General features: G+C 38.9%; 2 protein-coding genes and 1 non-coding gene across 4 annotated transcripts; 1 reads left to right on the top strand and 2 right to left on the bottom strand.

Annotated features, from left to right (window-relative positions):
- Positions 1–21,648: 21,648 nt before the first annotated feature.
- Positions 21,649–127,700, bottom strand: ASXL2 (ASXL transcriptional regulator 2). 2 transcript variants are annotated; one of them, XM_054568910.1, is made up of 12 exons: positions 127,476–127,700; positions 99,104–99,186; positions 72,973–73,081; positions 68,849–68,999; positions 55,794–55,909; positions 54,079–54,214; positions 53,195–53,332; positions 47,329–47,492; positions 40,518–40,614; positions 35,641–35,746; positions 32,069–32,786; positions 21,649–28,120 (listed from the first exon to the last, which is right to left on the bottom strand). In XM_054568910.1, the coding sequence occupies exons 1-12, from the start codon at positions 127,530–127,532 to the stop codon at positions 25,646–25,648; spliced, it is 4,350 nt and encodes a 1,449-aa protein (XP_054424885.1). In that variant the 5' UTR covers positions 127,533–127,700; the 3' UTR covers positions 21,649–25,645. The 2 variants fall into 2 exon arrangements, with proteins under 2 accessions (XP_054424885.1, XP_054424892.1); XM_054568917.1 differs by having other exon boundaries at positions 53,195–53,329.
- Positions 61,025–61,423, bottom strand: LOC129068198 (small Cajal body-specific RNA 2). The gene has a single exon (XR_008528913.1). It is a non-coding gene; the product is annotated as a small Cajal body-specific RNA 2 (non-coding RNA).
- Positions 115,970–116,612, top strand: LOC129067200 (60S ribosomal protein L17-like). The gene has a single exon (XM_054568926.1). It carries the CDS (start codon positions 116,035–116,037, stop codon positions 116,587–116,589), a length of 555 nt encoding a protein of 184 aa, XP_054424901.1. The 5' UTR covers positions 115,970–116,034; the 3' UTR covers positions 116,590–116,612.
- Positions 127,701–142,929: the final 15,229 nt, after the last annotated feature.

The raw sequence follows: 142,929 nt of genomic DNA, 5'->3' as shown, positions 1-142,929 counted from the left end.
CCCCAGACTGGGGTGTCTGGTCAGTCTTTCAGGATTCAGGGCCTGACTCTATCAGACACTTGGCTGTTTCAATTTCAGGAAAGGAAGGAGCCATGCCCAGTTCGTGAAGCCTGTTCAGCAGGCAAAAGCACACATGTAGCTGCGTGAAATGTGAGGTTTACAAGCAGCTGTGATTTGGGCACAGACAAGAACAGAGTGGGTCATTGGTAAAAATAAAGCCAAGCCCCAGCCAGTGTGGCTCAGTGCGTTGGGCATCATCCCGCAAACCAAAAGGTGGCTGGTTGGATTCCTGGTCAGGGCACATGCCTGGGTTGCAGGTTCAGTCCCTAGTTGAGGTGCGTGCAAGAGGCAATTGATTGATGTTTCTCTCTCACATTAATGCTTCTCTTCCTCTCTTTCTCCCTCCCTTCCCCTCTCTCTAGAGTTCATACGAGAAAAAAAAATTTTAAATGAAAATAAAGCCAAGTTTTAGTGAGAACCCTACCCTTCCCTCTGGTATTATTTGGGTTCAAAGCTCAGGCATTGGAGTCAAGACAGCCCTCTGTTATCGTCTGTGCTCCACGAATCTTAGCCCCGCTACCTTGGGCAGGTCACTCTACCTCCCTGACTCTCAGTTTCCTCACCTGTAAACTGGGTAGCTAAAAGGATTAAATTAGTCATACATGTATGTGTAAATGCTTAGCACAGAATCTAGCGCAGATTAGGCTATCAATAAATGTTGGTTTCCTTCTTTTCCCACCTCAATGCTTCCTTCACTGCCCCTACCCGCTTCTTAAGGACTTCAGGCACCTAGGGACCGCTCTGCTGCCTGGCACCTTTCCAGGTAGCTTTAAGCAACCGGAGAAAGAACAAAGCAGAAACACCACACCTTTGCCTCCTAGTGGTGAAAGAGGACCATTGCAGGTACATACAACAAATGACAGGTTCATAGTTTATTGGTTGTTGAATCAGAGGTCAGCTCTAATTTACAAATATACATCTGAGTCATCAGCAATATATCACTGTAAGCAGAGTTTACTGCGTACTATTATTCATGATTAAATACTATTTAGAGGAATCATTACAAGGCATCATTAAATATATCCTATAATTCTTAGGCCTCACCCCAGACCTACCATTCTGGAGGTGGAGACCGAGAATCCATACTCTGAGTACTTCTCCCCAAGGCGATTCCTAGTCCTAAGGCTAATGAACTCTCCTCGCGTGACAAGCAGCGGGATGGCCCCAGGTGCTCGGGCAGGACCAAGCGGCTGCAGCTGCGCACAAAGGGCTGCGGGAGCAGGGAGCCTGCACACCACCCACCTCACACCCTCAAGCAGAACTGCCAGCGGCAGCCTTGCTGGCCCTGACACCCAACAGAAGTGTTTCCGATCTGACCAGTGGGCTCTGGCTTTGGGACCCTCAGAGGCACCATCTGACTCATGTGGTACGAAAAAACAACACTTGCCTCAACATTTTTTCTTTACATACTTTTTAAGGCAAAGAATGAGTTGTACATGGAACCAGGGTTAGTGTCAGATCAAACAGGCGAGCGGTTTGTTTTTGGCCTCTTGGAACAAGCCCATCCCCAAGGTGCCCGCTGCCCTCAGGTGGCAGTGGGTGTCAGAGCCCCTCTCTGTGGCACCCCTTACCATGCCCTGGGATGCACCTAATGCTCTGGAACCTTCTTCAACTAAGTGACTTCTGCAAAAACCTAAATATGCAACAAGCAAGGCATCAGACAGCCAATAAAATCATCATCATAAAGGTTGTATGGGAACTTAGGAAATATTTACAAAAGAATATTAAATAATATGTATTATTAAGTGTAGAAAATATCATTAAAGCTCTACAAATATGAAAAACAACATGCAGAAAATGAAACTTGAGAGTGCTGACCATCTTTGTTTAGAATGTGTTATGGTGTTACAGTTAGGAAAAGCCACCTCCCTGCTCCCCCTTTTCCTCTGAGTGACAAGATGATAAGCCACAGTCAGGACTGTGACCTTCAGGCACAGAACTGTCGGTAAGTGCTGAACAGTCACTAACCTTGAAAGGACCAAGAACATCCCAGTGAAGCCTGCAACAGACGGGCTGGCGGCTCTGGCACAGCCTGTTCTCAGCACCCGGAGCCCGAGCGACCTGCTTCGGCAGCTTGCTAATGGCCTGGCGCCTGGGCCAGTGAAGGTGAGCAGCCCCAAACAGCTGCCGAAGCAGCAGTTGGGATGAACTCTGAGCTAAACGGTGTGAAGTGCTCCAAATCTGGCTTTTTATTTGGACGGTTTCTGGTTGAGCTATACTGGGAGTTAATTCAGGCCTTGTCCCATCCTCTACCCCAGTTCCAGCCTCTGCCTGTATGTGGATGGAGGGAGAAGTCAGCTTGAAAGTCTCCCTTTCCCAGCCTGTGAGGTGAGGGGAGCCGTGATGCTGCTGATAAATCCCCCCATGGTGGGAACTCCAGGGGCTGCTGCTCCAGGGTAGAACTGCATAAATAAAGGGTGGGGTTATGCAAGGAAACACAGAGAAATATTTGTCTGAATGTGAAGTGTTCAAACAGTCACCTTGGTGATTACATCATCTTTCCTTGGGGGAAAAGTAGGAGGGAATGCCGGCACCTGAGATGTTAGGATTGGGAAAACTTGGGAGGAAAGAAGAAGGCAGCGTGGATGGAGTCTGCGGGGAGTGAACCCCGGTGAACCGGAAGAGCCCTAGGAGCACAGGGATGCTGGGCGCCCTGGGGAAGAGCTGGGGGCGGGTGAAGAAAAGCATCTTTGTCGGAGAGACACAACAGGAGGCACAGTCTCACTGTGAAAATTCTCTCTTAGCCTTTAGCTCATTCAGTCCCTAGGAACCCTAAGAATATAAACACTCCCTCACTGAGTTAGTCGCAGCCGTGGGTCTAAAAAATAGTTCCGTAAAGCGGAGGCAATTAACTAAACAAAAAGCTGCCAGCTCACAGATAAAACCTGAAACAGTGAGGCACTGAAATAAAAAATGGAAATTTCACATCAAGTCCCAAGACTATAAGGTCTGCTGAGGCTTCTTCCTCATATGCACAGTGCCTGTAATTTGGGGAACCGAGAGGACACGTGCAGTGGGATCAAGCTGTGGCCCTGTTAACGCTGTGGTAAGACATAACCCAGGCATGAACAGCTAAAGGGAAAGAGAGGAAGTTAATACACAGTGTCTTTACACTCTCTCTATAAAAACTATAATTCTTAATTCATGGCTACTAGTTTATTAATTACCTGCACTCATTTAAAGGCAAGGAACCTATTTTGTACATGTTTATCTTTAAAATTTCAGTAACTAATACCTACATAACCAATTCAAGTCAAGCCTTCACCTACAATAGGGTCTAAAGAAAATGTAGCACAAAAATAACAAAACTTGTGGGATGCAGCTAGTGCAGTACATAGAGGGCAACGTACAGCTATAAATGCCTGGGGGTTCTAGCCAGAAAATTAGACAAGAAAATGGAAGAAAGGGCACCCAGACTGGAGAGAAAGAAGTAAAGAAAAATTAATACTGTGAATATATGTATAATGGATTAAACAGTGTCCCCAAAGAGATATGTTGAAGTCCTAACCCCCAGACCTAAGAAGATGTCCTTATTTGGAAATAGGATAGCTGTAGATGTAATTAGTTAAGGTAAGGTCACACTGGAGTAGGATGGGTCCTTAGTTCAGTTTGGTTATGACCTTAGGAGAAGAGAAAACAGAGACACACAGCAGGGAGTCCACATGGCAACAGAGGTTGAGACTGGAGTGATGCACCTGCACGCCAAGGACTGCCAAGGCCTGTTGGCGACACCAGAAACTAAGACAAAGGAACCATGAAAGAATAAATTTCTGTTAAGCTACCCAGTTTGTGGTAATTTGTTACAGTAGCCCTAGGATACTAATACAATCGGTAAACATCTCCTTCCATTAACCTGAAAGAAGGAGACCGCAAGAAAGGTAGGATTCTCCCATGACACCCTTGTACCTGCCACATCCCTGCGTCTTCTCTGGTCATAAGTAGACCTCAGCTCCTTTATGTATGACCAAGTCCTGTGGGCCCAGGGCCACGCACACTAAGCAGCTCAGAAAAGGAATTGGACTCTTACTGACTCTCTGACCTACAACATCATGGCAGGCTCTGCCTTAATGTTTACCCAACATCTGTCCCCCATGTCTTCCCCAACACACAGAGCCCCTTCTTTGCAGGGGTCTACTCATCGGGGAAGATAACCCTGTCTCCATCTCGGAGGAATCCCAATCGGTCTCAGTCAGTCCAGTAACCCCGTTCCTCTTGCCAGTGACTGGTTTAGGGATGGGCAAGCGAGGGAAACTCTGTTGGAGAGCTTTCTGCAAATGGTTTCCTCACTCTTACGAAGAGGTGCCCTTCCAGGGTACCTTGTTATATCTCACCCTGCAGTTAGGGCCATACCAGGCTTTGTATGACCAGGAGGAAGGCCAAGGCCAAAGCTGAAATGCTGAGGATGGACAAGTGAGAAAACCAGTGAGAAGGTTTTGTAGGTGAGAGACAGTGGTGTCTTGGCCAGAGTGGTGACCGTGGAGGTGGAGAGAAGTTGCTGGGTTATGGATACATTTTTTAGGTGGTACCCAAAGGATTTGGAGTCGAGATGTGGAGTTTGAGAGGAAAAAGATGAGTCGAGGGAGACTGAAGAGTTCTTAGCTTGAGCACCTGCAGGATGGTGTTGCCAGTTGCTGAGATGGGAAAGGCCGTGGGAGGAGCGGCTTGGCGGGGGCGGCGCGAGAGCTCGGCTTTGAGAAGCCACAGCCACGTGGAGACGCGGAAGAGGCAGCGGGAGGTGTTTGGAGTACGGACAGGGGTCCTGACCGGGCATGCGGATGCGCCGTGCCAGCATACAGAGAGTATTAGAGACACGAGACTAAAGGAAATGACGAATACAATAAAGCGAGCAGAAGCAAGAGGAGGGGCCTGAGCCCTGAGCCCTGAGGCAGCCCGTAGGCTCAGAAGGGGCTCCGCGTGGACACAAAGAGAAACATCGCCCAACACAAACACAGAAGAAAAAGGCAAACATGTAAGGTCAATATTTAATTTTTAACTCAATCGCTATTAATAATAGCTTACTATATGCCAGGCTCTGTACGATGGTCTATTATTATCCAATTTAATCCTCATAAAATTGCATTAGCAATTCTAAAATACCAAAGACACAACTCCAAGGTACCATCACACGAACCAAATTAAGTAAAAGGGAAACCCTGCAGAGGAAGGGCTGTGGCGTGTCGGCGGGAGGGGACCCGAGAGCAGCGTGGCGGGCTCTGAACTCGGCTGGCCTTCTCACCTTCTACACGGAGGGGAAAGCAACCCTGTCAGTAACTTTCTGGGAGTGACCCAAGTCATTGTGAAAAAGCCATGATACATTACATGAAGGAATGGCCAGTGAACACCAAACATGACAAGTATGTGGGCTGTGTCGATGCAGGCAAAGTGATTTGTCTTAGCGACGGCTTCCCTTGGAGGACAGAACTCCAGGCGATTAGCTTAAATAAAGGAAATTTTATTGTGAGGATACAGGGGTGTCTTGGGGCTGCCAAGAGCAACAGATAGACCCAGGTTTCTTGAAGGATTAGGACAAAGACTTGGACCGTCCTCCGGGACAAGACAGCGCAGCTGAGTGGCGACAATTTGCTCCTTCCCCAAACCCTAGCCAGACTCTCTCCTCTGAGCCCTTCCTGAACGTGCCCTCACTCAGCCTTGGCCTGGAAAGCCTCGAACCAGCACCGACACAGTTTCTAAGAGCTCAAAGCCACACCCTGCGGGCGACCCTCGGCCGCCCGCGCAGTGCCGGCCCGAAGAGGCGCAGGGCTGCGGAGGAAGCCGCTGGGTGCCCCGCCCACGCCCCAGGCCGGCCCGGGCGCCCTCTCCGTGGGAGGCAAGGAGTCTAATTTGGACAAGTTAGTTTTCTGACTTTACTTTTCAGTTTTAAACTTTGATAAGTTTTTTGGACAAAAGCCAGAATGAAGTAATATATTTATGAAATTCCTTTTCATTTTCTGTAAAATTTCTTATAATTTTAAAAAACCTATCTCTGAACAGGAGTATAGTAGTTTCCACATAGGTGTGAAGGGAGAAATGTTCGTCTAGCCCTGGGGAATAAGGCTTAAATGGCAAATTTGGAATATTCAGGAGGACTGAAAGAAGGCTGGATGGCAGCTAATTTGAGGCCAGTTATTCCACGTTTAGAAGGAAATTGTCCCTCATCCTGCATTGCCGATGTGTGATAATGGTTCCCACGGTCCTTTGTGTGTGACTCCTACCCACACGCTGTGTCCGTGAAGCTTAGTGTGATTTTGTTCATCACACAGGATGATGAACGGGCCCCGTGGGGTAACGGAGAGGTGGCGGGTGCAGCACTGCCAGTCACGAAACAACGCGTTCTCACACCCCGTCTCTGCCGCCTGGAGCGCGGGTTCCCTTTTCTCGGGGACGCTTCTGTTCGCCCTCCAAGCTCAGGTCAGACGGCATTTCCCGTAGGGAGCCACCTCTAATCTGCGTGTCGGAATTAGTCCCTGCCCTGGGTTCTTCCGGCCCATTTGAAATTTATCTGTTTTATGATTAATTGTATGCACATCCGTCTTTCCTCAAGGCCAGGGAATATGCTTAATTATGCTTGGCTTTCTGGAATCAGTACAACACTTGGCAAATCGTAGGCACTCCATAAATGCTGATGACTAATCGAACTCCTTGTGCATTCGTTCGCCCATTTACCCCTCTCAGGCTCCTTAGTTGGCTGCTGGGGAATAAACGTCAGGCCTGGTTCGGCCGAGTCTTTCCGGCCCAGTGCGCCACCTCTCCGCTGGGAGCAGAGAGCGGGCAGAGGGCTCCCCTTCATTTTCCGAGGAGAGACTTAAAAATAAGGCGGGAGGCGGAGGATATAATGTGAGCAGCCAGAGAAAACGACCGGATTCCCGCTCTATGTGACCTTCCTCCTCCAGACAACCCTCCATTCTTTCTGGCTCCCGAATCGAACCTGCTCTGCAACCCTACGGAAGAGGTGCAACCAGAAGGAGATTCACACGTTGTTCTATTGTGGGGTCCAGGTGAAATTGCGTATGTGTTGGTTTCCTCTTGCTGCTGTACAATTTAGCAAAATTTGGCTGAAAACAACATGAAATTATTATTATTATTATTTTAGTTCTAGAGGTCCCATGTCTGAAACGAGTTTTACATCAGGGCAAAGAACAAGGTTTGCCAGACTCCATCCCTCCAGAGGCGCTAGAGGAGAACTCGTGGCCTCTCCAGCTAGTAGAGGTCATTCCATGCCCCAGCTCAGGGGCCCACATCACATTACCCTTTCCTCTGCCTCCCGCTCCAATCTCCCACCTCCCTCTTACAAAGACTCACGGCTACATCGGGCCCACCCAGATAATCCAGCGTCTTTTCTCCAGCTCGAGATCCTTACCTTAATCCCACCAGCAAAGTCCCCTTTGCCTTGTCATTTCAGGTACAACACGTAAGTTCCAAGGATGAGGACCCGAACATCTCGGGGGGGCCATTATTTGACCTATTGCAACATCCTGAAGGTGACAAAAATCCCTGCCTCTCCCAAAAGCTCTTCCTGGTTATGCCCAGCCCACTTAACAATTGCAGCAAATCAGCAACACCACTGACCCACTGATCATGTATGTAATTTAACCTTGCTGAGGGACAAATGGCATGACCTGAACCAGCCTGTTGAAAACACAATGGCTCAAGGGCCAAGCGCCACTGCTGAACATGTGCATTTAGGGCTCACGCTCTGTCAAAGGAGACTATCACATATAATGAGCTTCAGAATATGGTATAGAACAATAAACGTAACGGCTCAGGAAATTGTAATGCACTGTGGCAACTTCAGAGCTATGATTTTCCCGGCGTGGAATTGTCTTGCTTGTGACCACGTGTTTCTTTCCCGTCACACCCCCGCAGGGACGTCGCTGGACTGGGAGCAAGAGCCTCATGGGTCTTGCGTTCCCAGGGTCTGGAGCAAAGCTTAGAACAAGTATCAATGAAAACCTGAATACGCTTTTAAACTATATGCTACTAACTTGGCATGCATTAAAAAATGAATGAGAAAATGTAATTTAAAATATTTAAAATTTAAAAATAAACGAAACGAAATGAGTTCACATTACGAAGGGAAGCGGTGTAATAGGTACAATTGTTCACATATCGTATCCCTGAAGAATTAAGAGAGCAGCTCGAGGGGGCGGTTAATGAGAACAAAGAGTGATGTCACGTCAGGCCAGTGTGTCTCCTTGACGTTAAATGACAGCTCTCTCTGTGTGGAGGGGGAGGTGAACTTCACCCCACGCCCTTGCCCCGACTGCCACCCTGACCCCTTCCATCAGGTAGGCCTGCTCCTTGTCCGGGAAGAGCCCAACCCTTCGATCTTGTCTGGGGAGGGGGTGAGGGCTGGCATCGCCTGCTCGTTTGGACCGTGTTTCTGTTCTCTGCCCTCTAGTTCTGTTTCCCTCTCCCGGAGCAGCCCTGGCCTCCTCCCTGCAGCGGGATTCCCGGCGAGGGGGCCTGGCACCCCGGTGCCCTGCGGCTCCTTCCTGAATGAAAGCGTCTTGGCTTCAACTGACCATTTCTGCTGGGAATGGTTATGTTCTAACCAGCTGGACTCCTGCTCTGTGCTGTCTGGCCTCGCTCACTGACACACATCCACAGCCAGGCTGAAGACCACTCGGCTGCCCAAAGCGTAACATTTTTTTCAAGAATGAGAGCGCTCTGAAAAAAAAAGTATATTTATAAGTAACCCTGGCTTACTGTATTACCCAGCTAGCTTCCTTCCCCGCAAACATTTGCACACACATGTTAGCACACATGCTCCCCCCCAGCATGGCATGCTGCCAGGCTCGTCTGATGCCAGGCATCCTTAGGCCTGCTAGGGGGCAGCGACCCACTCATGGTCCCATCTCCGCCCGGAGTGGCGCGCAAGTCCCTGATTTGGGCTCTGCCTCACCTTGTTCAACCCCGCGATAGATGCTGCATTTTTTTGCCTCTGCTTGTTCTTCCCAGGCCAGTCCAGTCCTGTCTGCTCTCCATCCTGGCATGCCGGCGCACCCCAGTTGGCACAGCGTTGAGGCTGTTGGCTCCAAACCAGGTCCTCTTCATCTGCCCCTCCCAAGCCCACACAGGGGAGAAGGTAACCCCCCACCGCAGCCGTTCAGGGAACTCTCACACGTGGAACACAGGGATGGCAAGGACCAGCTGTCTCTGGAAGAACAGGTATGTGCTGCCCTGTCCTGCCTGGCAGTGTGGAGCCAGCCCAGCTGTGCGTGGTTCCAGTTTCAAGTTGCCACAAAGCATGTTTGTGATTTGAACAAGTCATACATCTTCTTACTTAGGGCCTCCGTTTCCTCATCTGTGCCATGGAGATGATACAGTAAAACCCCAACATAAGGTAACGGATGGGCAAAAAGAGGCCAGTCTTGCAAAATGCTAGGGCACGTGTTTGAGATGTTCATGAACTGACACAGATTCCCAGGGTTCCAACTACGTGAGCCAAATCCTTTCCAGTCTCAGCTGCGGTTTGCTGCCACCTGGGTATTGCTTACTCTGGTTTAAATATTGATGGGAACAAGTATGGGCCCTGGCTCTGTGGCTGGCTAAAGTTCCAGGAGAGCAGCAATAATTCCAAGAATCTCCTAGTTACCTGACACCGTTGTGTCTTTTGGATCGAGGAAAATTTGACTGGAAGATTTCTGAGGATGCAAGGACATCTGCCTCCCCACTGCCCCAGGGGAGCAGCAGCCCTCCCCACTCTGCTGGTCTCCTTGGAGAGCGGTGGCTGGGGAGGGGCAGGGGCTAGGAGAAATAACAGCGCCGTGACACCTGATTTTGCTTCACTGAAGAGTTTTACTTTGAAGCCTATCCTATTAGTGTTGTTGTGAGGATTAGTGTTGTTGTGTAGGGTTAAGATAGGAATATATTACTGTGCTTGTCATGTAGTATTTGCTCACTAAATGAAGTTTTCACAAATAACTTCCACAAATGTTTATTAAGCACCTACTATGTCCTGGGCACTGTACTGGGTCCTAGAAGTATGACAATATATGACATATAGGTTGGTTCTGCCCTTGTGAAGCTCACGGTTTAGGAGAAATCCCAGCTTGAAGCAGTGCCTTGGAAGCCAAGAAGGTTAAGCTCTCACCATATTTTTTCTAAAGCAGCATCTTTCCCTAAACACTTTAAAACACTTAAGATCTTATATGTATATTTTGGAACAGAATATTTTATCCTCTTTAAAGAAATGGTTCTCAAAAGGGGTTGATTTTGCTGCACAGGGGACACATGGCAAATGTCCGCAGACATAGTTTTGTTCTCATTACCTGGAGGCCGGGGTGCCTCCACTGGGACCCAGTGGGTAGAGACCAGGGATGATGCTGAACATTCTACAACAAACAGGACAGCCCCACGACACAGACTCACCTGGCCCCGAATTTCAACATGCCAAGGTGAGAAACCATGGTCTAGAGGGGACCTGTTTAGACCACATCAGTTATTTTTGGCCGCAAAGGGAGAGAAACACATTTCACCCTTGTATGTCCTAGAAAAACGGGCCCTTCTGTGCTGTGCTCGGTGACACTGGTGTGTGTTGGGGGTGGGGGAGCTGAGAGGCTCTTGGGGCGGAGGCGGCGGGCCCAGAGCCTGTTTCCAGAGTGCTCAGCACCGTAACTGTGTGCGGGGAGTGTTATGTTTGACTGTATCTCTGGTAGAAATAAGCTTTCGAACAAAAATCTCATGGAAAAAAACCCTTGTCTTTTTTCACCCTTTGAAAACCATACCGAGATATGCAAATGAACCAAACTGCACTGAACCCAAGTTTTTAGTTCATTTGGTTTTCTTTCTTCCTGTTTAAAGTGTTTGAAAAGTTGTCTGGGTGTAATTATCCAATTTGGTCTTTAGGGCAGCCCAGACTTCCCCAGTGACTGGTTTTAACCTGACAGTTTTCCCTCCTACGTGCAGCAAAGCAATAAAATTTTGGAGAAACCAGAGGATAAGGGAGAGTGAGGCAAAATAAAATGAAGCCAGAAGGAAAGAGAGGGAGGAGGGGAGGGAAAAATAGAGAGAGACAGAGAGAGAGAGAGAGAGAGAGAGAGAGAGAGAGAGAGAGAGAGCCAAAGGAGAAGAGGGCAGGGCTAACAAGGACAGAAAGGATGGGAATGGCCAGTCGTAACTTTCTCTGCTTTGAGGGCCCTCGTTCCCTCTCTCAGCTCACCTCGGTCTTCTACCCCGCGTTCCCAAAGCATTGCACTGGAATCTAGCCTGTTTCCCTCTCCTCCGGCTCCTGGGCAGCTCCTGCCTCACAGCTGGGCTCTGAAGCAGGCGGCTGTGTGGAAACAGCATGCCCCTCTGGAAGGAAGCTGCTGTTGTGAGCGTGAAATTCAAGACTGTTTTCCATTCCTGTTCACCTTGTCATAGTGGATTATCAGCAAATATGGACTATTGTTGAGAAAGTGTGAATATCCAGTAGTTGGTGCCAGGCACAGGATGTATGAATCATGTACCCACTCGTATGGGTGGGATGATGATTCAAACTATGATGTGAATCCTTTGAACTCTGTGTTTCATGTCCCATTGGCTGAACAAGCTACATACCATTTCTTAGAAATGAAATTTTACCTTAAAATGTGCAAACATCTGATCTGAAATGTGCAAACCATTTTTTCCAATGTGGTGTTTTACTTGGAACTTGTTGCAGGTGTTAAGTATGTTATTACAGATTCTTTGACATAACATTTATCTGAGTCCACGTGCAGAGGCTGCGCCTCTCATAAAGTCATCCTCAACAGAAAGTACCAAACTCATCGGAATCACTTGCAATACTTGTGGTTAACAGAATTTTATGTTCGCTTAAGCATCATTCTTCATGCTTTAAAAAAAACTCATGGGACTGACACCAAGTGGTCTATAGCACTTCCCTGGTATAAACAAGAATTTCATAAAAGCTTCCTGAGATGATATTTCATCGCTTCAACTTGCCCCTGACATAGCAGCCTTCAATAACACAAGTCTTCTTTACCCTCAAAGCACCTTTCTCCTTTTCCCTAACTTTGGCTTTGAACTCCTTAGAAATTCAGTGAGAGTTTCCTTATAGCGTAACATTTAATAAACTTCCCACATGCCTTGCACATGGCCTGTGCTCAGTCTTTGTCAGATGGGAGGACAAAGAGGGCTTGCAAAATGGGTCATCAGTAACATGACGCAACTGTCAGGCTGCAGTATCCACTGAGGACCTTCCCTTGTTCCCTGTCCCTCATCTGGGCATTTCCAGGACTGCGGGACCTCTCGCCAGGCCGGCCTCCCTTCAGTTCTAAATAGGGTCATTGTGCGGGGACTGAAGCAGTTGCGCCAGCACCAGGCCCTCCTGGGCAGCCCAGACATTCCTCGGTCAGCCCGCGTCTGCTCCGATAGCATTTGTGTCCAGGCCGGCCGGTCAGGCCGAGTCCACGGAGGCCCAGGCCAGCGAGAGGAATGGAAATGATGGGGCCTGAAAATTCTTTCACTCTTTGTTCTTCTGATGGGTGACAGGATAATTAGTCCAAATGAGATGCAGCCTCTCCCAGGCTATATTTAGTCTAATTGTAGAGCTTTCTTTCCCCTGAAGGAGGCTGGATCCCTCCCTGGTAGATAGTAAGTGCCAGAAGGGGAACAGAATCAAGCAGGCAGCCACAGCCACGCCCGGGCATGCGCCCCCCTTCCTAAAAGGGAGGCAATGGTACAGCTTGGGTCCTGGGTTCAGGAAATAGGGTTTTATCCCCAACTTGGCCACTAACTAGCTATGTGACCACGGAACCTTTATCTCCTTTAAGCCTCCAGTTTTTATGTTAAATAAGCAAGACCTTCTCTCACAGGATAATGATGAGGATGAAATGTGATACATTTTGTAAAGCACTTTATGAACAGTAGCTGTGTGATACAAACATACATGTGTTGCCATAAATAATAGAATTGCCCATATTTCCCCTTTCACACAGGGCCAGTGCCCACTGGGCCTTGATACGTGAGGCTTGGTCATACTTACCAGGTAAGTTTGTCATCATCTTCTCTTTCTTTCTCTCTGGGCCCACTCTTTCCCACTCCTCAAGCTCATGCCTAATATTTGATTGCTAATATTACTATTGCAATTAAAATATTATGAGAAGTGTTGATTCAGCAAACAGAAGATACACTGTAAATTTAATTGTCTAAATATATACAGGTTATTTTTGGCCGCAAAAATACTCATTTTTTATACTCATTTTTAATACTCATTTGCAAATAAATTGAGGCAATGCTCAGAACATTTTTTCATTCCTAGTACACTTAAAAGATTATATAATATTGATATGATTTTGCCTATTCCTTCAGCTATATATTTTTTAATAATTTTAATGATTTGAAATTGAGTATGTAAACTCTTCCCTCTTTCATGAGACTTTTAAAAAAACTTTCTTACCCTTCCTGTCTTCTGCCTGTCCTATTTCCCCACCCCTCAAACATAAAAGAATTTTAAAATGCAAAGGAAGAATTCTATTTAATTTAACATATATTTACGGAACACCTACTATGCAGAACTGAAAAACAAGATTGAAATCTATGGGATTTTCTCCTCCAGCTCACCCATCATAAAACTCGATACAACAGACATATGGACTTGCCATTCAGTCCCCTGGGTCTCAGTGCTTTGAATTTCTTCTTCAACCTAGTCAACACCTGCAATCCATTGTTATTGGATGATATGCTTTCCCCTCTCAGTAATCCATCCTCCCCTGCCCCTCCCCCCACCCAATCCTTCTAGTCAAACAACGAGATTGAAGCCTATTGTTCAGGAAGAAGGATGGGCACTGGCTAAAACAATGAAGTTATGGTTCAGCTTTACACTTCAAACTAGACTTTTAAAATGTTCATAGTGGAACAATAGTCTTGAAAGCCAGGGGGTTTTTTTGAGAAAGAGAGTTTTTTTTTCCCCTCAGAAATTCTAAAGCTGGGTTGCTACATGAAAAGAACCAATGCTTTTTACTTTTTTATTGTCAGAACTTAGATTTTTTCAAATCAATGAAATTTAGTGGGGTGACATTGGTTAATAAGATTGTATAGGTTTCAAGAGTACATTTCCATGATACATCATTTGCATATTGCATTGTGTACCCACCACCCAGAGTCAAACCTTCCGTCACCATATATTTGGCTCCCTTTACCCTTTACCACTGCCACCCTCCTTCCTTCTGGTAACTCCCATACTGTTGTTTGTCTATGTTTCAGTTTTATATCCCACATATGAGTGAAATCATATGGTTCTTGGCTTTTTCTGACTTATTTCACTTAGCATTAATATTCTCAAGGTCCATCCATGCTGTTGCAAATGTCAGTATTTCATCTCTTCTTGTGGCTGAGTAGTATTCCATTGTATATGTGCACCACATCTTCTTTATCCAGTCATCTATTGGAAGGACACTTCAGTTGTTTCCACATCTTGGCCACAGTGAATAATGCTGCAATGATCATAGGAGTCCATATATCTTTGCAAATAAATGTTTTTGCATTTTTTGTGTAGATACCTAGGAAAGGGGTCATATGGTACCTCTATTATTAATTTTTTGAGGAACCTCCATACTGGTTTCCCTAGTGGCTGTACTATTTTACATTCCCATCAGCAGTGAATGAGGGTTCCTTTTTCTCCCCAACCTCTCCAACACCTGTTATTACTTGTCTTGTTAATTGCCATTCTAACAGGTATGAGGTGGTATCTCATTGTAGTTTCGATTTGCATTTCCCTAGTGGCTAATGAAGTTGAGCAACTTTTCATATATCTGTTGCCTATTTGTATGTCTTCTTGGGAGAAGCATCTGTTCAGGTCCTCTGCCCATTTTTAATTAGATTGTTTGGTGTTGAATTGTATGAGTTCTGCTGTTGTTTGCAAATATCTTCTCTAATTCAGTTGGTTGCCTTTTTTGTTGTTGGCAGTTTCTCTTGCTGTGCAGCTTTTTAGTTTGATATAGTCCCATTTACTTATTTATGCCTTTACTTCCCTTCCTTTGGGGTCAAATTCATAAAATCTTCTCTAAGACCAAGGTCTGTAAGTTTAGTACCTATGTTTTCTTCTATGTAATTTATTGTTTCAGATGTTTTATTTAGGCCTTTAATCCATTTTGATTTAATTTTTGTACATGGGGACAAACGGTAGCCTAGTTTCATTCCTTTGCATGTGGCTTTCCAATTTTCCCAGCACCATTTAGTGAAGAGGCTTTCTTTCTCCAGTGTATGTTTTTGGCCCCTTTTTCAAAAATTATTTACCCATATACATGTGGTTTTATTTCTGGTCTCTTAATTCTGTTCCTTTGACTCCGTGTCTGTCTTTCTGTCGACACCATGCTGTTTTGACCGTCATTGCACTGTAGTATAATTTGAAGTCAGGTAGTGAGATAGTTCCAGCTTCATTCTTTTTTTCTGAGTATTGCTTTGGCTATTCAGGGTCTTTTGTGGTTCCATACAAATCTGATAATTTTTTTGTTCTCTTTTTAAAATATAATTGGGATTTTGATGGAGACTGCATTAGATCTGTATATTAATTTGGGTAATAGGGACATTTTAATTATGTTCTTTCAATCCATGAACATGGACTATCTTTCATTATGTACTTTTCAATCTCTTTTAATAATCTTTTTTAGTTTTCAGTATATAGATCCTTCACATCCTTTATTTCTAGGCGTTTTACTCTTTTTAACTGCAAAAGGTTTTTTTTTCATTTCTTTTTCTGAAATTTCATTGTTACTACATATAGGAAAGCAGTGGGCATTTGTACATTGACTTTGTGTTCTCCAACTTTACTGCATTTATTGTTTCTAAGTTTTCCAATGCCTTTTAGAGGGCTAACCATAGAATAAGCCATGGAATAAGCACAGATTTCTGCCACATCTTGAGGAAAAGGCCCTTCCACCAGAGTGGGAAAGAGGTGGGGACAAGAGAAGGCAGGGTTTAGACGCAGGTCTCTTGTCTCACCTGCTTGTCACAACTCTGCAGTAGTGAAACACTGAGATAAATATGGGGTCGCTAAGAATATGATATCTGATTTCCCGGTTCCCCAAACTGAGCATGAGAGCATGGAGTATGTCTCCCAGACAAACTTTGGATTTGGATTGGTAGACTAGCAATGGCTGAGGGAGGTGCCACTTGGCCATCAACCTCATAAGATACTATATACTCAAGAGTGCTAAAGAACAGGGTTCTCACACTTCTTTGGTCTCTACAAGGAAGACCAAGTAACTACTAAGCCTGTTTCTCTAGGGTGTGGTTTCAAATTCTTTGGTCTCAAGATTTTTTTTGACAAACATGAATTATTGAGGACCCTTAAATGTATATATAGCTACAGAGATTTACTATATTAGAAATTAAAATTAAGAAATTTTTTTTTTAAAGCATTGATTTTGCCATGGCTGGTGTGGCTCAGTGGACTGAGTGCTGCCAGCCTGCAAGCTGAAAGGCTGCTGGTTTGATTCCCAGTCATGGCACATACATGGGGTGTGGGTCCCCGGTTGGGGTGCTTTCAACAGGCAACCAGTTTCTCTCTCACATTGGTGTTTCTCTCCCTTTCTCCTTCCTTTTCCCCCTCTCTAAAAATAAATATAAAAAATAAAAAAAATAACCTACCCAATTTTGAAAATAAAGAAAATCGGAAGACTAATACTCCCCGGTCTTAAAACATTTATAAGGCCACAGTAATTAAGGTAATGTGGTAGCGGTGCAAAGATATACAAATATGTACATTTCCATTAGCAACACACTAGAGTTCCAATTTCTCTACATCCTTGCCAACACTTTTTGATAATAGCTATCATAATGGGTGTGAAGTTGCATCTCATTGTGATTTTGATTTGCGTTTCCCTAGTGATTAGGGATGTTGAGCATATTGTCATGGGCTTACTGGCCATCTGTGTATCTTGGGAGAAATGTCTACTCAAAATTTTTACTCATTTTTAAATGGTTTGTCTTTTGTTGTGAAATTGTAGAAATTCTTTACACATTCTGAATATCGGTTATCAGATGTATGATTTGCAAACACTTTCTCCCATTCTGTAGGTGCAGATTGTCTTTTCACCATTGATGATGTCCTTTGAAGCACATGTTTATAATTTTTAATGGTCCAATTTATTTTCTTCTGTTGTCTATACTTTTGGCATCCTATCCAAGAAATCATTGTCATTAACTTGAATTATAAAGCTTTCTCCACTTTTTATATTTTTAGCTTTTAATGTTTTTGTATATGGTATAAGGGTCCAATTTCATTCTCTAGCATGTGGTATCAATTTTTCCCAGTAACACTTATTGAAAACTGCCCTTTCCTCACCTCACCGACTAGTCTTGGCACCCTCATCAAGGGGGGGTGGGGTGGGGGGGTGGGGGTGTGTGTGTGTGTGTGTTTCTGGCTCTCCTATTCCATTGGTCTGTGTATCTGCATCTATGCCATTACCACGCTGCTTTGACTTCTGTAGCTTTGCAGTACGATTTCCTTTTTGCTTTTAAAATGCACTTTCTGGCTCACACTGGGTTCTTTTAATCCTTGAATGCTGCCTGGAGAGACCGGCACACTCTGTGGCATCCTAATCTATTCAGAACCCAGGACAATTGTGCCATCAGGTGCAGAGGAAAGTGCAACAAGCAGGTAAATCATTCAACATTTCTGGTTTCTTTGGAAAAGAAAAGGCACGATCTCTAGAGTAAAACCGTATGCATTTATTCAACATAAAATGAATCATTAAGATAAAATACAGTTGTCCATGTGCAGAAACATTATACATTCAATTTTGAAGAAGGTAGTTTTATACAACCAATGAAAGGAATAGTCTAAAAGTGACAGGAAATCAAGACGATAGTGAGGAGCTAAAAGGCAGAGTTTCATCTGTCAAAGTGCTAAGGCCTACGTGCACAAAGATTTTAAAGTGAACAAGACCAACATAAGGTCATTTCTTCCATTCTTATTTCTCTTGGTGCTGGTGACAGACTTAAAGTGAGATGCAGTGAGTCACAGAACAAAGATGAGTTTTTAAAAATAGGTCATAGCACTTACGGCTAAGAAAAAAAAGTTTTAATTTCTAGAGTTTCTTTTGTCATGTACTCTAGATCTTTTGTGACTCTATTTCATGAAGTATCTAAGAACATAGTTGCCCTTCAATCAGTAGTTCATTATTAGAGAACAAATAATTAGGTTCTTCCCAGACCAGAATTTATCTGCTTATGCAACAAGAGGGAAACCAAATTTGAGACTCAGGAAGAGTTCCATTAAAGCTTGTGCAGTGATTACATAAGGGTTCAGCTGGAGTCACTACTAAACTAAAAAATCGCTACTGCCTGAAAGCCTAAAATCGGAAGAACTGCTGACTCAGGATTAAAGTCCATTTCCATCATTCCCAAGCTCTAGGTTATCTGAAAACATGAGCCATGGGTCTTTTGGGAAAAAACTGACCCAAGGAACAAAATTTGATGTACCACACTTTCCACAGGAAGGACATAGGCTGGATGTAAAATAGTTCTGAAGTGGTATTTTTACACTTAATGTATTGTTTTCTTACTGGGCTAACCTGAATTTTGAATACTTAAAAAGGCCCATGATATAAGTTAATAAAATTAAGTGTTGACTAACGTTGGATTAATAGTGTTTATGAGCCAATGTCTGTGTCACTTAACACAGGTGCACAACCTGGAATCATAATCAGCGGCTAAAGCTGCCACTGAAATTCAACAGGAAACCATCCTGAGCCCACAAAGGCCTCAAATCAAATTCCATGCTCCACTCAGCAATCAACATTATCTTATGGGAACCCAAAACTTTAAAGAAAATTCAAAATTTACTTAAATCTGGCTTAAATTCAATCTTGGGTTTACCTTTCTTCTTCCCTAGGCATTCTCAAGGTTTGCAGTCAGGATGAAAATCAGATGGTTTTAAACACCCTATTGCTTCTTTCAAGTTTAAAGAACCAACAAACTGAGTTTAAAGTTGCTCTTCAGGGAGAACCCATCTACTCCCTGTCCATTTTCACAGGTGACCATCTCTGGCTCTCTTCCAGGTTGTCTGTCCTTCCTGTCAAAAGGAAATCTTTCTAGATGCCCCTTTTAGGTTAGGACTGAAAGCTGGAGGTAGAGATTCCTGATTATAGTCTCCGTGAAAGAGATTTAATTTTCTGTTTGAGGTCACCTAGTACTAGGAAAATATAGGATATATACCCTTCTATTTCTTGGACAGAGATGAGACTACATTAATGTAAGAATTAGGATTTATGCCTCTAAAGAGGGGTGGGGTTCTGCTGAAGCCTCTTGATTCAAGTTTTATAACTTAAGCGGGTCAGAAGCCAACTCTACAATATTAGAATAAAAAAAGACACTAATTATACCCATTATGGAGAAAAAAACAGGGAAACACCATTTTAGGGTTACACTTCCTTCTCACCAGACTACCAAATTAAGGTCAAGGTATGCTTTTTTTGCCCCCTTTAGCTTCCTTTGGATGATTTACCCATTTGTTATTCAGAAGGGTCCAATGAACATAAGATAAAACATCTTTATGGACATACTGACAGGAATTACTTGAAAGGTATTGCTTTCGGCCTCTTTCTTCCATTTAGACCTCGAAGAGATTTAAGTTTCCATCAACAATTCTAAGTCTTCCAATGACATGGCTCCTCACTTCCACATTTTTGTCTCATGTAGGGGCAATGGCTTTCTTTTCTTCATGGTTTGCCACTGTTTTGCGCAGTGTCTCAAATGCTTCTATTTTGTAACTCATTTACAAGTACACTTCCAACATGTCGTGGGAAGTACACAGCATGTATTACTCCTTGAGCCCTGAACTGGACACATGCTGTATGGTTACTACGATAGCAAGACCTTTCACAATTAACATGACTACTTTTGTTTACCTGTGCATACAACCAGAACTTCAGCAGTGCTTAGCACAAGAAGGTGTTCAATAAGTATTATGAATTAGTAAGTAACATGCTTTGTACACAAAAAGAGCTAGAAACATTATGCAAAATCTGATTTCTGAAGACCACTTGTGGTCAAGTACTCTCAAAAGCAATGAACACGTTTCTAAGACTGTGATGTCATAAAGTTGGGAATTCAAGTTGAAGCTGTGTTCTGGTATATTGCTCTCACACTCAACTGCAGACCAACTATAACTTTAGGCTCCTACATCATTACCTGAATTAAAAGTTTTACTTCCAGTGAGGTAGAAGGCCCATTTAAATAATGATAAATATGTACTAGAAATGGGGTAGGGGAGGTGTCTTTGTAAATGGTCATTGTGGTTCACACACATTTAAATATTTCACCTTCATTCCTATCACCTATGGGAATTATGAGAATGCATATGTTCCCTGAGACTTAAAACATTTTCTTCACAAACAGTGTATTTTCAGTAAAGATTTAGTTCTGTTCTTTTGCTTTTGTTCTGACAGCTAAACTATCTTCAATGTCTTTGGGCAACCCCAATGTCTGAAATTTCAATTTCTGAAAAATAGTAAGGCTGCCTTAAAAAAAAAAAAGGCATCTATGTATCCATATTAATTTCCAAAATATGCTTTTTATCGGTGAAAATAACCACAGGTAAGCAACTTTGGGGTGAACTAGTAAACTACAATCATCAGTTTCATGGGTCATTTAAGATAACATTCTTGAAATTCTGACCTTATTCTCTTTCAGGTTATCAAATAAATCTATGTTATTCATTGTTAAAGGGTGGGCTACATATCTTTATTTCCAATGACCATCTAGGTATGTTTGCTTCTTCAAGCATATTCTAAAACCAAGTATTTACAACCACAAAATTACCTCTCTTGGACATCAGGGTCCCAGATTATAGGGCTATGGGCAGTTAATGTCTCCTAACATCTGGCTCAGTGCTCATTTTTATAAATGCCCTTCCTAACATGAGATCAAAATCCAAGTTCACCTAGCTCTTCTACTTCTCCAGATCACTCAGGAATATAAAACTATGAAATTAATTTCTTGGAGAAAAATTGGGAAATAGAACAAAGTATTCTATGACCTTTGTGAGAATATTTCTTTACACATCCCTTGGCCTGGAAAGTGTTGGCAGTAAATGTCTGTTAATGAATTATTAACCAGTGTGGAGAAAGAAAAACCTATTTTCCCCTGAGATACTTTCTTACCGTTCTTTTAGAAGCAAACAATGAGCATATTAAACCACCAAAAAAAAATGCACCTGTCCTTTGTTTTTTGGTCTGACTTTCCCAGTGACATTAGGTGGTTAGGAGACAAGAATAGTTTAAGGGTGAAAACAGATGGACAGATTAAGAGAATTTAGTATTTTTACTATAGTTCTGAAAGAAATACATTACCCTGATTTATCACCAGATTACCCATTTTACTCCGTTCTACACAACCTGCAGTAATCTTCCAACAGTAATGTAAGGCAACAACTTGGGGACCCTTACCCACACCACTTTTAGATGTCAGATCTCAAGATTCACCAAAAACTCCAAGGTTTTTATTTTCACTTTAATTATCTTTTACTTAATAAAATGAAAAATAAGAATATATGAATACATACAATCTATATACATATATTTATTGCAAATACTTAAAATTCTTATGCAAAATGATTTTTCTATATTTGTGAAAAAATATGACTTTTTAAATGGTGTTGACACCAACTTCTCTGTACATACCCTCAATTCCAACGTTAACAATTCCTTTAAAAAGGCAACAAGACACACAAAAGTTTAGCATTTACCAAACCAGTCTGTACAAACCTTACAGCCAGAAGGAAAAATAATAGCTTGTGGTAAATAAGTCAATTTTCCTTTAAAATAAAAAATAAACTCCAAAACTATCCCCCTTATTGCATTTTTCGGAAAAAGTCTGAGTATCTTTAGAGCAACTTCCTCTGAAATCATTTGTGCCTTAACAGTGAGGTCCTACGTTAAACAGACCATATATGAGAAATTCAAAGTCTTCCACTGTCACTTTTTACATAGATATTAAAATATATATTACTTAAAATATATTACTGGAAAGCTATTTTTAAAATTGATCTTTAATAGTTGTATCAAATGTAAAGCATTAATAAAAATAAAGTAACCAAGAATCTATGAAGCTCTTAAACTTTAGGAAATGTTTTACCTATTGTTTTCTTTCAACAGGTATGTAGGTATTGAAACATGGTAGGAAAGGTCCCTGCCCATCAACATGTTTCTCAGTCTCTTTGGACTATTCTATAAATTGAGCTGAAAACTACCCTTGGCCAAGTTTTGTACTTAGCACATTGTTGTAACGCAACGGGGAGACTTTCCCCTTCTTGTCATGAAGTGAAACTCTAGGTGACAGAGTAAAACCGCCCTGGCACTGCTCACTGACATGTGTTCTAGAAATAAATAGCAGTGTAATGACCAGAGAAGACCCCCTCATTACAACAAATCATTTCACCCAGGAGTTTTTTAAAGGGCTCTAAGGCAGAGAATGGCAATAATAAGCAATTAGGATGATGACTGTCAGGTCATTAGTATGTATGAATTTACACCTTCACCTGGAAGGCAATGAGGTCGACCTTTGGCTATTTAAATAATTTCCAAAAACTACTACATCTGTGTGCCCATAAAAGTATGCTTCCCCTACCCCAAGAAAAATGACACGCTAGTCAGACCTTACTCTTTAAAATGTCCCATTGGATACCAGACAGCTTCAGTATCTTGAGCACAGGAGTTAAGGAATAAAGGCAGAGCAAACAACTCCAGGTCATTTGGCTTTATTTTCTATTTAACTGGATGGAGAATTTTAGTCAAAATTCTTTGAGATTTAAGATTCAGGAAGCCTTCTCTACTAGGCAACACACAACAGTCACGAGCGACACGGAGACGATGTGCTGTTACCCGGCCTCCCAGCGGCGGCAGCAACCTGCAGGGGAGGCATCTGAGGCACACCCCGAGGCCTCAGCATGAGGCGTGACACTGGGCTAGTGACTGGAAGCAGTCAGTGCAACTCAGTACCATAAAAATAAGCTTAGCACTTACTAGACTGAATTGAATAGTACAAGTAATTCTGAAAATTTAAGATAAACATTGCTTTAATGGTACTGGAGTACCACACTTTCAATGATTCTTATTCCTTCTGCCCTATTTTCAAAAAGAGCCAGTTTGTAATTTTTTCTTCCTGTTCAGCTAGTGGCTTTCCACTTGAAACCACTGTTCTGAAACAAACTGACAAATGGATTGCATTCAATTTACCACCAACCTGAGAGAACCTAACTATTCTCTCATTTGGTCAATACTGAGGCAGTGTACCTAGCTGACAATTTTAGGGGCATTCACAAACCCAAGTATTTTATTAGCTGGGTATTGTATTAATTCTTATGAAAATCTGGTGAACAGTAAATCTTACGACCATCTGCAAGAGCCTGGGTTAAGATGAACAGGCACAATATGGTTTGCCCTCTAAATGAACTTGAAAATCCCTGATGCCTTTCCTCCTTTCCTGCTTAGGCTATCCATCCTCAGCTTAAGGGAACCACAGAGGAAAAACTTTCTATTTCAGGAAAGGTGCAAAGAAGAAATGCCACTTTAATCAACCCAAATTGGTAATTGTTTAGCATGTGGTCATTTCGATAACCCTCAACAACTTCCAGCACGCAGACCAGCCCTCAGTCCCGCCACTGAAGTGGGGAGTGCAGAAGCTGAGCGTGGGAAGTTCTAACCAGCGCCTCTCCCCCAGTTACCCAGGGCACTGAAAGTTTGGGAACAGAACCATGGTTTCTGTTTCTTACTGGTTCCTGGCTGGGGAAAAACCTTATCCCCGTATCCCTGCAGCTTCCGTTTCTCTTAGCTATGTGTGTGCTGGACCAAAAAGAAACTTAGAAGGACATCATATTGTCTTGGCTGAAACACGAATAGAGATATTAACTCTCTATTTGCCTTGGGCCACCAAAAACACAGGAGAAGAAGAAAAAAGAAAAAGTGAAGTAATGAGTTTCTTATTTGAAAGGAGTTTGAAAGTACTGCAAGTAACACGGAGGGCAGAGAGGAGAGGGCAAAGCAAAGATTATTACTGCCTACTTTCTCCTAACCTGGAATGTGACTTAACAAATTTACATTGTTCTGCATGTTGTAAATATCACATCCTGAATATTAAGTACAATTACAACTGTACTAGGTTACAGTAGTATTTTTACTTTACACACTTGAAATCAATATGTAAAATGATGCACACTGACAATACCCGATTGTTTAATAATATCAAACTCTGGTAAACTGTAGACTTAATGTTCTTATAACCATGACCTAAACATATGTACTCAAAAATTCTTTAGTCACTAGATACAGGCTTAAAAACACAACAAAAAAGGAGAGTAACAAGAACAAACAACAAAGCTTCGGAGGCAATTTTCTCCTTTCTAGATGTTCCCTTAGCCATTCACTGAAGCCCCTTTACATTAGAAATTTCTAGTGCATAGACAGTAGTAATCCCAAACAGGGGACATACTTCTAAGACTGGAAAAGAGTCTGACTTGTACTGTGTATGTTTGTGCATACATGTCTTCAAAGTAACATAAGATTACTCCATACTCCTCAGATGCCTGACAGGTCAAAACAGATTTAACAGAATGGACAACTGCGGCATCAATGAGCTTTTCTACCTGCAGCAACAGCTGACTATAAAACATTAGGTAATGGGCTGAGCGAGAAGAGGCTACCTTATTTCTAATATTAAAATCCTTTCCCAAATTCCTTTATGTTCAGTTTCTGCACCTTTACTCCCCTTGCACAACAAAACACATAGTTCCAATCACCCTATCACTAACACTTTCCCGTTAATTTTATACTAGTATTTCAAACCTACTTGTAAGCTCCCCTGACTAATCTGACTACTGCTGGAACTGTTGCCCTGCCCAGGCTATGGTACCAGGAGGAGCCAGAGAGGCATACCCTTCATGGACCATATTCACTATCTGAGAACAGGGTGGTGGGATCAGGAACAGCAGGGACACACAAATTGCATGAGGAGTGCTTGGCAATAGTATTAGCTCATGGAAGCCAAGAACCAAGTCAGAACTTTCAGTTTGAAGTACTAGATGTGAAATCAATACCTTATCAAAAACCTGAACTTGGGAACACTGCATCTAAGGTACAGGAACTGAGTTAAACCCTGAATCAATATTCTTCAAAGGCCAAGTAATCCACATAAAGCCTACAGGCAGATATAGTCAGTGTGAACGGTGATTTCTCCATACCATTCGCTCATTCCTTCCTCTTCCTAGCCTCTTAGGAAAGTACAGAAGGGAGACAAGCTTCCCTTCACCATGCATGGCATTAAACTTTTCTCAGAGTCATATGAAGTAGAACATAAATTTGAATTCAAAGTAATACATTATTACCTAAACACTTGGAAAAAAATTGTTAAAACAAAATGTGACTTATGTACATGATTTTGTAAGTGCAAACTTGTCACAAATACACAAAGCCTTGCTTGACTTCGACTTACTATACAAGGTGCTCTTCCTCTAAAATGTAAGATCTGCACTCTGTATTCCTGATTAACATTTGTCTTTTGACAACTGAAGTCCACTTATATCTGTGATTTCAAAAGAACACAAAAAACACCTCATCAACCCTTCCCTTCCAGCCTCCTTTACAGTGTGTTCTCTCTCTAGTCTCTACCGAACAACAAGGCAAGAGACGCACAGTTTAGAGGGGCCAATGCAATCATCGTGGCAGAAAGCTCCACACCCCTTGCACATGATCATGGCTTTCAATCGGCAGTAGCATTTTGAAGGCGTGTCCTCTATGCTGTTCTCTTCAGGAAATGCCTGAACAGGAATGGTCTGGCCATGGCTGCTGGGATTCATAGCTTGGCTGGCAGGGATGGTAGTGACAGTTACTGAGAAGGACATGACATCATTTACGTTGCTAGACACCTGGCTACAGTCAGGCATCCCCGGTACAGCAGAGTTATGGTCCATGTCAGATGAGGTGGAGACATTGATCATGCCTCTGTAGTTCGGCCCACTCTGTGTAGGGCTCCCATAGAGCTTTGGAGTTTGCAGCGGTGGGAGGAGGAGAGGCTGATGGGTGGGGCTGTTTGCAGGTGGAGGAAGAGCAGTGGAATTGAAGAGCTCAGGGCTGCTATGCATCGTCTTACCTCTCACTGTATGAGCCATTTTCTTCTGTGCTGCTTGAATAAAATCTCTGGTGAGGGTCTTTTCATCGAATGTTTGGCCTCTAGTGAACAGATAATTCTCCTTGCCTATAGTGGTTTGCTCCTGCACTGGTGTCTCTGCCTTCACATTATTTTTAGCTAAACCATCAGTGGGTAGGATTTCTCTACTGGGGGGTCCTGAACTTGCTTCACACTTGCCAGAACTCTGGGAAGCCATGTCCTCCTTTTTCACCATGACAGATTCTTGCTCATCACCAGTACTTTCCTCATCGGTATCTTCTTCTTTGCCGCTGCTACTATCTCCTGTCGCATTTTTACAGTCTGGATATCCCATTTTCAAGGCCTCAGTGGGGCTACTTAAACAAAAACGGTCTTCAGGGTTTACTGAATGGGTCCTTCTAAAGCTCTCTGAGCCCCGGCCATAGGTGGAAATGTTAAGTAAGTAGTGACCTGCCATTGCAGGCTTCAAAGTCCTTCTGCCAGCAAAACCCAGCATGAACCGCTGGCTTGTGGAGATGTCTTCTAACTGGAAACCTGAGTGAGTTAAGTTGAACTGGGAGGGCTGCACAAATGAGAGAACATTCTGCCTCTGAATATGAACACTTTGGATGAGAGTCTGAAGGATCTGATCTTGGGTTGCTTTACTTAGTCCTTCTTGGTGTGTGTCAATGCTCGAGTCTCTTAGATCCTTACCTGAAAAGAGCTGAAGGGGTCTGGGGACCTGGGAGAGATGCTTATTTTGCAAGGTTTTACCCAGTTGCTGGATAGCTGGATGGGAAGGCCTCTCATGAACTTCCTCTCTGGTGCTGTTTTCTGTCATGTTGATGCCTATGGGCGCTCCCATCCCTATTTCCTCTTTTGGAGTCAGTGGAACAGTTTTCATTTCAACTTTGGTGAGTGGTTTAGGCAGAATTTGCTCCATGGGAACATCTTTGCCCTGGAGCAGCTGAGTGACCAAAGGATTATTAGCAGGGATACTGGAGCTTGGCCGTGAAATGGGTCCATTCATATTTGAAGAAGTCCCTGGAGGTTTAAGGCTAGATGCTGCTGGCAAAGTGCTCGAGGATGGAACTGACCCAGTAGGTGCTACGGTTACACTGACCTGGGGTATAGAAAGTTTTTCTAAAGTGGCTGCTATTAATAAAGATGTTAAAGGGGAGGAAGTCATATCCACTGAAGCCCTGGCAGTTGTCTCTGCTGAGGCTGAAGAGTTTGGTGTGTTCTTACTAGAACCTACTTTGGGCTCAACTGTGCCATCAGCTGCAAAGTGAACAGGTGAGGCACCTGAGATTAGAAGAGGACCTGTTGGAGCAGAAGGTACTTTCTCCTGCCTGCAATGACTGGGCCCTTGGGGCTGGCTAGGAGAGGCCACTGTGGCTGCTGCCCTGGTGGCATTCAGTTTCTCATTATTCAGTTTCCCTAAAGCTGGTTGGGGTGCATTAGTGTGAGCTGGTGATGGGACACTTGTGCATGCTCCGCTGATGGCAGATGTTGGAGGCACTGAGGGGGTCTGCTGTAGTTGTGCTCCAGAAACACTATGAGGCTGTGCCTGGCCTGGGATCTTGGTCTCAGATTGGGGCTGAGTCTCTGAACCACAGGGTAAAAGCTCTCTCGTACCTCCCCGGCTTCCAGTTCCTGCCAGTTCCAGTGTGGGGCCCTTTCCAGTTTCTCTGACTCTGTCTGAGTCTGGACTCCCTCCTCTAGCAGTTTTCCTTTCACCACCCTCTCCCGGACCTTGTCCACCCCCTGGGCCAGGCCCTGGAATGGTCCCTCCAACTGAGGCGGCTGCAGCAGCTGCGGCTGCAGCAGCAGCTGCTGCCCTCTGTGCTTTGACCAGCTGGGCTTTTGCTTTGATGTCTGCAAGAGTTCTGGCTCCTGTTCTGTTAGGACTAGTGATGGAGACTGGAAAACGAGCCCTGGGAGAGACCTGCGATGTAGGAAACAGCATGGGGGAGATTCTGGAGACCGGGATCTGAAAGAAGTAGGGGGGAAAAAAACCAAGAGCTTAGTTTTCATTACAACAACAACAAAACTTCATTGACACATTTTAGAGTAGGACGAACCCTACAACACCCGTGACAAAACTGGGAGGTCTCTGCTGAGAGACCAAATCATGCAGACAGCCACACAATTTTGTTTCTAGGGTCCTTCCACCTCCTCTTCTGATACCAAAGACTCTTCCCTCCCTCAATGCCCACTCCCACCACCTCAAATCCCCATGCTTCTCAACTCTCTCTTAATGTCGCGACTACTCACAATTGCTTATCATTTAAAATATAAAACCTTTCTACGGTCTCTGCATTTTCAAATGTGCATGTGAAGGAAGAAACAGAAAGAATGAAGTAGCATAAAACACAACTGCCTTTTACTGCTTTTTAGCTTTACTACCAAGGTCCCAGGAAAAAGTCTTGCTCTGTTCTATTCTGTGCGCGCCCCCTCTGCCTATTCACGTGGGAGTATGTATGTAATGTATATAATATTTACCAGTCATTCTCATCTCTGGCTGGCACTATACCTCAACTGTGGGGTTTTTGAAAAATACACATGCTCTGAGTCCTACCCAAAAATTTGCATATTTGAGCCCCCAGAGGAGGAACTGCTTATCTTAAAAGCATCTTGTGAGGTTCTGATGAATCATCAGGGTTGAAACTACCGATTTTCCCATCATAAAATATCTTATCTGGGAGAGGGTGGGGAGAATGGGTGAAAAAAGTAAAAGGATTGAGAAGTACAAACTGGTAGTTACAAAATAGTCATGGTATATATAAGGTACAGCACAAGAAATAAAAACAATAATATGATTAATAACTATGTATGGTGTCAGTTGGGTACTGGAAATATCCAGGAAGAACATTCTGTAAAGTATATGATTACCTAGCTACCATGGTGTACATCTGAAACTAATAGAAAATGATATAGAATATAAGCTGTAACTGAAAAATTTTAATTAAAAAAGAAATCTTAAAAACCAAATCTTATAACCTTACAATTTAAAGAGAATCATTATACCAATAAACTAGTTAAAAATTAAGACATATAGCCCTGGCCAATATGGCTCAGCCGACTGAGTGCTGGACCTGCGAACCAAAAGATTGCCAGTTCCATTCCCAGTCAGGGCACATGCCTGCATTGCAGACCTGGTACCCAGTGTGGGGCACACAAGAGACAACCACACATTGATGTTTCTCTCCCTCTCTCTCTCTCTAAAAATAAATAAATAAAATCTTAAAAAAAAATTAAGACATATGAAAAATACCGTATGTGAAAGGAAACTCACTCCTGTTTGAAAAATACTTTGAGAGCTACTGGAATTGATTAGAATGCATCAAGGTCCAGACGCTTCTAGTGGTTGATAGAGTTTAAAGGAACAAATAACTGTTATAGATGTTCTAGGGCATATAACTCAAAAGAAAAAAAATTAAGCCACTAAGCTTTAAGAATATGCATGTTATGTTTCTGGAACTCACTTAAAATTAAGAATAATAAAGTCAGTAAAGATTGTTCATTATTTGCAGTACCCATTTCTCAAAAGGTCTGCAGACCTAAAAAACTGATTCTCTGTTATTTCAGATGGTAAAGCTGTGAGATTCTGTGGCATTTATCACAAAATCCATATATTTGACATCATGAGATATACCTAATCTCTCTTAAAGCTGAATGTATTTTACATGTAATTGCCCACAGTATTTTAGAAGCTGTCCACAGTAAGAAAGAAGCAACTGTCATCCCTTGGCAATATCATCTAGACACAGTCACTAATACAGGGAAAATAAGATGAAACTAAAAAATTAAATACAAAAAAATAAAATCACAGCTATTTAGGAGAACTCTACACAGGGACGAACAACCGTGCATTAGAATAATCTTGAGTAACAATATACCCAACACAATAAATGATATCTACCATAATGACTGAAAATCATTAATAACATGTTGAATAATGACAATTAAAAGTAGTTAAAATGAAAAGTTTTAATACCTATTAAAACAATTTTCAGTTATTTATGTAAACCGCCCTATTACCTGTTTATGTGGAGTAAATCAGACCTTAAAACTTTCCAAGTACAAACCCACTCAAAGTTGTGTAGGCACTTATTAGTAATTTTACTGAGAAACCCTATCCTGGTAGAAAAAAGGAATTAAGATTTTTCTTTTGAAACATACACTGAATGGAAAAATTACAATGTGTGTTGGAATTTTCCATCTCTCTCTCTCTCTCTCCATACATATACATATATATGTATTTGTACACATTATATTTTAGCTATTCATGTATAACATACATAAGCACATATATTTTATACATATACATGTATATAACATTTGTCATAAAATTCAAATTTTGCTTTTCTACTTAAATTGTTTAAAAGATATTGTCTCATTATAAATTAATTTAAGCCTTGTCTCAGAAAGCAGGATTTGACATAGAATCTAAGGTAAAATTATACTTACAAAAGAAACTTTTGGTAGAAAAGACTTTTTGGGGGGAGGATGAGGAAGGAGAAGAAAGTAAAAGGAAAAAAACTAAATAGTGTTAACTTGGTCACAATGGGTTTAAGTTTTCAGGGTTGGGCCTCTTCGGATTAGCAGACTATCATGTAAATCAGCCTCTTTACAGGTGAGGAAATAAAAATGAGAGATCTTACCAAGTATCATTTAAATAAAATAAAACCTAAACTGTAGCTCATTTCTCAGGTCTGCAGATTAGTTCTGATTGACATTCATTAAATAAAGGTTTCTAATATTTTTATAAGAATAGTAAAAACAATCATCATATAAATCAGAACATCTGGCAAATCATGACAGTATGTTTATGGTAGAAAATTATCAATAAATAAGGAGAGATTCCTAAGTACTGAAACCATAAACCTTAAAAATAAAAAGCTACATAGAACACCATGCTATTAATAAGCAAAATGAAAAATAGGAGTCACATACTGCATAAAACGGGTCAAGTACTAGTAACTTAATGTTTCCAAAGGATATTTCCTGATAGAACTAACTTTGATTCGCCTAAGTTAAATTCAAAAAGGGGGGAAAGGGGAGTATTTCCATATGGCTTATTTTTCTACTTATATCCTAATGTGAATGAATACCCAGTGTGTGGGCTCATCAGACACAATGGTATTAATAAATACTATTAATAAAAAAGTATTAAGAAATTAGTAATTAAATGAAAGAACTGCAAACTGATAGTAAGCACAAACCCAAGTATTAATAAATAAACCTTTAGATCAAAAGTAAAAATGTGTTTGGGTTTTCAAATGTACACTACTGACTAGATGCAGTCTTTTATATACTGAGGTAGAGAAATTGCTGTAGGAATTTGGAAGATGTGACACACAGCAACACAAGGTTAAAATGGAAATTGTTGACATATCCTAAGCAGGAGAGCTTAACAAGACTATTTCATCTTACCAATGTCCTTCAAGTAACCAGTGATGACTTGTGGTAGACACACACCTTCCCTTTAAAAGGACGGAACTAAAGGTAGCTCTAGATCCACACAACATTAAATCAGTTATGGCAGTAAGAAAAAGGCGAAGGTACACTTAAATATCATGGCACTTGGTACAAATATATGATCTCTTAATCACGCCAATGGCCTCATGTTTATCATTATACTTATTTCCGTAAGAAAGAAACAAGAGTAGCCAGCAGGGGGAAGGGTGGAGGTGGTTTAGATGAGATATCCACATACCTTACTTATTGAAACACCAACAAAGATATGTAGGAATGCAGTTCTAAATGGCTATTAATAATTTTATTCATGTAAGACCACTGTTACAGGTATATCACATACATACATAAAACTGCTTCTGCATTAAGAAATAGTACAAATTACTTGAAATTTGGTAGGTATGACCAAAAACTTAGTGTTCAGACCATCTCTCTCTTTAAGTTCTTCCCATTCTCTTACCTTGAGAGGTGGTACTTTCCGCACTTGGATCCTGTCGCCTCTATTGAGAAAGGGCTGTGGAGAGATCTGAAATGGCTGCTGGTGCTGGCGATTCTCAGTGACACGTGGCCTTTTCTCCCAGCTCACAGGGGCCTCTTCTTGGGTGAGAGAAGATTTCCTCTTGAGGCTTTCTGGGCTGTGATCAACTAGAGTTGATGAAGGCTCTTTCATAATGGTCTCCTGTGGACTTGCTTCTATTATGGGCTTCATTATTGATTTCTCCACTCCAGGACTCTTGGGCTTGCTTGGAGACTTAACTACGGCTTCTTGACTTTCATTTTTATTAAAATTAGAAGCTGTAGTGAGATGATTCTCTTTCTCAGATTCCTGTTCAGCAGAGGCAACTGGCTTCTGTTCCAAGACATCCTCATCCTTTGGGCACTTGATGGGAAGAACGCTGCTAAGCTCATTTGGATAGCCAGCAGAGGAAAGGAGGGGCTCTGTGGATTTAGAGTTTGGCTGCACCTTATCTTGGCTTTCGTGCTCTTCTGTTCTGATGGGTGATGGCATATGCACTATTTCTTCTTTAGACTCTACCTGGGGGATTACAGGGATGATACTGATAGGAGAGGACTCTGAAGGAAGTAAGGAGTTTGGTTGCTCAGCTGGAATTTTCCTTACTTTGGGATCGCTGGGTGAAGCTGTCAATTTCTTTGAATCCTCAAGGCTCAGGCCAGAACTAAAAGGTGAAGAAAAGAAATATTCTATTTGAGAAATTGCCCATGTTATTTAAAGCATTATGAGATAATGGTATATGTCAATGCCTAGAGGAAACTAACGCATAGTAGGTATTCTTCATATAGTATCTTCATTATTACTATTAGTGAAGGTTCTGGAGCCAGAGTGCCTGGATTCAAATCATGGCTCTGATACTGACTATCCATGTGATATTAAGTAAGTGACTAGCCTTCTGTATCTGTTTCTCCAAATGTGCACTGAGGTTAATCATTCCATAGTGTTGCTATGATAATTAACTAAGTTAATGCAAGTACTTATACCAGTAGCTCAACCATGATAAAATTCAATGATGTTAATTATTATTACTTCCTGTTATAAAGGGGCCAGACTGTCTAGAGACATGCATCACAGACTACCCACAAGGGAAGTGAAAGAAGGCCGAGACCCACGCATGCTGTTATCATGGGTCTGGACTATGATTAACTGCGATCTGCAGTCCTGTAGAAAGACTAGCTCAAAAATAAGTAAGAGACTCTGAAGGGATAGTGGGAAAGTTGGCTGTCAACGTTTTCCAGAGGTTGAGAATTATAACTGAGTTTTGGAAAGCCTATTTAAATTTTCCTTGGTTAGCTTTGTAATTCTGAGATCCAGTATCTCTGAGCTATCCTAGAAGTGAAGACCAATTGGGACTTTCATAGTGTGGCCTAAGAGTTAGGCTACTCTGTAGTGGTCACTAGAGACTCCTCCTAATGTTTTAGAATACTGTTTAATAGGAAGCACTGGTGGTTCAGTAATAGAATTCTCGCCTCCCACTTGGGAGAGCTGGGTTCCATTCCCAGCCTATAGGTTCCTTTTCTGGCCTATGCATTCTAGAATACTGTTTAGCAGGCAAAAACAAGGGAGCCCTCTTTGGTTACTTCAAATAATAAACATCAAATCTCTGAGATGAAATGGACAAGGACAAAACTGAACAGAATCAAAAACATTCCTTCTAGCCCTGACTGGAGTGGCTCAGTGGGTTAGGCATCATCTGTCAAAGCAAAAGGTTGCTGGTTCAATTCCTGGTCAGGGCACATGCCTGAGTTGCAGGCCAGGTCCCCAGTTGGGGCACATGCAAGAGGCAACCAATTGATGTTTCTCTTGCACATCAATTTTTCTCTCCCTCTCTTTCTCCCTCCCTTCCCCTCTCTCTAAATAAATTTAATTTAATTTACAAAATTCCTTCTATAAAAGCTGAAAAAAAGGGCTGAAAACTGAAGGGTACAACAATTACTGTAATGCTTTATGTGGAGAAAATGAAAAATACTTATCGAATACCTGATATGTATAATGGTTTAAATGTATACACACCATCATTTCTGTGTAAGAGCTCAGCTCACACCAAGAATATAAAAAAATTAGTATATGAGACTGTTAACCTGAATAGGGATCATTTCCTAAAGGACCATGAAAGGGACAATGAACACTACTTGGAGATAAGGAAGAGAGGCAATAGTTCTCAAGCTGTGGTTATGGAGTCTTCTTAAAGGGCTGCCATTAGGCATGCAGAGGAATGAAAGGAGGCTAACAAACAAGCAGGACTCTGCGTGTTCAATCCTATTTCAAACAATACAACTCCACTGTTACCTATTTAAATGTCCCCCATTAAGCCTTCATTTGACTTTTTTATTAGAAAAGAAATGATTTAGACCACAGCCCCTTGAGAACAGGATTTATATCTTGTTTCAGATATACGAGATCTGTCCGGAAAAAGTCCAGCCACTGTTAATATAAGAACGTTTCGCACAACATCAATGTAACCTCGCAGCCAAGGAGAGTAGCCTGGAATGCACACGTGTGACAAATGATTACTTCACTGTACCTACCAGTTAGTGGGGGTGGCAGACTGCCGTTGTGTAAGCACGTGTACTATGTGGCTGTCACATTCAAAATTACTGAGCAAGTAGAGCAATGAATCTGCATCAAATTTTGCATTAAACCTGAACACTCCTCTGGCTAGAAATTATTGGGGATATTTTAGAAGGCTGCAGCTATGGGCAGCTGGTGACTGGCAGCTACATCATGACAACATGCCCACTCAAGCATCATGTCTCGTGCAGAGTTTTTTAGCAAAACATCAAATCACCCAGGTGACGCAGCCCCCCTACAGCCCAGATTTGGTGCCCTGCAACTCCTGGCTTTTCCCAAAACTAAAATCACCTTTGAAAGGGAAGAGATTTCAGACTGTCGATCAGATATCAGGAAAATACGACGGGGCAGCTGATGGCGATTGGGAGAACTGTGTGAAGTCCCAAGGTGCCTATATTGAAGGGGACTGAGGCGTCATTGTCCTATGTACAATGTTTCTTGTATCTTGTATCTTCTTCAATAAATGTCTCTATTTTTCATATTACATGGCTGGATACCTTCTGGACAGACCTCGTATATCTCCATGGGTGCCTTTTAAAGAGGAGAGGCTGTTTAATTAAACATTTGATATAACAGTCCTTATTACAGGATTCTTAAGACTCCTTAGTGATTCTGGATGTTATTACATCGAGGTATTTAAAATTAACTACTGTAAGAAATATACAAAACTTCAGTAGTCTTATATTTTACAGTTACTGAAAGAAAAGCCAATCTATTCAAAGAAAGAGACTCAAATTCAAGATAATTAAAATCCAATGGTAATGTTTTAAGAGCTAAAGATTATGATTAATCCAACTTTATGCACTTGAGATTCACAGAGAAAACATTTTCTTGGTAAAGAGGAATTGGTGAAAAAATAGAGGGAAAGTGAGGACTAGATTTTCTGGAAAGATAAGATGAAGTACCATATGGCATATAGGAATTAACAGACTCTATCTTGGTATTACCTCTGGCCATAGTAGCTTTCAAAGAATTGTTCTTTCCATGGCTCTACTTTTTTCTCCTTCTCAATCTCTTGTCGAATTCTCACCTGCATCTCAGGTGTAAATTCACCTATAATGTACCCCCCCAAAAAAGAAAAAGATATTCAATAGAAATACACTGCAACTTTTAACTATTTGTAAATCATGAAAGACTCATAAAGGAGTCAGAATACCATCCTGTGAAAGCAATATAAATTTGCCCAAATTCCTCACTGTACAGGAGTACCTAAATGCCAATAGGTGAAATAAAAATACTTGCACATCCCATGTAGTTTTCTATACATGGCTGAGGTCAACTGGGCCTCTTTCTTGGGCTTTCCCTGTAGTACCTCCCTCCCTCCTGCTCCAAACATCACAGTCCCTACAGATTTCTTTTAATATTAACCTTGAATTGTAACTGCTGTCCACTGGAAAAATACTCATGAGCTTTCAGTAAATAATGTCACTGGGCATTTTATTACTTTAAAGTTATGTTTCTCTGAGAGAACTTGTGCTTTAGGCCTTTTATCTCTAACTGCATAACGAACAGTTGTGGCCCTGATTAGAAGTATTTAAGATTCAAGCAAAAAGGCAGAAAGTTACTTTGGAGTTGTTGGTTTTCTAATTGTACCAGTCTGATGTCCTAGCAACATGACAGGTAACATGCCAAAGACCCAGCTGCACTGAATATGCCATTTATTTGCATACACTACCAACAACCTCAATCCTTTCCAGTCCATCAGCAGAAAACAGCCAATATGCCTGGTCGACCATCTTCAAACTTGTGGCTCGGCAAGGCCATTCCCTTTACACTCTAATACCCAGACACTGGGGGATTAGAGGTAGAAATGGAAGACGTGAAGTTTAAAACCTCCTGGGAGTAAGAAGAAGGAAAGGAAAAGTTTTAGAAAACTGTGGAAATCACAGTCCTGAGCATGAGGAGGAAAAGAGGAATTTCGCTGTCAGAATCCAACCCAGAATTTGTGGTCTTTTGTTGAGTCTACTGTATATAACCGAAAGAGGAATAAAAGTATTTTATGCATTGAACTCTGTTCAGATGTATACAGTTTTCAGTTTTACTGCTCAAAAAATATTATCACATGACTATAGGTATAGCAGTGACTGCTCATGAAAAAAAGACAACACTGATAATAATCAAGGCATTATTATTAATAATACCTACTTTAAAAGTGGGGAGTTGGAAGTCATAGATCCTTTATCAAATTATTCTTCAAGAAAGGCACTGGTAATAAGTATGTTAAAGTGCTATTGTGATTTTGATTCTTTCAGAAAAAAAGGATCTCTGCTCATGGAAATCTTTAAGAAAGAAAGAACCAAAGTAATCAGTGAGGGATACCTTCTACACAGAAACTGTTCTAAAAAAGGAAAACATTAAAAGGGAAAAGTCAATAATTTCAGTGAACAATATACATATTAATTAGCTGGTCAATTAACTTAATTGCCAATGGATCTGACAAAGAGTATGTAATGAATAGCATTCTTAATGTTCTCCTTAATAAATGTATTTATTCTAAAGCTTTTCACATTTCTTTTAATATAGCTAGTGGTTTTAACAATGGCTGGATATTAGGATCTCTTGGGGGAACAAGGAAGAAAAGGGAGGGAGATCCAAAGATGGAGGAGTAGGTGGAAGAAGGTACACTAATCTCCCAGACTGTAATCCCAAACTGGAATTACAACTAAAACACAGCAACCAACCTGTATAACCAGATGAAGAGAAGTCTTATGACCAAGGATATGCAGAAGCAGCCATATCAAGACCGGCAGGAAGGGCAGAGATGCAAAAAGAGCTGGCTCTCCTCCCATGGGAGGCAGCTTACTTTCCACAGGGCTATCTCACCTGCAGATCCCCCCTTAAAAGCATGGGGTCTCAACCCCAAGTCGGGCTCCCCAGCCCAAAGAGCCAGAGCCAGGAAGAGGCACCCCCCTAACATCTGGGTGTGAAAATCAGTGGGAATTCTGTCCACCAAGGAGAGAGAAGTCTGCTTAAAGGGCCAACACACAAAATCTCATTTGCAGCCATTATCCTGGGTTCCTGGCAGAGGGACGGTAGAATGGACTAAAGTCACATGAGGAGAGACTGGGGTTTGTGGCTCTAGGGAGGCAAAGGAACAGCGACCACAATACCTGTGCTGAGACATTCTCCCATACCGCAGAAGCCATTCTTCTTAATTGGAGCAGTTCCCTCCATCTGGCATCAGCCTGGAAAGCAAGAGCCTCTGGGCTATCTCACGCCACCCTGAAAAGCTTGTACCCTGTGAGAAATCAGCTGCCCAGTCCAGAGTGCAGAGGTCTGGGCAGATTCAGGGGGTGTCAGTGACTGAGTTGTGTGACTTTGAGGTGGGGGCCATTCTCTCCACTTTCCTATGAACGTGACTGGCACTTCCCCTTCATAGGAAATCTGCTAACCGCCCCCCACCCCCTGCCCCAACTCTTGGTGGCTCCAACTTGCCAAAGTCCGGCAGAATGTGGGAGAGACTGAGTTGTGTAGCTCTGAGGTGAGGGCCACTCCCCTGACCTTCCCCCATCCTGACCAGCACCTCCCCCTCACAAGAGACCCACGAGCCCCGCCTTCCTGACTCCTGGCCATGCTTCCCTGCTGAGTTCAGCCTCCCAGAAGAATCTTGGGCAGACCGAGTTATATGGTCTAGGACAGGGGCTATTTCCCCCCCGCATGCCTGATGGGTGCAGAGCCCTCGACCCTTCACACAGCCAAATCTTGGGCTGTTTGGGCCTCATAAACTCTGTTGGCCTTGCCCTGATGACTCCCTGAGACAATGCCCCAGCACAAAGGGTATGAGCACCCAGCAGGTGGCAGCTAGACTTGGTATATCTTGGTGAACATGACTCACCCCCACCTTGTGACTGAGAACCTATCTCATGCAACTCAGGTACTACCAGAGGCTCTTTCAGTGACTGAGCTTAACAGGCAGCTGGTAGGTGGAGGCATTAAGATAGAGATCTCAGGGTACCTCGAGACCTTTGCTGACCTGCACCTGAGTCTGGTGCTGGTAAAAGCCAGCCTTGGTGTGCAGCCTGGCCCTTCCTGTGCTCACCTAGGCCCAGCAAAGGCAGCCACAAACTGTGGATCACAATGTAGCTCCAAACAGGTTGCCGAGGGCCAGTCATGGGCAACATCTGACACTGGCCAGCACTAGGGTCTCTCACAAAAGGCCCCAGAACCACTACACCCAGTGGTCAGCTTCAGACAACATCACAGCAGGATCCAATTAGTTTCACAAGCAACATATACAAAGGGAGATCTCAGCAGGCACCAGATCCTGCTGAGGTAAATTTCACTTCATGTGGTCAGCACCTTCATAGCAGCTCACAGCTCTGGGCAGGGTTGATCCTCAGTCGGCTAGCCTGAGAGTCAACCCCACACACAAATGGGCCAATAGTAATCAAGACTCACAACAGGAGGGCCCACATAACGCATACAGGGGGACATTTCTGGAGGACCCAGCCCAGGTCATCAAGGAGACTACACTGGATCACACAGGACACATCCTACATAAGGCAACCGTACCAAGACTGTAGTCATAGTAGATTTACCTTATAAACAGAAAAAATACACAAAGAGGTAGACAAAGTGGGGACACAAAGAAACATGCCCCAAATGAAAGAATAGGAGATACCTCCAGAGAATAAAGCTAAATGAAGTGGCAAAACTTTATAAAGACTCATCAAGGGGAAAAAAAGAAAACTCAAATAAAATCAAAGAGAAATCTGACTCCAAAGAAATATGAAAAATTGTTAGAAAATATTACAAGCAACTACATGCCAACAAATGGGACAATCTGGACAAAATGGATAAATTCCTAGAAACAGAATCTTCTAAAACTGAATCAGGAAGAATCAGAGATTCTGAATAGACAGGTTACAACTAATGAAATTGAAGCAGTAATCAAAAATCTCCCAACAAACAAAAGTCCTGAACCAGATGGCCTCACAGGTCAATTTTCTCAAACATTCAAAGACCCAACACCTGTCCTTAAACTATTCCAAAAAGTTCAAGAGGAGGGAAGGATCCCAAACTCATTTTACAAAGCCAGCATTATCCTATTCCCAAAACCAGATAAAGACACTACAAAGAAAGAAAATTATAGGTCAATATCCCTGGTGAACATAGATGCTAGAATCCTCAACAAAACATTAGGAAACGGAATGCAGTAATACATAAAAAGATCATATGCCACAATCAAGTGGGATTTATTCCAGGGATGCAAGGTTGGTATAATATCTGCAAATCAAAAAATGGCAAACCAGTGACCACAGTCAGCAAGTCTCAGCTGCAATCTGAATTAAAATGTTCTGTCAATGAACGGTACACTTCCAATGGGTCAGTTTTACAGTATATAAACGGGTTTTAAATCAGCTGTTTTTTAAAAAGTTCTTTTTACTGTTAGTTTTATTGAGGTTAGGCAGTAATAAAGAGATTATCTCCCTGCTTACCAAACTATAATTCATAACATTGACTCTAATTCTGTACTTTACTTTTAGGAGCTTATTAAAATTTTAATTCCTAGGAATTAACCTAGATTACTGAATTAGAATCTTTAGGAATAGGGTCTAAACATATGTACTTTTTAGTTTCCCAGCTGGCTTTTAATCCTTAAAAGAAACATTGTTGGAGCCAAACCAGGTTACACAGGCTCCAGATAAAAAGCCTAACAATATATTTCATAAAAGATAGGTAGTTCTACCCCAGAGTAACATCTTATGCATTGCCTTCCAAAATTGTTCAAATACCTACCTACTGAGGCGCAGAGGTTCCAGTACTGCCCTCACAGTAGCTCCAAGTGCATACACATGCTAGGAGACATTGGTAGAACACTTACCTTCTGAGAGTCTTTCCTTCCAGCCTTGGGCTGCTGAAGTGAAGAACTCATTGTTAAGGGCTGAGCTATTTAACTTCATCAGACCATCTGGACCAACCTGGGTCAAAAAATAAGCCAAGGAAAGCTCACAAAGACAGAGAAACGTATCATGTGCAAATTTGACTTTCTTTTTAGAAAAGAATGTACATTCAGTTTTATAAAAAAACTTGACTATATCATGCCATGCTGCTTGTTATGGACATTTCTCTGTAATAATCTTTTTTTCTAAAATATTTCTTTCCTTTTGTACCTCTTTTCCCTTCTTCCTCTCCTTTATAAATCATTCCCCATTGACTACACTCACAAATTCATCTGCAGATACATAAATAGGTATTTAAAAGTTTTTGTTCTGAGAGATTATTTATTTTATAAAACTAAGGCCAAGTTACAAAAACGGCTCTAAATTTTACCTGGTTCATGTAATACGTGTGGAAATCTCTCCAAATCAACTAGCATAGTGTTAACACCTTTGTAATACTTGTGTATTCTTTCTTTTTTAAAATTCTATTTTATTGATTATGCTATTCCAGTTGCCCTAATTTTTCCCCTTTGCCCCTCCTCCACTCAGCACCCCCTACTCCCTCAGGCAATACACACATCATTATTCATGGCCATCGGTCATGAGTAGAAGTTCTTTGGCTACTCCATTTCCTATATTGTACTTTACATCCTCATGGCTATTCTGAGACTACCTATTTATACTTCTTAATCCCCTCACATCTTCTTCACCCATTCTCCCACCCCCCCACCCCCCCCACGTTGGGCAACCATCCAAACACTCTGCATATTCATAATTCTGTCTCTGATCCTGTTCGCTGAGTTTGATTTTTAGATTCAACTGTTGATAGATATGTATTTATTGCCATTTTATTGTTTTCACAGTTTTGATCTTTTTCTGAAATAAGTCCCCTTAACATTTCATGTAATAATGGTTTCGTGATGATGAACTACTTTAGTTTCTTCTTGTCTGGGAAGCTCTCTTTATCTGCCTTCTATTCTAAATTGTATCTTTGCTAGCTACAGCAATCTTGGCTGTAGGTCTCTGCATTTAATGACTTTGAATACTTACTGCCAGTCCCTTCTTGCCTGCAAAGTTTCTTCTGAGAAATCAGCTGACAGTCTTATGGAACTCTCCTGTAGGTAACTAACTGCTTTTCTCTTGCTGCTTTTAAAATCATGTCTTTATTTTTTAACCTTTGGCATTTTAATCAGGATGTGTCTTAGAGTGGGTCTCTTTGCATCCATCCTAATTGGGACCCTCTCTGCTTCCTGGGCTTTTCCATGTCTATTTCCTTCACCAAAGTAGGGAAGTTTCCTTGCATTATTTTTTCTAATATATTTCTAATTTCTTACTTTTTTTTTCCTCTTTCTGCACCCCAATGATATGAATATTGGACCTCTTGAAATTGTCCCAGAGGCTGCTTATATTATTATTTTTTTATTCTTTGTCCTTCTTGTTGTTCTGAAGGGTTGTTTTTTGCTTCCTTATGTTTCATATCATTGATTTGATTCTCAGCTTCATCCATTCTACTGTTGTTTCCCTGTAAATTATTCTTTCTTTCAATTAGTGTATCTATTTCTGACTGGGTCTTTTTTATGCTTTTGAGGTCCTCACTAGGTTCCTTGAGCATCCTTATAACCAGTGTTTTGAACTCTGCAGCTGACAGATTGCTTATCTCTATTTTGTTCAGTTCTTTTTCTGAAGTTTTTTTAATCTGTTCTTTCATTTCTGCCATGTTTCTTTGTCTCTTCATTTTAGCAGCCTCCCTGTGTTTGTTTCTATGTATTAGCTAGAGCTGCTTTAACTCAGTGTCTTGGTATGTGGCCTAATGTAGTAGGTGTCCTGCAGGGTACAGTGGCACAGCCTCCCATATCACCCATGCTGGGTACTCGAGGTGTGCCTTTGGTGTGGGCTAAGTACACTCTCTTCTTGTAGTTGAGCTTTGGTTGCTGTTAGCAGATCAGTGGAAGGTATTTACTCAGGCCAACTGCACGGATTGGCTGTGATCACATACTACCAATCTCTGCCCTCTGTGGAGGAACAGCTGTGCAGGGATAGGTGGTAGTGCTGTGTAGTTGTGCACTGGATATGCGGACCAAGGTCAGACCCCACCTGTGTTTTGCCTGGGTCCATCCTGCCTGACCTAAAAGCAATCTGAGATGGCAGCTACTTGTGCTGGGCTTGAAGATTCCCAGGTGAAGCTAAACTGTGAATCTAGGCTGGCTGCTATTCATTTGATAGGATTGAGAAAGTTATAAAGCCTGAGCCAAGACCATCCATCTATTCATATGGAAAAGCATCTTGGGTGGGCCCATAATCTGAGTGGGGCGAAGTCTCTGGGGATCTCTGAGGTAGGTCAAACAGTATTAGCCAGGTTGATGGAGTCTCAGAAAAGGCACCAGTGTGCAGGCTCTGTGGGGACAGGGTTTGGAAATGGGTCAATGGCTTATTCTTGTCTGGATACCAGTTACTTCAGTTCCTCCCTGTACGCCACTGGTGTCTTTCAAGCTGCTACCCTGGTGCTGGAGCTCAGAGGGAGTGAGTCTGAGCAGGCAAGTCCATGTTCAGTTAAGAGGAACTCCTTGGGGTTCCAGCAGTTTCTTCCACCAACTAAATCCCTTCTAGTTTTTGTAGGCAGAAATTGTGGGGACTTCCCTTCCTGGCACTGGAACCCTGGGCTGGGGAGCCTGGTGTGCAGCTAGGACTCCTCGTTCCCATGATATCCCTCCCAAAATTTTATCCACCACATATGGGTGAGGGACCAGTCTGTTCACGCCTGCACCCCTCCTACCAGACTGGATAGATGTAGTTTCTTTAATTCCATAATTAAATGGATGTCAGATTTCCATTCAACTCAATTTCTGATGGTTCTGAGTGATAGTTGTCCTATATTTTAGTTGTAATTTCCATGCTGTTGTGCAAAGAGGTGGACCATGCCTACCTATGTCACCATCTTGCCTGGAATTCTACTTGCATATTATTTTATCGTATAATGAATCTCAATTAATTTACCAATTTCTTATTTGTATATATGCTTTGTTTCCTCCTACTCAATAAAGCTTCTATAAGCAATTCTGGTAAAGGTGAATATACTAAAGTTGAACTAGTGCTTTTATTTCCATGGGAAAGTTTTTGTTTTTGTTTTAATCCTCACCTGAGGATATTTTTTCATTGCTTTTAGAGAGAGAAAAGGGGGGAGATACATATACAGAGGAAGGAGAGAGAGAGACATTGACTGGTTGCCTTCCTGGATACACCATGACTAGGATCGAACCCACAACCTGAGTATGTGCTCTCACTGTGAAATGAACCCACACCTTTTGGTCTACTCCATTTGGAGCGATGGACAGAGAGATATATCAATTTGTTGTTCTACTCATTTATGTATTCACTGGTTGCCTCTTTGTGCCCCATCTAGAGATCAAACCCCCAACCTTGGCCTAGTGCTCTGATGCTCTAACCAACTGAGATTCCCAGCCAGGGCCCCTTACACAGATTTTTTATACATAAAATGATGTTAATGTTCACATGAAAAAAATAATTAAAAAATTAAGAGGTGGAAATTGCCTTTTTAACTGTACCTGTAAAATACATACTGCACATACCCTGGCTGGTGTGGCTCAGTAGACTGAACACCAGCCTACAAATCAAAGGATAACCGGTTCGATTCCCGGTCAGGGCACATGCCTAGGCTGCAGGCCAGGTCCCCAGTAGCGGGGCACTCAAGAGGCAACCAAACACTGATGTTTCTCTCCCCCTCTTCCTCACACCCTTCTCTTCTCTAAAAATAAGTAAAAGCTTAAAAAAAATAAACATTGCATATAAATATATAGAACATATAACGAAGATGGTATTTCAAAATATAAGATAAAGATGGTTACATATATAGCATTGTAATGACTGGCTATCCATTCACTAGAAAATAAAGTTGAACCCAAATTTCAGGGCAATTCAAAAAAAATTCTAGATGGATTAAAAACCTAAATGTAAGTCTGAAGTCAGTAAAAGTATTTTGAAGAATATTTAGGTAACTACTTGGACATCCTGGGGATTGAGGAGCTCTTAACTCATTTATTTTCTAAATCTATCTGGGTCAACGTCATTTTCCTGTCTCTAGAGCAGGAACTGGTAAACATTTTCTGTTAAGAAATATACTGCATATATTTTAGGCTTTGCAGGCCATATAGCCTATGTTGCAAGCACTTACCTTGGCCATTGTAGCATCAAAGTAGCTACAGACAATATATAACTAATGAGAGTGGCTGCATGCCTATAAAACTTTATTTACAGAATCAGAAACTGGTCCAAGGGCTACAGTTTGTTGTACCCTAGAGAGTTAACAGAGGGGGTAACAGGTTTTCTATGAGAACAGGTCATCCAACCTTTGCTTAAATATTCCAGTGATGAACAAGTTACACCATCACACGTCAATCTGTTCCACAGTTTAACAATTCCAACTGTTTTTTTTTTTTTTAAATGTTATTTTACCCCCTAATCTGCTTTCTGGAGAAAAGAAGTTTACCTATTCCATATGACAGACCTTCAACATATTTGAAGAAAGGCATTTTTATCTACTTCCCTCCCTTTTTATTTTTTCTGGTCTAAATAATGTTTTTCTACTGTTCATTACTGGGTACTCTATATACTGAAATATGGTCTCCAATGTTTCATCCTAGTAATAACCAGAATTCTTTATGAACACTACAAATCTCATCTGACAGTGAAGTTCTATTTCATTTAATTTGAACTCCATACTCTGTATACATCAGAAGAGTATTTCTTAGATTACTGTGTGCTCCCCCCATAATAAGTGAGAGAGACAGGCCAAATGACCTCCTATTAAGAATACTCCACAGGACTGCACTCTATGGAAAACTGAGTAATACAGATACCTTTTAATTTTAAAATTGTATATAGCAATCCTTCACCTGAGAGACAAAGGCCATTAGTCAAAACACTGTTAGGAAGAACACAGTCATACATGTAGGCCCTTAGTCAGGTCCTGTGTTATTATTCCCAACCTAATAACCTGAGTCTTAAAAAAAAGAAGAGAGCAATCCCTAACAAAATACTCACTAAAACTCTGCCAAAATATCAGTCACTTAAATTGTTCTAAGCAAGAACTGGGCATCTGCAAGGCTACAGTTTCTCCAAAATGTGATAAAATGGGGAAAGCAGTGGTTGGAAAGGATCAGTTTTACTTCTTTGTCCCCCTTGCTGGTAGTGTATGTCACTTATCTGGACTCCCTGGAAATGGAATCTGACCTGCTTTTACATGTATTGATTCACAGCACTATGAAATTGGTATCAATTAGGTCTACTAGAGATGTGATACTCAGAATTAGAAAAATTTGGTTTTGACTTTATAGTCCATTAATTATAATGATTTTGTGTAGCTTACTTATTCTCTACTAACTTCTTATAATAAACAAAGGAATATATATACTTCTAACTGTAAACTAGGAAAACCACCTTTCTCTCATCTTGTTTTTATGATTAGAAAGACGGGAGGGGACAATCAGATTACTTAGAAAATAGTAGGTTCTAGGAATAATAATGAATTAAAAAAAATTTCAAAATTGAATAAATCTTAATGAAAATCATAATGGTCCCACCTTCCTTTCACAGGAGGAAACAGAGGATAAGAAGGGGAAGAACTTGCTAGTCACTCCTTCCTTGGTGAAAGCCCATGCCTCAGGTCTCTACCTCATTCCTGACCAAGTGAAATTTCTCCAATCCCTGCCGACACTGTTTCCAAACCTTTGGTATTTCTTCTAGCTACCTTTTTTCTTTTTAAGTGTAACTTTATTGGGTTTTTAAAGTTCTTTATTATAAAAGCAATAAATATTTTTTTGAAAAATTTAACGAGAAAATAACATTTTAAACACTTCAAAAAAGATCCATTAAAAACATCTGTTTAATGCCTTAAACAAGACAACTATTCCTCATGAACTGTACTCTATGGATGCCTACATCCTACTATGATAGACCCAAAACAAATTCTGTTCTATTGGGTTAAACAAAAAGTTCATTTAGTTTGTCCCACATGACGGCTCCATTAGTTCTTAGTTGTCTTTAACTTCATCCAAAACAATGTTGGTAGATTATATTGCGACAGCTGTCATAATCAGCACACGTTTAAAAAAAACTTATCAAAACTGGTGAATTTTTGTGTAGCCATTGTAATACCGTAGAAGAAAATATGCAACATTTTCAGCATATTATACTGTATCATTTCAAGAAAGGTAAAAAACGCAAAAAAATAAAAAAGATTTATGCAGTGTATAGAAAAAGTGCTGTGACTGATCAAACGTATCAAAAGTGGTCTATTAAGTTTCTTGGTGCTATTGACATTTTTGCCAAATAATCCTTTGCTGTGGGGCTATCTTATGCATTGGAAGATGTTTAGCACCACCCCTGGCCTCTACCCAATAGAAGCCAATAGTGGGAGATAGGCGACATAGCAAAACACCCAAATCAATAGTTATTGGTAAAAATTAAACATGTCTTTTATTTTATGGAAACTAAAAGGACTTTTTGGCCAACCCAATATAATCTTGACATGATTTATTTTCCTTTATAAGCATTACAAGGCCAACTTAGTAAGAGCACTTAGAAAAAAAATAGTTGGTTTTTTTTTTAGTATCTTTCATACCACTTCTTTATAGGTACACGAAAAAGCTATTTGAAAAAACTTAAGGAGTTCTAAAGTAAGTGAGTGAAGGAAGCTTCAGAAGGGTTAGAAAGCTGCTTATGTTTGAAATCACACACCTGTCGATCCACCTCTGGAAGTAGTAAAAGCAGTCGCTGTTGGCAATCTCCAGGAAGGACGGAAAAATTGTGTTTGTTGATCAGTGCTCGAAGATTTGTATTAACAAGAATGGAGTCTGGTGTCTCAACATCAATTTCAGCACATTTAGTCCTTTTCATTTGCCCTACAAGATAAAAAAAAGAATCATTTGGGCCTTTTTCACATTCCTGCTTCTATACAAACCACAGCTTGCTCTGCAAAACAAAAACAACAACAACAGAATTATAGTGTTAAGTACTTTAAATACCACACTGTGAAGAAAGTAACACTTAAGGCTTTTAGAAAGTTCTTCTAAGACTTACAAAACAAATTTTGCTCATTCACAAAGGATAAAGTAATTTATCTTCTCCACAAAAATAGAAGAAGGCCTAGAATAGCGAACCTTTTGCCATAAAAAAAAAAAAAAAAAAAGATCAGATTATTTCCCAAACAGATATGAGGACGTTTATGATAAGTAACATATACAAAATCTGTCTTAAAAAACAGAAAATTCAAATCTATATATAAATTATACCGAGGCCCTTTTTCTCTTCTTATAAAAGTTCTTTTCAACAATTTGAATTTGCATTATCTTAAATGCTATGATTAAATAGCTCATCAATTTCAGAAAATCTGTTCACAATCAGAAGGTTACAGTAAGACTGACAGATTTGAGTACACAAAAGTTTAAAATGTAAATGACAGAAATATATTTATAAACAAAAGGCTAACTTGAAAACAGTATTTGTAAGCCATGACAAAAATTTCTCCATATTAAAAGTGAATTTACCCCGGGCTGGGTGCCTTGGTTGGTTGGAGCACTGTCCCATACACTAAAATGTTACAGGTTCCATGCACATACCAGAGGCAACTGATCAATGTTTCTCTCTCACATCGATTGTCTGTTTGCTCTCTCTCTCTCTGGTCAGTGAACATATCCTCGGATGAGGACTAAAAATAAAATCTTTTAATTAAAAAAAGAAAAAGAAAACAAGAAAAACAGAAATAGGACAAAGATCACCCCCCACCAAAAAAAACAAAAACACAAAACAACAGAAACTAGTCCAAATAGATTAGCAATTACAATAAATGTAAATGGGTAAAACTCACTGAATGAGATTGTCATATTAAATTAAAAGCTTAAAAACCCAGCTAGTTCTATGCTCTGTAAAGAGATATACCTGAAACACAGAAGGACACAGAAGACTGAACAAAGATATACCAGGGAAAAAGTAGCCATAGGAAAGCTGGTGTACCTTTATTTATATCAAACAAAAGACACTTTAAGTAAAAAAAACCTCATCAGTGATTGATATGGTAAATAAAAAATGATAAAGGGTTCAATCCACCAGGAAGATTTTAAACATAAAAATATCTAATATAAGATAGTTTCAAAATATGTGAAATAAAAACTGACAAAACAGGGAGAACTGAACAAAGCCACCATTAGAATAGGAGATTTCAATATATCTCTCTCAATCATTAATAAATCAAGCATACGAAAAGCATCCCAAACAAGGGAAAAGAAGCTGTGCCATTTTTCTGATTGACTAGCTTGATCCAATTAACAGAGAATTCTTTGTTTTACAAAGAGCACTTTGAAAATTCTTTACCATCATTCTGAAAAGTGCCTCAGGAAAATAGTAGTAGTAGTAATAACAATAGTAACAGCAGAAATAAACACTTATATAGGGCCCCCAAAGTACCAGGCAATATTTTAAACATTGGTATGAGCCCTGTCTGGTGCAGCTGACTGGTTTTACTGCCAGGCTGCAAACCAAAGGGTGGCCTGTTCGATTCCCAGTCAGGGCACAAGCCTGGGTTGCAGGCCAGGTCCCGAAAAGGGGGCGCATAAGAGGCAACCACACACTGATGTTTCCCTGTTTCTCCCCATCTCTAAAAATAAATAAAATCTTTAAAAAATAACAACATAAAAAACACTGGTATGTATTAACGTATTTATTTTTCATACAACACAATGAGGTAGGAAACCACTTAAAAGATGAAGAAAGGGAGGCCCAGATATGGTAAGCAACTTGCCCAACGTTATACTATTAAGTTACAGTGCAGGAATTTGAACCAAGACATGTGGCTTCAGAGTCTCCTTTTTATCACTACATTAGATAGGCACAGGTATCATGTAGTGCATGACTTCTGATCACAGGTTAAAAGTTTGTAACAAAAACCTAAAAATCCCTATGTATTTGGAATTTTTTTTTTAATTTTTAAAACTTATAGGACAAAAGAGAATTCACGATAAAAAATTTAAAAACTTCAAACTAAATGATAATAAAAACAGTACTTGAAAGATGAAGGTAAATGTCCCTATTAAACTAGTGCCAAAATATATAAAATGTAAACTAAACATTTCTACATTTGAATCTGGGCTTCCTATCAAAAATGGCATTTTTAAAAAAGATTTTATTTATTTATTTCCAGAGAGGGGAAAAGAGAGGGAAAGAAACATAGGTTGGCTGCCTCTCACCCCCGATATGGGTCCTGACAGGCAATCAAACTGGTGACTGACCTTTTACTTTGTGGGACGATGCCCAACCCACTGAGCCATGCCGGTCAAGGCCAAAAATGGCATTTTTAATTTGAAGAAATGAAATCACTATATACACTAATCGTATTTTTTCCTTCCACTGAATATCTTCAACATCTTTCTAAACTATCACCTACAAATCCACCTCTTTCTTACAAAAAAAGCTGCACCATATTCCAACATATGTATGATTCACTTAACTGGGCCCCACTGATTATCCTATTGGTGGTTACCAGATTTTGTTTGTATAATAATGTTGTAATGGCTCTATAGACCTAAAAACAACATCCTAGTTTCCCTTTCCTATGTAACTGATAGGCTGGGAAAATCAGCATTCCTTGAATAGTTTTTATTACTGTATTTTTGCATTCACTGTGTACCTTCACATGATAATCAAATTTTAGTTAAATTTTAACTTAAGTGAAACTGAGAAGCATTTGTAAATTATTCTGATTAAATAGTGCCCTGAGGATATTTTTATGTGTCTCAAAGTGGCTCATTTTTAGAATTTAAAGTTTAAATTCTCTGATTTTGATAAAGGTGACCTTACTTTTTTTTACAGTGTAGGGTGCTTTCTTCTATTACATTATAATGAAATCTGAGTTTAGTCTTCCAATTGAATCTAGGATGTAAAAATATACGATGAAAAATTAATTTTATTGAAGACAAATTATACCAATTTTAAAATAATTTCATATAAATTATCTAATTTAGTTTTATCATGTATGTTTTACACAAAATATACAGTGTCTTCCACGTTTTGAAAATACTTATTGCAGCAAAATGTAAAAATTTCCATATTGTTTCCTCTAATGCTTATTTGCATGAAAGAAGATAAACTTTCATTTATGTTTGGCTAATAGGTCTAACTTAAATATACTATGCCTTTTTTTCTTAAAATGGTTAATATTTCCTACATTTCTATCAAAGTTGGAAATTCTCGATACATAATTTCTTAATTTTGTAAATCCACATTTCTGCTTTACTGCATAACTGAAGTTGAACATAGGCCCAAAAAGGAAGAAACTTTGTTCTGTTATTGCCACATCTGTCGGGCCCTATATCTGTGCGTGGCATGTTAGTTTACCTTCTATAAGTATTTGTTCAATAAATAAATACTTTTAATCTTGGGCAGTGGAATTAATGATTAAAGGGGGCACATTCAATTACGGCAGATACTGTCTCTGAGAAGAATACACGAATTTATAATCACACCCAGAATCAAACCAGATTTTTTACGAAGAAGTTGTCTGAAATTCTATTCTCAAACTTAATACAATAGTTTGGGATGGTCTAGAATATATAACTGAGCATAGAATAACTCTCCCTTAGAATTTTGTGGGCATTGCTGCATGACCTTTTAGCTTGTACATTGCTTCTGAAATGTCTGCCGTTCCAATTCTTGAATCTTTATATATGAATTATTATTTTTTCTCTCTCTGGAGGCTTTCTGCAAATTTTCTCATTATCCTGGATGTTTTCAAACTTCAAAAGAATGTGCCTTGGAATAGGTTTCTTTTTATTCATGTTTCTTTGACACCAATTGTGTACTTCCAACCTAAAATCTGTGGTTTTTAATTCTATGGAATGTTTTTTAAAAGACTGTATTTATTTTTAGAGAGGGGGGAAGGGAGGGAGGGTGGGAGGAAGAGAAACATCAACGTTTGGTTGCCTCTCCCACACCCCTTACTGGGGAAAAGGCCCGCAACCTAGACATGTGCGCCCTGACCCGTCATCAAACCAAGCAACCTTTCCAATGAGCCACACCCTCCAGGGCAGGAATTTTCTTTTATTATTTCTCTTATTGTTTACCTTTCTTCCAATTTCTGTTACTTCTGATAATCATACTAGTTTAACACATTAGACAGTGTAGATTAGAGTTTCAATATTCTCACCCCTTCTCCCCTTACAAAACTCTCCTTAGACCAATGTTCTGGGAAACTTTTCCACCTTTTAACCTTTTGTATTTCTACTATAATTTTTTATTTCTGCTACCACATCATTTAATATCCTAGAACTCTTTATTTTCTGATACTTAATATTGTATTCTGTTCTTTCATGGGTACAGTATCTTTCATTTTTTTCCTATGGACATAGTAGTTTTAAAAGTTGTTTTATACAGAAAGGCACACCCGAAATCTATGTAATTTTATTAACTCATGTCACCCCAATAACTTCAATAAATTGAAGTAATAGAAAATGAAAAAATAAAAGTTACGTTTTAATTTTTCCTTTCTGAACTGTTTCTTCTGAGTCTGTATTTCATATTCTATTCTTCAGGTTGGAGGTTTTTTCAAAGGTTATCCTTAGTAAGCATAATTTAAAAACAGGCACTTAAAAAGGCTGACTGAAAATTTCAGGTACAGCGGATAGGTTTTGCAGACTGGAAAGCACCAAAGAAGTGTGACCAAGGTGATCTCTGTTTCGTAGGGAATCTATAAATTTGCCTGCAGATTTTTTTCTAAGGTTATTCCATTTCTTTAGTTACCAATCCACGAATCTCCTGCTGGGGCACAACTGGGGAGGTGGAAGGAACTAGTGGTAGAAATATGCCTTTCTACTAGCATTCTGGAAGTCAAGCTCGCTGGTTTTTGAAATCTGTATGGTTTAATTTTACATCAAAATAAACCTCCTGTCTCCTACTAGGGTAAGGCATCAAATTGCTTCTTACCAACTTTTAAAGAAGGTTCTTCTTTTCAAACCTATGCCTCACCCTCTCTACTATGATACATGGTATCTCCAATTCTGGAATCTTTCTGGTATTCTACAGCCTTAGCTGGCTTGCTTACTACCGGCATCTGCTTCTCAGCTCTGTGAAAAATTTCACCCAGTTGTCATCTTTTTAAAATTGTTGACACTGCCTGCCTGCCTGTTGTTTCCTTATTTCCTTCACCCTTATGGATTTAATCTTTCGTACATCCACATTCTCATTTTAGTGGGATTCAGAGGGAACAGGAAAAACGTTCCGTTGCCGATGTTTCATTATAAGTCCATCTAATTTTCTATACAATTAAATAAAACGTAAATAATGCTGGACAAAGCAACCTATTACCAGGGGAAAAAAAAACAAAAAAAACAAAAACAACAACAAAAAAACATAACCCCAAAACACAAAATGGCTGATAGCAGATATTATTCTGAATAAAGTTTGGTAAAGGCAGGATAGGAAGAACATAAAGATAGTCAAGACCTCACAGGAGAACAATTAAGCCAGGAAGCTGATGAAATTTCGGACATAAGAGTTGATTAAGTTAATAAAAAAATAACTTTCAAAGAAATGAAGTCTTTGTAAATTAACTTACTTGTGTGGAGTCTGTCAGACCTTTGGAATGACTTCTTCCCCAAACCTAGCAAAGGATTTTCCACTTTAACTGAAGAAGCAAAGCTAGAGTTCTGCAGGCCGCTTGACTGCCCGTCAGACTGTTTTCCTTCCCATACTGCTGGGGGAAAAGAATATATAAAAGTCTGGTGACATTAAGGTTATAGATAGAAATCAATTAATCAAACAAGTAAACCATTCAACACCAAAAGTAATTACATATGAGGCAATGTGATCTTGCAAATGTGTTTTGAGTCTGAGTATTGAGCCTCAAAAAGGAAAGTGAAATCTCTTCCCTCCTCTCAGCACATTATTTGTTTCTCGTGGTAAATTTTCTTCCAAACATAAATGCAAAGTTCTGCAAGACACAGTGTAAATCTGGCAGGCACATATAATCAGCTGGCACCAAAATGAACTGTGTAATGAAACACAAAGTCTGTATCTAGACCAGTCCAGTTTAAATTAAAAACAAAACAAACAACAACAGAAAACCAAAGGCCTGTAGATATGCCCAATGGAAACTCAAAGACAGCATGTATTCTTATTCTTAGGAAAACCTTTTATTGTCAAGGGAGAGAACTGGTGAAGAGTTCAGTTTGAGAATCTTTTGGAAACACCAGCTTTCAAAGGTTACTGAAAGGCTTCCACATATTATTAGGTGAGGCATCTTGGAAGGTAAGTTAGTCATGGATCTCATTCTAACATATAAATCCCACTGATGTATTATTTTTAATAACTGCAGGATTATTTTGCATAAATTTTCCATTTACCCCTAAAACTATATAATTTTATTAACCAATGTCGACCCAATGAATTCAATTTTAAAAAAAAACCTTCCATCGAAAAAAAAACACCTCATCTGCCTACCAGGTTTGGCAGTTACGGAGTCACCGGGTGCTTTGACCGTCCTCAGCGAGAGATGCTGACTGGAGGAGATGGACATGCTTGGCCTGCATTGCTGCTGCTGCTGCTGCTGCTTCTTCTGCTGCTGCTGTTTTAGAGCCTACAAAGAGAAAACTGACTATAAGAAACAAAACGAATCAGTTTTTAGTTATAAAAAAACAGATGACTTATTTTTAAGTGGTAAAGAGCAGGCGAGTTTTTGCTATTACAAACTTTAATGCAAATATTTTTTGGTGTGTTTGTTTATGTGTGTATGTACTTTTCTAATATTAGTCCCCAAATGTCAAAATGCTTAGTTATAGGGTATGTGCATTTAAAATTTTAGTAAATATTACAAAATTTCTCTCCAAAGTAACTATAACAATTTATAATCTACTGGCAAAATACAAGTAGTCATTTCCCCACACACTCCAATGCCTGATGTAATTAAGATTTTTATACCAATCTGAGATTAAGTGTAATCTACTATTTTAATGTTTCCATAACTATTAGTGAGTTTATATTTACTGATCATTTGAATTTCAAAAAAAATCAAAAGCCAGTTCTCTGGAAAGCCTAATACTATAGACAAACCACTGGCAACTAGCACTGGGAAAAAGATACATTATAAATGAACAACATTGAAGAATAAATTAGAGATATAAAAGAATACTATGTACAACTTTATACGAATATTTGAAAAAAGTCAGGTTGAAATGGATTACTTTCTAAGAAAAATAAATTTCCAAATTTGGCTCAACAGGAGACTATCAAGAGACCAATAAAAGAAGATAAAATAAGAAATGAGGCATAGGAAAACAATTTTAAAAGGTGAGATTTACAGAATTTTCACGGAAAAAACAATTTCCTTAATTTTTTCCCCAAAACCTGGAAAAATACAGAGCTATACAATTTACTTCATGATGCTAGAACAGCCCTGATTCTAAAATTGTATGTAAATGGTCCAAAGGAAGAAAGAAAGAAAAAGAAACCCAGTAAAACCCAAGCTAAAATCTTATAAAATTCCAAAATATGTTTAAAAATACATAACAAACAGCTGTGGCTGGTGTGGTTCAGTGGACTGAGTGCCGGCCTGCAAATTGAAAGGGTGCTGGTTTGATCCCCAGTCAGGGCACAAGCCGGGGCTGTGGGCCAGGTCCCTGGCTGGGGGTGTGCAAGAGGCAACCCATCCATGTATCTCTTGAACATGGTTCTCTTTCCCCCTTTCTCTCCCCCTTTACCCTCTAAGAGTAAATAAAGAAAATCTTTAAAATATATATATATATAATATATATAACAAGCAGTTTATTTCAGAGAGCTAAGTACAGATTAACATTACAAAATCCAATTGTGGAATTCTGTATGTTACTAGATTTAAAAAGAAAAGCTACCCGATTGTCTCAATAAATCCTGAAGAAAACAAACCTGAAAAAAGCAACACCTATTCATAATTTAAAACACACACACACACACAAACCTCTTAGCAAATTAGGAACAAATGACTGTGTAATAAAAAGAATATCTTACCACAGACGTATGACACAGGTGTATAAATTATTAAATCCAAATTGGGAAAACTGCATGAAATTTCTCCTTAAAAGGACATAATGTCCTTTCAAGAAGTTTTCAATGGCTGCCAGAGTCATGCATTCTTAATGTAGCAGTTTATACTTCTGATAAACACAGACTAGCATGATTACCTGCTTTAGTGCCTTCTTGCTGTGCTTCTGTGATGGAGAAATGACTTTACCTGCTGGAATAGTGGGTGATGGGCAGGCTGACTGGGGAGAGGATGGCTGTGACAGTCTAGATGACACTAGGAGGAAAAAATGACAATGAAAAATTTGTTATCAGAGTTGGTATCAAGCACCATTCCTTCCCCAATCATATGCTGCTACCTGTATTAAGAACTGTGACCAAACACTTTTGGGAAGGATCTTCTTTTTGGAGTTCTACGGCAAACAGCCTCCCTTTTCAGTTTATTTCCTCAGAAAGCTCTAGTGAAGGATGATAGGATGGGGGAAGGGGTGGATGTTAGTATTCGTTACTTTTCATTCTTTAATTTTTCAATAGAATTGATCGAAGAAGCAGGAAGCAGAATATAAACCATTAGTCACCAAACTAGATAAAACTTAGAAGAGATTTCAGAGCCTGTCAGATGGCGTGTTCCTAAGGTCGATCTAACAACAACATGACACAGCAGAAGAAACACAGATTGACAGAATGGGTCCCAGTTTCCCTATCTTTAAAATGAAGAGAATAAGATCATTATACCTCAAAAACTCTACCAGAGCTTTAATACTGATCTTCCTACATCTCTTAAATCAACAGATTTAGGCCTAACAGTATAAGAGGACACTTGGATTCTCTAACAGAAGGAATCTAGGTCAACAAAGTGCAACTACTCTCCACTTCATTAATAGCTGTTTTATACCCCAGAACTTAGCCAAACCTTAGTCTGATGTGAATAAGGGTCTTCCCCTTTAAGAGCCTGTGTATCTTATAATAAAGAACAATTAATCTTCATGTTCTATAAAATTCAACAGTGCATTATTTTTGTAAGAGATAAACTGTTGATTCAGACCCCATAATAAGAAAAATACAATAATCACCACTACTGCTAGTGATGACTATGAAGAGGACATGTTTATTAATGCCTTCTCCTTTCATGGTAGTTGGACTGAAAAGGCTTGATAGCAAAATGGCATTCCACGATATGGACTAAAGAGCTTTAAGACAGCAAAAAAATTATGTTAGTAGGTAGCTACCTAATATGAAAATGCAGAAGCATGGTTCACTGAAGTATACAAGTTTTGGAATACTACCTTTCATCTTACTCTCAGGTATCCTAAGAAATGAATACACAGTAGATAATACTTGAAGAGGACAAGAGCAGACAAGATGGCTTATCTGCATAGCTTTAGTTCTGTTATTCCAACCCTTATGTACAATCTATATTCGGGGAGGAACTGACAAAGTATGACATTAAAAAAGTTCATTTTACTATATCACACAAAAATAAAGTTGGATAATTCTTGAGATGGTTGAGCAAGGAGAAGAAACCATATCTTTAGGGCATTTATATGCTGACAAATTTTTTAAAAATAAGAGCTTCACTGAGATATAATTTATGTAACATACAATTCACCTAACATGTAAAATCCAATGGCTTTTGATATATTTGCAAAGCTGTACGACCATCACCAGTTTTCATTACCCACTAAAAAATCCCGCATGAGTCCATTCATTGTCACTCCCCTTTCCCTAATCTACTTCCCTAGTCCTAGGCAATAGCTATCTATCTTCTGTCTCTATGCATTTGCCTATTCCAGATTTCATATAAATGGGACTGGCTTTTTTCACTTAGCATATTTCAAACATTCATCCATGTTACAGCATGTATTAATACTTTATTCCTTTTTTTAAAATTTACTATTGTTCAGTTACAGCTGTCCCTTTTCCCTCTTGCTCACCCTAATCCTGTCCCCCCACTCTAATAGTCAATCCCCCCCCCCGCCATTGTCTGTGCCCATGAGTCCTCTATTTGTTTTCCTTTGCTTGCCCCTTCCCCTTCTTTCCCGTTATCCTCCTCCCCCGCCCCGCCTCTTGTCCCAGTGAGTTCTTTACTTCCAAGTCTCTGGTTCTATTTTGCTCGTTTATTTTATTGATTAGGTTCTACTTATAGGTGAGCTCCTATGATATTTGCCTTTCACCATCTGGCTTATTTCACTTAGCATAATGCTCTCCGGTTCCATCCATGCTGTCACAAAGGGTAGGGGTTCCTTCTTTCTTTCCGCTGCGTAGTATTCCATTGTGTAAATGTAACAGTTTTTTGATCTACTCATTTACTGATGGGCTCTTTGAATGCTATTGCATTGTATGCATATGCCATGCATAAAGTAGTATTTTTTTATTTGTTAGCTGATGGTCATTTGCGTTACTTCCATCTTTTGGCCATTATGAACAATGATATGGACACGTTTTCAATCCTTTTGGGTTCATATCTAAAAGTGGAAGTGCTGGGTCTTTACTGTAACTCTCTGTTTAACTTTTTGAGAAAGTGTCAAATTGTTTAGCAAGCCCTGGCTGGTGTGGTTCAGTGGACTGAGTGCCAGTCTGTGAACCAAAGGGTCACCTGTTTGACTCCCAGTCAGGAAACATGTGTGGGTTGCAGGCCAGGTCCCCAGTAGGGGGCGCATAAGAGGCAACCACACATTGATGTTTCTCTCCCTTTCTCTCTCTCTAAAAATAAGTAAAATCTTTAAAATAAAATTGTTTACCAAAATGGACACACCATTTTAACAATTCCCCCAAAAATATATGACTTCTAATTTTTCCATATCCTTGTCAACACTTGTTATTGTCTACTTCACTGTTTTTAAAGGAACATAATGAAAATAGTTTAAAACTATTAATATCTAACTATGTTTCTTTTGTTTTTAATGGTTTGCATAAATCTGAGAATATACATTTCCTCACCTGCCTCCAATACTGCCCAAAACTAAACAGAAAACAAACCAAAATAAACGCCATTAGAGAACATAAGAATTCTACTTTGAAGCCCAGAAAAGAGAGAATAAAGATTATCTGTAATTACCACAGCAAATGTTTGGAATGCTTTCCTTTAAGGCAAAAGCCCTTTCTAACAAATTAAAACCATAAGCATATGTCAAAGCCAACTGAACTAAATATATAGACACCAGGACCCACCAGCGAAGAACACCTCCCAGAGTAGACTTAATGCCAAGTATTGGTCTCATAACTTCTATGATACTTAAGTTTTATTTTAATATTTAAGTACTGTATTAAAGACTAAGAACTACAAACAGCAAACAAGGTTTAAATGTATGTTGAGAAACCTATCTCTCATGATTCCTTTTAGTGAACACTGTCTTCAAAAACATGTAATTTTATTAATTAGAGCAATCTGTGTGAGGTTCATTTCAACAGATTTTAGGTGAACTCTCATAATTAGCCTTTTAAGATGACTGCAAGTTCTCTTTCTAACCCCACTAAATTCCTCCAATTCTACCCTCTGAAATAACTAAATAAAATACAGTTGGACTGCCATCCTTACTGATATTTTTCTACACAAATAAAAATATGAAGATTTTTAACATTTATATATAAATAAATTTTATATATTAATGTGCATATTGTGATACTAGCTAAACTTTATGGATCAGGAAATTTAATTAGCTGTCAAAGGACACAGCTAGTAAGAAGTAGAGCCAAGCTTTAAGCTTGGTATATTTTCAAATGAGTGGCTACTTATAGTTGGCTGAATGATGACCACGAAAAAATTGTTTATGTCCTAATCCCCAAACCTATAAATGTTGTTTGGGAAAGGGTGTTGGCAGATATAATTACGTTAAGGATCCTGAGAAAAGATCATCTTGGATTATCCCAGTGGGTCCTAAATCCAGTGACAAGTGTCTTTATATAGAGAGAAGACAGACACAGAAGAGAAGGCAATGCGAAAACAAGGCACAGTCAGTCAGTAACCACAGAAGCTAGAAAAGGCAAGGAACAGATCCCTCCCTCCTCTTTGAGCCATCATATGGAAAAAAACAAACTTTTTGGCCAACTCAATATAAAAAACAAGCTACTTCCATGTAAGTCTAACTCCCTTCTTTACTTACAGCAATTTTTTACTTCTCTTAGCCTATAGGAAATCATTTATATTAAACAGTTCTATTTTGGTGAAAACAGTATATATTGTAATACTTTCTTTCATTTCTTTTTTTGGTTTTGTTTTAATCTTCATCCATGGATATATTTATTTTAGAAAGAGGAAGGGAGGAAGGGAGGAAAGGAGGAAGAGGGGGTAGAAAGAAACAAATACTGATGTGAGAGAGAAACATCGACTGGTTGCCCCTTGTATGCACCACAACCAGGGATTGAACCTGCAGCCTTTTGATATATGGAACAATGCTCCACTTAACTGAACCACCCAGTCAGGGCAATTTTCTTTAAGCAAAATATCATGTGCTATAAACTGTCCACCAACTTCTTAAAACTTAATTAAGATATCCTGGGGAACATCCCACAATATAATGTAGAGGTCTTTCATGTTCCTTTTAATAGTTGCATACAATTCTACTGGGCAGATGTACCATGATTTCTTCAACTAGACTTTGATGATATTTCCATTCTTTCTGGTTTTTCACTCGTTACTGCAATGTCTTAACCTAAGGTGTTCTACTAAGACACCACCACCATCACTACCTAAAACTTTGTGGGAAATGCAAATTACTGGACCCTAGCCCAGATCTACTGAGTCAAACTCTGAAGGTAAGACCCAGGAATATGCATCGTAAGATCTGCAGGTGATAAAGCATGCTCAAGTCTGAAAAGTATTGATCTTGAGCTATGTTATGTTATTTTGCATTTTTGACAGTGTTATCTGTGGACTGATTCTTAGAAGTAGATTTGCTAAGTCAAAGGATAAAAACATGCTTCCACGTAAATAGAAAAGTTTCTTTAGAAAAGTTGCTAAAACCTATTCTCAGGTTTTAAAGGGAATTCACATGTTTCCCTTTAGTACTTGGTATCATATTTTACATTTATTATATCTTTCATTTGTTTGGCATTTATCCTGGAGTATGTCATGAGAAATAAATTCACTTTTATTTTTTTGCCTATTTAGTTGTTCCAACACTTTTGCAGGCATTGTACACAAAGGTCATGCTTAGAGTCGTTGTTGGTGCTGATGTACTTATCACAAATGTGCTATCTTTTAACTGATTGTTATCTATATATATATGATGGCTTTTTGCTGTGTGCTAATTTTACTTATTACATCCTGCTACTTTACTAAATTCTGTTATCAATTTTTATCCCTAATGAGATAAAAATTTTTAAGTTTGTTAGATAATGTGATCATCTGCACACAGAAGTAGTTTTTCCTTCCCTAGTCATTTATTTTTTTGCAGACCAGCATTAATAATCAGAGGCCCAAGATAGGCCTGACCTTGTCTTTCTGATCAATTCATCACTTCTAAGCACTGGCCCCGTGGGACTGCTCTGAGACCATGGTGCTGCTTATCACAGGGGCCTTGCTGCACAGCACCCTGAGGATGGTGCTTCACACAGGAGGGGAGGTTTTCATCTCAGGCTGGCACCACAACCCCATTAAGTGAGATCAACGTGTAGGCCGGGGGAGGGGGGGCCCAATGAGGACACAGGGGGAGGCATATTCGCCTTATACACCCCACCTGCGTTCACATTCACACATCCACTCACACATTCAGCCTGCAAGCACCCTCCATGTGACACCATGGCATAGCACACAACATTGTCACCCCAGGCCACTCTCCCTCCTGTCTCTTATTGTTCCAACTACTTTCTCTTGCTTACTTATGTTGAGAGAGATAATACCTCTAACATAATGTTATACAGGCATATCTCGGGTATATTATAAGTCAGTTCCAGACCTCAGCAATGAAGTGAGCTGCCCAAATTTTTTGGTTTCCCAGTGCATATAAAAGTTGTTTTACACTATACTGTAATTTATTAAGTGCACATCTTAAGTTTTTTTTTTAAAAAGTACGTACCTTATTTTAAGACACTTTATTCTAAAAAATGTTAACCATCATCTGATTCTTCAGCAAGTTGTAATCTTTTTGCTAGTGGAAGGTACTGCTTCAGTGTTGATGGCTGCTCACTGAACAGAGTGACAGTTGCTGAAAGCTGGGTGGCTGTGGCAATTTCTTAAAGTAAGACAACCATGCAGTTTGCTGCATCAATGGACTTTTCCTTTCATGAATGATTTCTCTGTAGCATATAATATTGTTTGACATTTTATTCACAGAACTTCAAAATTCAATCCTCTCAAGCTGTGCCTCTGCTTTATCAAGTTTATGTAATTCTAAATCTTTTTTTCTAATTTCAACAATCTTTGCCAGAAGTAGATTCCATCTCAAGAAAATACTTCCTTTGCTTCTCCATAGAAGCAACTCCTCATCCATTAAAGTTTTATCATGAGACTGCAGCAATTCAATCACATCTTCAGGCTATACTTCTAAGGCTAGTTCTCTTGCTATTTCTACCACATCTGCAGTTACTTCCTCCACTGAGGTCTTGAACGCCTCAAAATTATACAGGAGGGTTGAAATCAACTTCTTCCAAACTCCTGTTACTGTTGAAATTTTGACCCCTTCCTATATATCATAAGTGTTCTTAATAGCATCTAGAATGTTGAATCCTTTCCAAAAGACATTCTGTTCACTTTGCCCAGATCCATCAGAAGAATCACTATCTAGGTCAGCTATAAATCTATGAACAATTTATTTCTTAAATAAGACGTGAAAGTCAAAATTACTCCTTACTTCATGGGCTGCAGAAAGGATGTTGTCAGGAGGCATGAAACATTTATCTTGTTGCACATCTCCATTAGAGTGCTTAATCAAGTGTAGTGTCAATGAGCAGTCACATGTTGAAAGGAATATTTTACTGAGGAGTACATCTCAACAGTGGGCTTAAAACATTCAGAAAACTACATTGTAAACAAATGTGCCGTCATCAGGCTTTGCTGTTCCATTTACAGCACACAGGCAGAGCAGACTGAGCGTAATTCTTAAGGGCCCTATGGTTTTCGAAGTGATAAATGAGTGCTGGCTTCAACTTATAGTTACCAGCTGCATTAGCCCCTAACAAGAGAGTCAGCCTGTGCATTAAAGTCAGGCATTGACTTCTCTCTAGCTATGAAAGGCCTAGATGACATCTTCTTTCAATATAAGGCTGTTTTGCCAGCATTGAAAATCTGTTGTTTAGTATAGCCACCTTCATTAAGTCCTAGGTCTTCTGGATAACTTGCCATTGCTTCTACTGTACATCAGGCACTTGCTGCTTTACCTTGCACTTTTATGTTACAGAGACTGGTTCTTTTCTTAAACTTCATTAGCCAACCTCTGTTCGCTTCAGACTTTTTTTCTTCAGCTTCTTCACATCTCTCAGACTTGACAGAACTATAGGGCCTTGCCCTGGATTGGGCTTTGATTTAAGAAAGTGTTGTGTGTGGTTTGATCTTCCATCTAGACTACTATGACTTTTATATCTCAAATAAGGCTGTTCTACACTCTTAACATCTGTGTGTTCACTACAGTAACACTTTTGATTTCCTTCACAAACTTTTCCCTGGCATTCATAAATCTGCCTAAAGTGCTTGGTGCAAGAGACCTAGCTTTTGGCCTATCTTGGCTTTGGACATGTCTTCTTTACTAAACTTAACATTTTTAGTTTTTGATTTAAAGTGAGAGAAGTGAAACTCTTCATTTGAATATTTAAAGGTCACTGTATGGTTATTTATTGGCCTAATTTCAATATTATTGTGTCTCAGGAAATAGGGAGGCCCAAAAGAGGAAGAGAGATGGGGAATGGCCAGTTGGCAGAGCAGTCAGAACACATACAACATTTATCAGTTAAGTTCACCATCTCACATGGACAGTTTGTGGTGCCTATAAACATTACAACAGTAATGTCACAGATTAGCATAACAAATATAACAAAAAAGTCTGAAATATCTTGGGAATCACCAAAAACATGACACAGAGAGTAAATGCTGTTGGAAAAATGGCACTGATAGACTTATACAATGCAGGGTTGTCACAAACATTCCATCTGTTTAAAAAAAATATCTTTTTCTATGAAGCACAATAAAGTGAAGCACAATAAAATGAGGTATAAGAGAACTGAGAGAGTAGAATGAAAATGAATTCTTTCTATCTGTATACAAATGATTAGAACTAAACTGAACTGCCTGACTAGTGTGGCTCAATGGGTTGGGTGTCGTCCTGTGAACCAAAAGGTCACCAGTTGGATTCCAGGTCAGGGCAGGTCAGGGCACATGCCAGGTACCCAGTTGGGGGCATATGAGAGGCACCCAATCACTGTTTCTCTCACACATCAATGTTCCTCTCCCTCTCCTTCCTCTCCCTTCCCCTCTCTAAAAATAAGTAAAAATCTTTAAATAAAAAAATAAATGAACATAAACACTGTTGAGTAGAAAAACAGACCATAGCAGCTAGTATATTAACTCAAATACTAAATGGAAAAGAGGTTAAAACAAATAGAAAAAAGTTGATAAACAAAAATCTTGTTCCTCTTGGTATGTGGCTATGAAAATTTGAGTCAGCAATGTTGTCATTCTCTGATCCATATTGCGTATCTTAATTTTCCTAAGAAATTACTTTATGTACACCTACCACCTATAAATAATGGAAACTAAAACCAAAGATTAATAGTCTGATCCCAACTTCTTTCCTCTTCTTTCTTTCCCACAAATCCTGTCTTTCAATCAAATGTTTCTTCCTATGGTTTCCTGAAAACAGTGTATACACACTTGCACCTTCTTGCCTTTATGTACATTTTCTCTTCACTCTATGCCCTGTCTTCACTAGAGGTTATACTCTCACGGGAAGCAGAGCATATTAAAGTTTTCTGTATCTCACACAATACTTACTAACCCAGGTAGTTACTTTCTTCTCTAATTCTGCCATAATATGACAAATATAAAAATGTTACTTATTTGCTAATAACTGCTTATTTTTCCATACCTTTAGATATGGATGAAACCCACACCTCTTCAAATTGGTTTCCCAAATACCTGGCAAATGGTACATGATGGAAAAAGGCTGAGTGTAGCAAATTCTTGAAACAGATATTTCTTTGGTTTTATAAATAAATAATAAACCTAAATACTCAACATTATATCCTGATCTACCAGTCTTCCGATATGAATTGCTCAACAGATTAAAAAGCACTCATTTAACAACATATTAGTACCTGATCAGAAACAAAAATGCTTGCTTTCATATAACCATACAGCCACAACAAAAGAGTAACAAATTCTGGTCAAAAGACCAGCAGCTACTTATTTTTAATTTTTAAAAAACCAAAATGTCACTCCAAAAAACAAAGAGCAACCTAGTAGAGATAGCTTTAAAAAGTTTAAAATTAGGTATTTCCAGAAAAACATTTAAAATAAGTTTTAAAATCTGGTGCTCATTAAAGCTAGTTTTGCATAATTTACTGAAGTAATTTCAAGTTGTTGGTTATTTGTGTACACCCACTGAGTGTATGCTCAGAAAATACTACTTTTCAGATATATTATAGCATTGAGAATTCCTCATTTCAATGGATGGTTATTATATTGAACAAGGTCAATGGAATACGGATTATGCATATTAAATACATTTGAATTTAAAGCTTTAGTAAGTAATCAGACAATATTTTATTTTCTCCCGAAAGCATTCAAGGGCCCCTCTGAAATATTAGACTATCAGAAATAATGAAGCAGTAATATCAAAATTAAAACCTAGCTTTATATAGCTGAAGGATTAATAGTTGAAACAATGATAACCGAGGTTTCCAAAATTGGTTTAATCTTTCAAAACAGTAAACCTTCCTTAAAGGGAGAGTTCTTATTTTCACAATAGTCTTTCTGTGGAGGAATTCCATTTCCAGAAGCCTCCTCTTCCCCCAGCAAGTAGAGTCTGCTCTTAGCTGGGCAGACTATGGCTCCTGATGATATTCAGACAATTCCATAATCAAAGATGGATAGGCAATACCTGAACACCTTCCCTTGCTTCTGGGTACCCTGACTATCCAAGTCCTAAGTGTTGCCATCTTCAGCATATGACAGAGTTAAAATCTCAAACTCAGCTACCAACCCCCCAGAGGAGAAACAGAACATCTCTCCCAAAGGTCTCTCCCCACATAGGTTAACTTTGCCCACAGGAGTTTTTCTCCCCAGTATACTTTACAAAGGAGACATTACCATACATAATCATCCCCATTCAGTTACAACACATATATAAATGTCAGAGGGCAGGGAGCTCTATGGTATTTTAACTGCAAACATAGTATGTATCAAATTCCTGATTTAAAGTAGTTCTGAACAAGCAGTAAAATTAACATTAGGTCATGCTCCTGGAAAGAATTAGTTATTCTTTATAGGTGAAAAGGTGTATTTAACATAATTACTTTCTTTCTTAAGCCATTTTCAAAGCAGACCAAAATCTAACAAACTTTTCTCTATTAGAAGGTAAAAATAATACTTCTGCAGTGACTTCAGACTGCAATATCTGTATTTTATTTTGGAAAAAAGGCAAAGACTTACTTAGCTATGATAGTACCAAAAGAACAACAGAAAAAAATTGATTTTAATCATTTTTCTGGAGTCATTCCACCTTACCTTGGCTTGGAATTCCATAAAGCTCTTCTCTGAACATTGTTTCCTGTCTGAAAATTAAGAACCAAAACTACAAGCTTCTAAATTCTTCTCCTTTACAAAGAAATCAATAAACTAGTTTTAATATTGGGCTGAATTTCAAAGTTCTGTTCTCTATTTCTATTTGGCTGAAAGGTATACTTCTATCAAGAGCATTTCTATCGATTTTCAACTCGAAGTATCAGTTTTGCTGTCAGAGCTCTTTATTTTTGTACATAAAAGGAAGTGGGTTTTGATACTATCTCTATGTTCTTCCTGTCTTACAATGCATTTGAAATAACGTGATGTCAGATTGAGAGTAAAAACCCTAAATGAGAAAAGGATAGGCACAATTCGTTTGCTTTACCTTTATTAATAACTGCAACTGATTTAGAACTGCTTCGCTGCATACTGCTATCACTGCTACCTACAAGTTTTCCACTTCAATTTGTACTGGACTACAAAACCATTCATAACGATGTAATATATACCTGAAAATGTACATATCTGTGCCATATATACAACCCATGAATGAAAAACTAAAACACTCTTCATTGTTAATAGCTCAGCATTTATTCATTTAAGAATATCAGAGCTGCTACAGTAAACATGAGTTCCACATAATATCACATGCACCTCTCATCTCTACCTTCCAAATCACACCATACAGCCCATTCCACTCTCAGTTCAACAGACTACTTAAAATCAGAAAAGATCTTGATGGAACATTCCACTGTAATGTAAACCAAGGATAAATATTCAATATTGTACAATTTCTAGAAAAGGAGTGAATCAAAGGCAGTTCAAAACAATTTATCTGAACTGTAATTTTTATTTTGCTATTACCTTGCTGTTAGTATCACCTATTAATATGTTGAGTATTGGGAATTTTAATCAACCTCATAAGCTACTGACAATAGGGTTCTATTATTATTTCTTAGATCTTCCTGTATCATTATACATTTACCTTAAATTCTCAGAGATAGCCTTTAACAACCATGTAACAGCCACTACTCACTAACAGCTAATGCAGCATATGTGGCTATTGAAAAGCCAAGACCCCAAGACCGTGATTCTGTTTCCAGTTTATTAGTCCAGTCTTCTTTAATATTGATTTCCATTTCCAGCCACATCCAAACATAAAGAATCTTGCTAACTGTTCCCACAGCCTGATGACTTGGCTGGGTTCCTAATCTTAGATCAACAATTCCCATACTTAAAAGTTGAAACTAGGGAGGCACAGAGGAGAGATTTTAATATGGTCAGCTCTACCCTTCCAGAAAAGGTTCTTAGTGTGTAAGGAACATAGGCCTGGACCATACTTCCTTTCACTATTGACAGGCATTATTTTAAATATATATATATCTCAGAATACTGATCATAGCTCCTGGCTTTGTCTCAACTTTATTCCATTCAGTCCCAACATTTGAGGGCTGGGTTGCTCTCCAAGCAATTTTATACTTCAAGCTAAATTCCTCACAATCACAAAATTTGCCTAAACTGCACATATAGTAGTTATATCAGAGAACCCAGACGATGCCACCGATTATTTCAATTCTCTCCAGGAGCAGCACACACATTAACACAGGGACGATAGTAAGACACTTTTTCTGATGTAGTGCTAAACCAATAGTTCTAAAGGCACTTAAAATTAATGAGTCAAGTATTCCAAAAAACCTAACTCTAGTTTCTAGATCCAAAGATAGCTCACCTAAGTCTCAAACCTAAGAGGATATCCAAGCTAGGTAAACTCCTGGATGTCTATTTTGCTCTGGAAAATCAAATCAGAGTAAAAAAACTTTTATAAAGGGAGCATAATGAGTCGGATTAAAATCTGCCTTGCCATGTACAGCTAGTTATTAATATTTTGGTAAAAACAGTCTATCCTCTTCAAAACTCTGACAAGAAGCCACAGATAATTAGCAAGAATAGGTAATAAAATGTATTCTTAAGTGAAAAATCCATCCCAGGGAAGCAGTAGCAACAAAGACACTATTCCTTAAGGAAAAGTTTTTTGGGTAAGCTATGAAGCAGGGGATGAAAACAAAGACAAGCAGACTACATTCAGTCTTTGCTAGAAGAAATGAAAAGCATTCTTTTCCTAGTAAGGAGAGAGGTATTAGAGTACTAAGTGCTCAAATTTTAGAAGAAAAGATTAAAAGGGCAAATAAAATCAGAACACCCTAATAAGGGCTATAAATGGCCAAGAGGTGAAAATAAACTGAGGTAAAACCTAGAGCCATGTTGTCCAATATGGTAGCCACTAGCCACAAGTCGCTGTTGAAATTTGTTAAAACAAAATTTAAAATTCAGTTCCTTGGTCACACTTGCCTTATTTCAAGTGCTCAGTGGACACATGTAGCTAGTGGCTACTTTCTTGAGTCAGACAGTATTGATACAGAACACTTTCATGACTGCAGGAAATTCTACTGGACAGCAGGGTAAGGGAAGAAGACTGACTGCCCTGGGGTCTGAAAAAAGAATAACTAAGAAGACATTTGTCCTACAGCGTTAGGACTTTACTGAGGGATCAGGCAGATTTACCTTTCCTTTTCCACCTGTTCTTTTTTCCTTCCTTGTTGCTGCCACCGTCACTGCTGCTGCTGCTGTGCTCTGAACTCTGGGAATCGGACTGACCATCACTGCTTTCTTCTGAACCTTCTGATAGTTCTTTTACCCCATCCGGCACATCTTTCTGAAAATGTAGGCATCCAATTAGGATTAGTCATTACCAATTCAGCAAACAGAAATTAAGTCTCTGATATGCATCGCAGCAACATAACTGTGCAGATTAATTTAGTATTATAGGACTTAACACCAGAATCACCAGTATTTTCTGAATCCCTGTCATCTCTCTTCTTTGGGTCAAATTAACAATCGTATGCAGGCACAACACAGAGACTTAAATTAGACAAAAACTGGTATAAGTCAGGTAAATTATTATATGTTCAGGATTTTAAAACTAATAAAAATTTTGTAAACTGCCTGTACATCCATCATCCATATAATATGTATGTGTGCATATTAATACCATTCTCTATTACAAATTAAATTAAGAATATGGGTAGCAAAAGATAGTCCATGAATATAACTGGTTTACCTAATGTTGGTTAGCAACTAGCAAGAGTCAAATACAAAAAAAAAGTATTTTTTGTAAAATCACATGATTCTTTGGTATCTACACTAGATTGTGAGAATGTCAGTCTGAAAGGATACCTGTGTCAGCAAATTATGTGAGAAGTGTAATAAGACAGTTGTAAGATAAAGAACTAGGAAATTAAAACTTTCTGGGTTTGAATTCTGGCTTTATCGTCTCCTAACTTGGTGCAGACTTCAGCAAAGTCTTAACCTCTCATGCTTCAGTTTCCCTGTCTTTAAGATAGGCATTAAAGGACCGACCTTAAAGGATCACTCTGAAATTGAGTTAATAAATGGAAAATAGGGTCTGGCATATGATAAGAGCTCAGTAAATATTAGATACTATGTATTTATATAGTACATAAAAATATACACATATAAATAACATTATTTCTAAGCTATAAATTGTAGATGGTTCTTTTTGCTCTTGATATATTTTTATTTTCCCAAATAAATTATTTTTCAATTAAGATACAAAAAATTCTGGCATAGGACCCCCCTACCTGCAACTGGGACTCATACCACAGGCAAACAGTAATTCTGATCTAGTAAAGAACTGCTCTTTTCCACTTATGTTTATACCCTAGTGTCATTTCTTATGCTATGCACTTTATTAAAATATACACATCATGTTTTTATATTCTTTCCTTCAAAATGCAGGACATTTTATAGAGTTAGTTGTCAGTCACACCTCTTGACCTGCGGTTTCAACAAGTACTTTAAATACAAATATAACTTCCTATCTTAACCTTGTGATCCCTCCAGGATCAAGTGCTCATGCCACAAATTTTGGAATCATTTTATCCCTTCATTTACCCACTCCATATAGTATATATTTTATTTCTCTAATGTCTTTTTCCTCCATCGCTTTTACTACTTCTGTAATTCATGCCAATTATCTTTTCACACAACCATAGCTATTCTCCTAAACACTCGTAATCATTCTCCCCGCGTCCCCCGCACTCGTCAGTCGGGTTTTTAAAAGCCCCAAAGTCTGGTGTTTACCTAACATGTATCCCACCCCAACTCCTTATCACACCAGCCCATAGATAGATTATGGTCTAACCATTCCAATTTACTCTATTTTCAAATCCATTCTATCTGTGCCTTTGCTTAAGCTCTCTCCTTGTCCTGGAAGACCCTCTTCACATTACTTACTGCCAAGGTTCACCTCGAATCTTACAAGTTTAAAACAACTGAAACAGCACTGGCTGGCTGTTGTGGCTCATTTGGTTAGAGCATCATCCCATAACCGAAAGGCTGCAGATTTGATTCCTAGTCAGCGCATGTGCCCAGGTTGTGGGACTGATCCCTGGTCCAGGCACATATGGGAGGCAACCAATCAATGTTTCTCTCTCACATCAATGGCTCTCTCTCCCCCTTCCTTTCTTTCTTTCTAAAAGCAATGAAAAAAAAATGTCCTCGGGTGAAAATTAAAAAGAAAAAACAAAAACTTTTTGGATCCCTTTATTTAAAATTAATCTTTCTCTATATATCACAGTACTTTATAGTACAATACTTTAACATCAAAGTAAGTTTTGTCAATGTGCAATTATTTCAATAATTATGTGGCCTTCAAGAGCCCAGGAGCCACAGTTTATCCTTCTTTATAGCCTCACACAGGAGTGTCCAACATGGGCTGCATGCGGCCCAACACAAAATCATAAATTTACTTAAAACCTTGCTTTTCCCTTTTTTTTTTTTTTAATGTATTTATTTTTAGGCAGGGGGGAAAGGAGAGAGATAGGGACAGAAACATCAGTGCGCGGTTGCCTCTCATACATCTCCTGCTGGGAACCTGGCCTGCAACCCAGGCATGTGCCTTGACTGGGAACAGAACCAGCGACCCTTTGGTTCACAGGTTGGTGCTCAATCTGCTGAGCCACACCAACCAGGTCCTCATCAGTTTTCATTTGTGTTTCTATTTAATGTGTGGCCCAAGAAAAATCTTCTTCCAATGTGGTTCAGAGGTCCCAAAAGGTTGGACACCCCTGACAGTGTCCAGCATAGAGTATGTATTTAATAAATGTTATTACCAATACACAAAGTCTAAAACAGCTCAAGCTTAAAAGAAATGAAGAAATCTCCATGTAGGAATACAGCCCTGTAATCCCAGGAAGTTCAACAAAGTGTATAAGAAGGAGATAGGACAGGTAAATGAGATCTTTTTAATATGAGTGGGTTACATACAACCACTGAGCACAGTGATGACTACAGCTCAAAACTAAAAAGGTAAGAGGGGACAGAGTCCCACATAAGTATGGTCGTAGTCATACATGCTAAGCATTAATTCTCCTGCTCATAAATTTCCTTTGGGACACAATACCTCTTCTCAATTCATCTATCTGGCTTGGGCAGGCCTAACATCAACCTCACATCAAGGGTTGAACCTAATCATGAACCTTAGAGTAGCCAAAAAGATCAATACATTTGGCAACAATGGTCGTTCAGGTATAGACATATGGGCCAAGCCAAACTAATCCAAATCAAAACTAACTGAAGGCTCCTGCTTTAGTTCCTCAGACTCCTTCCTCTCCAGACTCACAGTGTACGGGGTGGCGGTTAGGAGTTAAGTCATGTACAATGAGGAGAGAGTCTGCCTGAGAACAAAGCCAGAAGAAAGTGGAGAGACCTGCTAACATTCCCATTATCAACTGTTACCAAACCCTGATAACATCATTTGAGCTTCTGAATCAAGGCTGAGTTTCTCTGGAATTTTCAGTTATCTGAACTAATAAATTCTGTTTTAGCCCTGGCTGGTGGCTCAGTGGATTGAGGGCCAGCCTAAAAACCAAAGGGTTGCCAGTTCCAATCCCAGTCAGGACACATGCCTGGGTTGCAGGCCAGGTCCCCAGTGGGAAACGAGCAGTGGGCAGCACACACTGATGTTTCTCTCCCTCTAAAAATAAATAAATAAATAAGATCTTTTTAAAAAACTGTTTACTCAAGCTCATTTGTGTTGGTTTTCCTGTTTGTAAGTGAAAGGACCCTGATAAGTAAAGGTCCCCTCTCAGTGTAGGAAACTAAAAATCTACCCCTGCTACGGTAGAAAGAACATGGGCTTGGGAATTCAGTCAGATCTGGGTTCTGATTCTGATACTACCTGGCCAATTAGGCAAGAAAATCAAATCTTCTGAACTTCGGCTTTATCCATTATAAAAAGGGAACAATGACTGTTAACTGTGAATTGTAATGGAAAATTAAATGGGAGGGTATATAAAGAATCAAGGCTGTAAGTTCCACCATAACACTCATTATCATTCAAATGTTGTGAGGCCCTTGAAAAAAAGTTACTGAAAGTCACTTTCATTTCATCATTTTAAGATCGTATTAGCATAAACGATAAAAAATAAATTTACTTCTAGTCTCTGATCTCCCTACAGATGGTTACAGATTAGTCAGGAATGAAAATATTAGTTTTTCCTGAAAATATGCTCTTCAAGAACACTGTCCTCTATGATACAAACATTACTTATATGTAGTCACTTCATGGCTTACTTTTTAAATGACTTCCTAACCAAAATATTTACCTTCAAAGTATATACTCCCATTCTACCTGGAACCTTATAGAAGATGCCCTCTTCACCTCGGGAGTTTGTGTGCAGCATTGCATTCAGGCATGCAAGAGGGGAAGTCCCACTGCAAAAACAAACAAAAGAAAAAAAATGATTAGTTTCTGTCTCTGAATATCCAATGTAACAGTAACTTAAGATAAAATTAACTGATCAACACTCAAGTGACATAAACACATTTCGTAAACTATTAAAAGTCTATCAATTTACAGAGAGGCTGCCACAGAGAAAATGGATATAGAATTCATTTTCATGTACCTAAAGAAAAATGATTTAATTTTCTTAATCATCATTCAGTATCTAACACTGAAGCCAAGAAAAACTTATCTCACAAAAGTATCACAAATATAATGTGAAAAGATTCTATTTCACTTAAAATTTTGTCAATTATACCTCAGTAAAGCTGAATTTTTTTTAAAAGACACTTTCATTTAGAAGAAGCTTTAAATGTCCAGGAGATAGAGGAGAAAAGAACACACACAGGTTCAAATAAAGAGTATTAAGCTCCTTGACTACTGCTGCACCAGACTAAATCTGAGTTGTGAAACAAACACATTTCTAAGTCTCTTGTATTGGGGGGCGGGGGGGACGGGGGACGGGGGATGGGGGACACGCGGGCGGCGGCAATATAATTGACATATAGTTGCAGGTGTACAACACGAGTCCATATTTGTATATATTGTGCTGAGCTCTTATATTTAGACATATTACAAGATCACTTAAAAGTAGGTTTTGGAATAGTTATTCATCTTCTATCTAACAACCCAAGTAAATGTTTACTAATTATAACACATTTGTTACCATATTTTGAGTTTTACATACATAATTATCTGTAAAAATGTATTACTTTCCTAATTGTAATCAGGTGTTTCCTCTTGTACTTAATAAAATAAAGCTACAACAAGAGGCTACTAGGTATCTTGGATATAACTAGGTAATAGCTCTCTGTGGCGCAGAGCAGGGCCATGGGTCCATTGTCTTTTGATACTCTGAATGTGCTGAGGATCAAAAACTAGAAAGAAGCCCTGGCTAGTGTGGCTCAGTGGACTGAACGCGGGCCTGAGAACCCTGAGAACCGAACGGTCACCGGTTCAATTCCCAGTCAGGGCGCATGCCTTAGTTGTGGGCTGGGTCCTGGGAATGTGTAATAGGCAACTGATCGTTGTATCCCTCACACATCGACGTTTCTCTCCTTCTCTCTCTTCTTCCCTCCCCCCCAAAAATAAATAAATAAAATCTTTTAAAAATTGAAAGATGGAGTACAACAAAGAAAATAAAGAAAAACCTTTTGCTGAAGAAAGCTGAGTGTCTCCAGGTTGACTATTTCATAGTTATGTTTCTCTAATTTGGTTATTTCCATGTTAAAAATATATATAATTCTAGTCAGAATTCCAAAATGTGTATCAAATAAACATATAAAAATTACCAAGAAATTTCTGGAACAAAAATAATAGGAGAACTGCTTAAGAAGATATTAAAAAATGCTGTAAGCCATTATTATTGAAGCGATTTACTTCTGGGACAGCATAAATAGGCAAATGAACACTCTTACAGACTGCTGGTGAGACAAAAGAGAAAATGCAGAAACAGATCGTAATAAATGTAAAAGGTCCTATTTCTGTGTAGTGGGAAGAATACAGACGGCATCATGATGTGGTCACTTCGGGTCATCTGTTCCCTCTTCTTCTGCAGACAGTACCTAAAATTTCCTGTGAAACATTATCCCTCCCACCCTAATGTGGTTGAGATGGAATTCCATACTCATCACAGGTGTAAACCCAAACTGTTAATCTAGCATTTCCTGGCAAAAAAGGCCAGTAAGCATTTCTGTGTGCAACCCACTCCCCACCCGGACAGTGACAGATTCAAGAACAGACATGTGACTTAATCCAGGCCAACATCCAAAGTCGTTTTCCTCTTTTTTAAGGCATTTGGGAGGAGAAACTCTTTCCAGGGAAGCTTCAGAAAGATACCCTTTGTCTTCCCCTGAAGTAGTATGAAGAAGTAATGCCTAAACCTCTCATAATCATGTGACCATAAGGAATCACCTGGAATTGGGGTGGAACAACACACAAGACAGAAGAAGACCTAGGAAGGGGTTACAGAAAATATTTCAACACCTAGAAGGCAGAACTAAGAAAGAGGAAAACAATCTTTTTTTTTTTTAATAAAGCAGTGTTACTTTTGCACTGTACCAAGCCTTGCCTTGAACCAATCTTACCTTTGGAATTTTGTTGAGGTTTTAAGTCACAAGAACTGAGAGTCCTAAATAAAATAATTTATTTAATAAGTAGTGTTGGCTATCATGTTGTACATCTGGGAAAAATAATCCTCACAATATATACAAAAACATTCCAAATGGATTAAAGGTCAAAATATAAAAAGTAAAAGGTATTAAAAGAAAGTAGTATAACCTACAGGATACACAGAAACCTTTCTACAGAAGACAGGACACCTAAAAACCACAGAAAAGAAACATACTGGCTAAATAAAAATAAAAACAAAAACTTCTATACAGGGCCTTGACTGGGGCACTCAGTGGGCTGCGCATCAACCCACAGACTGAAAGGTTACAGGCCAGGTCCCAGGTTGGGAGCATGCGAGGGGCAACCTATCTCTTTGGAGTACCTAAAATTTCCTGTGAAACATTATCCCTCCTTTGGAGAAAGACACATGGATATTTCTCTCCCGCTTTCTCCCTCCTTTCCCCTCTCTCTGAAAGTAAATAAATTAGATCTTTCTAAAAATTTCTATACAGGAAAAAAAATACAACCAACGAAACTATAGAAAGTATACAAAGCTGAAATGTGTAACTGCAAAACAAATGGCAGACAAAAAATTAATAGACCTAAGAGAGTTTCTTTTAGGAAAACACAGCAAAGCAGGAAAACATAGATAAATAGGAACAACTGATCATAAAACATGCAATGTAAATGGCCAACAGATAACATGGAAAGAAGACCAAACTTAATAGTGATCAAAGGAAAACAAATTAAATTGAGATACCACTGGTCAAGCAAATTAAATCGAGACACCATTGGTCAGACTTGAAGAAATCAAATGAATTCAAGTCTTAGTTAGCAGTATTGTACTATATTTATATAAGGTATTACCACTAAGAGAAACTGGGTGAGGTATACATGACACTATTTTTATTATTTCACATGAGCCCATTGTTACTGTAAAATGAAAAAAACAAAAGAATCCATAAAATCCATTGCTGGTAAGGTTATGGGCACTCTGTATTATAGGTGGTTGACGGGACTGGAGATATACATAAGAATTAACTACAGTAATGTTAAAATGTCAAGGGACTGAAAATGACCTCAAAGTCCATTAATAAGGGAATGCTGACAATATTTTAGTAAAGTAACCAACAGGATATAAATAACAGCTGCATTAACAGTAAAAGGAGTGTTCAATTCCAGAAAGCATTGTTTTGCCCTCACAACAATTCTTTTTTGAGTCAGACAAATTATACAATTTTTACAAAAACAAAAATCTAATTTATACAGCTGTTAGATAAAATGTTCATGATCATGAAATTAATAAACGGTGAAGCCAAGATTTCAGTAAGAAGAAAACAAAAGCATAACAGGGAAAGACTGCTTAAAAAGAACATATAACCAAGTGAAAAGACATTATAATCTGATAAAAGTTTGACCCAACTAATGGTATTCAATTTCAGTATTAAGTACCTACCCTGTTTATGCCAATAAACTAGGAACTGTGGCTCTAAAAAAGAAAGTTTTCTTAGCTTAGAATCTAAAAGGGAAGAAAGACAAGGAAATAACCACAGTACACTGTAATTTAATCAATGCGATTAATACAGACACGGACCGAAAACACTGAAGACCAAATGTTTCTGATAAAAAAATCTTTTGGATTTTAGAAAGGTAACTCAGTATGCCATATGTGATGTAATACCGCTAGGGCGATTGAGGGCAGCACCCCTTAACCAGATAGTAAAACATTAATATTCACATTAAGTGGGATAAACAAAGATTGCATACAGTTTCATGTCAGTTCAAGAGTTGCAAATTGAGTTTCAGTAACAAATGTATGGAAAAAAACTTTTTCAAGCATTCTGAATTCAGGAATTATGGATTAGAGACTGCAAACCTCTTTATATAAAGTGCTTTGTGTTAGAGAGAAACAAACAAATAAGGTCCAGGGTTCAGTACCTAGAACCACACCAAACAAACAAAAAACTCAAAATACCACCCACCCAAAAATGAAAATATATGGCAAACACATCTGGTGAAAAGATGTGGTAAAGGAGATACAGACACCATCGTAATTTTATTCTTTGCAAACCTGGGTATAATTTTCCTTTAAAAAAAAAGATCTTATTCATTTATCTTTAGAGAGACACAGGGAGAAAGAGAGGGAAAGAAACAGCAGTAAGAGAAGTATCAATCGGCTGGCTCTCACATGCCCCCAACCAGGCATGTGCCCTGACAGTGAATGGAACAGCAACCTTTCAGTTCACAGGGTATCACTCAATCCATTGAGCTACACCAGCCACAGCTAATTTTCCTTTGAAGAAAATAAAGTTTTGAAAAGCCAAAATGGGATACAGAACACTGTACCGTTTAAGAAAAAAATTCAGATTTTATTTCAGGAAAATATTAATATAAAAAGTCAGAGAATCCTGGCAGAGTTTAATTTCGTAAATTATGAAGCAATGACAGAGAGGTAAAACAGACACTACCATAATGGCAGGAATATACCTTCAAGGAAAGTTAACTACAGAATTATATAATAAAAATAAATTTATGATATAAATAAAAATAACTGAATAACTGGAAAAATTAAGTGTTATATGCATGGGTGATAAACCCCTGGTACTGATTACATAGTTATCGTGAGACAATGCAGCTTCTAATTTTCCATGCTCAAGAGATCAGAGTCAGGGTAGGGGGGACTGTTTGTTGATTTTTTTTTTTTAAGGAAAGAAACAAGTGCAACTAAAACTTATCCTAAATACATAGCATTTACAACTACATACATAGTAACAAAAACATTTTAATTTAGTATGTGACTCCACTGTGGGCCAGCCAGATTCAATGGTATGTGATTTCCGTTAAGCTCTCTAGAAAGCACGTTCTCTCAGATCCCAGGACCTATGAATGTAATCCTGCAAGTATTTTAACGGTGAAGCCTTTGATTGTGTGGACCACGAAAAGCCATGGGCTGCTCTGAAAGAAATGGGAGTGCCTCAGCCTTTGATTGTCTTGATGTGTAACCTGTACTATGGACAGGAAGCCACTGTCAGGACAGAATAAGGAGAGGCAGAGTGGTTTCCTGGAACCAAAGGTGTCAGGTAATGGTGCATTTTATCTCCCTATTTGTTTAATGTGCATATGGAATATATCATACAAAAAACTGGGCTAAACTCAAGAGAAAAGGAATGAAAACCAGTGAAAGAAATATCAAGAACTTAAGATACAAAGACACTATCTTATTGGCAGAAAACTAGCAATGATTTCAAACAACTTCTGATAAAATTGAAAGAAGAAAATGCAAAGCAGGACTGCATTTGAACATCAAGAAGGCAAAAACCATGACTACAGAAGAAATATACACCTTTAACATAGTAAATGAAGACTGAAATTGTTAATGATGTTGCTTACCTTGGTTCAGTCATCAATTCAAATGGAGACCGCAGCCAAGAAATTATGAATTAGGAAAGCTCACTCAGAGCAAAGACGTGCCATTAGAGATCAAGGCTAAGATCATACACACCCTCATATTCCCAATTAGTATTTAGGGATACAAAAGCTGAACAGTGAAGAAGGCTGATAAAAACACTGATTCATTTGAAATATGGCCTTACAGGAAACCTCTACTGATACCCTGGACCGCCAGAAAGACGAAGAAATGAGCCCTAGAGTAAGTGAAGCCTCACTGGACGTAAAACGATAATACCAAATCTGTCCTATTTGGGACATATCAAGAAAAGGCAGGATTCTTTGGAAGACAATGCTGGGAAAAATAGAAGGTAGCAGGAAAAGAGAAAGACCAAACATGAAACAGATTGGCTCCATAAAAGAAGTCATAAGCATGAGACTACAAGAGTTGAGCAGTACTATTGAGGACATGACATTGTGAACATCACTCATTCCCAGGTTCACCAGAAGTCAAAGCCAATGCAATAGCATACACAAGAAGAGGCAAGGCGCTACTCAAACCTGTAAAGACAAACCCAAGGACTCAAATATTCAAAAACATTTATCTTAATTTTTTCTAAACCTTGCAACTTCAAGGATTAGGAATCAAGCCTAGATTTAGGCACAAAAAGCAGACTGGCAGATTAAATTACTGTTTTTTAACCCATCATTTACTTCCTCCATCATATCACTTTGCAGTATGTAAAGCAACGATTTTCAACCTTTTTCATCTCCTGGCACACATGAACCAGTTACTAAAATACTGCGGCATACGAAAAAATAACAATTTTTCCAATCTGACAGAAAAAAAACAGGTATAATTTTGATTGATTTAGAAAAAAATAATTGCCTACCCTTTTTTGCTCCAAAGTGACTTTTTAAAAAATCATATGAGTCCTGGTACCAAGAATTAACCAATCAGATGTAACCTTACATGATGTGAACAATAAGATGTAACTCTATTATAAAAGGCCTACATATTGTTGGCCAAAAAGTTCATTTAGTTTTGTCCATAAAAGACACATTTTTTCATTTTCACCAATGACTTCATTGATTTCAATGACTTTGAGTATGTCGGCTATATTCTGTGTGGTGTAACACTGATTGTTCTCAATTAATGTCTCAATTCAATCATTATCACTTCAACTGGTCTACCCAACAGTGGAGCATCGTCCAGCTAGAAATCTCTAGCATGAAACTTCGCAAGCCACCCTGGACATGTTCCATCAGTCACATCACCTTCTCCTTACACTGTGCAATTTTTTCCACTTCAGTTGCATTTTTACCTTTCTTGAAATAATAAATCATAGTATGCCAAAAATGTTGCATATTTTCTTCCATCTTCAATATTAAAATGACTAGGCAAAAATTCGCCAATTTTGATTTTTTTTAAGTGCATGTTGATATGACAGCTGTCACAATACAATCTAAAAAAACTGTTTCAAATGAAGTTAAAGACAACTAAGCATTACTAGAGCCATCTTAGGGAATACACCAAACAAACTTTTTGGCCAACCCAATTATTTGTGGTTCAAGACAGGACATTCACACCAGATGGCTACTATTATGTTGGCTATTGTCATTTTTTCATTTGACAATCTAAGGGAAAAGAGGTCTGTACCCCTGACTAAATAGTCAGGTACTGCATGTTTTAAAAATTCTTGCGACACACTAGTGTGCCACAGCACACCAGTTGAAAACTGCTGTATTAGAATAAGTGAAATATATTTCCCCACCCCACATGAATGTTGGATTTGGTCACAAGACTTCATTTGGTCAATGAAATGATAAGAGATATGACAGAAACAGAGGCTAAAATGTGCTTGTTTATTTGACTTAATCCTGAGACTGCCATGACAGGAGGCCACTGATTCCAGAACAGAGAACAAACCACAACCTAAAGCCAAGCCTAGGCAACAATAAATGAACCCCAGCAAATCTAAAGACACAAGAAAACAAACTACTTGTTGTTATAAGCCACTAAAACTTTGAGATTGTTATGCAGCAAAAACTGACCAATAAAAATAATCCCTGTATAATGCAGAAAACATCAGCCTTCTCAGCAATACTCAATACCAAAAGACAGGAAGCAAAGCACTTATGTCAAAAAAAATTTTACATCCAACCAACATGTCATTCCAACAAAAAAATAAAAAGTAAAAAATTGAAAGATAATCATCCAAACTTAAAAGCCAACAAATAAATGCACCTAAATAAACAATCCAGGAACAAAGAAAATGGTTTAGAGCAGGAAAAAAGTAAACAGTTGCACTAATATAAGAGAAATATAAGTGTTTTCTATTTTTTCAACTTTTATTTTAAAAATGAAAATACACCTTCAGAATTTTTCTATTTTCTTTTTCTTCAACTTCAGAATCATTTAGGAATTAATATCCTAAGTATATTAATATACTTCAGTGAAAACATGCCCTGGCTGGTGTGGCTCAGTGGACTGAGCACTGGCCTATGAACCAAAGGGCTGCTGGTTCAATTCCCAGTCACGGCACATGCCTGGGTTGGAGGCCAGGTCCCCCCGTAAGGGGTGTGCAAGAGGCAACCACACATTGATGTTTCTCTCCCTCTCTTTCTCTTTCTCTTCCCCTATGTCTTAAATATAAATAAATAAAATCTTTAAAAAGAAAAACAAAACTGAAGTATAGCAATTTTCTTAGTTTCTTAATTAAATGCAATAAACAACGGTTATTCTTGGGTAGTGAATTTCAGGGGTACGTTTTTCATTATTAACTTTTATTTTGGTTATCAGGTATCACTTTTACAAAATTATTAAATACTCAAATACATAAATTATTAAAACCATGTAACTTCTGAAAATGAGTAAGGTTTTTTTTTCAAAATCACTTCCTTTGTCACAGGGCAAGCTATTAAAAACAAAACAAGAGGGGGAAACTGTACAGACTGAAGTGAAAGATTTCCACTAGAAAAGACACTTTGAAAAGCAAAGTATTTGTTGACCAAGTACAAAAGACATATTCAAAAAGAGTCACAGATGCCCACAAAAACGAAGAAAGGGGACACCTACATGTAACATTCAAAGATCAAGAGACAAGGCAAAGATGACAAGGGTAGGGAAATCTAGTGGTTTTAGAATATGTTTAGATCATATCACCAAAACTTTTAATCATTTCAATTATAAGATAATGATCTTTAGGGGGAAAAATTAGCTTTTCACTTAAGAGTATCAATATAAAAACCATCATGACATTCAGACAGTAACTTCAAAGTCTGTTATACCAAAGTATTGTTTTCAAACAGAATTAGAAAAGCTTTGCAAACCTCTAATAGAATAATGTCTGTGTGAAAATTTACCTTTAAAGTGTATTTGACAAATAATTCATTATACCTCAAATCTGTTTAGATATCCATGCTAAAGACTTATCTTAATGCTTCTTGTGTAGGGAGTAAACTGTGTCTTGTCTTCAAGCAATAAAATAAATGATTATAGTGGAAAATAACCCATATAAAACAAATTAACAAAAACAAAAAAAGATTCTTTGGAAAATTTGCTTGTATACTCTCTCTGTCCTCTCAGTACTCCACTGTAAATCTTTACTTTATCTTCCCATTATTGTCTTTCTTCCACTATTGTTTTTTTAAAAGTGTAATTTGTCTACTACCAATAAGGTGTGAGCAAAACTGTTTGAAAGGAAAAAAAGTCCAGTGATTATGTTTTATTTTAAAGTAAATATATGGAACAATATGATTCAATTTTATTTAGATTAGATAATCATAAATTCTTGATACAGAAGTACCTTAGAGAACACCTTAACTTTTCACCTAATGCAAGGGTGTCCAACCTGCGGCCCGCGGGGCATCCCAGGATGCCTACGAATGTGGCCCAACACAAGTTTGTAAATTTACTTAAAACATAAAGAGATTTTATTTTTGTGATTACATGTCACAATGTATTTAACGTGTGGCCCAAGACCAAGTCTTCTTCCAGTGTGGCCCAGAGACGTCAAAGGGTTGGACACCCCTGAAAAGTGAAATACAAAACTGTTCATCAAGAGCTTACCTAATGTCGTGACCCTCCTCAAAAATGAAGAAAGCAGCCCTTATGTTTTGGAGTCAGACAGATGTGGGTTCAAGCTTTATCTCTAACTAGCTAAGAAATTTCTCACTGCTTCAATGTCTTTATGAAATAGACTTCAGAGGGTTTACTTAAGATTAAATAGATCATATGCATAAAGTACTTCAATTCTATCTTAGTCCATAGCCACTTCCACTATTGCTTCACTAATAGTGTCTTGCTTTTCAATCTTATAATAAAAAGAAAAAAATAGGCTTTAAGAGAAATACAATGCTCCTTAAAAGGTCACCCTGTAACTACTGCATATAAAGAAATATTAACTGCCTTTATGTCAGCCAATCAAGATGCTAACATTTTTTAACTGACTGGGACAAGTTCCTGAAAATCACATGCATCTGAACTAAAGAAGTGTAGATGGCTGCATATGATGACATACTATTTGGAGTAAAAGAAGTATTGGTGTGGAAAACAAACTAAAAATAAAATACTTGTCAATATAAGCTAAGGACATAGTTCTGAAACAAAGAGCTGAAGAGAGAATACAATTTAACAGATTTAAATACATCAAAAATTAAGAATTTGTTGTAATTTTGTCTTTGTCCTACTTGGTATTTCTTGTTCATTTAGAAATACAGTTTATGCATCTAAACAGCAAAGTTATTTATTACAATTATTTTCTACGTCTGAACAACAGCTGTCAGTCTTGATATAGCCACATATATGTCGAGATTCAGAGCTTTGAAGGAGTCAACTGACCCCTTATTTTACCAACTCCTGGCATTTTCCTACTCACAGAAGTAACTTAGAGTTATAATAAAGCTGATATAATTAAATGGCTTTAACACAGTGAGTTACCTTACCTCAAGCAGCAAAAACAAAGACCAAAAATAGGAGTGGCAAGATGGTGCCAGCAAGTGGCATCAGATCGTAAGAGGCAGCCCAGACCAGGAAGCCTCTTCATCCTTGTGGCCCTGAGATTACCAGCCTCCTCTCCTCAATTGCTGAAGAGCCCACGGCGCAAGCGAGGATGGGTCCTGTCACAGGCACCTGACCCAAGAAGCCTCTTGTTCCCACAGGCCGGAAACTCCCTGTCTCTCACATCTAGAGGCATCAGGCAGCCTTGGCCTGTGCAAACTCCACAGAAAGCAGCAACAGATCACTGGGAGTCTCTGTGTCACCAGAGTAAAACAAGAAGACCACAGTCCACCAAGAGTCCAGGATTTGCATGGCAAATCCGAGCAGTGTGAATGCCTGCTTAAAGAAAAGGTTAAACGTAATATGACCCGACACCTCCTAACATAATAGCTAAAATATCCAAGATTCAACAGAAAAATCACCCATCATACCAAGAATCAGGAAAATCACAGCCTAAATGAGAAAAGACAATCAACTGATGCCAACATTGACAAAGATTTTGAAATTATAAGACAAAGATTTTAACAACTACCATAAAAATGTTTCAATAAGCATTTATACATTCTCTTGAAACAAATGAAAATAGAGCAAGTATAAGCAAAGAAACAGGAACTATAACAAAAATTAGAACTTAAAGAACTTAAAAAGCATATTACAAAATGTAAAAACTTGCTGGATAGAGAAAACACTGCTAGATGGGCTCAACAGTACAATAAGGATAACAGGATAGACTCAATGATATTAAGGAAAGATAAAATTTGCCCCATGTGGCCACAGCCCAACCTGGCCAGAACTTCCAACTCCCAACTGCTCAGGTCTTATGTTGACTGGGTGGGGCCAGCGGAGCTGGGATAGTTCTGCTGGAGAGGCAACAGTTCCTTATGGAACTGACCAGTCTCTTCCAGAAGTGCCGGTTGTCAGGCAGTGCGTTCATCACCCTGAGAAGTATGATGGCTGAACTAAACCCATTCAGAGTAAAGGTTTCTGGAGGGCTTTGAGCTCTCAGGGAACAAATGTCTGTGAAGAGCTACTGATGGGAAAAAGTAGATCAATACAGTGGTGAGCTCCAAAGAAGTAAGTTTCAGATGGCTTATTCAAACCTGTTGAGAGCTAACATGGATGGGCTGAAGAGGAGGGACAAAAAGAGCAAGAGAAAGAAGAGCAAAGCAGCATAGTGAGGGGACCAGATTCTCTGTTTTTACCAACTAACTACTAAATTGCTATTTTTCCTTTGGTTTTTACTTTTGGCCACAAAGCTAGGTTTCTGATTCTCCTGCATTCACTTTTCATGTGAGATTAGGGTCATTTTGGATGGAAGAAGAGCTGTGATGTTTACAGGATAATTATGAGAAGCCCTTTTATTTTTGACCTGCTAATTAGTCTGTGTTGCATATTGTGTACTCCTGGATTGCAGTTTAAACTCTCTGCAGCCATCTGTGTGAAGAGCAATATATCATTAAACCTGCCTATTTATCAAAAAAATAATTTTTTTTTACCCAGTGTGAACAACAGAGAGAAAATAACACTGAAAAAAATTAACAGAATCTCAGGAAATAATGGGATAATAACAGAATACTTAAAGTTCTTTTCATCAGAGTCTAGGAAGAAAAAGAGAAAAAGGATTTAAATAATTAACATCTGAAAACTTCTTTCATTTGGTTAAAAATAAACCTACATATGCAAGAAACTCAGGAAATCTAAACAGGATAAATTTGAAGTCCACATACTGAGACACATCATAATTAAATTTCTGAAGACTAAATACAAAAAAAGGAAGAAAGAAAAGAAAAAAAAGAAGGTCCTGAAAGTAGAGAGAAACAACATATTATCTATATGGAAAAACTAATTAAAATGACAGCAGATTTCTCATCTGAAACCACGGAGATCCGAAGGAAGTGGCACATTTTACAAGAGCAGAACAAAAGCAAATTTTACCTTATACATTTCCAATCTCATAAGTATTTTCATTATTAACCTACTGAATACTAGGTATGCTAGTAAGTCAAATGATGATTTTAATAAATGCTAGTAGGTCAAATGATGATTTTAATAAAATTAAATGTAAATTGAGTTTCTAAAATTATGACCAAATAATGCTTATAAACTGCAACAAAAAAGTACATATAATAAAACATTTACATGGTAATATCATTCTTATTTAGTTTCTAGACTAATTATACTGTTTCAATAGGTAAAAATTATGCATCCAAAGGTAGGTTCAATTAAACTTGTAAAAGAGTGCTTTATAATTGTATACTTCTTTAGAATAAAATAATACTTCTTACCTTCTGGAGTTGGAATGCACCCCAAGAAAATGAAAGGAGGGAAAAAAAGAGCTTTTAATTTTTCTTTACAAAGCAACAATAAAGCCAAAAAATAAACTCTACCTTCCCCTCCCAGCAATGTCCACAATTCTTCAAATTAGTAGCCTCCCCCTATTGTGCCCATAAAACATTAATTTCTTCATCAGAATTCACAAAAACTAGCTCAAATTATCACTGGGTCTAACAATACACAATTAAATTCAGCTAAAGTCTCCATCATTTCAGGTGTCAGCTGCATACTCTACTTATGTGGCAGAATAAAACTATTACAGTAGTTTAAAGTTAAATGTGGATACAATGAATATTCCCCATTCTTTAATATTCTTCCCATGCATTTCAATTTCAAGGAGCCATCATAAAGCCATCAGCTATGGATCCTAAAATGTTTAGTAGCTTCCCTTTGATCCATAATGGAAATTACTGCGAAGCTTAATAACAATGAATAGGAATATTTTCTGTAAATATCCAAGCATTTTGATTTTTGTTGTTGGTGATTAGTCCTTTTGACATCCTAACAAGGTTTGCGGGCTTGAAAGCAGACTGCAACTAGCAGATAAAGAAAATGCAGGACTCAAAGGTATCAGCCAAACTTAGATAAAAGGTGGTACCAATTTAATAATGTTCTTCATTCTTAAACTGAGCTCTTTCTAACGAAATCACCTCAAGACAATTCAGCTTGGCAAATAATCAAATGATCTCCTCTATGGGAATAATGATTTCTGCTATAAAGTAGTAGAGAATGTTGAATTTTATTTCTCTTGCTGTATAATTTCACATACAAAGAGGTGGGGAAAAATCAGAAGATGAGATTAGTTTTTGGTATGAGGTGAACTAACACACACTTAAATACCATGAGGGAAAGATTATTTTGTTCACAAGTAAATGTATTAATACTAATCAGGTGCAATGGGGTCTCCTCCAAAGAGCTCAATTTTCAATTCGTCAAATGTTTATTGAGCATGATCTTTGAAGATGATTCCCAAAGTTCTTTACAATTCCAACTCTAAAGGAGCTTGCTTGGGATAAAGACTGAAACATAAGAAAAACTCTTGGTAGGTAACAATTCTGAGCTCTGCACAACAATGTAAATAAAGATCTACTTAAAAGCTCTGTTAGGATAAGTTCTTAAAAAATGTACTGTCCCTTTCAGAAGTGAAATTATAAATGGCTACAGTTTTAATGTTAAATTCTTCCAGAAAGTAATTCAGAGTTAGAAAGCAACTAACCTAATGTTGTTGTATGTCAGCACATGTTATAAATTTGATTTGAAAAATAACAAAGCACACATGCTGATCAGAAAGGTCTGGAGTAACCCTGGTTGGTGTGGCTCAATGGACTGAGTACAGGCCTGCGAACCAAAAGGTCGCCAGTTCGATTTCCAGTCAGGGCACATGACTGGGCTGCAGGCTAGGTCCCCAATTGAGGGTATTTGAGAGGCAGCCAATGTTCCTCAATCACAGATGTTTCTCTCCCTGTCTTTCTCCCTCTCTTCCCCTCTAAAAATAAATATATAATTTTTTTAAAAGGTCTGGGGAACTACAGAGGCAGTTATGATACACTGAAAAAAATAAAAGCTGACACAGTAAGTCTTGGTTTCGAGTTTTACTGAGCTACGTGTAAGACCGGCCAAGTCTCAATCTTCATGGGCCTTTATTCTTTAATAATAAAATGAGATATAACTATAATATGCCAATTACCTTTTTCAGCTATAACATTTCATGACTGAATAATGTGACTCGTTTGAAAAGGAGTTAGGGAGGGAGGGAGAGGATGAGGAAGAAATACAATAGATTATGCACTTGGGGGTATTGCTAATCTGGGGCATCACGTTGTACTATATAACTAACTAAAAATTTCATTGAACTTCATTTGCAAAGATGACTTGCCTGTACAAGTCATCTGCTTGTCCCCAAATTTGTCAGTAGTACTATATAAACAGCATTTATGTCTTCCCTTCTGGGTCTTTTTCCATAAAGAACCAATGCTTTTAAATAGTTCTTGACTTCTTTCAGAGGTAACAAATAAGTAATGATCACCTAATTTAAAAGCAAGGCAGTTGGCTACACTTATTTATTAGCTACATAAACTTACTGGTCCATACCAACCTTACGGTGTAAAAGGTTCAAATTCGTGACTCACTAAAACTACTAATTATTACAGATCATGAATCCTTGGGACCACTCGTGAATGGTCTAATTTAGAAAACATTCTATTTGTGGATGACAAATTCATGAACACCAAGAATCTTTTTAATTTCTCTTTCCTCTTCTACTCATGAACAGAAAGACAAGAAAAACTAAGAAGAGAATATGGTCTCCGGAAATAAATACTCTTCTTTCTCTTCTGTCCTCAAAACTCTAATAGCTGTTAATAAGAAGAGTCAAAACATACAGCTAGTAGGATTAGCAAAGCAAGTTAAGAAGACTTCACTGGGGGGAAGAGAAGCATTAAAAGCAATGACTACTTTAGAAGAAAGGCTTGCTGTCCTACATTTAATGCTGTAAAAGTACATTTGTAAACATTAATGGCAGCCACTGCTAGGGGAGGAAAAAAACCTGCTACCCAACAGGCTAAGAATAGAAGTAGTAATGAGCTCTTGATAACAGTAAAGGTTTAGCAGGAATACTCCCAAAGTATGTATAAGTACTTTGTATTCTATGTGTATATTTCTCCATAGTATGTAATAATTTATAATTTATAATGGAGAATGCATACTTTTTAGTTTGGAATTTTCCAAAAGTAAACCTTTATATTTAAAAAACTGTCTTTGGTACCTAATTTATAAACCTAGACTATAACGTAAGTCAAAGTGTATTACCACAAAAGAAAAAGGACTTGTAGATTCCACAACACACCAGGAACTATTTATTCATCAATGTCCAACACATAGTTTAGATATTAATCTCTGAAAATAGATACATATTCTAAAGCTCCAGGTTACTGCTTCCTTTTAATTGCTGTCTTGACATTTGTAATAAAACCATTCCCCACACTTGAATACCTCCTCACCCTTCATGAGGCTCAAACCTTTTTTCTTTTTTGAATCCACAATCTATGCTCAATGATTCCTTTATTAAGCAACCCCCTCACTTGACCAGTTTATTCCTCAATTCTTAATCTGTATGGTGAATGGCAGCTATTCAATCAGAAAGCCTAGAAATCATTTTTTTCTTTTCCTTTCACCTCCCACATCCAAGCCATTCGTCAGTCATGAAACATGTATCTCAAATTTGTCTATTCTCTCCAGCTCTACTTACTTTCACCCTAATCCAAACCACCACCATATATTGTCTAATCTACTAAAAATCTCTTTATTACAGTCTCCTTAATCCCTTCAAACTCTTGACCGCTGCAGTCCATCTTCATAATGTGTATTTACCTAAAGATATATATTTACCTAAAACATAAATTGGACTACCTATCATCTTGTAATAACAGAAGCAAATGTTTAAGGTATGTGTATTACTTCCCTTTGAAGACTGATACCCATTAGGACAGAGCGATGTTTATTAAACATTTAACCATGCAAATGGATTCACACTGGTTTGCTGCATTCTATTCATATTCATTTATTGTAGAAAAAACAGGCTCTAATTATACAACTAGTCAACACTAAGATTCCAAACACCTAGTCATAAAACACCTGTGTTAGATGCCTACACCAGACTTTTTGTGGAAACTGCCATGCCCCTTACTGCAATTTAAAATCAACTGGAAAACAAAGGCTACACAAAAATCTAGAATTCTATACAAAGCTAAAGAAAAACACATGGTTCTGATTTGCAATATGTGGGTTCATCAAGGAAAGTTCCATAAAGTTAAAACCCAATCCAATCTTCATGATTTAGAACTGGCTGGGACTTCCAGTGCTAGTAAAGAGAGCAGGCTCACAACAGCCTGTCTGTCTCTGTCTGTCTCTCTCTCCCTGGCTAGTTAAAACTAAAAACTGTGGACAAAAATACAAGAGCCAATTTCCTACACAAAAACCTGTACATGTATGTTCATACTATTGTTCACAATAGCCAAAAAGTAGAAACAACCCAAATGTCCCTCCATGGATAAACAGATAAACAAAATGTAGGATATGTATAAAATGGAATATTAATCAGCAATAAAGAAATGAAGTACTGATAAATACAACATAAAAGAACCTTCAAATCATTATCCTGTAAGAAAGAAGCCAGTCACAAAAGACCACGTATTTTATGATTCCATTCCAAAATTGGCAAATTCATTGAGACAGAAAGTAAATCAGTGGTGGTCTAGGACTGGGGGATGGGGGAGGAGGTCAAAAAAGGTGACCGAAAGCTAATGAGTACAAGGTTTCTTTTGGAGGTGATGGAAATGTTTTGGGTGAATGAACTAATAAATAAAACCACTGAAGTGTATGCTTTAAAATGGTAACATTTATGATATATGAATTACATGTCAATTTTTTTTAAAGCAACTGCCTAAAACACTGAAAATTAAAAGCTAGCACATTAGGAAATCGAAACCTGATACAAACAGAAGTCTCCAGTGAAGATTTTACCGTACCTAAAGACAGGTCTGGCCTTTGCCATTGGCTTCTACAAGATAATCACTAGCCCCAATGAGGAGGGTCTTAGGCCAGCCAGATAGTAATATTGTCATTTAGAGGGCAGGCTTTGAGCCACACTAACAATGTGATTTAGGGTGGGGGCCTGTATCACATGGTCTCAGGTGACCTCTAGAGGGGCTGGACAAGGGGAAGCAGATCAACCAGGTGGGTAATGAATCATGACTACATGATGGGCCCCCAATAAAAACTCAACACCAAGGCTCCAGTGAGCTTCCTTGGCTGGCAAAATTCCATGCATATTGTCATACACTGGTGTTGATAATTAAGACTGTCCTAAGTCATAGGGAGATGACTAGAAGCTCTGAGTTTGGCACTTTACCCTGACTCTGGCCTCTGTCTCTCTCTTCCCTTGGCTAATTTAAATCTAATCCTTTCTCTGTACCCTTCCCATAACCATGAGTATATAACAGTTTTCAGTAAGTTATACAAGCACTTCTAGCAAATTATTGAGCCTTTAAAGTAGTCCTGGGGACCCCCTAACAATGCAGTTGGCTTAATTAAGTAAGGGTGGTCATGAGAATTGTTCCCTTTAACTTCACAGTTAGCCAAATGCTCACAGGGTGAGTTTTCTGGGTTTTTCTCAACACTTTGACTAAAGAGGAGGCCCTAGTTGAGGAGATGTACTACTGTAGGGGATAGATAAAATTCTGAAAAAAAGACGTGACTTTCCGGCCAGAGACTGGGAGACAAAGACACTGCAGGCTGGAGGTGGGGAGGAAGGAGAACACTGAGGGGGATTCTAGAGACAAAAGAACCAGAGAAGGGAACCTCTTCATTCCTTCATAAGGCCTGGGCTTATTATGCCTGAGCGGTGCATACTTAGGACACGCCCAACCAATATAGCAAAGGCTTTGAGAACTGAACCACTGCTCACATCTCAGACTCAGCATGAGTGGCACATGCATGAACAGCTCCAAAACAACAGAAAAGGCTTTGAAAACTGAGTAAGTATTGATCCAGCACCTACAGATGTAAGACCAGTAGTCTGAGAAAAACTGGGTTGTGTGCCTATTGAAAAAAGATATCACCATTCGCCAGAGATTTTTAACAGTAAACCAGAGCCTAAACAACATAATAATACTAAAAATGTCTAAAATACAACTTGAAATTTCTCCGTAAACAAAGATCCAGAAAAATGTGACAAATTCTCAAGGGAAAAGATAATCAATAGTTGCCAACCCTGAAATTACGCAGATGGTGGGACTTATCAGACAAACACTTCATACTTCATGTGGTAAAGATAAACAAACTTGAAATTACTGGAAAGCCAGAGGTTTACAACAGAAAAATAGAAACTATATAAAAGAAATAAAACAGGAATTTTGAAATCAAAAGATATAACATTAAAAATAAAATCTCACTGGACAGGTTCAACAGCTGAATATAGAAGGCAGGGAAGAAAGTCAGAGAATTTGATGACAGAGCAACAGAAATGATCCATTCTGAAATACAGATAGAAAAAGTTTGGGAAAAAATGAGCAGAGATTCAGGGAACTGTAATAAAGTGCTCAAAAATAATCATGTAATTGGAAGAAGAGAAAATATGGTAAAGAAAAAAGTGGCTGAATATTTGCCATATTTGATAAAAATACATAAGGCTACAGATTCAAGAAGCTCAGCGAATGCTAAACAGATTAAACACAAGAAATCCACAAGAAATATTAAAAATCAAATTGCTGAAAACTAAACAAAGACATTATCTTAAAAGAACCACAGAAAATTAAGCATTACTTATATGAAAACAATGACTCAAACAATCATGGATTTCTCATCAAAAACCATGGAGGCCTTAAGGCACTGGAGTATTTTTTTTAAGTAGTAAAGGAAAAGAAGTGTCAACACAGAATACAATATCCAGAGCAAAAAAAAAAAAAAAAAAAAAAAAACCTTCAAAATAAAGCAAAACAAACAAAAGATATTCTCAGACAACAAAAAACTAAGAGAATTCATTACCAAGAGACCTGCTCTAAGAAATACTAAAAGGAAAGTTCCTCAGGCTGAAGAAAATAATACTAGGGAGAAATGTAGAACTTAAGAGAAGGAAGAGCAAAAGAAATGGTAAACATCTGGGTTAACACAGTTGTTCTTTGAACTGTTTAAGTGGAAAGTAAATCAGTAAGTCTGGTGGGGAATTCCATGTATGAGATGTAACACATATGACAACTATAACAAAGGGGATGAGTAACGGGAACATGGTCATAAGGCCACTATATTTTATTTAAGGTGGTAAAATATTAATTCTAAGAAGTCAGTGAAAGGTTTGGATGTATAGTATATAATCTCTAAAGCAACCACTTAAAAAACAGAGAGATACAGCCAAAAAGTAAAAAAAAAAAAAAAAAAGTACATATATACATATACATACTGCATCAACACTCATTTTAAAGAAGGCGGAGGAAGAGGCAGTAGAGAGGACAGCTAAAAGAAAAGAAAAACAAAATAAATAATATAATGATACATTAAATCTTATATCAATGATTATCAAATTGGATTTTAAAAATTACATGCTGTCTATAAAAACCCCACTTTCAATTTAAGAAGACATATATAAAAGATTGCTCAATGTCGACTTACAGGGAATAGCAGTGTATCTGTCTAGCTGGAGTGCAGATGGAAAGAAATCAAGTGAAAAAAGTGGTATGTAGGACCAAGGGTCTCAGTTAGTCAATGGAAAAACTACTGAAGGCTTCTGTGAAAGTTATCAATTTATTGGCTTTTAGCTGTAAATCCAACCTCCTTTGCCTCTGTGACAGCAGAGCTGGGCCATATAAACATTTCTCCTTTGCAAAATGGCTCAATGCTAAGTTTTGTGAGCATGCTACAGAAACAGTGCAGAAAGAAGGGGTGCTTTTCTTTCTAGTTTTAGTGTGCTCTTTGCCTGCTAGCTCTTGCAGCTTGCGGCGCCCAGCAATATGAAGGACATTCAACAGCACTCACACTTCAGCAAGATTCAGCAGAATGCCTTTGGGTTGCTTTCCAGAAAATTCTGCTGGTGTCTCTGCTGGTACCCCAGTGAGCTGGACAGGTGCCCAGCAGGAGGGTTTCCAGCAAGTTCTTCGAGTACACAGTAGGTGATTTCCTATGTTTCCCCAGGCTACAGAACCAGTGACTTTGTCATCCGCTGAACCAGAGCCCAACCTTCTCCTTGGACATGTAGGGAAATGGAAGGGCCTCTCTGAATATTATTCTTTCCTGGGGCACACTGCCTCCACCCTAGAGGTACCGGATGCTCTCTATATCTGCTATTTCTGTATTCCTTTGTGTTCTCTTTACCTTTCATTAGTTAATTCCTGGTTAACTTAATAACTTAACAACTTCTCTATACAAATTACCATGTAGCTCCTTGTCTGCTGACTGGATCCTGAGAACAAGAGAACTGTGTTGCTCAAAGACTGCAGAAATATTTTTTAAAGTTTTTAAAAATTTTTTTAAAAAATTGATGCCCCTAAAGCCTAGAAACAGTTCCATGAGGCTGTATGGGGATAGCTGTATGAGTGACTGGGAATGGCATAGTATGGACTCAAAAGTCAGGAGAAAATAACAATATGGGGCACTTAGTTTTTCTGCTAACTGTAAAGTCTACATCCTCAGAAAAAAAGGAAGTATCTTAATTTTTTCATAAACTATTTTAAATATCAATGGCTAATGACAGCCATTTGCCATTCATGTTATACAGATTTGACACAAAATTTCCTTTAGAAACTAAAGTATATAGCCAAAATGCATCAAGTGGACACATTTGTCTCTCTGAATCCTTGATTTCATTTCCAGTGTTTTGAAACAAAAATGGTTAAGTATTTCTTCAATCGTAAGAGTCATATAAATGTATAGCAGGATCAACACATCAACTATAATGAGAACAGAGGGTTTTCAACAAAGTAAACCCAATTAAGGAAATTTCTACTCAGTTAATAACATTGACTTAAAAAAAATGACACTGTCTAGCCCTAGCCAGTATGGCTCAGTTGGTTGAAGCTTTGTCCCATATACCAAAAGGTTGGGGGTTCAATTCCAGGTCAGAGCACGTACCGAGGTTGTGGGTTTAATCCCCCTTTGGGGCATGATTGAGAGGCAACAAATCAATGTTTCCCTCTAACATCAATGTTTTTCTCTATTTCTCTCTCTTTAAAATTAATAAACATATTTTTTTCTCAAAGGAAACTGTCTAGCCCTGGCTGGTGTGGCTCAGTAGACTGAGTGCCAGCCCGCAAACCGAAAAGTCGCTGATTCAATTCCCAGTCAGAGAACATGCCTGGGTTGCAGGCCAGGTCCCCAGTAGGGGATGCACAAGAGGCAACCACACATTGATGTTTCTCTCCTTCTTTCTCCTTTCCTTCCCCTTTCTCTAAAAATAAATAAAATTAAAAAATAAAAATAAAATAAAAAAGGAAACTGTCTAGTTGTTCAACCAGTATGCCACAAGAATTTTTAAAACATGCAATACACTTGACTAGTCAGGGCACTGACCTCTTTTCCCTTAAACTGTCAAATAAAAAAAATTACAAGAGCCAACAACTATAGCTGTCAGGTGTGAATGAATCAAAATTGTATTATTTTTTTAATTGGATCGACAACAAATATATTTTTTGGTGTGTTCCAGATGAGATGAAAAAGGCTGAAAATCATTGGTCTAGATTAAAAAAATTATTGAAAGCTTACAGAACTTTTTAAAAAGTTCTAACAGTACTTCAAATTTGGAACAAACAATTCTGTTCAAAGAGCTCAACCCCAGAGAACTATCACAAAATTATTGTGGTATATAAGAGAAAGGACAATTAGGCTACATTTTAGCCATGGAAAACTGAACAAGGAAATGAGATGTCATGACAAATTTTTAAAATCATTTCTCATTTTCTGACATAACTATTTTCTGTGTAATAGTACAGAAATTAACTTTTCTTTACAAATGACCAGATACCACAGTTAGACATCTATCTATATTACCAATTGCAACATATAAGTCCCAAATTACTCTTTTTTCCCCAATCGCTTAAATCTGTTTATCTTTTCTTCTTCCTATGAGTTATTCCAGGCCCCTTTGACATCTCTTCTCTGTTCTCAACAGAACTAAGCTACTTTTAAAACACCCTAGAATATCTTTCACCTGCAACATCACAATCTGTATCTTCCTTCTTCCCTATGACTTCTATGGGAAATCCTAAACTATTTTTAAAAGGGGTGCACTTAGATGTTTAAAAAATAATAATAATAAAGGAATTCACAAAGTCACAGGTTATTGTGAAATAAAAAGTTTGAGGAGCTTTTCTTCTCCCTGTTTTCTAAAATGCAGTTATAGAAGAGCATTTAATTTAAATGTTATATATTTTAAATGTTTCTAATTAATTCACTCAGAATTCAATACTTTGGGTAAATAATTTTCAATCCTCTCACCTAACTTTTTAAAAGAATAAGTATCTTCAATCTTTCTCATCCAGGTGCCAATCACTTCATTTTTAATACTTTTTTGTTAGTTACCTATGACAAAATATGCTGAGCACACAAGTTACCATTTTAGCCATTTTGAAGCGTACAATTCAGTGTTAATAAGTACAATGTTGTGCAACCACTACCACTATCTATTTCCAGAAATTGTTCATCATCCCCCAAAAACCTCTGCGCCAATTAAACAGTAACTCCCTGTTCTCTCCTACTCTCAGCCCCGTTAACCTCTATTACACTTTCTGTCTCTATAAATTTGCCTATTCTAGGTACCTCATATAAGTGGAATTGTACAATATTTGTCCTTTTGTGCCTTCTTATTTCACTTAGCATGTTTTTAAGGTTCACCCATATAGCATGTATCAGATTTCATTCATTCTTAAGGCTGAATAATATTCTATTGAATGTATATACCACATTTTTTAATCTACTCATCTTTTAAAAAGATTTTACTTATTTATTTTTAGAGAAAGGGGAAGGGGAAGGGAGGAAGAAAGAGAGGGAGAGAAACATCATGTGTGGCTGTCTCTCAGTAAGCAACCCTCCTGGGGACCTGGCCTGCAACCCAGGCATGTGCCCTGACTGGGAATTGAACAGGTTACCCTTTGTCTCACAGGCTAGCACTCAATCCACTGAGCCACACCAGCCAGAGCCATTCATCTCGATGGCCATTATACTTTAATATATTTTAAAATAACACAATACAGTGTGAAACAATCAAAATTAAGCAAGATTCTTCAAAATGGGCAAGCAGACAAAAGAACTACAGAGAGAAAAGAGTTGAAAGCCATGTACTGATTGAGAAATTAAAAAAAAAAAACAAAACTGTAAGAAACACCACATCTTCACCCTGGCTGGTGTGATTCAGTGGACTGAGCGCCAGCCTGCGAACTGAAAGGCCACTGGTTCGATTCCCAGTCAGGGCACAAACCTGGGTTGTGGGCCAGGTCCCGGGTTGGGGGCATATGAGAGGCAACTAATTGATTTTCTCTTGCACGTCAATGTTTCTCTCCCTCCCTTCACCTATCTCTATAAATAGACATCTGCAATCCAAACTGCTTTAAAAAAATTTAAGAAAATAAAAAACCAGCACATCTTCAATAAGCACAGCATCCAATTTCATTCAACAACCTGCCTAAAAACTTTTTTTTTTCTTTAAAGATTTTATTTATTTATTTTCAGAGAGAGGGGAAGAGAGGAGAGAAACATCGATCAGTCTCCAGAAGGAAGCAGAGTCAGCTGTGATAAATAACACTGAGAAGAAAGGTGAGAATTGAAAGTCCCATGGAGTTAGCAAAATATCAGTCACTAATGACTTAGAAATTACTGTGTTGTGGTCACATAAGTGCACCACCATCTTTTTTAATCTACTATTCTTTATTCATTTACTGTTCTTGCCTGCACCCTAGAAATAATAATGACAAGTTTAAAGTCACAGGATCTCACAGTATATTAGGGCTGGATGACCCCACAACTGGCATTCTGACATAAAGGACTGGCGAGGTCTGATCTCTACATACCAGATTTCCTGACCTACTTCTCAGTGTGTGTCAGGTCTAATTTTATGAAGAGAAATGAAATCTCTAGTTCACTCTTATAAGGCCCAATAGTGTCATAAAAGGATATCAGAATACCTTAGCAGAATTCATTCCTCAGAATCACAATAATCACTTATCTTCTTTCCTACAGCCTTATACAAATTGATCTGTAATTCAATGGGTATGTGCTTTAATTGTAATCTCATAAATCCAACTAATTCAAATAAAAACAGAATTAAAAAAAAACTTAAGAATTATATTATTGACAAATTTTAAAATAATTTACAAAAAATGTTTAAAAGCTAATTCTCCAAATGCATTTTAATGTTTTAATTTACAAATGTTCACACAATTTTTCAGGGACATACATATTAGAGTGATACACTAATTTAAACTTTATATTTTATATCAATAAAGCAAACCTAATTTATTCCCAGTCTACTGACATTTGGCCACAAATCAAAACAAAAAAATTTTAACTGCATTAGCAAACAAAGGCCAATAAAAAAATCTTAAACTGAATTTCGTGTTAAAGAAAATACGTACTGATATCTAGAACTCGCATATGATTTATCGAAAAATATGCTGTTGTTTATTTACAAATATATCTGCATAAATCACTATTTCTCAATAGGACTACTACTGGCATTTGAGCTGAACAATTCTTGTAAAAGAATGTAAAAGACTGTCCAGCATGATGGGAGACATTTAGCACCCCTGCTACCTTCCTATTACATGCCATAGTGCTCCCTTCTTTCTAGTCACTGTGACAATCAAAAACAGCTCCCCATAATTCTGAACACTTCCCCTAAGGGCATTATACAAAATCGCCCCAAGTTGAGAACTAGTAGCAGTTTTAAAGCACCGCAACCTTTTCTATCTTAATGAAAATCTCTTAATGTAGACTCCCAGATGTGTGCCTTAACCTATAAATCATGTTGAATAATTTTAACAGTTCTTGATGACTAAGGGTCTTGATTATGAACAGTGACTATTACGTGCTTTTTTAATGTAAGACTCTTAGAAATTAAAGAAAAAAAAATTATGTTTACCTTTGACATTATATTAATTGACCTCAGGCTGGGGTCAATTAATAATAAGACTATCATCCAAAATGTACACGTGTGCGTGTGTGTGTGCGTGTGTGTGTTTTCCATTGCAGTGTTTGTGGCCAAGGTTATTTCTTTCCAGACTGCCTATTTCTAGTGCTCTTCCTGCATTAGAGTATTTTTTATCTGCTAGTAACCAAGCTTATTAAATCAAAAGCCTGACTTGATAGATGAAGGCTTGAAGATGGCTCTAGGCCTTCCTAAGAATTAAAGTGCATGGGTGTAAAGATAGTTACCTTCTAAGAATTTTTTAAAACTTACTTTTAGTTTTACAACTGTGCTATGACTGAAAAACTCCAAACATCTGACAACTGAATAAATTAGAAATTAACAATGCAGTTATCACTAAATAATCAATCTGCAGAACTAAATTTTACTGCTGTACACTAAAAAATACTCTAATCGTTTATTATAATTATTACTAATAATATTTAAATAACTCACCTGATTTCTTTTAGTCCTTCTCTCTGGATAACTTGAAGAATTTCTTTATGACTCATGGGTGTATTGGGGTATTTTTCTAAGACCTGAGAAACAAGTATATAATAATAAATTATTTCTTATTTTAAGTTCTATTCTTATTATAATTATCTATTTAAGTATTTTTTTATTCTTATTAAAACTACATATTATTTAATCTAGCATATACATATCCAGAGACTTTTTATCCCTTACATTTGGGGATAGTAAGTAGAAAATTAATGGACTATAAATAGGATTTCCTCTCCTTCATACACAAACAAGTCAAACCTGAAGCAGAAATAGGTCAAAAGGATGATTAATAACTCAATTATTCATTAATGCAAAATATGAAATTATGTGTACATTCTGCCTCCACCCCTGTATCACATGTCTACCTGTGACCCTATTACAAGCACCTTAAAGATTGTCCATCTTCACTTTTCCAGCAAAGCCCAGTAAAGCATGGTTGTTTAAAAACTTGTAACAAAAACAAATTAACAATACAGTTATAATAAAATCAAAATGTTATCTGTGTTCTGGTTCTGATAAAAATGAAGTAAGCACAATTTATCCTGTGTCTCCCACTCAGTACATACAACTAAAAACCTAAACAGAATACATGGAGCAACTATCTGAGGACTCTGAAAATGAACTTGAGGGAAGAAACAACTAGGAGTACTAACCCAGCAGTGAGTTTCATGGTTTTGTTTCCCTTGGGACTACTCAATCTAGATTCAGTGGCAGTCCAAACTCAGAACTGCACTCTCAATGCAGGCAGAATTGGCTTCAAGAGAAGTCTTCTCTTTTTTGGTCTGAGGAGTAGTTAAGGGGGAGAAGGATCCTCTGGGGTTTTTTTCCTTTTCTCTTGGGCCCCGTCCCCAAGCAATCCAAAGGCAGCAGTTGTGGCAGTGATGATAACAGCAATGGCTAGACAGGGGCCTAATACTCAAGAACACAAAACCTGCCAGGCCCCGTGAGTGTGAAGGGAATCCCCATGGCTTACATTCTTTCTCTGACATCTTGCTGCTTGGGAAAGTAGGCAGATGCAGTTATGGAAGTGTGCAAGAAAACAAAGAAATGACGCAGGAGGAGTAGGTTCTCTAGGAGACAGAAAGCGTCAAGGGGCTTGCAAAAATAAAGGAGCTCAAGAAAGATACCATGAAGTTCCATAAACATTCATGCCATCAGAGCCCCAAAAGGAGAGGAGAAAGAATAGAGCAGACAAAATATATGTGAAGAAATAGCAGAAAACTTCCCAAATTTGGTGCAAGATCTACATTTAAGATTTCAAGAAGATTGATGACTCTCAAACAACCTAAGTTCAAAGAAATCCATACCCAGATACATCACTAAAAACTAAAACTAAAGACAACAAAAAAATCTTTAAAGCAGACAAGGGAAAAACAACATTTCATTTTGGAGAACAACAATTTAAGTGGCTGTGGATCTCTCATCAGAAATCATGGAATGCAGCAGCAGTGGAAAACCATGCTAAAGAGCTGAAAGAAAAGGACCCAGCAAAATCCAAAACTGCTATCTAGCAATGTTATCCTTTAAAAATGAAGTGGTGTCTTGACTTGTATAGCTCAGTGTGCTGGGCATCCTCTCGCAAACCAAAAGGTCACCGGTTCAATTCCCGCTCAGGGAATATACCTGGGCTTCTAGCCAGGTCCCCAGTGCAGGGCATGCAGGAGGTAACTAATCAGTATTTCTCTCCCTCTTATCTCCCTCCCTTCCCCTCACTATAACAATAAATAAATAAAAGCTTTCAAAACATTTTTGTATGCCTTTTTAGTGAGGACTTAACTGATTTTCCAGGTATACCACTTTTTAATAAAATAAAATAGAAAAAAAGTTAGTTAAAACTACGGGATGTTTACTTTCTTTAAAAAAAAAAAAAGTTTACCACCAGTTCCTTTACATATTAGACATTTAACATTGATTTTAACTTACAAAATTATTTATGATAAATTTTCTCAATATTTAGAGCTATAGCCCTGGCTGGTGTGGCTCACTGGACTGAGCACTGGCCTGCAAACCAAAATGTTGCTGGTTTGATTCCAAGTCAGGACACATACCTGGGTTGTGGGCCAGGTGCCCAGGTCGGGGTATATGAGAAACAACTGATCGATCTCTCTCACACACATCAATGTTTCTCTCCCTCTCTTTCTCGGTCCCTCCCCCTCTCTCTAAAAATAAACAAAAATCTTTAACTAAAAAAAAAAAAAAAAAAAAGTGTGGCTTACCTCCTTTCAATAGCTTAATATTTTTCCATCTTTTCACTTTCATTTGACTTTTAATTCACTAATTTTTAATAAGAAAATGTACAAATACATGAGAAAAATGTAGAGACACACTAGCAAAACCCAACAGGGGAAAATGGAGGGGGAAAAAATGGCTGCATATATTTCTTAGCTAAAATACAGTATTCCATTACAGTACTTTTACAGTATTATCACTGTACTATAATACTAATGCATATTTTTTTAACCACAGTTTTCATTTAAGTGGGAATACTAGGTTTATAAAAAACATTTAGCTTAGTTTAACCACAGGAGGGCAGTGTTTATCAAACAAAACATCACTCCATTGGAACTGTTCAGGGAACTACATGATAGAATTTTTAGTAATTATGACAATCTGAATAACTGCTCAGAAGAGTTAAAATCAACACTAGCTGGAATTAAAGCATAATAAATTGTTTTCTAAAGCATGCTTAGTATCTCATAGAATCTCACATCTAGCTAATAAAAAGGATACAAAAATTATATTGTCTGAGTAAAGAATAACCCAGATAGCCCCTAAGATTTGACTTTGACTCAAGCCTTAACAACAGTATTTCAATTACTGCTGCATTTATGAGTTCATTCCAGATATAGAGATATATAGAACCTGCATTCTGTGTAGTCTAGATAACTTTATTTTACATTTAAAATGCACAGATAAAACATGGAAATCTTTACAGATTTACTTTAGTGTTATATGGCTTATTTACTGTCCAAAAGTTTTAATTAGGTTAACCAATGTCACAGCAGTGAAAGAGTTCACCTAGGAGACACGGAGAACAGAAGTGATGACAGCCTATGTTACAGAACCAATACACCAATGTTTAAGAGTCAGAGAAGAAAATCTAAGAAGTGGCCAGAGAAACTGGGAAAGAATCAGAAGAACATGTGCTTCAGAAAAGACAAAAGCATTCTAAGGAGGATGAAGTGATCAATGATGTCAAAAACATCCTGGAAGTTGAAATGACTTCAAAATCCACTTTATTTAACAATGAGCTCTTTAATTAGCTTTACTAATTCAGCTTCCATTTAATCAGGAGGGAAGAAATCAAACTTGACAGGGTTTAGCGCTGACTGGGAGGCCCAGAGGTGGCATCGGAGTTAACACAACTCCTAGAACAGTGAAGGAAATACGTCGAGGAATTATGTCAAATGGATATGAACAAGTTTGACTGAACAAGGATAAAAGGAGAAAGACAACAGTATCCCTAGTTATCCCAATTTTCCCCCTCCTAGTATGGGAGGCCAATACAATAGATTCAGATACAAATGAGGGAGAAATTCCTCATTATTCAAACTTGTGCTACACCTTGACACTCAGAAACAAAATTAATTCAGACGATGCAATATTGCTCACCTACCAAATCCACTATACAAAAACACTCACTGTGTGAGTTCAGGAGCTGAACAGTAATAATGAATGCATGAAATTTAGGCAGAAGAAATAACTAAGAAAGCCACATATTTGAAAAAGAAAGAGGGAAAAGGACCTTACCTGGCTGCTTAGCAGTATCTCTTGATCACTACCTCTGTCCTGAGATGCACTTCTCTGTTCAGCTCCTGTGACACCAGACTCTCCCTGTTTCCCTTCTACCAGCTACTTTTCTTTCTCCACAATTTCAATGTTGATCTTCCTCAGGATTCTCTTGTCTCAATTTCTACTCTCCTTGGACATTTTATTCTCCCATGATTTTAAAAATAATTATGCTCCTACAGGAGTACTCTATACATCCCCAGTAGTGCCTACGACACTGTATTTATTGTAATTGAATTTTAAATCATCTCTCCTGCCCTCTGGTACATAAGCTCCAGGAAGACTGGGACCATCTGTCTTGTTCATCAGGTAACTCTAGTGCTGATCTATCGTAGGCCTAAAACGTGATGGCTGACTGGTGGAATTAGGAACATGAGCTTTAGACAATAGTAAAAATATCTTTTATTGTTTTTTTGTTTGTTTTTTAACAAAAAAGATGAAAGGTGAGTGCAATTGCAAACAGGTTTGTAGATTCGGGGGAGAAGCTTGAATATTTACATATAAATATGTACAGAGAAGCAGCTACAGAAAACCAGAGAAGATTACACAGGCTGGCTTCATAAGCTCAGGGACCACCTTAAATCAATTCTGAAGAGCTCTATCAAGTCATTCTGATATAGTTCATTCTTAGCTTAGATTCTTTTTACCTGATGATCCAACAAATTCGGATGTTATGTGCACTTCCTAGTTAAAGCAACAACGTTCTCAAAACCTGATTCTCCTGGCCCTTGCTGCTTAGCACAGTTGGTTAAGAGTGTTGTCCTGATAACACCAAGGTTGTGGGTCTGACCCCCAGTTAAGTGCACATACAAGAACCAAGCAGTGAATGAATGAATAAGTAAAACAACAAATTGTTTTTCTCTTTCTCCTTTCTCTTTCCCTAAAATCAATAAACTCCAAAAATTTTTTAAGATAACCTAATTTTCCCCAAACTCTTTAGACTGAATAATAACACTTAAAGTTTATCTAGGATTTAAGTGCCAGATACAGTTCTAAGTGCTTTACATATACTAGCTCATTTCATCTTTACAATAAACCTATGAGGTAGGTACAATTATGGCGTATTTTTTTTCAGATGTGAAATCTGAGGCACAGAGAAAATAAGTCACTTGACCAGTCACATCAGCTAGTAAGTGATAAGTGATGGAGATTCATTGCTCCTAATAAGCCTTAGACTATATATACTCCCTTCTCCATCAGTTACCCTAACATTAACTCTTACTTTAATGGACATTTACTAAGAAGTACTTCTTAAGGGTCAAAATATGAATACAAATATGAATAAGAAAAAAGTCCTACAGTTCACAACTAGGGTAGAGAGAAGGTGGGGGAAGGAAGAGACGACATTTATAGTATGAGAAGAAATATTAAAAAAGATAAACTACAGAAACAAAAGGTAAAGAATCTTTAATTCTGCCTTTAAAAGTTACACAATATTTCAAGCACAGGGAAAACTACAAAACATTAAAACACTATATACCAACTATTGGGTTGGCCAAAAAGTCCATTAGGTTTTTTTCCATATGATGGCTCTAGTAGTGCTTAGTTGTCTTTAACTTCATTCAAAACAAGATTATATTGTGACACTTGTCTTATCAGCATGCATTTAAAAAAAATCAAAACTGATATATTTTTGTGCAACCATTTTAATACTATAGATGAAAGAAAATATGCAACATTTTCGGTGTATTATGCTTTATTATCTCAAGAAGGTAAAAATGCACCTGAAACGCAAAAAATTATTTGTGCAGTGTATGGAGAAGGTGTTGTGACTGATCAAAGGTGTCAAAAGCGGTATGCTGACTTACAGTCTAGATGGGGGCAAAAGTAAATACAGCAGCTCACCTCCTCACACAACCACATCAAAATTACAACTAAAATATAGAATCATAACTAAGAACCACCCAAAATCAGGTTGAATGGAAGTCTGACAACTATGGAATTAAAGAAACCACATCCATCCAGACTAGTAGGAGGGATGCAGACGCGTAACTGGCTGGTCCCACATCTATGTGTGGTGGTTAAAAATTCTGGAGGGATATCTTGGGAACATGGGGTCCTCGCTCCACATCAGGCCACCCAGCCCAGGGTTCCAGTCCCAAGAAGCTGAGTCCCCACAACTTCTGGCTGCCAAAACCAAAGGGGATTGAGTGGATGGAAGAAACTTCTGGAGTCCAGGGCAGTTCCTCCTAACCCATGCACAGACTTTGAGCTCAAGCGCCAGGATAGCAGTATGAGAGGCACCAATGGCATAAAGGGAGGAACTGAAGTGTCTGGCATCAAGGCAAGAGCTGACAGACAGCTGTTAACCCACACACAGAAAGGCAGGCAAAGGCTGAGACCCTGTCAACTTGGCTAGCAATGTTTGCCTCACCCTGAAGATCTCCTGAGACTCTGTCCCACCCAACTCAAGGGCTCACACAAACTGTTAACTATAACTTTTCCATATGAATGGCTGGTCTTGGCTCAGGCTTCCCAACATCCTAAATTCTATGAAACAAGCAACAGCCAGCCTCAGTGAGTCTCCAGCCTCTTGCTAAGTGGCTCCAGGCCCAGCACTAGCAGCAAACAGCCTAGATCCTCAGTTTAGCTTCACCTGGTAAACTGCAGAAGCCTAGAACAAGTAGCAACTGTCTCAGACTGTTTTATACCTCATACAGGTGGCACCAGGCAGAACAAAAAAGGAGGCTGACTTTGGCCTGCATCACCCTGAAACTCCAGGGCCTGTGCACCCAATGGACAACTACACCACATCAAAGCACTTCCAAAAGAGCTCAATTTCCAAAACAGAACTCTCACCGCAAAATAAGAATAATCCCCTATCTGGCAAAATCAGGATAATTTTTTCCTGCTTCTTTATACTTCCATTTTTTACATTCCACAATGCACATTAACCAGATAGTCAAGGAAAGGGAAAAAGGGGAATTAGATAAAAGTGTCTGCAGTTCACAAAAATAAGTGATTAATCCCTAACAAAAAAAGTTAAAGGACTTGCTTATTGACACATTTCCTTAAAACATTCCTATCGGCTCAAAGCGTACAGTTTTTGTCTTAAATGCTTCTAATTTGCCCACTTATGACTGACACTGGAGGATCAAGATTTCATACTGGGTCCAGCAAAGAAAGAAGAAGGAATAAGAGTAGGGACCCTATGCTGGTAGTGCCACTCTACAAATATATTACTATCACAAAAGGAATTTCAATATCTTAGCTAAAAAAGTAGGTTCCAAGTTCTAGGGTAGTTTGGCCATTTCTGATTAAAAAAAAAATTCCAATAAAATGAAGTGAATTAAACTGTATACTAAAATAGAGTTGGTACAGTACCCATAGATCCTAATTAAAGTTATGGTACATCTCTCATCCCAACCTTCCCTCTACTACAATTCTCATTTATGATTACAATACAGAAATAAGAGTGTATGAATAATAAAACCAGCAATGTTGATTTCAAAGATACATCACACTTTAAATTGTTCAAAAAGCTCTATATTTTTCACTAATCACATTAATGGAGTGGGTGGGAAACTTTAATAATTACAAAAACCATAAAGGTTTCAAATTTATGTTCTGATTGTAATGCAATAAAAGCATGCATTACAAAAAAATAAGTCCTTAAAATTGTTTTTACTCCCTATACCCAAAAAATCTTGAACCAAGACAGAAATTATAGTACCTAGAGACAACAGAAATAAATGAAAGGTGTAATTATAGAAAAAAAAATTTATTAGTACATGTTTCTTTTCTCTTAAGCTACCTGATTAGACCTAGCTGGTGTGGCTTAGTGGATTGAGTGCAGAACTGCGAAGCAAAGGGCCACCAGTTCAGTTCCCAGTCAGGGCACATGCATAGGTTGCAGGCCAGGTTCCCAATGCAGGTCGCACAAGAAGCAACCACACACTGATGTTTCTTTCTTTCTCATTCTCCCTCTCTTCACCTCTCTCTAAAAATTAAATAAAATCTTTTTTAAAAACCCAAAAAACTACTTGATTACTTTACCATATATTGTTCATTAACAAATATCTGAGCATCTCCTATAGTTCCAAAACAGGTATTCTAAAACATCTAAATTTATACTCTATGTTCAATATATCTTCACAGATTCAATTCTACTGTCTCTCAAAAATGATTCTCATGTATGCCTTTGGCAGTGCACCTATCCTCAGTTCAAATGCCCTTTATCTCTCCCAGACCCATATAAATACTTAACTTTTTTTATGGGTGCAGATGCCCTGAAGAATCTGATGTTAGCATGAAGATTCTTCTAAGAAAAATATGTGTAATTCTTATGGTTAGTTTCTGTGGTTCCATGAAGCCTAAGGTAAGATTTGTGTTTTTAGTAACTTACCCACCATTGAACATTCTACCAGTTCAAAGTTCCTTTGACTATCCAACCCCTCCTCCACTCTCAGTCCATATGGTGGGACCAACACTAGCAACAGAGAATGAAGCCCATTAGCACTTTTCAACCCCTTGGCCACAATAATTGGTTTAGAAATGGGCAGAAGTCTCAAACCAAGGCTAAATGGACAGAATAACAGGTAAAAGACATTTTTCGTCCAAGCAACTAATGAACTTTGAATGATGAAAGACTGAAGCTAAGAGCTTTCTAACACACCAAGGACAAACAAAGAGAGAGAAATCCAACTATACCTGAAGCTCTTCCTCCAAATTTTTCAGTGACAAACCAGTAAATTCCCTTTTCTTCCTTCTATGAGTTTGGGAGAGCACTTACTTTCAAAAAAGTCTTGCAATAGAGCCCATTCCACCATCAAAATTAAGAACTCCTGAAGCAGATGACAAATCTATACAGCTGACCCTTGCACCCGCAGATTCAACCAACCACAAATGGAAAACAGTATTCTTGATCCACAGTTGTTGGTAAACCACAGTTGGGAATGTGAGGTTTCAATCCTGGTTGGTTCATTCTGCAGATGCAAAATCTACAAACACAAATGCCAACTGTGTTACTCAAAAATATCCACATGTAAGTGGACCCATGCAGTTCAAACTCGTGTTGTTCAAGGTCAGTTATATTCTGGATCCATATACTAGTTCATAATAGTAAAGCTAATTAAGGTGATTAGAATGGCAACAGTCACAAAAACTTTTAACCATACTAGGAAGAAAAAGTCACAAGATTTCTTACTTAAGCTCTTTAAATTATTGAAACATAATGAAATTATTTCCAGCCAAAGTAATGCCTTAATGCTACCAAGACACAGCAATTGTCTAACACTAACTGCACAGCTTCCCAGACGTCAAAAAGAATCTGGAGTTCCACATCCTGGCTTAAAAGAACCAAGCTCAGCCCTGATAGGTGTGGCTTAGTTGTTTGGACATTGTCCTGCCAAACATCACCAGTTCAATTCCCCTGATCAGGGCACATGCCTGGATTACAGGTTTGGCCCAGTCAGAATGTTTATGAGAGGCAACCTCTCACATGGATGTTTCTTACCTTCTCTTTCTCCCTCCTTCCCCTCTCCCTAAAAATAAATAAAATCTTTAAAAAAAAAAAAAAGTTCACATAAAATCTCACTTCCTCCAAGAGGTCCTCTTGCATTCTCATTACACTCTTCTTTCTCAACTACCTTAGGTACTTAAAATTGGCAATTTCAGGAATTAATTATACATTATTTTTTACCACTCCTAGTTATTTTAGTCACTAGCTCGTGTCTCCATATAGTGAAATGCACCTACTCGCTGAGACAAAATAAAGTTTTAATCAAAAGATAGCAAGAAGGAAACCTTCTCAAGAGGAGAGGTAACTAAGTAATCCCAATTTAGATTTCCTGGATTTCACCTTTCTTTTAGGAGAAAGCTCAAGAGTTTTCCCACTGTATTAACACTGCCGCCACAATAGCCCACCAGAGATACAATTTCTATTTAAAGCTCCAGTTCAAAGGTGGACTAAAACACCCCTTTTCTGCCCTTGCATAGTTTTAAAAAAAAAGAAAAACTGCAGGCACTGTAAAAGGAGAACTTGACTAAATAGTGAGGGAAAGTTGCACAACAGAAGGAAGGAAAAGAAAATACAACTTGTTATGACTGTATATGCACAGATTTCTGAATCTCATAGTGATGAGCTTCTAATAGAACACTCTGCTTTAGCTTCTGCCCTTCCTAACTCCCTACTTGCTGACGGAAGGTCTAGTGAACAACACTAGAGCTCCTATCTACTTACCTCCCCCGCTCTAAAAAAAAATTTAAAGAATAAATAAAACAGATCTACATACAGTCAATTCTCACTGTTCACAATAGTTATGTTCTATAAAGTCACCACAAACACTAAAATAGCAAATACAGAAACATTGCTATTAGAGAAACTACAGAGTTAGGCTCCTGCAAAAACCTCTGGTCACATTACTGTCAACTGATCACTACATAGCCTTGTTTTTTTAGTATTTCTGCTTAAAGATATCTTATTTAATAGATATTATTGAGTCACTAACATTGAATTCATGGCTAAGAGCGCTGTAACTCATGCCTAACCAAAATTATCTAACATAGGCATTTTCTCAGTTACATCACAGCTGTACTGTACTTAACACAGACAGTAGCCCTGGCCCAGGTGGCTCAGCTGGCTGGAGTGTTGTCCATGCACTAAAAAGGTTGCAGGTTCGATTCCCAGTCAGGGCACACACCTAGGCTGTGTGTGTGATTCCAGGTTGGGGGATGTACAGGAGACAACAGATCGATGACATTTCTCACCTTGATGTTTCTCTCTCTCACACTGATGTGTTTTTTTCTTTCTCTTGATCTCTCTCTTTCAAATCAACAAACATCCTCAGGTGAGGATTTAAAAAAAAATATATATATATATATATAAATAGCATACTTCAGCACTACACTTTTGGTGGCATTTTAAACAGTGCAAGCACCAATAAAAAGCACAAAAATGCAAAAATCATGGTTTAAAATAGACCACAAAAAGGACACGTTTTCACTATGAGAACTGAAACAAGATGGTAAGAACAAATCGCCTTGTTTAACCTCAGCTGTGAATATCTGCATCAGGTGACTTAAATTTTTTGCCACTCCGCATGTCTATGACCACAAAAGTGTCACAAGTATTGACTGGGAGGTTAAGAGTAAATTTTAGCAAATAGGTGAATTCACGAATACTGAAACCGTGAGCAATAAGGATTGACTGTAATCTCTTTCAGGAAATAGAATAGAAAGGAAGATTTCCCAATTGACTTTTATGAAGTCAGCATTATCCTGCTACGCAAACCCAGACACAGCAAGTACAAAAAAACTTGATTAACATCCCTTATGAACATAGCTGAGAATATCCTCAACAAAATATTAGCAAATCAGGCAATATATTAAAAGTATACACCACAACCAAGTGAGGTTCCCTCCCCAAGGAATGCAAGGCCAATTCAACCTTTGAAAATCAATGTCCTCTACCACAGTAATAACCTAAAAATTAAAAGCAAATGATTGTTATCAATGATTCAGAAAAAACATTTGACAAAATTCAACATCCATTCATGACATAATGGAACTTCCTCAACCTGATTACAGATATTTATTTAAAAACACCTACATCTAATATACTTACTGAAAAACTGAGCTTCCCCTTATAATCAGTAAGTACCTACGAATCGCCTACTCAGCAAAGGACTTGTACCCATGAATATATAAGGAATTCTCAAAACTCTTGCAATCAAACCAACCCAGTTAAACAATGAGCAAAAGACTTCAACAGGCACTTCAACAAAGAGGATATATAGATACCAAATAAGCACATAAAAAGATGTTCAACAATGTCATTAGAGAAATTAACATCACAACGATATACCACCACACCTATTAGAATGGCTAACATTAACATGCTGCTAATACCAAGATCTAGCAAAAAAGAACAGTAATTGGATTTCATATATATTTTGCTGGTGGGAATGCAGGATGATATATAGCCACTCAGAGAAACAGTTTTGCAGTTTTCTTACAAAGTTAAACATACAGTTACCATATTACCCTCAAGCCCACTCCTGGGTATTTACCCTAGAGAAATGAAAAGTTATGTTCAAAGGAAAATCTGCCCACAAATGTTTGCTGCAGCTCCATTCTTCACTGCCAAGAACACAAACAACCTACATGTTCTTCAACAGTGAATAGACAAACTGTTATACATTGGTACAATGAACTACTACTCAGCAATAAAAAAGAATAAACTATTAATACACAAAAAACATGGACAAATCAAAGGCATTTAGCTGAATTAAAGAAGCCAATCCTGGACTTCGGTCAAGATGGTGGCATACACAGATATGGCTCGCCTCTTCCCATGACATCAAAATTACAACTAAAATATAGAACCACCATCACTCAGAACCATCAGAAATCAAGGTAAATGTAAATCTGATAACTAAGGAATTAAAGAACCTACATCCATCCAAACTGTTAGGAGGGGTGCAGACACGTAACTGGCTGGTCCCACATCCATGTGTGGTGGATAAAAATTCGGGAGGGATATCTTGCAAGGAGTCCCTGCCCCACACCAGGCCACCCAGCCCAGGGTTCCAGTGCCAGGAAGCTGAGTCCTCACAACTTCTGGCTGCAAAATCCAGAGGGGACTGAGTCAGTGGAGGAAACTGCTGGAGCCCAAGGCAGTTCCCCTTAAAGAACCCACACATGGACTTACTCAGACTCACTCCCTCTGAGCTCCAGCACCAGGGTAGCAGCTTGAAAGGCACCAGTGGCATACAGGGAGGAACTGAAGTGTCTGGAATCAAGACAAGCAGAGGCCATTGTCCCTTTTCTCAACACTCCCCCAGAGAGCTGGCAAGCCGGTGCCATATCTGAGACTCCATCAACCTGGCTAACACTTTTGACCTGCCTTGGAGATCCCTAGAGACTCCACCCCACCCATCTCATGGGCCCACCCAAGTGGTTTCCCATATGAATGGCTGGTCTTCCGCCCACCCTTCACAACTCCCTAAATCCTATCAAACAAGCAATAGCTGGCCTCAATGAGTCACAGGCATAGCACTGATACACAGCTTGGCTTCACCTGGAAATGTCCAAGCCCAGCCTAAATAGCAGGCGTCTCAGATTTCATTATAGCTCAGGAAGAGCTGCCCCTCCCCACCCTGGACAAAACACAGGTGGGGGCTGACCTTGGCCTGCATCACCCTGAAACCCTAGGACCTATGCAGAGCACCACCACCCTGCCCTGCAAGGCTGATCCTCCACAGAGGATAGAGGTTGGTGGTCAGCAGTCACAGCCAGTCCTTGCAGCTGACCAGCCTGGGTAAATACCTCCCACTGACCTGACAATAGCAACCTAGGTTCACCTACAAGAGGATGTGTGCAGCCCACACAGAGGGCACACCTCGAGTACCCAGCTTGGGTGATACGGAAGGCTGTGCCACTGGACCCTACAGGAGACCTACTATTAAGCCACACTACCAAGGCACAGAGTCAAACCTAATACATAGAAACAAACACAAGGAGGCTGCCAAAATGAGGAGACAAAGAAACATGGCCCAAATGAAAGAACAGATCAAAAACTTCAGAAAAAGAACTGAACAAAATGGAGTAAGCAATCTATCAGATGCAGAGTTCAAAACACCGGTTATAAGGATGTTCAAGGAAATTAGTGAGGACCTCAAGAGCATAAAGAAGATCCAGTCAGAAACAAAGGATACACTAACTGAAATAAAGAACAATTTACAGGGAAACAACAGTAGAGTGGATGAGGGGAAGAGTGGAGGAGTGGAGGGAGGGAGGGAGGGAGGGGACAAGGGAAAGTGGTGAGGGGAGGGCAGAGACAAATGTATTTGAAAAAATAAATTTACAAAAAGAAAAACAGTAGAGTGGATGAAGCTAAGATTCAAATCATTCATATGAAACATAAGGAAGCAAAAAATAACCAACAGGAAAAAAGAATCCCCCGCCCCCGCACCAAAAATGAGGATAGTATAAGCAGCCTCTGGGACAATTTCAAGAGGCCCAACATTATCATAGGGGTGCCAGAAGAGAAAGAGCAAGAGCAAGAAACTGGAAATCTACTTGGGAAAAAAAAAAAAGAAAGAAAGAAAACTTTCCTAATTTAGTGAAGGAAGTAGACATGCAAGTCCAAGAAGCACACAGTCCCAAACAAGATGGATACAAAGAGGCCTACTCCAAGATACAACATAATTACAATGCCAAAGGTTGAAGATAAAGAGAGGACCTCAAAAAGCAGCAAGAGAAAAGTTATGTACAGGGGACTTCAACTGACTTTGCAAAAGAAACTTTTGAGACTTGAAGAGATTGGCAAGAAACATTCACCCTGGCTGGTGTGGCTCAGTGGATTGAGTGCAGGCCTACAAATCAAAGAGTCATCAGTTCAATTCCCAGTCAGGGCACATGCCTGGGTTGCAGGTCAGGCCCCCCGTAAGGGACGTGCAAGAGGCAACCATACATTGATGTTTTCCTCCCTTTCTCCCTCCCTTCCCCTCTGTCTAAAAATAAGTAAATAAAATCATTAAAAAAAGAAATATTCAAAGTCATGAAAAGCAAGGATCTACAGACAAGACTGCTCTACTCCAGCAAAGCTATCATTTAGAATCAAAGAGCAGATAAAGAGCTTTCCAGACAAGAAGAAACTAAAGGAGCTCATCATCACCAAACCATTATTATATGAAATGTTAAAGGGACTTATTTAAGAAAAAGATCAAACTATGAACAATAAAATGGCAATAAATACAAATCTATGAACATTTGAATCTAAAAAACAAACTAACAAGAAGAGACAGAATTATGGAAATAAAGAGCATTTTGATGGTTGCCAGATTGGCAGCAAAGAGGGGGGCAGGACTGGGTGAAGAGGTGAGGGAATTAATAAGTACAAATAGATAGTTACAGATTAGCCAAGGTGATGTAAAGTACAGTATAGGAAATGGAGTAGCCAAGGAACTTATACGCATGACCCATGGACATGAACAATGGTGGGGGGATTGCCTGGAGGAATGGCGGATGCTGGCAGGAGGGGGGACAAAGTGGAAAGAATCAAGACAACTATAATATCAATAAAATATAACTTAAAAAAGTCTCAAAAAGTTATACATTATATGATTCCATTGATATGACATTCTCAGAAAGGCAAAATATAGCCCTGTCTGGTGTGGCTCAGAAGATTGAGCGTCAGCCTGAAAACCAAAGCATCACTGGTTCGATTCCCAGTCAGGGCACATGCCTGGATTGAGGGCCAGGTTCCCAGTATGGGGTGCACGAGAGGCAACCACATATTGATGTTTCTATCCTTCTCTTTCTCCCTCCTTTCCCCTCTCTCTAAAATAAATTAATAAAATCTCTTACAAAAAAACAAAAACAAAACAAAATACAGCGATGAGAACTTAGCGGTGGTTGACGGGTTGGGGCAAGCGGTGGGTGACATAGCAGGATGGCATTAGTTTTTTGGCTATATCTGACTGTCGTGGTGGTTACATGTGTTAAATTCACACAACTGTTTAACAAATAGGTCAAGTTTTATTCATCAAGTTTATTAACCTTTAAAATAAAAAAAATTTATATCTAAAATATTGGGATGAGGTACTGTTTATGTAAGTAGGGAAAAGACAAGATAGTCACTACAGCATTAAAATGTTCCAAGTTATCTAACTTTCTTAATACTGTTGGGCATTTATGACACAATTGCATAATGGAGTATTGTTCAGTCATTCTAAAATAGCTATTAGCAACTCTGGCCAGGTAGCTCAGTAGGTTGAAACTTGCTATCAATAGTCCAAGGTTGTGGGTTCAATCCCCAATCAAGGCACATACAAGAATCAACCAATGAATGCATAAATAAATTGAACAACAAATAGATTGTGTCTCTGTCCCTTCCTCTCTCTTTCTAAAAATCAATCAACAAATAAAATTTTAAAAATATATATTTAAAAAGGGTTATTAGCAAAACCAGAATATGACATAAAAGGGTTTAACTTTTTATTTATTAATTTTAGAGAGAGACAGGGTGGGTGAGGGGTTGAGAGAGAGAAACATCAGTTTGTTGTCCCACTTACTGATACATTTCACTGGTTGATTCTTGTCCATCTCCTGACCAGGGGTTGAATCTACAACCTTGACTATCTGGAGGACATGCTGAGCTACCTGAACAGGGCGAGTAAAATTCTCAATAATACATTTAAAAAAAAAAAAAAAAGGGCAGCCCTGTCCAGTGTGGCTGTTGGTAGGAGCATCACCCCATATCCAAAGGGCTGAGGGTTCATTTCCTGGTCCAGGCATATACAACCCTGGGCATATGGGGGAGGCAAACAATCGATGTTTCTCTCTCTCCCCCTTCCTCTCTCTCTAAAAGCAATGAAAAAATACACACACACACACACACACACACACACACACACACGTATGTATATGAGATCCTGGCTGGTGTGGCTCAGTGGATTGAGTGCCTGCCTGGGAACCAAAGGGTTGTTGGTTCGATTCCCACTCAGGGCGCATACCTGGGTTGCAGGCCAGGTCCCCAGTAGGGAGCGTGCAAGAGGCAATCACACACTGATGCTTCTCTCCCACTCTTTCTCCCTCCCTTCCCTCTGTCTAAAAATAAAATAAAATCTTTTTAAAAAAATGTTCTCAGGTGAGGATTTAAAAAAAAATTTTAACTACACAGAAAACTGTATCAAAGACTAGAAAGAAATACCCCAAAATTTTACACTATTTTGTGTGAGATAGCAGTGATTTTTCTCCACTTACCATTAATTTAATTTCTATAATTTAAATAATTCATGAAAATTTTGTGAAATGGGGAAAACCTATGTCACATTTTACTGTAACTAAATTCAACATTAATAGAGCAAAAAAAAAATAACACTAATCCTAACTTAGGAACCAGATTCAAAAACACTAAAGTGAAATAAGTATAAATTGTAAAGCCTCATCTAAGTCACTAAAAAGAGAGAGGACTGACAAAGTGTTTGATTAGAGAGTAAGAAAAAAATCTTAAAATGATACAAAGTAGACAGAAGCCATTCACAAATTTCAGTGTCCACAACAAAGAAAAATATCAAAGTAAAAAGACAACCCACAGAGTAGCCTCCACTCTTCCTCTTCCCAGAAGCGACCAGAGGTCACCTCTGAAGATGGTTCGCTATTCACTTGACCCAGAAAACCCCACAAAATCATGCAAATCACGAGGTTCAAATCTTCGGGTTCACTTCAAGAACACCCGTGAAACTGCCCAGGCCATCAAGGGTATGCATATTCGAAAAGCCACCAAGTATCTGAAAGATGTCACTTTGAAGAAGCAGTGTGTCCCATTCCGTCGATACAACGGTGGAGTTGGTAGGTGTGCCCAGGCCAAACAGTGGGGCTGGACACAGGGTCGGTGGCCCAAAAAGAGTGCTGAGTTTTTGCTGCACATGCTTAAAAACACAGAGAGTAATGCTGAACTTAAGGGTTTACGTGTAGATTCTCTGGTCATTGAGCACATCCAGGTGAACAAAGCTCCCAAGATGCGACGTAGAACCTACAGAGCTCATGGGCGGATCAACCCATACATGAGCTCTCCCTGCCACATTGAGATGATCCTCACTGAAAAAGAACAGATTGTTCCTAAACCAGAAGAGGAAGTTGCACAGAAGAAAAAGATATCCCAGAAGAAACTGAAGAAACAAAAACTTATGGCTCAGGAGTAAAGTCAGCATAAAATAAATAAAATAAATACTAGTAAAAGTAAAAAAAAAAAAAAAAAGGACAACCCACAGAATGGGAAAACATATTTGCCAATACATCTGCTAAGGGGTTAATATCCAAAACTTATAAAATACTTAAAAAACTCAAATACTTAAACCAAAAAAAACAAATTAAAAAATGGGCAAAGGACCTGAATACTTTTCCAAAGAGGACATACAGGTGGCCAATAAACATGCGAAAAGATGCTCAAGTCACTAATCATCAGAGAAATGCACATTAAAACCACAATGAGGTATCTCATGCCTATCAGAATGTCTATCATTAATAAATCAACAAACAGGTGTTGCGAGGATGTGGAGAAAGGGGAACCCTTTTGCACTGTTGCGAGGAATGCAGACTGGTGCAGCCACTGTGGAAATCAGTATGGAGACGCCTCAAAAAATTAAAAATGGATCTGCCTTTTGACCCAGCAACCCCAATTCTGGGAATATATCCAAAGGAACCCAAAACACTAATTGAAAAAAACATAAGTATCTGTATAGTTCACCGCAGCATTATTTAAAATTGCCAAAATACAGAAGGAGCCCAAGTGTACGTCAGTAGATGAGTGGATAAAACTACTACGGGACATTTACACAATGGAATAATATTCAGCCATAAGAAGGAAGAAAATTTTCCCCTTGAGACAGCATGGATGGACCTGGAGAACCTTATGCTAAGTGAAAGAAGCCAGTCAGAGAAAGACAAATACCACATGATTTCATGCATGTGTAGACTCTATTGAATAAAGTTAACTAACAAGCAAAATAGAGTCAGACTCATAGATCAAGAGCAGGATGACAGCTAAAGGGGTTGGGGGTGGAGGGATTGAGCAAAAAAGGAAACAGGCCTCATGGACATGGACAACAGTGTGGCGACTGCTGGGAGGAGGGAGTTATAAGGGGACTAAATGGTAATGGGAAAAATACAATAAAAACTTTTTAAAAAAACAAATTTCAGTGTCTTAAAACAGGCAAATTCAAATCACAAATATACCCATACAACTTTAGGATTGGCATGAAGATAGCATTAAGATTAGCATTAAAGCATAAAACTTAAATATCTTTTTTTAAAGCTTTCATTTATTTTTAGAGAGGGGGAAAGGAGGAAGCGGGAAGGAAACATGGATTGGTTGCCTCCTGCAGGCCACCAACCTGGCCCTCCCTGACTGGGAATCAAACCATTGGCCTTAAATACTCAACCCACTGAGCCACACCAATCAGGGCCTACTCCCACCCTTTTTAATTCAAGAGTTTTACTCGAACCCTCCTAATCTCTCTACAGCTAGACTCTTCAACCCTCTAAAATAATCCCACAAATGGTCCAATCAGATTGAAATACAGATGTTAGCTCCTGCATAAAAACTCTCCACGAACCTTAGATTAAAAAAGCTTGTCATCTCGACTTCTTTAACTCTCCACACTTTGGCCCCAGCGTACCTTTTCCAGACTTATTTTTCACTACACTTCACAATACTCAAAATTTGCCATGCATCAAACGTAACCTGCATTTTTCAGTTTTACCTCTTTTCAGCTCTTCCCTCTTCTGGGAGTGCCCTTAATCATACTCACTCATAAATGTTTTATAGCCATCCTCCCTGACTACCCAGGTCAAACCTCTAAGACCAACCCTGAAGCAGTCCCCCTTCCCCAAATTTTAGTATTACTACTGGTTTACTATGATATAGCCCCAACAACACAAATTTACTTTGTGATTATGTTTTATTGTGAAACTTAGGTGAAAACAGCACAAATTTATCTCAGTTTGGGTATGGATTCTAGATTCTTCTGCCTAGGATCTTCTGCTTAGGGTCTCACTATGCTGAAATCAGTTTCAGATGGAGACCCTGGCCAGATAGCTCAGTTGATTGGAGCATCATCCCAATATAGCAAGGTTGCAGGTTCAATCCCCAATCAGGGCACACACATGAATCAACCAGTAAGTGTATAAATGGGTAGAAGAGCAAATTGATATTTCTCTTTCTCTCCCTCTAAAATCAATAAGTTAAATTTAAAAAATAAAGTGGCGCCAAGGGGTATGAGGCATAAAATAAATTCTACTTTAAAAATTTTTCAGCTATGACTGAAATTATCTGAGGTTTCAGCTTTTTTCCAAGCTTACTTGTTAACAGGTTTCAGTCCCTTTCTATTTTGATTGCTCTGGGCCAGAAATCAGTTCGCTCCAGGAGGCTACCTGCCACTCCTTGCCACATGGCCTTCCTCATAGGCAGTTCCCAAGGTGTAAGTCAAGAGAATGGGATTTGTTGCAAGATCTCCTAAAGCAGAAAATGGATGGGTTCCCAAACTTGTCTACAGCTAATTTAAGTCTGTGTGATTATACACTGACCTTCAGAAAAGTGGCAATGGTATCCCTGAGGTTAAAAGGCTTTTTGTTAGAACTGTCTCAAACCGCTGTGATTCTTTGTAAAGAAATAATATATATATTTACAATACATAGCTTTCCCATTTGGAAACATAAATGACCTGTACTTATTAATTTTTCATTAATATTAACAATGTTCACAACATACTAGTCACTGTATAAAGAACTTCTCATACATTCTCAACTAATCACCTAACATCTCAAAAGTAAGTTCTACTATTGTCTCTGTTTTAAAGTTGGGGGAACTGAGAAAGCTTAGTGTAAATCCCTACAAATCCAAAAGTGACCCTTAAACCAAAGCACCAGACCAGGAATTTATTAGAAATGTATAATTACTGGCTATACCGCAGACCTCCTAAATAAAAATCCGACTATAACAAGCTCTCCAGATGATTCTCATACACATTAATGTTTGTGCACTGGTTTAAATAACTTGTCTAAGCTGACACAATAAATGGCAGAACGGAGGTCAAATCCAGACTGTTAAAGTTATTCCCAAATTGCTATTCAAAATAGTCCTTTATTCCCTATTATGTCTTTCATGGTTACTTAACGATATGTATGAAAATTTTTTTCTTGCAATCTATCTTTCTTACATCTTCTCACATACACACACACCCCGACAGAAAAGAAAACCTTTCCTAACATATTATTTCATGGTACCAGTTTAAACTTATGAAATTTGTCAGAATCACTCAAATCACATAGAAAACTAATCACTATAATTCAATAGCAATACATTTAAGTTTTTACATTACTAGTTAGAAATAAGTCACTAACACCATTAAGCACTTTATTTGAAACTGAATATGGCTAAGTCAACTATTGAATAATTCAGAGATAAGTAGGTTAAAGATTCAGGATAATTTAGGCCATCCCAAGCTGTGAACTCCAATGAAAGTCCATTCTAAATGTAGTCTGCTAAGTGTCAGTAAACAAAAATATTTTCAAATGAAAAATCTTTCACAATATAAAATTTTACCAAAAGATGTGTCAAATTACCCAGAAGACACCACAATTAATAAGGTTTACACTGTCCCCTGATATCCAGAACCAAGTACATGTGTATATTCCAGTAACTAATTTCAGTTTGGTCAAGCAAGATCAGAAGTTAAGAATTATCCCAGAAATTTCCCAATGTCCAAATATAAGTCAAAGGGATCTCTGGAGGCAAATACCCAGGTGTGTCTTGAAATAATTTTCTTTCACAAACGAGAGAGGGATACTCAACCTGTTCTGGCAAACCACACTTAAAATAGCTCACTTTATTCAAATGTGCTCTCTTGAAAATGAGAACAATGTCTTATTTTACCTCCAAGTAAAAGACCAAAAAAAAAAAAAAAGATTTAGCACTCGTGTGCAAGAAAATGAACTAAGCTCTGCAGGTAGAATCATTTAAAAGAAAACTCTCTGCCTTCAAGAAGCATAATTTTACTGACATTTAAACTGAGCTTTCTCTTACTTGTCCACAATAAAATACGTATTTTATTTAAGGACTATATAGATATACACCTTCAGGACTAAACATTTTTTAAAAGCACTCAATTTATAATCTTTAATTGGGAAAAGCTTTTAATAGGGCTCAAACCTAGAAAAGCATGAAAGGTAAAGATTGATAAATTTTTAAAATTAAGAATGCATAAATTAAGTCAAAGACAAAAATAGGAACAGATCTACAACACACATAACAAAGGGCTAGTTTCCTTAATCTACAAAGCACTCTTAGATATTAGTATGAAAAAAAAACAGGAAGCAAAAATAAATTTAAAAAAGTATGAATGGGCAAGTGAAAAATATACAAATACTCGATTAAGTATAGAACATTACTTCACACCTGCATTATCCAATAATTGTAGCCACAAGACAAATGTGGTATTTAAACTTTAAATAAAATTCAAAATTCAGTTCCTTAGTCACACTAGCCACACTTAAAGTGCTCAATGTTTACATTTGATTAATAGTTACTATATTGAACAGCACAGATATAGAACATTCCCATCAAGTTCTAATGAATAAAAGAAATGTTTTGTTAATATATCAAGATGGCTAAGTGTAAAGACATATATTCCTTGGGTTATAAAGAAAAATGGGGAGAAACAAATTTTTGGAGGGGAATATAAATTCACACAAATTCAAGTTTACAAACTCATTATCTTAACTAGCCCATCCACACAGACGCACATATACACGCAATGTATATGCATACATATAGGCCCCAATGTATGTAGTGAAGTATTTGTTACAAAAGAAGGAAAAAAAACTATAAATGACCTATGATGTCAAATAATCAAGGACTGATTTTTTTTACATAAATGATACATCCAAAAACAATGCAATATTAAGAAACCATTTAAAAGAATGAGGCAGCTGCATGTAAATAATAGCACTGAAAAGACACTCATGATATTCATAAAGTAAGCACGTTGCAGCCCTAGCTGGGTAGCTCAGTTGGTTGGAGCATCATCCCATGCACCAAAAGGATGTGGGTTCAATTCCCAGTCAGGGCACGTATCTAGGTTATAGGTTTGATCCCTGGTCAGGATGCTCACAGGAGGTAACTGATCAATGTTTTTCTCTTACATGCACGTCTGTTCCCCTCTCTTGCTCACTCCCTCCCTCTGTAAAACTGATAAACATATCCTTGGGTGAGAACTGAAAGAGAGCGAGATGAAGAAAGGGAAAGAGGGAGGGAGACAGAGAGGAGGGAAGGAAGGAAAGCAGGTAGGCAGGCAGGCTATAAGAGGATGAGAGAGGAGGAAAGGGGTAGAGAAGGAAAGCAGAGAAGAGGGAGAGGGAAGAGAGGGAGAAAGGAAGAAAGGAAATAAAATACATAGGTTTACGGGTTTATGCATATTTCCATATACAGAGTTAAAAGTCCAAAAAGCTACATTCAAATTATGAAGTATAGTTAATTTCATTGTAATTCTAAATATTTTCAATATTTTAGTATACAGACTTACACTTAGTCCGTTTTTCAGTATAGTGACTCTTCCAAGATTAACTATTTACATACTTTGTTCTACTTTTTTTAATAAGCATATATAACATCAATAGGAACTCAAAGTTTAAAGCAAGTAATTATTTTTAAATTATATTTAAAGAGTTCGAAAAGTACACCTATATTCATCTTTGTATTTTTAATTCCAAGCTTTCTAAATAAAGCTTTTTCCTTTTTAAAAAAGTTCAAAAACTTAGTACATTACTTTTTAAAACACTAAAAACATGATAAACTACTAAAAACACTAAATTGCACAACACTATAAACTATGAGAATGGCCTCTATGATATATGGAAAGAAAAAATACAGAACTAGAGAATTCAGATCTTTTGTAATAAGAACAAAAATAGCAGGTTTTAGCAAACCCTACTGGTCAGTTCACTGTAATTATATCTTCCACATACTGGCCTCCTTCCAGACTGTTTTTGTAATGAAAACACAATGCCCTTTCACCGACAGCAATATTGCACAGCCTTCTAAGGGTGGATAGACTGTGTGGATGATGAAACAGCAAGGACTTCTGAAAATCTGACCTTATTTTCTCAGCTCCTGCCAGAATTCTAGGAGAGAAAGGTTTAACTTAGGTTCCAAAAAAAAATTTTTTTTCTCCCCTCAACGAGTTAGGAGATTTGTGGAACATAAAAAAGCAAGACAGAAGGAAGATGAACTGAAAATAATAATACAAAATTTAAGAAGCAAAACATATGGCAACTTCACTTCATTATTATGACAATAAGGAAGATCACTCAAAGTGTTACATCAAATCACCTAGCACAAATGTATGAAATAACTTAAAATTTTATGTAAATTGTACCTCAAAAAAGCTGGAATAAAACATGCAGCTATTGTTTTCAATATTATGGATCAAAGCAGTTTCTCAATTTTTAACCTATGCCCCCCTACAAAGTTTTCTCATTCTATTCTTCATGTACTCCACAAACCAAGATTTTGTCCAGTTTTACTCTCTACAGTCTATTACTACAAAAACAATAGGTTTGCTTAATATGTTTTTCCAAGACACACTCTCTCTCCTGGACATTCTAACAACTACAAATATAACACAAATACCGACTTAAAACGACTCTAGCCTGGTCAATATATATCCAAGGGGCCATAATCAAGCCTGGTCTTTTTTAAGAAAAACATTATCCATGGTAAAGATTAAAAGACTGAAAATTTCTAAGTTGACACATTTATTTTTTAATATATATTTGTTAAAATGTTTTTCTAAACATCTGTCTAATCATTATATATTTTTATCATTATACTTTTAGCTATTTTCAATTTCCCATAATTCTCTCATAAAAGAAATTAGCCTTTGAGTCTTACTCCTCCAAAAGAAATTTTCTATGTTCCATCTTATTCTCCAAAGTTAAATAACTTTAGGTAAATGATAAAAATAAAAATCTATGTACATTAAAATAACATGTAAGTGAAATCTATATAACAAACATCCAAAAAAAAAAAAATCAAACCATTTTTTCTTCAGCCTACAAACCATATGTTAAAGATCTACACTACAGCCCTGACCAGGTCGCTCAGTTGGTCTGAGCACTGTCCCATGCACCAGAAGGTTGTAGGTTCGATTCCATGTCAGGGCACATACCTAGGCTGTGGGTTCAATCCCTGGTTGGGGCACGTGCAGAAGGGAACAGACTGATGTTTCTCATATCAATGTTCATCTTTTTCACCTTTCCTCTCTCTCTAAAATCAGTAACATATTCTCAGGTGAGGATTTAAAAAAAAAAAAAAAAGATCTACCTACAGATGCTGTGCTCCTCAATTCTAACACCCGGACTTCACTTCTCATACTTTGACCACTTAACTCACAAGACACCCGATAGTACCTTTAGTATACAATTTCTAAGGTCTGTGTCTCTGTCCCTTCTATCTACAATCACAACAAACCTGTCCTCTTAGGTTATTTTTCTCTTTTAATGCTTCCCTAAGTTGCAGTGGGTGACAAAAGAAAAAGTCAAAAAAGAAACAGGATCAACAAGATTATGCTATTTCAAAAGCTCTGCTTCCCAAAACAGCTAAATTCCTCAGGGATGTCATCAAATACTTAGATGATACAATGTCTTTTTTTTTTTTTTTTTAAATGAGCATAACTTTGAACATAAAGAGTCAAGTGAACTACTACTTGGCTGTAAAAAAGAAAAAAAAAATTTACCTTTTGAGACACATGGATGGACCTGGAGAACATGATGGTAAGTGAAATAAGCCAGTGAAAGAAAGAAAAATACCACATTATTTCACTCATATGTGGAATCTAATGAACAAAATGAACTAATAAGCAAAATAGAAACAGACTCATAAAGAACAGGGTGACAGCTAAGAGGGGGAGGGGCTGGGGTGGAGAGTGTGTGGAAAAAGGAAAAAGGACCCATGAACAACAGCATGGTGATTGCAGAGAGGAGCAGGGTATAAGAGGGTTAAATGGTAATGGAAAAAATACAATAAAAAAATTTTTAAGTGACCAAAAAAAAGAATGAGCATAGCTTTAAACATTAGAGTCAAGCGTAATGCTTCTCAGTATTTCTGGCTTACTAGAAATTTTTCTATTTAAATTGCACCAAACACCAAACTACTACAGATCTCTCATCCAAATCATTTCATCACAACCATCACTGCCACCCTTAAAATTTAAAATGGGAGACTTAACTAAATATGTGAATAATACATTTTATAACTAGTGTATCTGTATAATGCAAATAATTAAGATAAGCAGGGAGACTCCATGGTGTACTTAGTTAATAGAACCAGTCTATACATTTTTTTAAGGATTTTATTTATTTATTTCTAAAAAGAAGGGGAGGGAGAAAGAGAGGAGAAAAACATCAATGTGTGGTTGCTTCTCGCACACTCCCAACTGGGAACCTGGCCTACAACCCAGGTATGTGCCCTGAATGGGAATATAACCAGCAACCCTTTGGTTCACAGGCCAGCACTGAATCCACTGAGCAACACCAGCCACTGCTGGTCTATACATTTCTATACATTTAATCAGCCTTTTGGCATAAGGGCATAATTTTACTATTATATAATAGTTATGAACCTTATTTTGCTTTTTCAGACTGTTCACAGCAACCTTGCATCAATCCATGTAGCTCTCTCATATACCCACACACCCCCATATCACGTATGTATATATACATATATAATTGATTGAATAATTTTATCTGTTGTTCCATTATTGATCAGGAATACAACCTCGTTTTAATAGTGCTCACTAAAACATGACAACTCTACGATGCAGGTACCATGAGCACAATGAAATAAGAAGCAGATCTTGCCTGTATACAAAAATAGTTGTATTATTTCCTCGCTGAAACTCTGTTCCTAGAACATTTGACCTTACTACTATGAAATAAGTTTAAAACGTACTTCTAGTCTTCTTGATCTTATAAACATATGCACCATTTCTTAATTTAGTCAAAGTTAACTTCATTTGTCAAATCACCAGTTTTCTGATCTCATTTACAGTCTGAAATATTAAAGTTTTACTTTTGTTTATTCCTCCATTTACTACTAATCCTCCTACAAACAGAAACTTTTTAAACACTGAGGTTTAGTTTAATTCAATTTATACGTGATAAAACAAGCAAAAAAGAACATGGTATTTTCTAGCCTTTGGCTACTAGAAAAAAGAAAAAAAGTTTTAATGTTACCATTCTCTTTGTAAAATTCATCTTTAATTAAACTGAGGCCTTACGCATTTGTCAGAATCAAATAAAAACACCAAGCCACTAACAGACTGATCCCTTCAGGAACTCACTCAGAACTCTATTAATTAAACTAGTCTTTACACTTTGAAAATACTATTTTTTTACATAGTTAGCTAGGGCATGAAATGTTTATTACAAATGATCAAATATACTAATTATAGGAAAATATAAACAGATGGCGATAAATTCTTCCTATTTCTCACAATCTCCCAATGATTAGACTATTTTATCCAAAGAGATAATTCAAATGTACTGATTCTAGAGACTTAAAATTAATTAACATAATTAGGTGTGATGTTTCTTACCTATAATTAAAATTTACCATCCTTCTTTTAATAAAAAGAGGTCTAGAGGTATTTATCAGGTAGAAAGTAAAACAGTCTTCTGTGAAGGGGCAATTTCCCAACCAAAAAATTATTTCTATAGTTTTTTTATCTTTTAGACAGAAACTACCAGCAGTCACAATTACGATGATATGCTTCAAGTGAAAACACTAAATAAAATGTGCTTTCATTTACTTTTTCACATTTCCAACTAAAACAGAAATACAAGTTTAAGACTCATCAACTCCCCAATACATACTAAAACGTTAGCAGATGTAGCTAAGGGGTGAAATACGTGACTTCTTATTCTCTTCTTTATACGTTTCTATAATCTTCCAGATTTTCCCACAGTGAACATTACTTTTATATTTTTTAAAAAATCTCATTTAGGAATAAACCAAACATATTATGATAGAGGTTCATTTAGAAGGGCTCCCCACGTAGTACAAGTATTACTGATATGATTCACCATTAAAGATAATGCCTCCATACCTTCTCCCTTCCCAGCATTAAAATGCTGCTGTTTTAGGTCCTATTACTCTTCTGCTGCTCCCTCATTTCTATTTATATAAACGCATTTAATTTTCCCATAAAACAAAGTTCTCACTAATCCTAAACAGTCCTATTTTTTAAAATCTACCTCTAAATTTCGTTATAGCAAAATTAGGGGGAAAAAAGAGAGTTTTACCCACTAAGTACAACTTCGTGTGGCCACCATCACTTTAGCTATTGGAAAGTCAAGGCCGGGTAAACTACACGTCCCGCCATGCACTGCTGCCTTGTTCTGAGTAGGTCTCTACGGAAACAGAAAAAAAAAATTCTACAAGTCCCACCTGTTACTTGGTTTCTAAACACCTCCTGCACTTTCAGCTCCAACAGCAAACAAAAACAAGAGCCCCGTGACCTCACGTTGGCTCTGGGCGCCCAGACAAGCAGGGAGCCCGAGGTCAGGCGACTTGTCTGCTCTAGCCGGTTAATTCTACCCAGCTCCTGCGCTCCCCTCTTCTTTCCGGGGCTGGGTGCACGCACAAGCCTTCTCCTATATGCATCCAATGGGGGCTCTTCAGGCGCACAAGGGAGACGAACCGGTTACTGGGCAAGCACAACACACTTCCCCAAGCCGGGGCGGGGGCTACCACAGAGTGGGGTGAGAGCGACGTGACCCCGAAAGGCAGCTTCAGAACACCTAGAGGACTCATTGCAATCGCAGGGAGAAGCCACAGCCCCGCGGCGACCCTCTTCCGCTGGGCGCCTCCATTCCCACAAGGATTACAATCCGACACTAACCGCCGCCTCTCGGCGCGATTTTATGCCCCCTCAGCCGGGTCGCTGGGCCAATGACCTCCCTTCCCCTGCGACCGGAGGTTGGCAAGGGAACAAAATCCTCCCGGCCTTCCCCTTCGCTCCTTCCCCCTTACCGTCTTGGCGGCCTCCGCCCAGGTCCTGCCCTTCTTCCTACGGCCCTTTTCCCTCATGTCGGGTCTTGAACTGACTGGGAGGCTCCCGTGTCCGGGCTCCGGCCGCCCTCCCTCCCTGCTCTGCCCTGCGCTGTTTTTCCCGCGGTGCCGGGAAAGGTGGGAGAAAGGGGAAGTCAGGCCGGAGGAGCACCCAAGCGGAGGAAGCGGCGGGGGTGGTGCGCGGGGGGGTGGGGGGGACGTCTATGAGGCGGCCGGTCCTCCTGCTGCCGTTGCCACTGCTACCACCGCTGCCATATTGGGTCCTTACTGTACTGGGAGCCGCTACGGTCATGTGACGGCTCCCGCGCGGCCGTCACTACTGTACGCAGTCGGCAGCGCGAGCAAGCGCGCGCGCGCACCACCGCCCACCGCGCGCGGCTGCAGAGAGAGCGAAGAGGCGGTCCGCGGCGCCTGGCCACGCCCATGCACTTCCGCTCTCCGTCTCTCCTCCGGAGCAAGCGCGGGAGGACGGTACGACTCCAGTCGGCTTCGGGCGTCTGGCTCTCACGCCGACCCCGAAAATTTCCCTGCGGAAGCGGAACCTGATCCATGCCGGAAGGTTTATTGAACGGATTGCGACCGCGTGCGAGGCGCCGCCTTGGCTGTAGAAACTTGGAATAGAGAGCCTGTTCACTCACGGAGCAGCCCTCCCAACTATCACCTTCAGTAAACCTTGTACTTATACGTTTTCTCATTTGTCTATGTTTATCTTTACAAAGGATGTCTTTATGAAGATTTGTAACAATTTTCTTTTACTTAATGGATGAAGAAATTTGAGATTGAGTGATTTACCAAGCTCACAAATCTGGAATATAGAGAAACCGAAAATCAGATTGCCACCCGGAGCCCTTGCCATCACCCAGGAATGCCTCTCAAACTTAGGTGACCTTTTGTTAAGGCCACCAATAACTTCATTCAGACTCTTGCATGTGAATTGCCTCATCAGAGACACAAATGGTGTCTTTTTTTAATCTTGGTGAGCTCAGTTCGGGCACAGTCCCTGTACATATCAGGCTCCCGGTAAATATTTGCTGAATGATTCAGCCATGTCTGCAATCAAAAACCATTATTTGTGGTGTTCATAGCAGCCTCCTTAAAGATCAAGAATGTGGCATCTTCTGTCACATTATCCACGTCTTTATATTTTGAAAAATACAAAGAATGTGTAATAGCACCTACTGATCTCCCAAATCAACCTGCTTCAAGAAGCAGCTTCTAGTCTACTAAACTCACTATATTCTGAAACAGGCCTAAGAGTTTGGGCTGCTTCTTGAGGGAAAGACAGGTGAGAGCAATACTTGGAGTCCATGGATGGGTTTCAGAAGTTCACTGACTCCCTAAAATTATGGACAAAATTTTGTACGTGTTAATAGTTCAGTTTTTGAGAAGAGGATTCCGAACTTTTCCTCAATTTTTCAAAAAGGGTCTGTTACACTAAAAAAAGAAGTCAATAGGGAGTTTTAGAGGCCACCTAGATACTAATATTTCTCTTGAAATCATTGGTATGGATATATTTCCGCAAATTCCTTTCGTAACTCATAGCATTATCCATCTCTAAAGCCTAGGTCTGTAGTCAGTTCAAGAAAATCCTCTCCATTCCCAACTCTTGACTGGGACTTACCAACCAGCCTTGTTCACTGGACAGTCTTATCTCATCGTGTGTTCATACCCAGTTAGGCCAGCTACTCCCACTATTTTTACAGTCATACACTGTACAGTGATATTTTGGTCATTGCCCAACCACATATATGACAGTGGTTCCATAAGATTATAATGGAACTGAAAAATTTCTATCACCCAGTGACATGGTAGCTTTCATAATGCCATAGCACAACGCATCACTCAGGTGTTGTGGTAATGCTGGTATAAACCCTGCTGCACTGGCAGTCTTTTGAAGGAATAACACCTACAATTATGTATGGTGCCTAATACTTGATAAGAAAGGACTGTTACTGGTTTATGTATTATATTATACTTTTTATCATTAATTTAGTGTACTTTCTATTTATTAAAAAACAAAAAAGTTTGCCCTGGCCAGTGTGGCTCAGTTGGTTGGAACATTGTGCAGTATACCAAAAGATTGGGGGTTCGATTCCCTGTCAGGACACATATCTAGGTTGCGGGTTCAGTCCCCTGTAGAATTGCATGCAGTAGGCAACGGATCGGTGTTTCTCAGTCACATTGATGTTTCTCTCTCCCTCCCTTCCTCTTTCTCGCTTGCAAAAATCAATAAACATATATTTTTTTAAAAGTTTGCCATAAACAGTATGCCCTGTTAACACTGTCAGCAGCCTCATGCATCTCATGATTACTGTCTCTTGATTGTATCATTTTCTCTTGTGCTTGATTTAATTTCATGTAGTTTTGTACAGTAACATGTTATATAGGCTTGTAACCTAGGAGGAATGGGCTATACCACATAGCCTAGGTGTGTAGTAGATGGTACCATCTAGGTATTTGTGTAAGCGTGTCTGTAATGTTCACTTAATGATGAAATCACTTAATGATGCATTTCTCAGAATGATTCCCTGGCCTTAAGGTGGTAATTGAATGTATTTCTGGAGCTCTATCGCCAGATTTTCTTTTTTTTTAGGAGACATTTTAATCCTTACCCAAGGACATGATTATTGATTTGAGAGAGGGGAAGGTAGGGAGAGACAGAGGGAGAGAAACATCAGTGTTAGAAGGAAACATTGACTGGTTCATTTGCACATGCTGACTGGGGACTGAACCTGCAACCTAGGCCTGTGCCCTGACTGGTAATAAAACCGCAACCTTTCAATTTACTGGATGATGCTCCAACCAACTGAGCAACACTGGCCAGGGCCCCAGTTTTAATTTCAAGGGTAGGGACTGCGGTATTGCAGTTCCTAGTTTTTCAGCTTTCACAGATCTGGATAGTTTATTCTTATTAAATTATAATTCCCCAGAGAGCATTTTTGTTCCAATGTTTATTAATTCAATTTGTTATGCCTATTTGCATCTCTTGCGTCATTTCCACCATAGTTGCCAAATTCCCTGAATGTTCTGTCCCTACTCCCATCCTATTCCAGGCCATCCTTCAAAAGAAAGAAAAAAATCTTTCTTCTTAAAATCCCACTTACCCACCTACTATGATACCCTCCATCGTTCCTGATTAAATCAAGATTTCTTAGCACTACTTTTACTTTAGCCTCTTCATTTGGCTAATAACACTGATCCATACATCATATAAAAATTAGTGGCCACCAGGTACAGTCTCACCTCGCCTTTATTCAACCCCTAAGTTTACCCATGAACTTGCTAATGCTAACCTCCTCCTGACCATAGGTTAATCTCCCTTGAGTACACTGCACACCATACTGTATACAAGACCCCATCCCTTCTCGCCTTTTTTGAAATGTTGCTCCTTAAGCTATCCCTATTTATTTCATTATTTTTTAACTCCCTTCCACCCCTCCTACAAGTATACTCAAGATCCTTCCAGCTTAAAGAAAGAAGTCTCTTTACCCTACCACCCTACCAAATTATTTTTCTCTTGTCTTTGCGCATAAGTATCTTGAAAGTGTAACCTATACTCACTGTCTATACTTGCACAGTGTCCACCCACTCTTCTCCTCTTCTAAGTGTAACAGTACTTTCCTCTACATTAAGAGATAGCATCCACACTAACTGAAGAGAAGAATCTGTGTTTGGATGGCGGAAGCAGGAGATCATACATATAGTTAGCACTCCAGATCAGCTGCAGTGGTGGGGTCTGTATTTCATCCCACTCTTCTCTGTTTAGAAGCTTCCCTCGGAAACAGAAGCCCACCAGAACCTGGAAGGCCTGCACCCAGCACTTACACAAGTAAGTGATGCCAGGGATACAAAAGGGACTGTAGAGGACACTGCCATTCACTTGCCATCTGCCTTCTCAGGACTGAAGAATTCAATCCCCCAGCTGTTAGGAGTTTTCTCTGGAAGCTTCCTCAGCTGAATAGAGCCATTTTGCCAAAAGTCACTTCACAGGACAGCTGGCATTCAATGACTGGTTGAGGCAGGGTATTAAAGGCCTGGCCACCTCACACCAACTCAGCACAACCCAGCTTCAGAGTTCCCATGGAATTGGGTGCAGCATTTGTCAAAACTGCATCAGAGCCTAACTTTTTCTGCCCAGTTTTGCTGCCTCCACTTCCCCACAAGTGTGGATCCTGAGGGCGCTCTGATAAACTTCCTGTGCTAACCTCCAGCTCACAGCCTACTTCCTGGAACTCTGCTCTGCAGCGATGCTGGAGTGTACATATAAAATTTCTGGAAGGATACATAAGGTATTAAAAGGAATCTGAGCGCAGTGGGACTGGTGGCTGGGGATTATGGGAAGAAGATTTTGTTTCTTTTTTAATAAGATATTAATTGTGATTATTAGTGAGAGCTAACTAATCGTTTTTACAAAGAGGGAATTATTTTTTTCTTTTCTTCCTAGATTTGCTCTGCTGCCACTTGGGAAGCAATCTAAAATTTATTGAATTAAATTGTTTTTATCCCATGGGGAAAAGTACGCTACAGCACCCCTGCTAAAACATCACACTATACTCCAGAAATAAAAAGAACAAATATGGACAATTCACAAAAGAGGAAATGTATCAGGTAATAAACATTTAAAAACAATACCTACTTCATGAGTATCAGTGAAATCTAAATTAAAATATAATTAACCAATAAAAATGTATTTAAGAATCTTGATTAAACATGTTTATATAAAAATTAATAAAAATTTTTTTTTACTAGCACCTGTTTTGGTCCTGGCTGGGTACTTCTGTTGGTTAGAGCATTGTCCACATACACCAAGGTTGTTGGTTCAATCCCTGTTGAGGGCATGTACAAGAATCAACCAATGAATACATAAATAAGTGGAACAACAAAATTGATGTCTCTCTCTCTCTCTCTCCTTTCCTCTCTCTCTAAAAGCAATAAATAAAAAACAAAAGAAAAAGAAAAATATCTCCCCTAATCTTTATTTTCTTCCTTCTACTAACTGTTAGCTTAGTTTGTTCTTCCTTTTCTAGTATTTTTTTTAAAGATGTTATTTATTTATTTTTAGAGAGAAGGGAAGAGAGGGAGAAATAGAGGGAGGGAAACATCATTGTGAGAAAGAAACATGGGTCTCTTGCTTCCTGCAGGTGGCCCAACCAGGGAACATACCTGCAACCCAGGCATGTGCCCTGACCCAGAATCAAACCAGCGAACCTTTTGCTTTATGGGACAATGCTCAACCAGCTGAACCAAGCTGCTCAGGGCTCTAGTTCTTTATGTGTAAAGTTGGGTTGTCTGTTTGAGAGCTTTCTTTTTTCTTAACATAGGAGTTTATTGCTATAAACTTCTCTCTTAGAACAGCTTTGCTGTATCCCATAGGTCTTGGTATGGTATATTTGTATTTTCATTTATCTCAAGATATATTTTGATTTCTCATTGATTTCTTTGACCCATTGGTTGTTCAGGAGCATGTTGTTTAATCTCTGCAAATTTGTAAATTGTCCAATTTTCTTCTTGTAATCGATTTCTTATTAATCATTGTGACTAAAAAAAGATGCTTGTTATTTCAAAGTTCTTAAATGTATTAAGGCTTGTTTTGTGGCCTAACATATAAGCTAGCCTGAAGACTGTTCCATGTGTGCTTGAGAAGAATGTGTGATCTGATGCTGTTGGATGGAATGTTCTGTAAATGTCTATTAAGTCTATCTGGATTAGCGTGTCATTTAAGTCCAATGTTTCTTTATTGATTTTTTTGTCTGGGTGATCAGAAGTGGGATATTGTCCAAAGTAGGATATTGAAGTCCCGTACTATTATTGTACTGCTGTCTATTTCTCCCTTCATGTGTATTAATATTTGCTTCATATATTTAGGTACTTCTATGTTGAGTGCATAAATATTTACAAATGTTGTATTCTCTTGATGAATTGATCCCTTTATCATTATATAATGATCTATTTGTCTCTTATTACAGTCTTTGGCTTAAAATCTATTTTGTGTGATGTAGGTATTGCTACATCTGCTTTGTTTTGTTTTCCATTTGCATGGAATATCTTTTCCCATCCCTTTACTTTCACATAGAGGGAAGAGGATAAGCCCTATGGGGACTAGGGCTGGGGAAGGTGTCTGGCAAGGATCCAAGGAGGAGCCTTTTAGATTAAGGTTTAGAATGACGGCCAATGAAGAGAGTGGTCAGGGCAGGGAGAATAAATGAAATGATAAGCAGGAGACCAATTAGGAGGCCTTTGCTGCACTGCAAGGGCCATTAGGTCCTCAGGTTCTAGTTCAGGGCTCCTAACCTGGAGTCCAGGGAAAGGTTCCATCAGCTTAGACAAAATTACGTTTTTATTTTCACTCACTTTAAACTGATTGGGCACCCATGACTTTGCGCTAACAGAAATCACAGACATTTTTATATTATATTACAATTAAGATGTCTAGAAATAGTCTTATATTTATCACAACTTAACAATTTCAATATTTTAGACCTGCCACTAGATATGGTTATTTGATGCATTAATAATGAAGCACATGTATCATTATATCACAAATTCATTTTTCAATAAGCTGATCACTGTATGTCAATATAAGTGTCTTTGTAATCTTACATGTTTTATTACATATTGAAAGAGATTCTGAGAAGTGGTCCATAGCCTTCAACAAACTGCCAAAGGAATTCATAGCAAAAAAACGAATAAGCAAACACAAAAAGGTGGTAGGGTGGTTAAGAACCCTCCTCCAGACTTAGATCAAGAAATGAAATCCTGGTTTCACCACACAGCACATGACTTCAGACAAATTTTTAAAAATATCTTTCTTGGCCTCGGTTTTCTCATGTGAAAAATGGGTGTGATATTGATAGCATCTATTCATAAGTTTGTTGTAAAGATAACATAAATACACATAAAGAGCTTAAAATAACATCAGGTATACAATCAACATTCAATAAATGTTAATATTATAACCTGTCTAGACCTCAGTTTCTGAAGAAAATTGAACAAATGATCTCTTGGATCCAGCATCCCTTGAAAATCTTAGTGTATTTGGGAAGATTTTCCTAAATGCTAATTAAGGCAGCAGCCAAAGAGATCATGTTCTCTCCTTCCTCTTTTGAGGATCAAAGACGTGTCAACACAAGGTTCTCATTTTCTTCAAAGAACTAACAAGGCAACTTCCTGAGAATTAAGGCTGATGTACAAACAGATTTAGAATTGATAAACCCCCATCCCTTGGAAAATATCCTATTCCAGGTTCTCTAGAGCATGAATACCGATGCTGTTGACAGACATGAACTAGCTCAGTTCATGGCCATGAACGGAAAACCAGAGCTGACATAAGTTGGACTGGACTGCAGGTGGCCAGAGACTCAGAGACGTAGGAAGCAGGAAGGAAAGCCGAGAAATTGGAGGCCAGCCAGGAGCAAGCTGGGAAGAGCCAGGCTCTGCGCTCCTTAGTTACCACTGGCTTTGTCCAGCCAGATGTCCTCGGCATCTCCTTGGTTTTCTGCCTAAGGAATCTGACTATTCATTCTGAAGTTGTCTCAAATGCTGTCCACATTCACAAATACTCCTCAGAGGCCAATACATTTTAAAATGTTCATCTTAGCAAGAGTTTTTTTTTGCACAGATGGAGATACAACCTGGACCTAAAATAATTTAAGTCCAAATCCCAACTTTGTTATTTACTACCTGGATGAACTGAAGCAATTTATTTAGATTGTCTAATCTTCAGTTTCTTCCTCTGCCAAAAATCGGGAAAATTTACTCAATGAAAATCTGTTGAGCCCATTATGTGACTGGCTGAGATCTGGGTGTTGAGAATACAGAAGTAAACCAGATAGGTAAGGCCCTGCTATCATGGAGCTCTAGTCAAGTGGAGATAGGAGAGAAATAAATAGACAAAACAGAATCAGATGTTGATGAATGCTTGAAAGACAAAAAAACAAGTTGATGTGCAAGAGAGTGACTGAGTGGGAGCATCTTTAGATTACAAGGAAACCTCTCGGAGAATCTGACATTTGATCTGAAATAGAAGTCAAAAAAGACGAGAAGGAACTAGCCACATGAAGATCTGGGTGTGGAGCATTCTGGTTAGAAGGAAGTGGAATTTCAGAGGCCCTAAGGCCAAGGAGAGTGTTTGATACGACAGTGGAATATAAAGAATGGAGTGAGGTGGAGAGGGATCTAGGAAGAGGTGGGAGAGGTGGGCAGGCCTGGGGAGTGGCAGAGGACGTGGGAGGTTTGAGGAAAGCACAGAATGTGTGAAACGGTTGTTCCAGAGAATGGGGAGAGAACAGACTGGGGAAGTGCAGTAGAGTTGCTTGGCAGCGTTGAGACTCCTTTTGAGATGTGTGGTCATGAATTTAAACTAGAACTGGTTGGCATAGCGGATGTTGTTCTGAGGATTAAATAAAATGAATGGCAGTTTTTGATACATGGTAGACGATCAAGAAAAAATAGCTATCATAAAAGGTAGGAAAAAAAAGATGAGGAAAACTAAACATAAAACTCATTTATTTTTGCCCCATTTGCCATTCATTGGAGAGGTAAATAATACACTATGTATTCTGATCTTTGGTTTAAGACTAAGATTTACTTCTAAATTGAGTCTCTTTGCATCTGGATATTTTAAACCTGAGTGTTTTTGCAGGCTGAATACAAAATGCCGTGATTTTTGCTCTTATGGTCTTAATAAACTGGAAGTAAACTTATTTTGTCAGTCCCTTGTAGAACCACTTCCTTATATTTCAAATACAGGAACACAGCTCATCTTGGTATATTCACAAAATTTGCTTCTCTTTATCTTTTTGAGTGTTCAGACAAAGGAAAGATTTCTCCTGGTAACCTTCCAAGATGTTTTCAAGTGTTAACTCACATTTGGTACCTGAGAATGACTCTGCAGCCTAAGATATCACATCTATTGCAACTTTGAATATAATCTCCCGGCAATGCTGATGTGGAGATAATCACACCTGAAATTTCCTGTAACTTTATCTCACCAATGAGATCTTTTTTTGACAAACCCCTTTGTTCAGACTTCTTAAGGTTTACAAGTCCTGCTATGGAAGTTGATACCAATATGGGATATAGCAGAAACACTGAATAAACTAAATTTGAACAAGACAGGATCTGGTGTTGGTGGGGAGCTCAGGACAATGGCGAGGAGACAGGTAGATACTGAGGAGACAGGTAAGAATGGCAACACAATGGATAGGAGGCTAATGAGAAGGCCAGCAAGGAATGATAAGTGAGCTCATATGCTAGGAGGCAGGGAGCCATGGCGAGGAATCTGAGTGTAAGCAAGATGTGGGATTCTAGGCATGCAGTCTGACAGCAGGCTATGAGGACTCCAGCTCTTCCACAGTCAGAGAAGTTGAAAAGAACAAGGTCTTTGAGAGCCTCACTTCTATGTTCTGCAAATTTTTCCTTTAGGTGGTGGTATCTCCCAGAAGTACCATCTACTCCAATGTTCTTGGTTCCTCATAGAAACCTCCTTCACACCTCCCACCCCCATTCCACATGTGTTTACAAGTTGGAGAAAAAGAGGTTCTGGGGCTGTAGCAAATGTGGCTGGTTTCCGACATATCCGCTCAGCACTCGGTGTTCCTGTGCACGCTGACAGCTCCTTCCTGCAAGCGCCTGGGACTCTCTGCCTGAGAGTTTTCCCTGATCGCTAGAGCAGGCTTGACTTATGAGCAGGGCAGACCAGAAAAGCCAAAGTCTTAATGCCCCTAGACGCAACTGTCAAACAAGTATGACTGGAGCTGGTGTAGAAATACATACTTCAGTAACTTATTGCTGTCAAACAAACTACCCCCAAACCAGTGGCTTAAGACAACAATGATTTGTTATTTCTCATGATTCTATGGGTGGGCTAGGGGGTTCCTCTTCTGGTTTTGCCTGCAGAGCTGTATTCAACTGCAGAGTTAACTAGGCCACAATGCCCAAGCTGGCATCACTCACATGGCTTGCAATTTATCTTGGCTGCCGGCTTGGGGCACTTTGGTGTCCTTCCGCATCAGCCTTCTTTCCTTCACTGGACTAGACCAGCTTCCTCACTCAGTGGAGATACCAGCACATGAAGAGGCCGAAGGCAGAAGCTGCAAAGCCTCTCAAGGCCTAGTCTCTGACGCTGGTATAATATCACTTTTGCCATTTTTATTAGTCAAAGCGAGTCACAAGATCATCCCTGATTCAAGGGGCAACGGCTATAGACCATGGTGCTCCTAGGAACAAGATAAATAGGTAGACAACAAGGTTATTGCTTAACTTTTATACTAAAAGAAAAAAGAAAAAAGATCAAGAATTAACGAGACACATAGACGCACTCTAGGGTGAACTCCCTTCCCCCATGAGTCACACTCTTTTATAATTCTGTCTCCTTGAGAATCCATGCCTTGCTTCACGCCAATAGGTCCTTTAAAAAAACTCCATCTCTGCCGTGGCTGGTGTGGCTCAGCGTGTTGGGCATCATCCCGCAAACCAAGAAGTTGCTGGTTCGATTCACAGTCAGCGCACGTGCCTGGGTTGCGGGCCAGGTCTCCAGTTGGAGGTGAGTGGGAGGCAGCTGATTGCTGTTTCTCTCCCTCTCTTTCTCCTTCTCTTCCCCTCTTTCTAAAAGTAACTAAATAAAATATTTAAAAATAAATAAATGAAAAACTCCATCTTAGTAAACTGAACTGAGAGATCCCCCTGCAGCCTGCTGGCCTGGAAGGAGCAAGCTGCAAAACACTGAACTGCCTGTAAGAGAGAAGACCATGTACCTAGGGCAGCCAGTCCCTTTGTCCTATGACTGCAAGGAACTGAAGTGGCCAGTAACCATGTCAACTAGGAGGAGTACTGCAAACTCCAGGAAGGTGCTCCGTCCATAAAGGAGACCCAGGAAGGAACATAGCTCCTCTGACACCTTGATTACAACCTTGTGAAACCTCAAGTGGAGGATCTAGCTAAGCCATGCCTGAACTTCTGGCCCATGGAAAACGTAATTTGTTATGCAGCAATATATAACGAATATGGGTGAGTAGAAAGCTGAGGTCACCGCTAGGATGGAAAATCACAGCCCCTCACCCAGTTTTCAGACCTGAGCCAGTTTTCTCACCGAGGGGCCATCAGTTGAAGGAAGTGCCGAGTCCCTTTGAGGGAAAACCCTAAAACGCTGCAATAAGTATATACAGTAGTGACTCCCTTAATGCTTCCACAAAAGGGTGTATGGCCCGTAACTAGAATAACTGAACAATGAGGGAAAGAGTATCCAGATTTTTCAAAATCTCTGAGTTGACAGTGATACCAAGTGACTCAAAACGCCAACCTCGCTCCCTGCAGGAGGACCCACTGGATGGGAGCACTTGGCTCTCAGGGGAGGGCTCAGCGACCTCAAGGATGGAGGTCTGCAACTCCTCAGAGATGGAGGCACCCAGGCCCAGACAAAAGCTTGCCTGAGGGTGAGAAGGATCCAGAATGACAGAAGAGAGAGATGATAAATTCTCCTTACAGCCGGGAGCGAGTCATCTGTAACAGGACTGGGGCTGGTTCTACTAACTCACCTCAATTAGTTTTTATTTTGAATGTTGTCACTGGCTCCCACCTTGAAGAGTCTGTCACAAAAAATGGACTGCATGTGGGATACAGGGTGACCGGAGCGGAACAAAGTGCATTGGCGCCCTGCACCTACTCCTTGGGCACGGACCTGTCCTCACCCTGATGGCCTTTTCTGGCCAGCACCGGCAGCCCTGTGCCTGCCGGCTTTCTCTCGCCCCAGCTGCATCTGTAGCCCCCGCTTGGGGCCAGCTGAGATGACCAGGGTGGTAACAGTACTCAGCTCTCAGGCAGTAACTGCAAGGACTTCCTGCTTCTCTGGGGACAGCTCTGCAGCGGGTTCTGCACAGTCTCCCAGAGATTCCCGGGGAACTGAGCCCTGCCTGGCCTCTCTCCTGTGTTTCCTTCCTCATTCCCGGAGACTGAAACTTTTAGGGAAGAGCTTTATTCTGGGAGTTAAAAAGTTTGAATTCAAACCCCTGTGGCTATAAGATCTGGGGGGAAGTAAAAAGAATATAACCTGTTAATGCGGTAGTCCCTCATGAGAATCGGGTGAGAAAAGGGAAATAAAAATGTTTCATTAACTTCAAAATGACACATGAACTTAAGATATTACTAACATTAAACCAATAATAATTGAAACTGATAAGCGCACTATTTCCCTTCCTGTAAATTTTAATACCAAAGAAATACTCTCTTTAATAGTGATATTTGTAGTTTCTGTGTTGCTTAAGGAAGGGGTTTTAAGAGAACGTGTACGAGTATTCTGAAGCCCTTCAAATTAGCCAAAAGAAGGTCATCCATTCTACTTAACAATAGTTCAGCCCTACCCTGACCCGTGTGGCTCAGTGGGTTGGGCGTCCTGCCTGCAGACTGAAGGGTTACCGGTTCAATTCCTGGTCAGGGCATATGCCAGGGTTGCCAGTTCAGTCCCCGGTTGGGGCACATGAGAGGCAATTGACTGATGTTTCTCTCACATATCAATGTTTCTCTCCCTCTTTTTCTCCCTCATTCCCTTCTCTCTAAAAATAAATAAATAAAATTTTTTAAAAAATAAAATAGTTCAGCCTTGCTTGGACATTTCAATTTTCCACTGAGAGTTCTTTCGGAGAGAAGCTGTGGTTATGGTACATCACAGGCCAAAGAGTCAGAGACAAGGGGCCTCTGGTCCTGCTATGCTTCCCTGAGGTCCCCTGAGGAGCCTCCCCTCACTTAGAGACTGTGTCCTAGCTATACCCTGTGCAGAAGGTTCCCTAGGAATCCTGCTTGCCTGCCTGAGCTCAGTCCTGGTAAGAAAGAGAGGCAGACCCTGAGAAGGCCCACCTTTCTGGCCATCTGTGAGCCCAGGAGCTGGAGCTTCGGCAGAGCCCTTACCACGTATGTCTCATCTTTCAGACTGGCCTTCAGCAGGAGTCCCTGGAAATAAGCCTGCACAGCAACACCTGGGCACAGCCGTCAGCAGGGGCAAACTCTTGTCACCCTTGCTTCGAACAATGGGTAACACAGTGTCTTCAGGAAGCAGGACTCAGTTTAGGAAAAGCACCAGTGACTCAGCATTTTCCTCTAGCTTGTGTCTATGAGTGGTATGGTGGTCGCATCTACTTGTATGTTAAAGAAAACAAGAAAAAACCCACAAATATTTGTTGAATGCTTACGATAATGGTAGCTCCGGCACTTAGCAGCATTTCTCTCTCAACTTACAAAAAACCCACACATATGCAGAAATATATAAAAAGTTGTATAATGAGCTCCCATTTATCCATCACCCACTTTCAACACATCCTTTCCCATATTTAAAAAAAGAATTTTATTTATTTATTTTTGGAGAGAGGGAAGGGGAGAGTGAAAGAGAGGGAGAGAAACAATGAAATGAGAGAGAAACATGGATCCATGGGTTGCCTCTTGTACATGCCCCAACTGGGGACAGAACCGCAACCTACAACCCAGGCATGTGCCCTGACCAACAATCAAACCGGTGAACTTTTGTTTTGTGGGAAGATGCCCAACTAACTGAGCCATACCGGTCAGGGCCCCATATTATTTTGAAGCAAATTCCAAATATTACTTCATCCAGAAGTAGTATTTCAATACATATCTCTAAAAGATAAGGACTCTTTTACAATACAACCACAAATCATTAGCATACCTTAAAAATTAACAATAATCCTTAATATCAAATAGCCGGCCAGTATGCAAATTTCTCTACGTGTATGTTTATATATGTTTGTTTTTTTAACTCATTCAACCACTTCTCTTCATTGTTTTTGAACCCTTCTCTGCCCTTTTCGTCTCTGTACTTCACATTTGTTTTCCCCTCTGCCTAGATTGCCCTTTCTTGCCTGACAAGCCAGACACAGCCTTCCGGGTCTGTTCACACAGCACCTCATCCAGCAAGCTTGCCCTTGTCAAACTCAGCCGTCTTCACTCATGGCCCTGGCACAAACACCCTGCTCCGCGGTCACACCCCTGTCTCTCCGCCAGACTGGGAGCTCCTTGAAGATGTGAATTTTGTTCTAGTCTCCGTAACTCTGGTACCCATCTTGGCCCATAGCATTCGCTTCAAGCCAGCATGTTATTTCTAGGGTGAGGTTCCCAAGGCCTCTCCATTGTTCTTGATGTTGATCTACCCTTTTCTTAAGTTCAATGTCTTTTGCAATGGCGTTTTTTTAAATCCCTGATCTGGGCTGGGGGTTGACCTCTGTTTCTAATCTGAAAGCTTTCAGAAACCACTGAAGTCAGGATTATTTTTTTAAGATTCCAGAATTGATATACAGTAATCACCCCTTATCTGCAGGGATATGTTCCAAGGCCCCAGTGGATGCCTGAAACCAAGGATAGTGCCAAACCCTACATATGCTATGTTTTTTCCTGTACGTACATATACAACTTTTCACTCAAAGGAAGCTCTTTGCATATCAAAATCGCCAGCATCACCGCTCTTGTGCTACAGGACCATTCTCAAGGAAAATGAAGGTGGCCTGAAGACAAGCACTGTGACACGGTGGCAGTCTGTCAGATAGCCCTGATAGTTACTAAGTGACTAACAGAGATGCTACGCTGGACAAAAGGATGATTCACATCTCAGGTGTGATGGCACGAGGTCCCATCACGCTCTTCAGAATGGCAAGCAATTTAAAACTTATGAATTATTTCTAGAATTTCCATTAAATATTTTCGGACCGTGGTTAACTGCGAGTAACTGAAACCACGGAAAGCAAAACAGTGGATAAGGAGGAGCCACTGTAAAGCAGAAAGACTGAGGGAAGAGAAAGCCACTTGTCAATCAGCAGCCTCCTCTGGGGTTGCTGAAGGAGTAGCTATGCAGAATTGAAAGAAAAGCATATTGCCTTTGCCCCCTAATTGCACGCAATCTAAAACATCTAAAACCTCCTGGGTCTCTGAGAAGGACCTTGCACCACTCCCATAGTTTCCGAAGTATACTTAATAACAGTTTGAACCATCGTTTTCAAGCGTTTCTTTAACCTCAGGACTCCTTCAGGTTCATCTAGTCCGCAGCATGTTATTCCCGTCGCAGCGCCTGAGGGAAGCGTGAGCAGATTGCTGGAGCCGGTCCTCCTGGGCTCTCTGCTAGCTCTCTCCCACGAGGCCCCTGAGACAGAACCCAGGGCATCAGATCAATCTAGCAACATTCAATAACTATTTATTGAGTGTCTGCTATGTGTTTGGTCTTCATAGCACTACACTGAATGGGACAGATGGACTTCCATTTACTTGGATTTGCATTCTGGGCGGTGGGAGGGCGGGTGGTAGCAGGGCGAGGGAGAGAAGCATTAGTCATTGCAAGCCAGTGGTTCTCGAACTTTCATCTTCATCAGAATCACCTGGAGCGTTTCTTAAACTACGGATGTCTGTGTGTCCTCCACTCCCA

This window comes from Pteronotus mesoamericanus, unplaced genomic scaffold (assembly GCF_021234165.1).
Source record: "Pteronotus mesoamericanus isolate MK-2021 breed Mesoamerican mustached bat unplaced genomic scaffold, CSHL_Meso_final contig_101, whole genome shotgun sequence".
In the NCBI taxonomy this organism is placed as follows: domain Eukaryota; kingdom Metazoa; phylum Chordata; class Mammalia; order Chiroptera; family Mormoopidae; genus Pteronotus; species Pteronotus mesoamericanus.
The sequence above is the reverse complement of the archived record's forward strand: the minus strand, read 5'-3'. Positions and strand labels throughout refer to the sequence as shown.

Excerpts from the sequence above, each read along its gene's own strand:
- LOC129067200 (XM_054568926.1), top strand. The coding sequence starts at position 116,035 with ATGGTTCGCTATTCACTTGACCCAGAAAACCCCACAAAATCATGCAAA.
- ASXL2 (XM_054568910.1), bottom strand. The coding sequence starts at position 127,532 with ATGAGGGAAAAGGGCCGTAGGAAGAAGGGCAGGACCTGGGCGGAGGCC. Across the intron at positions 99,187-127,475 it reads GGGCGGAGGCCGCCAAGACG|GTCTTAGAAAAATACCCCAA; the intron begins GTAAGGGGGAAG and ends CTTGTTTCTCAG. Across the intron at positions 40,615-47,328 it reads TTCCAGAGGTGGATCGACAG|GTTGGTCCAGATGGTCTGAT; the intron begins GTGTGTGATTTC and ends TTTTTGACCCAG.